The following is a 144179-nucleotide window of genomic DNA, read 5'->3' as shown; positions in this document are numbered from 1 at the left end:
AAGCGTAGCCTAATCAGTTGCAGAGGGCCCCTGCACTGAAGAAGGTTTCATTTCATTTTATTTTTCTTCTTCTTGTTAACTGTAAATTCATCATTTCCTTTCACAATGTTTATAGTCATTTCCTTACTGACAATGTGTATAATGCAATTTCCATCATTTTCTTATTAACAGTGTTCATAATTTAGAGTAGCTTCCATTTGCTTGATCTCTTTCTAGTTTTTATTAGTAGTTAGAAGATGAAACTCAATAATGTAATTTAGTTTACTTCATTCACTGTTTTGCTAGTTTAAATTCTCAATTAGACTGATCAGTGCCATTTACTGTCTCTGCCATTTTATTTTTAAGTTTACTAACTCATGGTGTTAATGAATGTTTTGAAGAACCCTTCAAGTTGATAATTCATCCTAAACTAAGTGGTTGAGCATTTCATTTCCGCAATGAGTTTTTGCTACATCTCTGTATTTTCTTTCTTTTAGATTAATGAAGTACAAAATTCCTCAAATGTCATCCCAAGGAGACCTTCTCCCAAAATTGAGAGGCAGAGTAACTAAGTATTTCATTTAGTTTTATTTCTGTAATTAGTTAGGCATCAATTGCAAATTTCACTTTCAGTTCTTAATTCATGATTTGGAAATAATGGTAAAACAGGAATAGAAACCTTGTTTTTCATTTCTTGCTTAAGCTTTACTTCCAAAGTATTTCTTAGCTCTGTTTTTCATTTCTTTCATAAAAGACCTGTTTTCATTTATGATATTTGAGTAGTCCTTACAAAAGTTAGATTTAAGTTTTTGGATAATTACATTGTAAATAATTAGGTGTTAAAAATACCAAAAACCCCCCAAAACAACATAAAACACAAAAACAACGAAGTAAAAAGGGTCATCTAGCACAAACAATGCACTACACTTCATCAGTTTACGACACCTGGATTGATAATTTATGTAGAGCAATTTAGGATACTAAATTGACCAAAACATTGTTTGCCTATACTTCTCGGTTCACTGGGAGGTATTCTGCAGTTCACAGTTGCTTGGTAAACCTTTTTCCTAGTTTATCCCTTTTGTTTATTTCTTTTTTGTAATAAAATCAATCAGCAATCATGAAGGAAAATCAACCCTTACGCCATCATTCACGGAGAGCACACAAGTAAACCGCCTTTACCACCCGAAGCTACACCTATTTGGTCGAAGCAGTCTCTTTTGACTGGATCCAGTACTTCACAAACTTCTAGTTCTTCATCTAAATTACCAGAAACACCTATACGAGTAAGTATTGTGACCCCAGTTACTCCTACAGTTACTAGTACGTCTGCTACTGAAGTGAAATCTCCACAATTACCTGAGGAAACTAGAACTAAATCTAGTGAAATGGTAACCCAAGTTGTTCAACAACAAGTTGATTCCCAACCTGAAGTTGTTCAACAAGAAATTACTTTTGAACCTGAATATGTTCAACCAGAAGTTGATCCTGAACCTATCATTGTTCAATTAGAAGTTACTTCTGAACTAGGAGTTGTTCATGAAGCCCAACCTGAACCTATTCCTTTACCAGAACATTTGTATCTTGAGGTTGAACAATTAGAAGTTGTTACCATACTGGAAGAAGATCAATCATTACATCCTCAGACCTCTGTAGTTGTCGAGACTTCCTCTTTACCTCAGAAAAAATACCGGAAATCTATTACGAACCTTACTGTGAAATCCTTCCACCTGGTTTGATTTCGATAGAAGAGGAACTTGAGGAAGAATCACCCAGAACTCCATTCCATTTTGGAATTGGACTTTATCTGTATCCTCATACTCCTCATTTTACTGCTCCTTTTGATCTTGATTACTTTTAGACACTCGTTGATTTTTTAGGAAATTTATTTGGACATTTGACTATGGCAGAGTCAACATCCCAGACTGTACCATCTATTACAACTATGGCAGAATCTTCTATCGCAACCTCTTCGATGTTTACTATGACACCCGAGTCACACTTGTATGGTTTTTCGTCCATCCCATCAGGTTACCAATCTTTATCTGGAACCGACTCAGGTGTTGCTTCTAGCCCTTGGTCTTCACCAATGTTCTCTATAGGAATTTTACCTGGTTCTTCATTAATGGATATCGAACAACTAGACCCATCAAGTCAATATCAAGCTGGTTCATCTGGTTACCGTCCTATGTATCTGCTTTACACTGGACTACCCCCATACAGATAGAAATATGTACACTCTCCTTATCCTCCATTTTCTGGGGGGCAACCATATGTCGGTATGCCATCGTCTTTAGGTCAGCCTGGAATGACTGACTGTTAGTGGCAGCCAACAATGGCCATTAAACTTAGGCTTGTGTATCCATCACAACCTATGTAATCTGCCTCATCCATACCAACAACACCTGTTGTTACAACTTTACCGTAATCACAAGCTCAGATTGTTGTATCTCAATCTGTGCAAGCCGGTCCTTCAACCTCAGACCCCCAAGTTTCAGGTGTATAGATTCAGCCTTCTCAGGCAGTTTTACAATAGCCACTTGTGCCTAGAGTCCAACAACCTCAGGCTAGTTTACCTTTTACTAGAGTGAATCATAGTTATACTGGTTTAGTGTATTTACAACCTGGTCATGCTTATATTGGTGGGAAACAATCGTTAAATCAACAACCATTGTATCAACAACAACAACAGTTGCTTCAATAGCCTTGGAAGCCCCAATATCAACAACAACAATTCTAGCAATACCAACCTCATCCTAGACTTGGTCAACAAGCCTATGTTGGGTTTGGTAAAAAACAAGTTTACTCAAGTCTTGGTCAACAAGCCTATGTTGGGTTTGGACAACAACAAATGTATCTTTGTGCTCAACAAAAACCTTACACCAAATTTTCTCAACAAACTTACCCATATCAAGGTTACCAGCGATAGATGCCTTATGCTGGTATGCAAAGGCCTATTGCCCAGGCAATTCCATCTTACCCTGGATATTCTCAACCTAACCTCAAATGACAGTTTCCTTTCATTGTGACATTTGAGTTATGAGATATAAATCAACTCACCAATGACCCAATTCTTTATGCACCTTGGTGGCTAGTGATTCCTCATAAGTTACCTTCCGATATTACGAAATTCAATGGAAACCTTGGAGAAGACCCATACAACCATGTCATGACTTTTCATTTATGGTGTTCATCAAACTCCTTGAATGATGATTCTGTTAGACTATGTCATTTCCAGAGAATGCTTATTGGTCCGGCTGCGAAGTGGTACATTGAGTTACCATGAGCTTCTTTTGATAACATTACAACCTTGGGTACCATGTTTTTAACCCACTTCCAGTTACCCATATGATATGAAACTAGAATGAAACTATTAACCAACTTTAAACATACTACTGCTACTCATATCTCTGATCATATTCATGAGTGGCATCGTCATCATCGAATGGTTAAAACTTATGTTCTGGATCAGATTTTGGCTGAGTGGTTTATAAAATCCTTGCTGCCATCTATCAACGAGGATGTGGTGAAAGGTGGAGTTGTCATTGAATAGAAAGTAATTTCTCATGCCTCGTATTTGGACTTGATTTATACATAGTCTGGAACACTCTATGACAAGATCCTGAATGCACCTTGACCAACTTTCACTGTTCCTCCACCACCATTGAGTAAGGACTCTCATGCTAGAGATGGTGTGATCGGTTCTTAGAGCACACAAACGGAAAGTAGACCATCTGGTAAAACACTTTCCATTTCCAATCAAACTTCAAATGCATCTGATAACACTCTTGCTTCTGAAATCAATGCCGTGTCATCTGAAAAAGGCAAGAATGAAAAGCAACTAGGAAGTAAGAAGAAGGGGAAAAAGAAGAAGAAACAAAATAATTCCATTCAAGAGAAATCATCTAATTCCTCTTCTTTGGCTAGGAAACCTCGTTACCCATGTTTAATCTACAACGATGAGCATTTTACGTGAGATTTTCCTCACCGCTATGAAGTCTCAAAGCTTCTAAATATTTATAATACATCTACAGTGTTGACTAATCCTTTTCTGAACCTAGAGACACATATGGTTGCTACAGAACATGCTTCAACTTCCCAAGTGCCTATGTTATCCGCCTCTAAGCCTAAAATTGATATTTTGGTGTCAACATGAAGTAAATATTATGGAAATCAATCTTCGTCGTCGAATAACTAGGTTGATCAACCTTGTCCTTCAACCTTGACTTCGTCTGATCCTATTCCACCACCTATTGCACCAGAGTTAACAATAAAACTGCCTAAGGGAGTTGTACATAAATCAACATTTAATCCTCGAGCTCGAACTTTATAGAATTATAATATAGTAGAAGATTTGGCTCAGTCACCTTCTGCTATGTCAATGCTTGAGGTGCTTGTCCCTCCCAAAAGCAGGCTTTGTTGTTAGCAATTGGTGGAATCGATCCAACTGATTCCAATCTTGTGGTTTTCAACCATGCAAGTTATACGCCATAGTTACCAGCACAATTAGCATTCCTGATTCAATTAAATGCCTTGAATAAACTTATTCACTGAACCATCATTGACGAGGGGGCATATACTTGTATTATGACTATGAATTGCTGGAAAACACTTGGCTCACCACCTTTGTCATGTTCACCAACAATGTTAAAATCTTTTAACGGTTGCACATATATGCCTTGTGGAATCTTGAGTAATCTGAAAATCGAACTAGGAGGCAAAACAGTAACTGTTGAAGTTGAGGTTGTTGACGGACCCCTTGAATACAACATTTTTCTAGGAAGACCGTGGGTTTATGCTATGGTTGTTATGGTTTCAACATACTTTCGTAAGATTGCAGTCCCTCATAAGGGTGGAATTACAGTTATCGACCAACTCACCTTCTTCACCTCTATTTCACAGGCTACTGGAAGAATTCTATTAGTTAACAGACCCTTGCTATCTCTTCAAAACATTGGTGTAGGTCTCTTCAAGGATTCTTCCCTAATGGGTACTTTTTCACTACCACCACCATCAAACTTGGCAGAAGTGGCAAAAATTGAGACTTGCAACATGATATCTTCCACTTCATCTGACTTAAGGGAGATTACCAATAGTTCTGAAGTTGATAGTAGTAATTAAATCATGCTTCTAAGCCCTATTAAGCTTGCATAGCAATCAATATTTTTGGCTTGTGTGGCAAAACCAAATCTATCTTCATCAATTGTATGGTTAGATCATTCATTAGAACATGGTACTTCATCTGATCCTTTTTCACATATATTCTCTAGTGATGAAGGAATCATCGAATCAATGATGATGAAAGAAGAACCATGGGAAGATTATCATCATTTTTCCCATCTTCCAGATCACATAAAAGTTTTTTCAAATGAACCTAATCACCCTTCAGTTGTTGATTTACTTTTGAATTTTGTTTTCATAGATATAGTAGATTCCGAGCGAAACTTGTCAAATATCGAAGAAACTATTTCTATCAATATTTAAACCAAACCTAACATTGTAGAAAACATTCATGTTGGCAAATCTTGTTCTCCATCAGAACTTGATATTTACCGTGCTCCCTTTCATGAATTCCAAGATATATTGGCATGGTCATATGACGAAATGCCTAGTATTGACTCTAGTATAGTTGAACATGAAATCAAAATGTATCCTGATGTCAAACCAGTACGACAGCTCCTTCCTACTCATCCAAACAAGGCTACTACCATTAAAATAGAAGTTAAAAAACTTTTGCATGCTAGTTTCATATCCCCTGTTCCTCTTACTGATTGGGTTTCCAATATTGTTCCTGCCATGAAGAAACAAGGGACAATATGAGTGTGTGTCGATTATAGGGATGTTAATCAGGCTTGTCCAAAAGACAAATATCCCACTCCCTTTATCGACTAGATTATTGATGAATGTGTCAGATGTGAAATATTATCATTTATGGATGGTTTTTTGAGCTATAATAAGATCAATATCTGCCTAGAGGACCAATCCAAAACTTCTTTTATTTGTCCATGGGTCGCATTCACTTACAGGAAACTCCCTTTTGGTTTGAAGAAGGCAGGGGAAACTTTTCAGAGGGAAATGAACTTTTCCTTCCATGACATCAAACATATTGTTCAACCATACCTTGATGATTTACCTACTCATTCACGAAAGAGGATTGATCACCCGCAGCATTTGAGAGCTATATATTTATGGTGCCGACATTACAAAATATGACTCAATCCACATAAATGTGTGTTTTGTGTTGGTTCTGGTCATTTTCTTGGATTCGTAGTGTCTGAGGAGGGAATTCGACTCGATCCACTTAAGGTTCAAGTAATTCTTGACTTGCCTCCACCTTCCAATCTACTACAGTTACAGAGAGTCCAGGGGAAGGCTAACTTTTTGAGGAGGTTAATTCCCAATTATGCTGAAATGGCTAAAGGATTTACTCGTCTTTTAAAAAACAGGATACCCTTCCATTGGGATCAATTTTTGCAATCTTCCTTTGACGCTCTTAATGATACCTTAATTAGAGCCTCATTAATGTACTCCCCGAATTATCAAAACGACTACTTCCTATATCTTGCCGCTGTAGATAAAACCATTGGAATGGTTTTAGTCCAAGAAGAAGATGGGATTGAACATCCAATATATTATTTGTTCGCAATCTCAATTATACAGAAGTTAAGTAATCTTACATCGAAAATTTAGCTCTGGCTATTGTTTAAGATGTATAGATATTTCGCCACTATATCCTACTCTGAAAGACCACTATCATTTCGGATTGCAACTCTATGACATATATTTTGTCACATCAATTGATGGGGGGAAAATACTCAAAATGGATCGTCATTTTGTAGGAATTTGATTTGGAATTTATCAAATCCAAATCAAAGATATCTCTAGTTTTCGTTGAGCTTCTTTGCGACCTTCCCTTGAATACCATTGATTCAACATTAGAACCATCAATTCTGGATGAGTCTTTATTCCTAATTTCGTCATCTGACCCATGGTATGGGGATATACTGATTTATCTCCAGACCCAAACTTTCTGGCTTGATACCTCTCGCTCGCAACAATGACATATCCGATACCAAGCAAAAGATTATTCGATCATTGGTGACACTCTTTACCATTGTGGTATTGATATGATTTTACGAAGATGCATCACTCATGAGGAAGCTGAGAAAGTTTTGAATAATTTCCATTCAGGTGCTTGTGGTGGAAACTTATCTGGTTATGCTACCGCATAAAGAATTCTTCGTGATGGTTACTTCTGGCCTACCATATTGAAAGATTACATTATTGCTGTCAGGTTGTCATGCATGCCAGATCTATGACTGCAAAGCTAGATTACCACCTGCACCATTGCATTATGTCATCGTTGTTGGACCATTTTCCAAATGGGGCATTGACTTCATGAAATGTAACCCCACCTTGTCTGGGGGGCATGGCCACATTATAGTCACCATTGACTATTTCACAAAATGGACCGAGACAATGCCTACATTAAAAAACAGTGGCATGACGACTGTACTTTTCTTTTTCAACCACGTGGTTGCCCGGTTTGGTGTACCACAGGCTATAGTTACAGATCATGGGTCGCATTTTCGTAATCACATAAAGACTGAGTTAACTGCCAAGTTAGAACTTTCACATGATAGTTCTACTCCTTATTATCCGCAAGCTAATGAACAAGTTGAGGCCATCAACAAAGTCCTGAAGCGATGCTTCAAATAATAATAGGGGTTCATAAATGAAAGTGGATTTAATCCTGTACTCGGCTTTGTGGGCATATAGAACCTCGGTTTGGAATGCAACTGGATTCACACCCTTTCAATTGGTGTATGGTCTAGAGGCAATATTGCCGATACAATGTGAAATTTCATCTCTTAAACTTGTGATTGACCTGTTATCCAAAACTTCTAAAGAAGAAGTGCATTTCTTAAATCTCATCCATCTGTATGAAACCTATCGTGAAGCCGCATTGGCTAACAAAGTGCATAAGAAAAAAATCCAGGCACAATACGACCGAAATTTCAAGCCTCGCATTTTCTTAGAAGGAAACTTGCTCTTGCTTTATGATTAGGAAGCTGATAAACTAGGAGAAGGAAAATTTGAACCACTATGGATGGGTCCTTACATTGTCAAGCATGTTTTGGCAAAAGGTGCCTAAGAGTTGGTGGATTATGATGGAAATCCATTGTCACAGCCCCGAAATGGGTTGTATCTCAAATGTTACTATGTTTAATTGAGTCTATTAAAATCATTGTATATATGCTTTAATTTCATGTGTGCGTGTTAGTGTGTCTTTTAGAGTTTTTATGTGGTTAGGTGATCCGCTTTGCATTTGTTGCAAATGTCGGAAAATTTGGAAACATTTGTTGGTTACACGATGGTGCTAGTCTTAGTACGCAGAACCTATATTTTGTAGCATGGGCCATTTTCTCTCCAAGTGGCGAGTTAGTGAGTTTTCAAGGGATTTGTATTGTTCATTCTATGAATAATATCACTGAGTATAACACGTTGATCGAAATTCTCTCTAATTCCATTTCACTTGGCATTCGCCGAATCATCATTAGGCTAGACTCACAACTCATCATACTACAACTAACAAAAATTTATACCGTCCAAAACCCAACGATTCTTTGTATGTTCCTTAGAGTTCGTCTTTTGGAAAGACATTTTGAGTACATTCAATATCAACATATTTCTAGAAACTTTAACACGTTAATCGATTCATTAGAAAACTGTGAGTTAAACAGACATTTGCGGCACATGTAAAAGTAAACTTTCAATTCACATCATTAGTTGAATAGGATTGCACATAACCATATATAAAAAAAAATGTGAAAGTTAAAATAGATAGATGTTTTAAAATTTTTTACAAAATTTGTGTCCAAGACATGTTTGGTCATCTAACCTAAAAACTCAAAATTCATGCACAAATAATCTTGAGTAGACCTAGTGATGCTCATGATAACAGGTCACAACCTGAGCTATCACGCACAGAAGCCGCATCCAATGGACAGGAACACCAATAGTAGGGTGTTGCAGCCTCATAGGTAACTCCTTGATCTAGATATTCAGAATATTGAGGGTTAATCCCTCTACATGATCCTGCAACTCTGACAATGTCTCAGCCAAATCCAAATCTTAGAAAACTACTCTCCCGACATTTCTCCGCGTTGGTCCACCTGCCTCCTGTTGGTGTCTCATAGGTCGAATAGTACCAACATTTGTATGCATGAGAACGATTTTAGTTTAGTCTCGGAAACATCAAAATAAAAAAACACGTAGAAACTTAAAAATCAAAAGAGATTTTGGTAAAAAACAATTTACCTATAACACCCCATTAATTGCCCACTGGTAAACTCAACTCTGGATCTCCACGAAAATCCTTCCCTATGTATGGATGCTCCTTGATGACAATGTGTTTTCGATTGAGCCAATTGAAGAATGCAATAGAAAATGTAATCGTTGACTGACCAGCATGTCTAGCCATCAATTCGACCCACCTCTGCATCCATGGATCTCTAAGACCAGCTACACCCAGTGTTACATGCTGAGGTTGCATCAATGGAATTATCTCTAAGGTAAAAGCAATCAAGATCAATCCATAGCTAAAGTTCTTTGTCTCACTGCTCTTTACCTTTGTCAACTGTTCTTTTAGTGAAGAAAGTATTGCCTCACACTAGTTGAATAAAGTTGGCTCAATACACTCAAGTGCATACTACATGTATGATCTGTTCGCCAGATGAAGTGTCACATTGCCTTCCAAATTTGCGATGGTGAGAAGGATTGTTCTCAAGGAAAAATCATGAATATCTTTGATTATTATCTTTTTTTCCTTGCTAGGCTGTGTACCTAGCTGACAGAATTGTCGAACATAGTCCCTCACTAGTTCCCCTCCACGGGAAGAACCTTACAGAGAAACAGGGGCACCACGTCTCAGCAACCCTGTAATAAAGTAAACATTATCGATCATAATAGGGACCACCTTGTCACTTATGTGAAAATCCTGATCTGTTGGATCCTATACATGAACTAGGAACTACAATAGTTTTGATTGTTGCCTCATTTCGGAAAATGTGAAGTATTTGAGCAACCCATAGTTTCTGAGGGCCTCAACTGTACCTAGATCATTTAGGGAAACTATATCTTATCCTTCATGCTTTCTTTCTCGAAAAGTAATAGACATTCTGATCAGATGAAAGGTTGAAATCAAACCATAAGCTTAGTTCAGATCCTTTTCTTGCAAAAAACTGGAGAAATTTTGGGCCAAACAAGTGAAACCAATTAGTGAAACTCAGCTAGCACAGCCGAGGCAAGGAGACAGTGCACTGTAGTGCAACTACCCTTGTTTGTGGGTGCTCTGTAGTGAATTTTTCAACATGGAAGGTTATGTTGATCCCAGGGCGAAATATTCTAACCTCAGGGGCCCTGAAAACCCTAAAAACTTTCATGAAACTGTAAAAGAATGACATGAAAAGAAATAGGAGTGGTAGATCTCCTACCTGTTCCAGACAACATAGGAAATGATCCGCATAATTTCTCGCAATCTACTGCTGAAGATCAAGGTAAAAAAATAGAGTCAGAGCACAAACTGAATGGTAAATATCAAATGGTGAAAATAACATGGTAAATTCTAGTTTTTATGTTTATTTCATGATCATTAAATGAGTAAAATTTAGTATTTACCTATTTTTACCAATGAAACATGTATGTTTGATCTGTTTGGTGTTGCTTTGAACAGATTTACAACTGACTTACAGAATTTGACGTGCACGATCATGAATTGTACTTTGACCACAGAGCATACTTTTATCTCTTTTTCGATCTCTGTTAAACATTGAAAAAGGAACCCCCTTGGAGTCCTCTTTAAGCTCTTTTCAGACTCTTGAAGTATGAAAGGATTGCCAAGCGCTTGTCTTTTTCAGCTCGTTAACATATTAGAAATTACATCTACTTAGTATAAGTTTAACCCTTTTCCGGATCGAGATAAATTATTTATGAAAAAGGAATATGTTGATCGAACATGGTCAATAGGTTATTTCTTGTATTGTTTTACACTTCTTCAGACTTGAGAGACAAATATACAAAAAAGAACTTGTGGAGTTTTCTTTTTGTCATTTTTCAAACTCTCTAAACATGAAAAGGACCAATTTATCATTGTCGTTAAACTTGTTAAAACATCAAATAGCGACAAACTTGTCCATCATGACAAGACTGAGTTTCACCTTCGCTAGACTTGTTAAAACATCACATATCAATGGATTCACCCAAAGGGTGGAATTATACAACAAGCATATGCTATCCTCCTCAAGCTTGGTAAAAATAAAGAGGTACTAGTTAGCAATGATTGGGGAAAATGGGAAAAGGGGTAAACCACTTTATGGCAGCAGGTCGCTCTTGAACATGACACTTTCACTTCGTTACTATGACTACATGAGTTGGGTTATCTGCTTGATGGTAATCATAACTTGGTCTATAATACCATCCATTACTTTGGTTTTGGGTCAACGTTGCCAATTCATTCAGTGTCATTGACATGTTCAAGAGAAGTCATTCAGTTAAATTCATCCTTTGCAATACTCATAAACCTTCAATTTCATGACCGCCATTCCTGAACCTTGTCTCATCAGTCACATTCCATCTCCAAAAATCATTACACTCGTTTCGTGTCCTTGATGTGGGATACATCAAGGCCCTCCTACAACGAGTTTCTTCTTTTCGACATCAGCACATTATCCAAGAAGTTGACTTAGAAACACCCTTCCAGTACCTTGAGGCTTGCATAGATCAATGGAAAGCTTCTTGCTTTCGGTGATAGGTTGACATCACTGGCCTTCGATCGAAAGACTTTGTATGGTGTTCGACATCAAAACATCCATTCACACCATTCAGAATGTACTATAGTACCTTGAGGATCATTATCATTATCGGTGATTTCTCTTGCGTTTGTTAACAACTTACATCATTGGCTAGTAATTAGACGATGTCTTCCCAAGCTTGACTTCATATCACATATTTACATGGTTAGACTTGTACTTGAGCAAACAATTGAATGAGATAGAAGACCCATAATGTAGCTTCATCCATCCAGACTGCGATTTCAAGAAAGTACCAAATCATTCGTATAATGGATTTACATTGATGGTCATCCCATTGCGGGTATATCTATAGATGACTACCTGCATACTTATAATGTAAGTTTATATGCTAAGCATGGGTATGCCTTCCCTCTGCAATTCATGAGAAAAATCAAAATATCATTATATTATGTATTGTAATTGATGCAGGTCACCATCCACTTCGGAAGCTCCTCATCACATCATAAAGCATAACACTCGACATTATTATTTTTTACTTCATGCTTTAGGGGGTAGTTGTTACATATCCATTTGGGCACATCACTCCCATCATTCAGATTAGTACTTTTAGGGCTCATCAAACCCTAATTCAATTGCTACATGCCCTAGACAAGTCATCACTTTGAATGCCTCCTTCCTTGAGAGTTTCTTGGCCTGAAGCGCTCTATAAATGCTTCCTTGAGGGACCAACATAGCCTTGGTCAAGGGTAAGTGCGCTTTAGTGTAGGTAGGCCCATGTCAAGGTGCTTTCCAGAGAACTTAGGCCAACTTTGACCTGCACTAGGTGGAATTGAGAAAAATCATCATAGGGTTCTGGGAATATTCTTATCTTCTGGAGCTTTCTAGAAGATTCCCACAGTTATCATCTCCTATGAGCTCGAAATTTGATAAGGAATGAGTTAAGTAACCTCCTATCGTCTCATCCCTTCCTCCATGGAAACTAACTCTAATTTTGGAAGGCAATTCAATAACCTCTTTATGAACAAACCTCGTCCATTTTCCTATAAATTGAGCACTCATCTAAGTGATCAAGGGCTGGACTTTGAGAATTTGTAAGGAGATAATGTTGGTGTGAGGATTGAGATTGCAATGAAGTATTATTATGATGCCGAAGTGTTGTGCTTTTGATGTGATGTTGGTTGGAACCAAAGCTGGAGGAGTGACATTGGATTAGACTTCATGGTTGTAACTCTTCCTTCTACTTAATAAAGTTGTTTACACCTTTCCCCATATTCTTGTCTTTATGTATGATGATTATATGTGTAAATGCTTTCGATTCCATTTTCTTGCAGTAGATAGATATCTTGCTTTGATTGGTTTTTGTCCTCTGTTTATGATTGCAAGTACTTGTCGAGTGGATTAAGTTCAAGATGGAGCGACAAGAGCCATACAAAGGAGACAAAGGGAAAGAAAAAGATAACAAATAGGTCCCTTGTCTTATTTATCTTCTATAGGAAAATGTTAAGCACTTTAAATCTGTTGTTCTAGGTGTAGCTACCCACCTAGGGAAATTGTATTCATCCGTAGATTCAAAATTCCACATAACACAGGGGAGACCAACCCTTTTGGCTTAAAGAGAGAGGATAAAATCCTTATTGAATGCCTCTTAAGTTGTTCCTCATCACCGAAACAATTTAGGAACCAACACCAAGAACTGCCTCTAGGGTAGAACAAGTTTATTGCATTAAATCAAGGATTTATTCTTGAACCAACCATATTTAAAACAAACCCTATATTCAGATGCTTTGACACAATTATTTAGCTAGTAATTGTTAGAAAATGACAATACCCCACAAGTGACCTTGTATAGGAATGGGTTATCAAATGAAAATATGAATACCCTAGGTTCAATGCATTGCAAATATAAATAGGAAGACATATTTTGATAGTTATCTCCCTATACCTCCATAGAATGTGTCTTCTCTTCTTCTCCCCTTCATTTTTTTCTTCAAATTAGTGGTAGGAAATGAATTATATTACATATATGCACATTCATGGTTGATTATTAATATCCATGATAATATAAAAATTAATATTTTAACTATAAAATATCAAAAATCATACCATATGTGTAGCAATTCTAAGACATATGTGATATTATTTTTTTATTTGTCAAGTTGTTTGTGTTCCTCCAGGGTTGACCTGTGGATTGAGAAACCACAACCCAGGGGCATCTAAGTCGTCAAATTCACCCAAGGATCTCACCCATCCTAGGCCACGCCAGCCCTAAGATGACTATATTTTAGCATGTATCCTCGCCCTAGCATGGGCACAACAACCTCTGTGAGGTTTGATCTTGGGTCACCTTGCTAATGAGGCCCATCCTCAACCGGTTGTGCTAGTGGGACTTGAAAAGACATGTGTGATATTAAGTACATACAAAATACAAAATATTACGATAATAAGGAAAACATTGATCTCTTAACATTGAAAAATAATGGGAAGTCTTATTCTTTGAAACTGTAATTTGACTTTGAATATTTCAAAAGTACTTACTAAATATTGAAGGAAAGCACAAGTCATCCCTCGGAGGCCCACAAAAAAAAAATATGGCTCTTCCCAAGACACTCAATCCTTTTCCTATCCCCATGGATTTGTGAACATCACCTTTTATTGAGGTTGTCTCTCTGCTCCTAGTAGTGCAATTTTGAAAGGCAATCAGAGGGTTTTGTTTGGTTTTCCAAGAACTGCTCCATCTATCCATAGCGTCTCTCATAGACAAAGAGCTCAAGTTACCACTATTGATCTAGGCCTAAGTTATATGCCTATTTCTGACCTTTTACTTCTTTGTGCTACTCCACCTTCTCATTTCCTCCACGAGTATCAACAACACTTCGATTTTCTGGCCTTTTTCAAGGTATCTTGAGGGTTAGTGTGAGGAGTGGTGCAACTTAAGTAAGTTGGCCATGTACACATCCTTGAGGTAGTCTTAGTTTTTCCTACCCACCAAGGTAGGGGTTCTTCTCTAGGAATACTCATGCCACCCCATCATGCGTGAGGAAAAAACCTCATTCAATTGTTACAACCCCCATTGCAAGGACTACCCCAACACTAGTTTGTTAGTTATAATCCCATAACCCTCTAATAATCCATGTCGAGTTAAGCTAACTGGTACCATTATAACCTTGTCCTTTTTGGGCCATCTGACATGACTGAGCCACCAATCATATACAACAAATTTTGTCTCCACTCTATTATCTTTGGCTCTCATGACAATGCCTTTTCTTCCACAATTGCATTGTACCATTGTGCTAAGAAATGTTGGCCCTTATTTGCTGCACACTCTTCATTACTCCCATCCATTTAGCATTTCTCTTTTTTAACAATGTAGCTCCATTTATCCCTCGCACCATTTAAGTGCTTTCTTCCCTAATCACAAATTTCTCTACTGCTTTCAACTCTCACAAACTCTAAAGATTTCACTATCTTCTCTTTTGTTAACTTACCTTCCCCAACCAGTGTTTTATAGCCCTCGCACCACTTTCTCCTTCTTAATAGTGATCATTACACCAAATTCTTCATTACTACTGGAAGATCCTTATTGTTGCACCCTTTTGTGGAACGTATGTGAAATATTCTTCAATTCAGTTTGAAAGGATGGAAATGATGGCGTACATGTGCTAACTCTTAAATTTTTACTAGTTTCTATTCACTTTATCCTCTCCACCTTAGCATTATCCTTTTCTAATCATATCATCTTGATACCCAATGGATCTAGAGGATGGTCTTCATGCTCTTTTCTGCTACTAAAATTTGATTCATGGATGATATCATTCAATTTCTTTCAAGTAAATTGGTGTTACCATGTTGGGGAAGTCATTCCTTCACCTTTGTACAGGGTTCCTATCATATTGATCTTAGTCACCCTAACTCCTACCTGATACTTCATCTAAACCAATCTATTGTACACTTCTCATAACCATTACCAAGGAAAATCACAAGTCAAAACCCAATATATAATTATGTTTAGTGGTCGGCTCATTACTGTGGTCATAATGCCACTTTCATTCCATTGGGCCTAACCTCGACCTCATACACATGTGAAATCCTAAGTTGGAGGCTAGCCCTGATGTTGGCACAGATTTTATTCATCGCAGTAGTCTCAACCCTAACTACGACTTACCCTTAAGTCACGAAGTTGTCCCTGACCCAAATTCACTTAACAGAGCCATAAGATTCTCCCTAACCCCGACCTTGTCCACGAGATCATGCATCTGGTTGTGAGGGTTAAAGGAAAAAGGGCTAATGAACAACCACCTCCTATAAAGGCACATATTATGCTTCATTTCCCATTTGATATTATGCATTTTTCCCACAAGTGAGATAAGGAAACCTTACTATGTACATAGTGGAATTTGCTTATCATGATAACAAGAATTTCAACCTACCATGGACCCTATAAGCCATAGAGGGACAAATATGAAATTCTTAGCCATGAATCAACCTTGGTGGTTTTATAACCATTTGAACTTGTGACAAATTTCAACCCTTAAACTTACGGTTCTGTGAAGCACATATAGGTTCTATCCCTCTTGAGATTAGAACTAAGCTTCCCCTTCTTGGTTCATAGATGAAATCGGTGCTGAAAGGACACAAAGAGATCAACACACACCAATTCATTGGTAATCCCTCTATCAAAGGTCAATCATAGGCATTAACCATGGATATGAATACATATATCATAAGGAAATCCCATTCAAAGGTCAATCATAGGCATCATCCATGGATATGAATACATAGGTGTCTATACTAATATCCCATGATAATTTCATTCCTTCCTGAAGCTCCAAGGACCTCTCTTGAGAAATTAAAAGATGCCAAAGGTTGTTAGAGACAATCATGAATATATCGTGCCAAGAAGGGTTGCAGAAAGATTGGTATCCCATGAAAAAGGAGAAATAACCATCCTCAAGTTCAATAATCATCGTAGATCATATATGAAGGCATGTGTTTAGTAATTCCATAAGCCTACAATTATCACCTTGTCATGGACGATAATTCTAGGCATGAGCTACATCAATGGAAGTGAAATACCCTTCCCCATTGACTTGGAGACTTATGAATGGTCTTCAATACTCAAACCACCCACTAAGGTGAGACCCAAGACATGAAAACACCATGAAAATGGTTACACGCCCATATACCAACAATAACAATATAAAGAAAAATGATGCAACACTTGTGAAAGGTTTCCAGGAAACTTGGATATTTGTAGGGACCTCGAAGGGACACATAAATGATGATCTAAACTCATCCTTATGAGAAGTAATTATTAATAAAGGAGGGACTTATGTCACTAGAAATAGAAACTAAAGCTAGTGTCAGATTTAAAGACAGATAGGGAATCCATGAAGTTAATCAAACTAAATATAACCAACCATTCAAATAAGGATAAATAAGGTGTTCTAACATTGGGACAACATATAGCATAGAACTCCTAGTCTTAAAGAACTAATTCAACAGTTTATTCATAATAAAAGTGCAACATCACTGGAGTGTGGGGTATAAAACCACATCAACTAACCCTCTTGGTCGTGCTCCACACCCTAAAAAATATGGAACTGCTAGTTAAATACCTTAATGTACTCGTCATGTATACCCCACACTAGGGTATACATCACAATTAATAGAAGATGACTCTCATACTAGGTCACGATTTAAAAGGATAACGAGAAGGAAACCTCACCCTGACTCCTGCCTAAGCCTTCAATCGAACCAGTATATTGTATGCTTCTTGTATATTTTTCTGAGAGTCCCATTTCAATTATTCCTAGATTCAAGTTCTTTTATGGCCCACAGCCTCATGTCATCTTGTTTCATTTCTCATTCATCCATGTGGCATGACTGGTCTCCACTTTTCATGTCTTCTTGAAAAGATGATCTTGGATTTTTCTTGAAAGCACCCCTTTGAATTTCTTTGAGAGTATTCTTTCTAGGTATTGTCAAAAGTCATGTCATATCACAAATCAATGTACCCTCCAATTTGTGCATGCCACTTATATATCCCAGGTTCTTCCTTTTCCACCTGCCTGTAGTTGAAAGGTGCATATTTGAATTTATATTTATCTCTTTTCATTTTAAATTTAATTTAATATTCACATATTAAGTTATCAAAGTGACGATTCCATTGAATTGTGCTTGCATTTTCTCGTTCTCGCCTTCTACATTTTACAACAAGTTTTCCCTACGAAACTCCTTCAACATTGTTGATATAGGAAAGTATAAGAATAAACAAGCAGTCTAGAAGCTTTTTGGAGAATTCATGGAGCCTATAGATGACAAAATTATAGAGATATTTTTTTTTGACACTGTTATAACATAGGATGTTGGCATGTCTTTTTGGGATGCCATTTACAAAACCTTTGAAGAATATTTAGTAGATGTTGTGCCAGAAGACACTGGTGCTACAATTGTGACAAAATATTAGGCTGGTGGCACAAGAAGTCAAGAACTCACAATTGTGGATGTTGCAAGATCAAGGTTGCATAAAGTGGGTTCTAGACCAAGAATTCTTCCCTACAGTGATATGATATGGTGGGAAATTGATAATTTCAACCCTCTTAGGCAAAAAATTATCACCCAAAATGGTACAATCATTGGTTCCTTTTAGCCTTTTGATATTCAAGGTATGTATAAACTACTCATGCCAAATTATAAATTTGATGAATATTTCATGAAAGGTTTTCTTGAATAAGAATGCACAAAGGTTAAACAAACCCTTCTTGACATAATTAAAAATTGGAGAAGAAACCCTGCTAAACATAAAGAAGAGTCTTCCCATGAATACTCCATTGATTCTTTATGTTCCCTTTTCTATTATGTGGCCTCAATGCTATGTAGAATTTATGGCAAGAAAAACATTTCACATTTTCCATTAGATTGGGTTCCCCTTATTCAGAGAGTTGCTGAAGGTTTTGTTTTTAACTGGGTGGATATCTTATCTAATAACATTCTCCTAAAGTTTGTCAAATTTGAAATGAAAGGTATCTTACTCCTAACCCCTCTTTCCATATGTTTGTGTATGTCATGGATGCCATCTGTTTCTCTTCCTCATTTGCAGTAATAGGCTAGAAGTGGATGCTTGCTGACCCCCTACCTATCCACATCTATCATAGAAAACTATGGGAGGAAAATTACTTTGACCATTTCTATCAAATTTATCATTTTGTTATTATCCCCATCCATCAGGCCATTTTCAACACAATACCCCCAAGAATGTCACAACCTACTATGAAATATTTGTAGAGAATTAGGGATCGGTATGCAGAAGATTTTTTTACCTATATCATAGTTTTTGGTTATCTTGGTCCATCACATGATCTACCTATTTATATACCCAATAGGTTTCTTTGTAGGGAGGTGCCTTATCAGACAAAAACTATAGGGATTACTTTGGAATTAAATAGAGCATCTAAATGGGCATGGTATGCATTACCAATTAAAATCAATATTTATTATCTCCAAAATTTCGAGCTTGCTGAGAAGGAGTTCATTCCTTTTTATGCCTTAATGTTGGATACTATTCCTTTCAAGTTGCATGACCCTCGTAAATTTTTTGAGAATTTAACTATTGATGTTTGCATTAGAAAATATGTGGAGGAAGCATCTATTTATGATGATTTATTTAAAGGAGAAAAATCATATCAAGGGGTATTCTGAAAGGCTGCAGATTTATCGCCTAAATATTATCAAGACTTTTTAGTATTTCGAGAGTCTAGAAGGGATCCACTACCAACAATCCTACATCAATCTATGGGTGAAAAAAATATAGTTTAAGTTTCAGGCCCTAGAGTTCAGGGCTCTCCTTCTCAAAATATTTCAGCTCAAGGAACTTCATCCTCAGCAAAGGCTCTTATAAAGAAGCAATCAACTTCTAAGCCTACCACCCAGACAACTCATTTTTCAACACAAGTACAATCATTTCCTTTGCCCAAAAAGCCTATTTTAGAGGTAAGAAAATAGAATATGATTGATCCTCTCAAAAACATAATCTCTGAGAAGAAAAAGAGCACCGATATTATGTAGAATTGGAAGCTTTATGCAGGAAAAAAACAAATTGAGTCATCACCCCAAGTTACTTCAGATACCACTCTTTCATATCCTGGTGTAATTTTAAAAATACATATCACTATATTTCCTATTACTTGATATAATTCATATCAATGTCTTGTGTCTCAATTTGAGATAGATGAAATTTATTCTATAGAAATATTTTATAGACCTAAGCAAAAAGATATAATAAAAAGGAGCAGGAAGAAAAGGAAGGCTACTGAAACACAATCTCTGTTAACAACTACTACTCTACCAACATTTCCTTTTGAGGTTATTTGGGAAGGATCATCAACAACACCTAATGAGGAATATGAAGAAATGAATTATTACACAAGATCCTTCATTTTTACCATCATAGATAAGTCAGTAAAGGTTAGGAAATCCATCAAGAAAAAAAATGAAAAGATTCACTAGCTGGAAGAACAATGTATATAAATTAAAGCTTAGATAAACACTAAGGGTACTTTAATTAAAGGCCAGATTGAACATGAGATCAAATGAAAAGGATTAATTGCAGGAAAAAATAAGTTTGGATGGAGAAAATTTCATAGATCTCACGAAGTTCAAACATGAAGCTCATACCATGAATTAACAATTACAACATAAAAAAAAAAAAATCAGTTCTATGATAAACTGAGCATAGTGCAAGGTCATGAGAAAAATATTGATTTTTTTCAATAATGTAATTGATGGAAGAGAAATACACTGAAGCGAAGTGAAAGCTTAATGATCTTTTGCAATGGTAGGATGATCATAAAAGGTTTTCGCTAAACTTTCAGAAAATCAATGAATTTCATAAATCTATAATTCTCCATGTTTGGAAAACCCACATACACTCAACCAACAAGATTTTAAAGGATGTAGAAAGATTTTTTTATTCCATTCTTTGATATAAATTTTATCTCTTAAAGAAATAAAACTAATGACAAAAAATGATGAAAAATATCTCTGGGAGATAGAAATATTGAAGGTTAAGGTGCAAAGTGATAGAATAGAAACTTAGGATAGAATTGGAGAGTTATATATTCTCAACTTTGAGTTGATTTAACATTTCCTCATTAAGTCTCATAGTTACCTTAAAGTATCTAAGGTAATTAAAAATAATTTCGCTCATATGTTACAAGTATTAAGGGCTCAAGTCTACAACTGTTAATCAAGTTTTCAACCTCAATATCCTCTCAATATTACTCATCTTCTAGACATTTATCAAGAATGGAAATATTCTAGTCAATCTTCATCAACCACTACTCCAATCAATTAATTCATCGCATCAACTAGGCGTGCTTCTATAAGGATGGAAATATGTTTCAAGATTCATTTGCAACAAATTTTTACAAGGATTACAATTCCAAATCAGGCTTGTCATTGTAACAAGGTCCCTTTTTTTGTCCTTTTGTTAGGATTTTTACGAAAATTTAGGAAGAGTAACTTCCTTAGTTGTAGTTGTAAAAAAACTACTTTAATAGATGCTTAGCTCAGTGTTTCCAAACTTTTGAAGAAAAAGGCCCAGTTACACTATTGTCCTATTTTTTTCTAATATAAAGCATTAAACGATTTTGATTCTACATCTCAATAGAGCGAAGAAAGATTGGTACTTTTATTGATCTTGTGTTTCTTTTATCTTTGATTGGAATCATTTCAATAATTTATGTTTATATTTGAACAATTTAACAATACATTATCATTTTATTTTATATTTCTTCTGTAAAAATAATGATTATAGTTATATGGGAATTTTGTTTGTGTTACGATTTAATTAACTATTTAATTGAGTCAATTATCATATTCAGATGGTTTAACTAACAATTTAACAAGAAGATACAAATATATGGTTATTTAGTTTCTTTTTGATTTCGCATATATAAAAGTTACCCAAGATATTTATGAGAAGATATTTTAGTTATATTTATTCATCTTATTTGATTTCCTATGCATAGAATCATTATCCATATTTCTATATTTCTTGTTTAGTTATTTTTTTTAAAGTCTCCATTCATTGGGGCATCTTCCATAAAAATAAATTAAGAAAATCTATTTTTCTAATGAATACCAAACCCATGGTAAATTCAATGTCATCCAAAGCACATGGTTAAACTAATAAGCTACCACATTTTAAAGCTTTGTAGAAAACTGAAAATGACATAATGGGTAGGCCATAAAAGGTAACTAATTGAACCAATCAATGCTTATAATAGCATGTTGAAGCTATTCATTAACTGCCCAACATGAAATCCATTGTAATCACACTTTAATTTATAAATAGTGCATGTAGACATAGTCAACTTAGGTAGTTGTAGGGTGAAACATAGTTTTAGGGTGAAACATAGTTTTTCCCTGCCACCATTGCACCATCTTCCCCACGATGGGGAACAAAATTTTCTCATTAGGTTCCCAAACCCCATGATGGGAAGGAGTGTTGGATATATTGGCTTGTAATATCCTTTTTGATTTAATTACAACATTTGCAAACAAAAGGTGCACATCAAGAAAGAATGGAGGCATGGTTTTGGTGAACATTTAGGTGGTACTTACTCTTAGTGCTAGTGCGTCCACTCTTTAAATTGTAGGCAAGGAAAAAAATAAGACAAGCCTTCCACTTCAGTAAAGTTGGTTCACCGTTCAATCAACAATATCATTATTAGATGAGCCTTTGAATTCTGTAAATCCAATTCAATCAACAAGATCATCAGAGATGAGCCTACCTCTTCAGTAAAGTCGGTTCAATCAACAAACAATGCGAGTGGCATGAACATCAACAATATTTTGAGCTACGAACCTTCAATATATTTATTGTAATTAAATAGCTCAGAAAACTAAATGTTATAGGAGATTCATGATACCGCAGCCGCATCTTAGTAGCATAAATGCAACCACTAAATGGGTATCAGAAATTATGAAAATTCCATTCAAACTTGAAACGTGAAATCGACAAGTTGGAGATTTTAATACTCGTCATTTATGAGGTGTGATTTTTTATTATAAAGGTCAAATATGGGAAACCACACTATAATAACTAAATAGATGATGAGTTCATATCAAATCCATACTATGAGAGTCAAATACAAGTTTTATGTATGTTTGAGTAATACCACATAACTATTTTTTTTTAAATAAATCATTCAAATTAATGATAGTTAATAAATGGTTACAAAAGTTACCTACTTTGGAAACACAAAATAACTTACAGCATATTAAAAGTTTGTTTATCATTTTATTTTCGCAAAATTTCATATTTATTTTTCCTAGAGTTACATTATTGTTAGAGAAAATTTGGATATTTAATGAATCTTATATAAAAAATATGATCTATTAGTTGGAATTTTAGAACTAATAAAATTTTAAAATATTAAAATAATTATAATGTTAATTTGGAAATGTATAAATAAAATATTACCATGTATATATATTATTATTTTATGATAACAAATTGCATATAAATCTTACTTTGAGCAAGGTTTTGGTAAAGATAATTTGATAAATATTTTTTAAATACTAAGTATAGAGTACTTTAAAAAAAAAAAGTCAAATTAATTTGGGTCATAATTATATTACAAACATTTCACACTCAGAATTAACAAAATTAATACATTACAATTAACTATATAACATATTCCTAGTAAAAGATCACATGTTCAAATCCATAGGGGCTTGAGTATGTACATGCTTGTAGAATTCACAGTGAAATGCCTACTTAGAGTAGGTCCCTTGTACCACAAACAATGGAGTAGCATACACCAATTTGGTGTTTGTTTGGCTAAGACCTTCAAAATATATTAAATTATTATTATTATCATCAAATGGATATAACTTGATGGAGTCACAAATATTTTATATGATTAATAGTATCGAAAAAATTGATATATAATAACTAATTATATAAAGAGTAGTCTAACGAGGCCACAATTTTCCCTAGAAAATAGTGGAAATTCTGACATGATTTTGACAAAACTCTGGTAGAAATTATGGGAAATATGGGTTACAATTGTTAAGCTTCAGGATTTTGGGTGATCTAATGGTTTTTGATGGTGATGAATCCATTTCCACCATAAAAAAACATGATTCAAACACTCCTATGGTCAGATTTTTTGGAAAAAAATGGCTAGATTCCAATGAAAAATGATTTTCTAGGTGAAATTGTGGCCTCAGTAGACAATTCCATTCTATAATAGTGTAGTCTAACTAATAGATGTTTTTTCTCTTTTGCTGTAATTTTTTCCCAAAATTTGGTAAAGATCTTTTAGAATCATAAGTTTGAGTTCTATAACCTACTAAATCTGAATTCCCCAAGGTTTTCTAGGTTGTTGAATCCAATTAATATAGATTCAAAAGACAATTTTAGTAACAAGGAATCACATTCTTGCCCAAAAGTGGCCCAAAATCCCCCCACCCACCACCCCCCCCCCCCAAAAAAAAAAAAAGAGCTTCAACCTTCACAATATTGATATATAATAACTAATTCCATAATAGTGTGGTCTAACTAATAGATGTTTTTTCTCCTTTATGGAATTTTTTTCCAAAACTTTGTTAAAGCTCTTTTAGAATCATAAGTTCGAGTTTTATAACCTATTAAATATGAATGCCCCAATGTTTTATATGTTTTTTAATCGAGTTATAGATTCAAAACACATTTTTAGTAACAAGGAATCACATTCTTGCCCAAAAGTGGCCCAAAATCCCCTCCCATAAGAGCTTCCACCTTCACAAAATTGATATATAATAACTAATTCTATAATAGTGAGTCTAACTAATAGATAGATTTTCTCTTTTACAGTCAATTTTGCCAAAAATTTGGTAATATCTTTTAGATTTGTAAGTTTGAGTTGTAAAACCTACTAAATTTGAATGCCCCAAGGTTTTATAGGTTGTTGAATCTAGTTATAGATTCAAAACACATTTTTAGTATCTATAAATCACATGCTTTCCCAAAATCCTCCCCTCGCCCTCCCACACACACACGCCATAATAGTTTCCAGCTTGACATGGTTGGCCCCTATTCGACAGAGAATAAATTAGGATTCATATAATATTGGAAGAAACCTCTCTCGATCCAACAGAGAAACAACAAAGTCAATGTTTACTTCATTGTTGCTTTGTTGAATCAAAGGTAGTTTGCTCCAAGATTAGACTACTCCAAGACATTATTCTCAAAACCAATAGGAGTTCATTTAGGCACTCATGCACTAAATTATTTTTAATTATTATTTAGTCATAAAAATGTTTTTTAATTTAATTTAATTTATTTTTTATTCTTTGATTATCTCCAAATTTTTAAGTCCTATTTTCCTTTTGATTAAGTCAACATTTTCTTGCAACACTCGCATCTCATCAAAAGGAAAATTTACATCTAGGACTTTAGGCCTAACAACAAGTATTTCATCCTTTTGAATCTATAAAATGGCATGCATTGTCAAAGAATTATTTTACAATCAACAAGTTGTCCAATAGGATTGTCCTTCAAAGCCATTTATATGCATTGGTCGAAGCAACTACCCTTATCATACTTTTCTTGTAGAATATTCAAGCATTCTTCTTTCCAAACTTCATAATTTTATGCAACATAGAGTAATCCTATAGTTGGATTTTACTCTTCAACTATTGTTATTGTGTTTTTTCAATCTTTCTTGGACTTTTTTGGAGAAAATTTCTTCTTCTAAAGAAGCTTCCTCATGGAAATAATTGTATATTATAGATATTTATTGTCTCATTGAAGGGTAATATCAGGGAGATCTTTAGTTCAGCACCCTGATTTGAATACAAATGCATCCTTTGTCAAAACCTCTTTCCAAACATCTTCTACATAATCAAGGCATATGAGAGTGATTAACCTTGTTTGGACATCTATTAATATCCATAGTAAGTCTAAATTTATGCCCCCTAAAGCACAGGACATTTTTTACTTGTCTCATGCTTCCTAAAGATCATATAAACCTATATTCGAGGCCTCCTTGAGCATCACTAAATTGTAGTTGTGTTTAGTCAACTTGACTACAATGTTTATTTCATTATAAAATACTCGATCTGCAAAAGTTGAAGGAGGGCCTTGCCTTAAGGACGATTATGTGACCAAAATATCCTCCATACATGCAATCTATTTTTTCAAACAAAGAATCACAACATTAGAGTCTCATAAACAAAATTGGCATCATCCATGCCATCTCCTACATCAACCAAAGAAAACTTAGTGGAATCTAAAGAGAAGTCTTTTATTTCCTCATGTAATGTTTTGAATTTTCCTATATACTTTGACATATATATATATATTAAATTCAGCATAAAGTTCCCATTGCATATAAATAAATGGGACTACTTATCCTTAGGGAATATGGCAGTGTGATTGTAAATACAAAATATCAAATGGTTTTAAATTAACTCCTTGCTAGATACCCATAAATAAAAAAGATACCAGTATTCAAACTTTATCTTCACGTGTTTCAAAAGATATGAGGGAATTTCTGATTGTGAGTCCCTCAAGGAATATATAATTCCAAACCTAAGCTTGTTAAAAATATGAAACTTTGGTCAAATTCCACATTGGACATCTCACCTAATAGAGATAATGATTTCATTGAATTCCTCTTTTCAAGAGGACCAAAATCAACCTAAATATCACTCAAATAGGATAAGTGAAAGTGTACTTATGAATAAAATCCCACATGTGCACATTCGTTAAGGTTGACCCTAACAAAGTGGACCACCTTGAAAGGCTATAAATACAAGTGCCCTCTACCTAAATTGGACACAATTATGAGACAATCTTATACCTTATTTTTTTTTGCTGACATATGTCTGAGGCTCATCGCGAAGGATTAGGTTCGCTTTGAGGTGAAAATGCAGTGTCTGAAGCTTGCATCTCTAATTTAGGGTTTTGGGCCCCAGTCGCAGGCATAGAACAAGAATGATTTTACTGTATTCGCACACACAGAATCTCATCCATTCGAATAGAGCTTTCCAGTCACACATAAAACTATTCATCCATGCGACTCAGGGGTTTATGGTTTCCATAGTCCATATTTGATTATAGTCGCTTGCATGCCAGAATTAAGGGAGCAACTGAGAAATCTATAGTGTAACAACCTCCTCCCACATTGACCCAAGTAACCATGCCAACCAAGTAAAATTGCGACGAGATGTTACTATGATTGCATTCGACCTCCTATGTGATCTTAAGGAAGTGGAATCGATGGAACACATCAACCAATCTATCTACATTAGCAAGAAAACCCTCAGGAGGCATGTTAACCAGTCAAACATATTATCTCTAAGTACCACTGATGTTCTAGACATCTTAGGCCTCATTTTCTCTCATGCTATAGGAAAGAGAGCATCCAGAAACCCAAATTCGCTCTCACAGGCTTGCTTGTCAGCGACCAAAGACTAAATTTGTCAGTGCTACTCCAACGACCCCAAGATTTGAGCCACTTTTTCAAGCCTAGAGCCCAGGTCACTGCCTAGAATGGAATGATAGCTTAAGATCAGTCAAAGAATAGGAAAAAAATGATGCCAAACCAATATGTTGAACAAGACCTTAACTAGACCCCTATTAGCCATGACAGGAATTTTGTCAAACGTATCATAAACATGTAACCTATAGGTGTAAACAACAAAATTAAGTGCAGGGATATCATACTTCTCTAATAATTGCTATGAACCATTGTTCCCTCATCTAGTTTTCTACATTATCATATATTAGGCCATAGACACATTATCTATTGATTTACAAGTAAAAACATGCTGAGAGACATACACATAAGTTGTTGTCATAAAGCATACATATAACCAACATAATAGGGATAGAAATATCATAAACATATCAGCCATAAAATCCATATATACATCAGTACATTTACACATGAAAATAAAGGGAATGAATTTCTCATTAATGAATACAATAAAACAACCAGAGATGGGACTACTATGTTCGACCTAACCATAGATTAGTTGAGCCAAGTCTCTCTTCAACCAATAATCCCCGTGCCATATTCCAAGCATGAATGTGGGACTCATAGAACACACCATAAAATACACCAACACACATGGATGCCACCAGAGTTCTCCACCTACACCGTGAGGAATTTGAGTGCCTCCTAGTCTCTTAGGCTTTACCGTAATCCACAGTTAGATCCATGGATCACTAGGCCCTACACCGAGACACACTCTCCAGGATTTATCGTACATCCCATTCTAGGAATACTAGGCCCAGCAAAGAGAAATCCAACTCTCGGATTCACTGTATATCCCGCCATTCACTGGAAAGGATTCCTAGGTCCACTAAGGCACACAATCCTAGCTTTACCGCAACCCACAATCTAGTTCAGGGGTTACTAGGCGAGTGGATTTACCATGACCCACAGTCCGGTTTAGGGACCACTAGGCCATGTGTTTTTCATTTTGGAGATCCACCCCACTCAGCTTCAAATCCATTCGTCCATCCCATATAAATGGAATATGAGAACCTGTCCCATCAAAGCTATCAGGAAATGGAAAGGCTAGGATGAAGAACATCGTCACACCTAGAAAAACCCATGCCATGATAGAAAATAACCACATGCAATACCATGCATGCCAAATCTAGCAAGGAAAATATACATGCAAATTGATACCTACAATGAATCATATTGTAGTTGCTTGATCCTACCTTTCCCTACTTGATATTTTCTTTCTCTTTCCTTCTTTTCCTTTCTTGCTCTAATGCCAAAGTGCTCCAAGAAAAATCTAAGTGTCCAAGAGTGAGTGAGAGAGAGAGAACAGAAGAGAGCTCCAAAACTGAATTGATCAAGCTTTTTTCCACTGATGCTCAGAAGCCTTTTTATTAATGAGGCCTCTATTTTCTTGATTTTCCATTATTTTCCTTCATTTTCCTCCTCACATGCAACCTATGACCTTTCACCTTCCTTTTCTCATAATTTCCATTATTTTGATAAATAAATGTGCCAAAAATGCTATTTTTCCTTGCCAAATCCTTAGCCATTGTCTTTACCAATTTCCTTAGCCATAATAAATAAAATCAACACCCACTAGGATGTTTCCCCCACCATTCAACTTCGAGTACGTGTCCCATCATCTGTGGCCTTATATATATTTTATATGAATTTTCACCAGGGCTGTTACATATAGTCACTCACATTTCACCTCCTCCATGCGACTGGGATATAAAAGATGAAATCTCAGTCTTCCAAATATTTCCCTCAGTGACCACAGGGTTTGGAAGTTGACCACAGACAGTGACAGTTCATTATTGTAGTGTCCCACCTTGGCAAGGTTAGTTTTGTGACACTTAGAGAGGGTGATTTTGATGTAATGAAATAAGAATATGTATGACAAACTTATGTAAATTCTTATACGATATAGAACTAGTATGGATCACCTAGTTTCTATGTGCTTATGATAATATATATGGTTGTGTGTATAAGAACTGATTTTGATTAAGAGCATATTATCAATGTTTTCTCTTTTGGTATCCTAATTTGGACATAGGTGTATGACATGGATGGTGATCCAAGATTGAGACTCATAGATCCATGGATGATTATGGTTATGTGGAACATATGGTTTTTCATGATTTATGGATGATATATGATTTGTATGATTATTTATGCATAATATTGTACTAAGCAAGATGTGGTAGGGAGATTGGTTATTTGCAAACAATGATGCTTAAATTATAAATGACCATGGAAGTCATGATACATGATTTGTATCATTATATATGCTCAATATTGTATTGAGCAATATGTGGCAGGGGACACGATTATTTTCAAATAAGGATGCTAAAATTATAAATGACTATGGAGGTCATGAAACATGGTTTTTAATTATATATACTTAATCTTGTATTGAGAAGGATGTGACAGAGGACGTGGTTATTTTTTTTTCCCCTGGAAAAATCGTAATTTTATCCATATTGAGTAAAATTACATGTTGTAGATGCTTGAAAACAGCATATGCTTTATCAAAACTTTTCTTGTGCTTCAGGAAACTAAAAAGATATTCAGCCTAAACTATACTTTTCTTCCTTTCTTTTTATCCACTTTCCGCCAACCTTCATTGTTGGGTGTGGCTATTACAATTACCTTGTGTGCTTCTTTTGTAATTTCTTTTTCAAAATCGGATCTTTCTGTTGAGTATGCTCGCTTGTTTCCTCCAATTTCTTGTGGTGTGCTGAATTTCTCACTTTGCTGCTGTGGATTGGTTTGCACTATTGCAGATCCTATCTGTTTTTCCTCATTATGTGGCCTGAGTTCTGTATTATTACCAGTATATTCTGCTCCTTGAGGTATGTTGATATCTTCTATGTCTTCCTCTTCTGCTCTGTTATCTGTAGCTGAAAACTGCCATCCTTTCGGCTTTGGTATCTATTTTCTTTTCTTGTCTTTTTTGTTTTGAGGGCATATATTTTGTAGATGTCCAGTTTGGCGGCATATTCGACATCTGAAGGCTGTGTTTTCATAATCCAGCGGTTGTGCCCATTGCTTTTCATTGTGTAGTAAGAGAATGTGGTCTGGTAATCCTTGGCTGAGGTCCACCTCCACACAGATCCTGGCAAATGTGTAGATGTCCTTGGAGAGGCGGTCATTATCTATTTTTAAAAATTTCCCCAATGTGTTACCGATGTCTGCTAATACTTTGTAATGCCAAAAGTGTAAGGGTAAATTGTATAGTTTTACCCACACAGGCATTTTGGAGACCACCATAGTATTCAGATCGAATTCTAGGAACCAGGGTGTCAAGAACAGACCAGCATTTCCCCAGAACCATGGTCCCTCATTCAATGCATATTCTTTATCATTCACTGTATCAAATTTGACAATAAAGAAACCTTTAGAACAGAGGTGGATGTCGCAGTTTGCTGTCCATATGGAGTATATCCATTGACAAAGGGCTTCCGGCTTGGGCCAAAAACCATTGAACCTGCAAATCACAGCTTTGGTTAAATACTCCTCTTGTATTTCATTTACCTCAGGTGTAGTAATTGTTATTGCAGGGTTTTGTTCTGTTTGCTCAACAATGTAGGGTCCAGGCATTGTGGCTTGTTGTTCTGTATTTGCTTGTGTTTCCTTCTTCCCTTTCACTGCATCTTTGAAGGAAGCGGTTGCTTTTGAGCTCGTGCCTGAACTTCCTCCGCGGATTCTTGTGCTGAGGTAAATGGTTGAATCTTTGCCTATGCCATATTTGTTCAGTTTGTGCTCCTCCTGCAGTATTTTTCCTGTGTAGATCAGGATTTGTTTGCAGGGTGGGATGCCTGTCCTTTCTTGTATCCTCTGTTTGAGCGTTTTTATTTCCTCCCAGCTTCCTATCCTGATACATATTGTGTTCCCTTCCATGGATCTGATAAATAGATTGTTTAGATTCTCCTTGGGTGCTTCAGGAACAGAAACCTCCAGATCTGTAATGTGCCGGTCTAACAACGAGGTTCTGTTATCCATATTTTGCTTTTCTCTAGACAGTGAGTAGGCTTCCAGATCTATCCAGAATGGGGGTCGGTTTACATTGCGTAGGTCTAGATCATAGATCCCGTGGCTCGATCTCGGCACCATGCCACGAATCAAGAAAAATGATGCCCAATCTGGGCTCAAAGGCGATTGCTCGAGTATTTGGTCAACGAGATCTGCAGCATAATGGAATAGATCCGGGGTCTGTTGTGCAAAAAACTTGAGTTTATGTTTTCTTACCTCTGGGTTTTTATCTCTGTGGGCTTCTTGTCCTCGAATCTGTGCCAGCATATCACTGCATATCAAAACGATGTGATTGAAAGCCCTCTGCTCTGTTTCCGGGCGTGCTTCGCTGATTTTGATATTGCTACAGCCCCTGGGTGCCAGATCTATTGGAAACGCAGGTCTCGAACAGCCAAGGAAACCCTCTTTCACCTGCGGGACGATAGGCAGATACGAAATTCTGTTCTTGGTGCTCCGGGCCTCCTTTAAATCCTCCCCCAGATGCTCGTCTTCTTGACGGATTTCCATCTCTTGTAAGTGCACAACACGCGGCTTCTTGACAGTACACTGCCCCCGTCTATTGACTGCAGGTTCACCAACAACAGAAGTAGAAATATTAGTGCTCATATTCACCTCATAAGCCGACCTTTTGTCTGTCGTCGATCTCGCAGTCTCAAGATCGATACTCGCAGACTCTACTCCTGCAGACGCCATCGCCGAACCCTAGGTCGAATCCGCTCAGCTCTAGAGGACGTGGTTATTTGCAAACAAGGATGTTCAAATTATAAATGGATGTGGAAGTAATTTCTGCATAACCAAAATGATTGTGGAAGTCATGCACAATCTTTGGTAAAATGTGAATAAGTTAATTATGAAATTAATTTGATTCCTTTGATCTATGAGATTGTGATGTGTGGAGGTCTTGGAACAAGGCCTTACCAACGAACCATTAGATGGGTATGACCTCACAATCAGTACCTTAAGGTGAAGCATGTGGTTTCAAAATTGAGTGGATGATAAGCCATGGAAATTAGGGCGCAGAGTCCTAAATCCATGAAAGATAAAAATTTAGAGTCTTGGATCTATGATAAAAGTATTAGGGCGCGAAGTCCTAAATCCATGAAAGATAAAGGCGTGGAGTCTTAAATCTATAATAAAAGGATTTGTACACATAGTCCTAAATATTTAAAAGATCAAGGTGTGGAATCTTGGATCCTTGGAGTAGATCAGGGCATAGAGTCCTCAATCTACTGAGGCATGAATATGCATGCAATATGTATGTGGAATCCCTATTCTCTGGAATAAAAGTACCACTAATGGGCATCTTAGGGATGAATTTCCTTAATAAAATCTCATTTCTGAAAAATTCTAGAGCGGCTTTATAAAAATAGAATGTCATGTCTATCATCTTAAGTATGAATTTCCAAAAATAGTAAATCACCTTCAATCAATGGGTAACCAAGTATAGTTGAAGGAAGATCACTTAAATTATCATTAATCAATCCTAATAGTTCAATCTCAACTTAATTCTCAATATTATTGTTGGCATTATGATTCTGGTTTGGCTCTCTGGTACAGGTGTTGTACTTGATGGAAACTCACTCAAGTGGCAAAACTCTGTTTCAGGCTCTCAAAATGATGGAAAATAAGAGGTTTGCATGTGCATCGTTCAAAAGGTGCGGACCCGCAGGTTCGCCATCCAAGAAGTGCGGACATACCCGCAGGTTATCCGTTCATAAGGTGCGGTCCCCCAGTTCACTCACTCCAATGCAGAGAAGCACGCTCACGTGGGGTTTCTTACGTTTGGTCCTTGGTATTTAGCCCGTCGTTCATGATCCTATGGTTTTGGCCCGTGGTATAGGATCTAAATTATTTGAACCCCTGTTTGGATCCCTTGTATTGGTTTTCGATGGTTTTGTCACATGGTTTGAATAAGGGATTTCCTATAAAAAGGAAAAGAGATCACTTGGCTAGACACTTGTGAAATTTGAATATCTTAAGATCTGAAATTTTGGGTGATTGGTTTTAAAAGCTAGATCTAAATCAAGGAGAAAATTTAAGGCGAATCTATTGATAAGTCGTGATCTCTCGGGCGCATGATCAGATCTGTGGATTTGACTAACTGTGGCACATTGGAGGACTGTTAATTTGGCCCTAATCAGAGGTTCTCAAGCGATCCACGGCGTGAGTGCGGGGGTACGCAGCGCAGGAGAAGGCGTAGTGCGGGGGTACGCAGCGCAGCAGAAGGCGCAGTGCGAGGTACGCAACGCAAGAGAAGGCACAGCGCAGGGGTACGTAGCGCAGCAGAAGGCGCAGTGCGAGGTATGCAGCGTAGGAGAAGGCGTAGTGCGGTGGTACACAGGGAAACAGAAGAACAAGTCGCGGAGGTACGCTATCAGGCGGGCAGTGAAGGTGTGGATCTGAGCAGAGGTACGCAGGGCAGCAGAACGAGTGGTGCGGAGATACACAGAGCAGTAGACCGACCAGGTGCGGATCTACGCAGTTTAGACACAGAAGAGCTGCGGGTATTCGCAGGCCACTATTGGTGAAGTTGCGGACCTATCTTGAAACATTTGTTGGTTGTCTTTTATCTATTGCTGCAGAGTTCTGGGTTTAGATTTCTGGTATTACTTTTCTGTTTACAGCATTCTAAGAAGTTGGGTGATTCATTGGTTGATTGTATAAGAAGATTGGGTGATTTGCATGTTCTTGATGATTATTTGATCTTCTTGGATCCAGTTTGAAAATTAATGAAACGTGGTCCCTAAAGAAGTAAAAGAGCAAAGGGGGTTGTAGCTCCCTTCCAGGAGAGACTAGAAAACGAGAGAGAGTTATAGCTCTCTGCAGGTTGCAGCCTGCGTACTGGTAAAGGACTGCATCAGTACAAAATCCTTGTAAAAGAAGTTTCTAATTGAAAGAAGATAGAGACATATTGCAGCAGGTGGTTTTCACCCACATTGGGTTTCCACCTTATATCTGGTGTTCTTTGGTGTGCCTATCTATTTTTCTTGTTCTTGTTCATTATTATATGGCACTGACATACAAATTAATGATCAATATCTAAAGAATAAATTAAAGTATAAATCTGGAAGGTATATTGAAAAGAATTTGATAATACTGATTCACCCCCCCTCTCAGTATTATTTCCAACAATTGGTATCAGAGCAGGTTCTTCAAAAGAAGCTTGATCGCTTGAAGAAAGATCTTTCATCATGAGAAACTATGAGAGGGAAGCATCAATCAGGCCACCGATTTTTGATGGGACAAACTTCGTTTATTGGAAGGTAAGAGTTACTGCCTATCTTCAATCTCTTGGTACAGAAATCTGGGATATCATAGATACAGGGTATACTTTTCCATCAGCAACTCCTACAGATCCGGTTGAGAAAAAGAAATATGAAACAAATGCAAAGGTGGTCAATACTCTATTAGGATGCCTATCTCAATCAGAATTTGTCAAGGTAATGCAGTTTAAATCCGCAAAAGAGATATGGAACAAGATTGTTCTGAGCTATGAAGGAGATGATCAGGTAAAATGAGCAAAACTTCAAACCCTCAGGATTCAGTATGAAAATCTCAGAATGTATAATGATGAAAGTGTGGCTAACTATTTTCTTCGTGTAGATGAGATTGTTAATTGTATGAAAAATTTGGGTGAAGAAATAAAAGAGGCTGTTGTGGTTGAAAAAGTTCTAAGATCTTTGTCCCCTAGGTTTGAATCTAAAGTTTCTGCAATAGAAGAAAAAGAGAATCTACAAAGCCTTAAAATGTCACAGCTGCACGGAATTCTAACTGCTTATGAAATGAGGAAAGGAGGTCCATCAGACATGAGAGAAGCTGCCTTCAAGGCTTTAGGCAAAGGAGAGTACTATGAGTCAGGACACGTGTCAGAAGAAGAAGAAGAATCAAATTTTGTCAGAAATCTTCAACGGGGTACTGGTCGTTTCCGAGGTAAGTTACCTTTCAAATGCTTTGCTTGTGGAAGAGTCGATCACTATGCTGCCAAATGTCCTCACAAGGATAAGATTGACAAAGGGAAGGAACCTGTTAGATGGAACAAGAAGCAGAATGCAACTAAGAAAAGTTACTACACTCATGAAGACAGTGATGGCCTATCAAATAGTGACGAAGATGAACGAGGTAATGATTATAAAATTTAATGGCCTTTGAAGATGATGATTACATGGACGCTATAGATGTAGATGGTTTTTATGAAGAGATTTCTCGACTCAAAATATGTTTAGAATAAAACGATATGATCATTGATACTCTGCAATTCCAACTTGATGAAAAAGAAAAATCTGTTGAGAAGTTAGAATGTGAAATTGTTGGCCTTAGAAAAGAAATTGAGAAAACAAAGGCTCTTAATCTTAAATTTGTTAAAGGATCTGAAACTTTGGATGATTATCAATGTACAACGTTCTCCTCTAATCAAGACAGGTTTGGGTTATAATGGAGAAACATCTCAAGCATCCACCTCAAAGAGTTATCTTGATGCAACAAGGAGGAATGAGCAAAAGCCCAATGGAGATCACCAAGTAAGGCAGGGACGAATTACATCAAGAACAAACAAAGACTACCAGGTAAACCAGGGGCAATCCATCTTAAGGGTGAACAAAAGCTACAACCAGCCATAGGTAAAAACTTCTCAATTTGCTTCAAGAATGGATGACAACATAAATTACAATCATTTGGCTAGTAGATTTGATAATCGCAGAAGTTTCTTCAATGGCCAATGTTTCTCTTGCCATAACTTTGGTCACAAAGCAGCTCAATGTGTTGCTTATAAGACAATCATGACTAGAGAAGCTCAAAAACAAAGAAGTATGACTGGGATTATGAAAAGGACCTATAACAACTTTTCTGCCCTTGAAAATGAAATTGAATGTTCCATTTGTAATAACTTCGGTCATGAAGATTCTGAATGCAGGAGCAGGTTTCGGCAGACAAAGGAACAAGCCTCAAGCACCAGAACATGGAGAATAAAGGAACCACAAACAGAAAGATGTGGGATATCTTTTTATGCAGAAGGACAAGAAAATCTATGGTACATCGACAACGGATGTTCGAAGCATATGACAGGTGATAAAGAAAAACTTGAATCATATACTGCTTTAGAAAAGGGAAAGAAAGTTTCTTTTGGAAATGATACCCCTGCAGCCATAAAAGGAAAAGGTACTACTCAGTTGAAAGAAAAGGTCAAAGCTGGAAATGTTCTGTATGTTGATGGCTTGAAGCATAATCTACTAAGTGTCAATCAAATGTGTGATTAAGGAACAAAGGTAATATTTCGATCAAATGGATGTAGTGTTCATGATCTTGATACAGGAAAAACAATGATCAAAGGTAGAAGAACTCGACATAATCTATACATATTTGAAGAAGGACAACAACAATGCTATTTGAGCAAGGATGATGAACATTGGTTATGGCACCGGAGGTTGGGGCATCTAAGATTTTCACAAATAAGGAAAGCATGCAAATACCAGGCAGTTCGTGGTCTTCCAGATATCAAAATTCCAGACAACAACATATGCAAATCATGTCAGTTTGGTAAGAAAACCAGAACTAACTTCCCTGAGAAGGAAGGATCAGCTAGCAGGCCTCTTGAACTAGTCCATACAGATGTATGTGGTCCATTTAGGACAAGGTCACCTCGAGGAGAAGAATACTTTATATTATTCATTGACGACTTCTTCAGGATGGTTTGGTTGGGACTTATGAAACACAAGGACGAAGCATTCGAAAAATTCAAATCTTTCAAAGCCTTGGCTAAAAACGAATCAGATCACAAAATTAAGTGCCTCAGGTCCGACAGAGTTGGGGAGTTTACCTCAAATGAATTTTTCGATTTCTATGAAGAACATGGAATAAGAAGGGAATTCTCTACAGCTAGGACTCCTCAGCAAAATGGAGTGGTGGAAAGGATGAACAGAACGGTCCAACAAATGGCTCGTGCTATGCTTGATGAGTCTGGGACTCCCGCAACCTTCTGGGGTGAAGCTGCTTTTGCTGCGGTTGTTATTCTCAACAAAACAAATGTCCGAGTGAACAGCACTCAAACTCCTCATGAGCTCTGGTATGGTGAGACTCCTTCGGTAAAGCACTTCAAAATTTTTGGAAGCAAATGCTATATTAAGAATAATGATGAACATCTCGGCAAACTTAAACCTAGAGCAGATGAAGGCATTCTCCTTGGTTATTCTCCCCACAACAAAGCATATAAGTGTTACAATAAAAGACTTGGAAGAATTGTTGACAGCATTGATGTAGTGGTTGATGAAAAAGGATACATTCCTAGGCAAGTAAATTATGAAAATATCGAAGAGGATGAAGACTACTCTCCAAATCAGATTGATGATGAAGAAGAACCTCAAGAGGCACCAGAGGAATAGATAAGGATAAAAGAGAAGACTCCATCTAGGTATGTTCAGAAGAATCATCCAGAATCTCAGATTTTGGGGCAGAAAGAGGCAGGTGTACAAACAAGAAGAACAATTGCAGAAGCCTCAAGCTATTTGGCATTACTCTCCTCCACTGAACCACAAAATGTAAGAGAGGCATGCAAAGATGAATGCTAGGTCAAGGCAATGGATGAAGAACTTGAACAGATCGAAAAGAACAACACTTGGGAGTTGGTTCCTAGACCAAAAGATAAGAATGTCATAGGGACAAAATGGATCTTAAAAAATAAGTTGAATGAAAATGGGGAAGTAATTAGAAACAAGGCCAGACTTGTTTGTAAAGGGTATGCTCAACAAGAAGGAATAGACTTTGAAGAAACTTTTGCTCCCATTGCTAGACTTGAGGCCATCCGAATGTTCCTTGCTCTCTCAAGCTTTCAGAAGTTCAAAGTATTTCAAATGGACGTAAAATCAACCTTTCTGAATGGAGACTTAGAAGAAGAAGTGTACATTGAGCAACCAGATGGGTTCATCCTTGGAATGATCCAAATCTTGTATGCAGACTAAAAAAGGCTCTCTATGGTCTTAAACAGGCTCCAAGGGCTTGGTACTACCGCTTGGACAAATATCTTCATCAACAAGGTTTTTCAAAGGGATTAACAGATAGCAATCTTTATATAAAAATTGAAAATGACAAATTGTTAATACTTGTTGTGTATGTAGATGATATTATCTTTGGCAGCAATGAAGAAGCTATGAGTCAAAGCTTTGCCTTGGTGATGCAGAAAGAATTCGAAATGTCTTTGCTTGGAGAACTGGCATATTTTCTTGGACTGCAAATCCAACAAAATGAAGGCGGGATCTTCTTGTCTCAAACCAAGTATCTCAAGCAGATTTTGAAGAAATATGGCATGGAAGATGCAAAACTAGTATGTACCCCCATGGTCACAGGATGTAGCCTCAGTGCAAATGATGAATCAGCAGCAGTGCATCAACCAACCTACAGATCTATGATTGGAAGTCTACTTTATTTGACAGGTACCCGACCAGACATCATGCATGCAGTGGGAATAGTTGGAAGATTGCAGGCAAATCCAAAGGAAACTAATCTTTAGGCAGTGAAGAGAATTTTCAAGTACCTTCAAGGAACTCAAAACTATGGCTTATGGTATCCTAGAGATACAGATCTCACACTTCATGCTTATACAGATGCAGATTGGGCCGGAAGCGTGGATGATAGGAAGAGCACAAGTGGTGGTGCATTCTTTATGGGTTCCAGATTAGTATCTTGGTTCAGCAAGAAACAGAGTTCGATTGCTTTATCTACAGCTGAAGCGGAATATGTGGCTGCTGCACTCAACTCCTTTGGATGATGTGTTTGGTCAATTTTGGTCAATTCAGTGATGTCTAAATTGCAACTTTTAAATGTCAACCCGGGGCTCGTAAGCTGATGAAGTGAGGTGTACTATATGTACTTAGGTAACTGTTTTCTTAATCTTTTGTCATTTTTATCTTTTTAGTTTGTTTTTTATTGTATCTTTCCTAGATGTGATGTGATGGAGATGTAATCAAGCGAGTGAATGTGTGTGTTTGTGGCGACTTCTAAATGATTTCTTGAAACTTAAAGAGTATTCTAAAGAAAGCTTGAACAATAACTGAAATGAAATCAAAACTTTAACGGAAAGTAAAGGCATCAAATAAAAGACCAATGGCATCAGCCCAGTACCTCTACTGCTGATGAAAATGAAAATGAAAATGACATCTACATAAACTCAATTAAAAACAAGAACAACTACTTTAATTCTTCAATTAAATCTTAAGCAATGTAAAATCTAGGTGACAAATCACACCACTTAATTTTCCCTTAACCTTTCTGCCTTCAGCTGGATTGATCATGTAATAAAGAGTTATGAGAAAGTTAGCAATGTGAGTCTTAAAACAAAATAAACCAAGCTGCACTAAGTGATATTTTGGCTCCACTAAAGTTAGTTGATTATGACAAAAAGAGCCATCAAAAGATGAACAACTTGATAAGCTATGAGCAGAATGTAAAGTGCAAACTAAAGCAATGATACTAATGAAAATAAAAAATAAAGATCAGCAGTCTAGATAAGACGATCACAAATGCCACTAGTCGTAAAAAGAAAAGCAAGAAAACTATCCTGGGCTCGCCTAAGAAACCTGCATAACACACTGATCAGTCATGAACAAAAGTGCAGAAATGTAAATCAGCAGAATTCAAAGTTTATGTACAGCTATTATACATGTTGAGAAAGAAATAAAAATGCAGCAAGTAAAGAGACATATGTACAGCTATTATACATGAAATCAGAAAAAGAAATGCGAGAAAGTAAAAGTAAAACTACTGTACAGTGGCTGTAGCAGACAGGGGCCCTCCGCCTACTTCAACCAATCCAAAAGATCAGTTACACGCTTAGAAACAGAACGGTCTTCTCATGTATTAACAGCACATATAAAAAATACAGTGGGGAGCTTACAAAATGCTTATAAAAATAAGTCTCAACAGAGTTTACAACTGATTAAAAAGACTAACTATCCAGCGTTTAGAGACGCTTTATTTATAGCAGAGAAAGCAAACTAACTTAACGCAAACTGGGCTATTCTATCAGCTGTGTAAAAACACGTAATCTAGCACCATCCTCGGATTTAGGCAACGGTCGTTATGGGCCATCAATCTGCTGTTGGATTCTTGTTTCCCACGGTCCTTGTGGCTGAGGAAGAGGCCAGTTGTTCTTTACGTGCTCCAAACCGAACACGCAGAGCCGTGCCACCGCCAATGACTTCAGTTTGACCGTATTTGCCTCCTCGTTGACCACGGGTTTTGATGACCGGTTTGGATGAGCTGGAAGGATACACACCATGTCCTTGGTTCCACGAACTTTCCCATGTGGCTCTTCTTCCCTGAGGACACTTGGAACATATCATTTAATAAAACAGCTGCGGAATCCGGGGTTGGCTGCGGAAACCGGGATCAGCTGCAGAAACCCTATGTGAGCTGCGGAAACGCAGCATTTTGAACCAAAATTCTAAACCAACAACAGTCATTAGCATAATTAGCAAACCATGTAAAAAGTCCTAAAATACAATGATTTGAGCAATTTGATGGAGGGAATGAGTGGCAAAGGAAGGAAATGAATAGGAAAAGGAGGCTGAGAGGATGTGTAAAGGAGTGCAGGTTTGAGGCTCAACATACCCCCACTGTGAAGGTGTTGCATGTCCTCATGCAACCAAAACTTTGTCATTATTTTCAATTCATGTGCTCAGATGCTTCTGCCAAAACATCCAGCCTTCTTCTCTTTCTCCTTGATGCCAAAATGGTCCTCGGTTTCTTGACTAAACACCTGAATTTCAAATTGATCAGTGCCCTGCTCAGCTTCTTACACTTTTTGTTCAACTTTCTATTCTTCTTCTGCCACAGTCCTAAGTGAAGCATGGTATTGTCATGGACAATCTTGTCCACCTTGCTTTGTTCTTTCAATGCTTCGTTTTCTTGTTTAATATGCCGGTTCAGGACTTATAGCTCAAACACCTCTTGTTTTAAAGATTGGACATGTTCATCAAGAGGCAATATAGTGCTTGGACCTGCAACTGATTGCTCCAAGGTCTCCAAATAATTGTATACCTCCTGCTGGTCAGGGTCAGTTTCAGGTGTCCTTCTAGGCCTGAACTCAAATTCTTGAGGACTGTTTTCTCTTTCTTGCTGAAAGGGACTTTCCTCTCGTGGAGGACTTGGCTCAATGATTAGCTGAGTTGGAATATTTTCAGGTGTGCCTTCTCCCAAATCAATGAAATGTGATTGTTTTTCTTTAGTCACACTCATTTTTTCTTTAAGTCTACTGCTTCTTCTCACTTGTACACTAGTGTTCTTTTGCTGATTACTCTGTTTTTCTTTCTGTTTCTTCTTTGAGAGGGCAATAGCTTGGAGTTGTACTAGTCTATCAGCCAAGGTTTGAGAGTCTTCTTCTATTGAAGGTTCAGGTGATGGGTATGATTCTTGAACAATTGTTTTCCATTTATCCTTTTTCTGTTTCTTAGTTTTATTTCCCTTTTCTTCTTCTTGAGCAGTTTCCTCAGTTTCTTCTGTAGGAGGATCTTGGGCTGCAACACCTCTTTCTCTTCTCCTACTTCTTTTTGGGACTCTAGGGGAACTGCTAGAGGCTTCAGTCACCTCTTGGAAATGGTTTCTGGTTAGAAACTTTTCCCATGTATCATTGTTATTCTTTAACTGTTCTTCTATGAGAATTTTAATGAACCCGTGATGATACAAGTGAGATTCAATATGGCCTACATTCTTTTGGATAGTGAAACTCATTTTCTTTAGGCTTGCTAACAGAAAGTAGGGTAAGTTGAGGGCATGGCCTTCCATGAAATTCATCATAATTCTTGCATGGTACATATACATAGTGCCAAAGTGGCCCTCACATGTGATAAACTTTTGAACAAGTAACAACAATGCAGTCCATTCTTCCTTAATTACATGCACAGGAATCCCTTTAGTGAATATTGAAGTGTCCATACTTGGGTTCTTAAGCATGTCTTTCCATCCTTGGTCTTCCAGCCCTCTGTTCTTAAACCATCTGTCTCCCTTTTGAGGTAGACTGGTTGCTGTTGCTATGGTGTTCTCTGTTATTGTGAATTTCAGGTCCCCTACTTCCACGGTATTTCCATTGAAGGATCGAGCAAATGCCTTCGTTACCTCCTTATTATACCCTCTGAATTTCTGAATAAACTTCAGCCACTGTGCTTTCTTTAATGCTTCCTTCGTCTGTGGATACCCTTCTAAATACTTCGGACCCTCAGGTTCAGCTCTAAGCAGCTTCCCCATCTTCGACTGAAGCTTTGACTGTGTGTGGATGGTCAAGGAGGATACTCACGGGAAAAACAGGTGGATTACGGCTGTAAGTGGAGTAGCCATAACGTAATGCAAGGCGTATTGCAGAACAGTAATCGGGGTTTGAAACAGAGAACAGAGTTGTGGAGTTTGCAGCGTAAATGAAAGTGGAAATGGTGCGAGTACGAGAGAGTAGAAGACAATATGAGAAATGAGTTCAATGCATGCGGAAATGGAGTGATAAGTGGACGGAATAACGACCGAATCCTTTAGAATCGGGTGGCTTACGCACACGTCTCAGCATTGGCTGCGGAAATGACGGTAAGGAGAGTCGTGGTACATTGGGTTACGTCACAGAGGTATGGCCAATAAATGAAAGCGCAACCCCATTTCGAGTTTGAATTAAGAGTGATTATGGAACCGTTAGAAGGGTATGAGGTGGATGAAGCATTATCGTGGAGGAGGAGTGGGATGATCTTGCCGAATCATTGCATTTAGTGGCTCTGTCCACGATTTAATAACTATGCATAACATGACATTAAATTGTTGTTTGGAAAAGATTTTGATCATACCTTCATAAGTTTGCCATTTGTTGATTAAGGTTGGTGATCCTTTATTGCTTTCTTATCTTGCAGATGCCTCGTATCCTTGCTGCTCTTGGTGATGATAATACCTCTGACTGTGATTTTTGAAAACAGAGTGCTGCTGTAGAGACAGAGTGTGCTGGCTGCGGAATCGATTCGAGCTGCGGAAACTGGTGCGAGCTGCGGAAACGGTTCCCAGCTGCGGAAACTAAGACAACTCCCCTTTTTGCTGCACAAATTTAGTTAGAAAAACAACTAACTGAATGAAATAGTCATGAGAGGGACTTTTATTAATGGAATGGAACGAAATGGAAATGGAATGGAGTGAAGTGGAATGGAGATGAAGATGAGATGGAGGTGAAGATGGAAATGACAAGTGAGGTGGAGTGAAGATGAAGAGAAAGCGATTTTTTTTTTTGGAAAATATAGAGTGTCAGGTGTCCCTGATTTTCACTCCATATTTTCTGTATAAGACCGCCAATCTGAGATTGGTTTTCAGGCTTATACATTTTTTTTTTTTTTTGAAACAGAACGAAACAAAGACTAGGCTGATGGAGGAGAAGAATTCTTCTCCACCAGTCTCATTGCAGAATTCTCTTGGAACATTTTGACAAAGTCCTCTTTTGAGAGTGGCTTATGATAAATTTTCAATCGGTGGCCATTCACAATGAGAGGAGTTTGAAACTCATCAATAGTCTTGACTCGAACTGCTCCATTGCTAAAGACTTCATCAATCTCATATGGTCCAAGCCAATGAGTTTGAAATTTTCCTTTGAAGTCTTTGAACTTTGAATCAAACAGTAACGCCCAATCTCCCTTTTGAAACTTCTTCTCTTTGATATATCTGTCATGCCACTTAGTTCTTTGGTGCTGAACTAGATCGGTCCTTAAAATTTCATCTTGTCTTATTTCATCTAGCTCATTCAGCTGCTCCATTCTGTGCTTTTGGGCTTCTGATAGACTCATCCCCAACTGAACTGCCATCTTGAAGGTCTTGACTTGGAACTCAATGGGGAGCAAGACTTCTTTCCCATAAACAAGTTCATAGGGAGAATGTCCTATTGTGTTCCTCCATGTAGTTCTATAGGCCCATAAGGCTTCAGGAAGCCTTTCTGCCCAATCTCTTCTGTGGAGATGAACAGTTTTGGTGATGATACTCTCAAGAACTTTGTTTGTGGACTCCACTTGACCATTTGCTTGCGGATGGTATGGAGTAGATTTTCTATACTTGATTTTGTATTCTTCCATCAGCTTCTCCATCAAGTTAGAGGTAAATTGACTTCCCTGATCTGTCACAATTTCTCTTGGGACACCAAAACGAGTAAAAATATCCTCAAAAAGAAATTGAACAACTGAATTTTCAGTGGCAAAAGGAAATGCCTTGGCTTCTACCCATTTAGTAACATAATGAGTGCAAACCAATATATACTTCTTTTGTTTAGATGGTGGATTAATAGGTCCAACAAAATCTAAAGCCCATTTCTCAAAGGGTTCGATGAGTACTTGTGGCTGTAATGGCATTTCATTTGAAAGAGTTGGTCTCCCAACTCTTTGGCAGCTGTCACACCTTCTAACATATTGTTTTGCATCTTTGAAGAGAGAAGGCCAATAATATCCTAAATAAAGGATTTTATAGGCCGTCCTCTTATCAGCAAAGTGTCCGCCGCACGGTTCATCATGACATGCCTTAAGGATGTCAGGCATTTCATCTTCCCGAACACATCTTCTGATCACACAATCTAGCCTTGTTTTGAACAACTCATTAGAAATCCATGAATACTTTGAACTCTCCTGAATGATTTTCCTTTTCTCATTAGGAAATAAGTGTGGAGGTAGCTTCCCTGTAACCAAATAGTTAGCAATATCTGCATACCAAGGAGTTTTAGTAGTTACTGCAAACAGATATTCATCTGGAAACTTATCCTCTACGGGAGAATCTTCGTTAGTATTTTGGATTCTAGACAAGAAATCAGCTACTGTATTTTGTTTTCCTGGTCTATCTAACACAGTAATATTGAATTCTTGTAAAAGTAAAAGCCATCTTGTGACTCTGCCATTAGTAACAGGTTTGTTCATGAGATATCTAATTGCAGAATGATCAATATGGACAAAAGTTTCATAGCCGGTTATATAGTGTCTAAACTTGTTAATTGCATGAACAACGACTAAGAACTCTTTTTCAGTCACAGTATAATTTAACTCAGTGGGAGTCAAATTTTTACTGGTGTAATAAATGGCATAAGGAACTAAATCCTTTTGACCCAAAACAGCTCCTAGAGCTGTATTTGAAGCATCTGTAGAAATATGGAAAGGAAGTTTCCAATTTGGCCCTCTCAGAATGGGTGCTTCAGATATTCTTGTTTTTAGAGTTTCAAATGCAGATTGACAGTCAGGATCCCACTTGAATTCACAGTCTTTTGTAAGTAATTTGAAGAGCGGAGATGCTATCTTGGTTAAGTTTTCAATAAATCTTCTATAATATCCAGTAAACCCAAGAAAACTTCTAACATCTTTTTGACAATTTGGAATAGGTAACTTAGAGATGACTTCAACTTTTGATCTATCAACTTTAATTCCATCTCCTGAAATATGATGTCCTAAAACAATCCCTTCAGTAAACATCATAAAGAATTTTTCATGACTTAATGAAAGATTTGTTTCTTTACATCTTATAAGAACTTTTTCCAAATTTTCTAATGCCTCTTCAAATGAATTACCATAAACTGTAAAATCATCCATATAGACCTCTACACAATCATGAATTAGATCAGAAAAGATTCCTAATACTGCCCTTTGAAATGTTGCAGGTGCATTACATAATCCAAAAGGAAGTACTCGGTAAGCAAAAGTTCCCCATGGACAGGTAAATGTGGTCTTGTCCTGATCTTCAGGTGCTACCTGAATTTGATTGTAACCACTAAAGCCATCCAAAAATGAGAAATACTTTTTGCCTGCTAAAGTATCTAATACTTGATCAATAAAGGGTAAAGGAAAGTGATCCTTCAAAGTTGCTTTGTTTAATTCCCGGTAATCAATGCAAACCCTCCATTTACCATTCTTTTTAGGTACTATAACCAAAGGGGAAACCCACCGGCTATCTGAAATGGGGTAAATGAAGTTTACATTAAGTAACTTTTGGAGCTCTTCTTTCACTATCTCCCTAAGGTTTGGATTCATCCTTCTTTGAGGTTGTCTGATTGGTTTACTGTTTTCCTCAATGTAGATGTGATGAATGCAAGTCTTAGGGTCAATACCTTTCATATCGGTATACTCCCATGCAAATGCAGTAGAATGTTTTTGCAAGATTTTGGTTAGCTCCCCTTGTTGTGATTTTTCCAAGTTTCTGTTGATATTCAATGTTTTTCCTGGAAAAATCTCAATGGCAGAACTACCAAACTCTTCCATAGAGAAAAGAGACATTTGTCTAGATGATAGACACTCAATGTCAGAATCCAACTGAAATTGTGTGGACTCATATTCTGAAGATGGTTCAAAATTTTCTAATGTGTTCAGAATTTGACTATCTTCACTAACCTCAGAAATGGTAAAGACAGGTTGTATAGTATCTTCATCATCAATCCACTCATTATCCCCTATTTCTGTAATTGCTTTTGCTGGAGGATACAGATTGAACTTCTTTGTCGAATTACCATCAGAAATATACATATCCCCAGACCTACAACTTATGAAAGCATCAGCTGTGGCTAGCCAAGGTCTTCCTAAAATAAGAGGATGTCCTCCTAGATTACTCTTGGGAGTTAAAATCATGAAATCCACTGGATATTCCCAAGAGTCTAGGGAGACTGGAATGTCTTCTAATACATCATCTGGTTTAATAATTGATCGATCTGCCAATTGCAATAAAGTAGGTGTAAAAAGAAGATTAGGAAGTTTTAGCTGTTCCATAGTCTGTCTACTCATAATGTTAATAGCAGCCCCTAAATCAATCAAAGTATTTGGTATTTCTACCCCATTGATATGTGTTTTGACAATTGGACTACCAAGGTCTACATATTTCTGCATAGTAATTTTTCCCATCATGATATCTGCAATTTTTCCTACCAGGTGGATCCTTCTGGTATCTCTTGGTTTCCTTCCTGGTATTTTAAGGCTCAACTCCTTTATTGTTTTTGCTAGAATAGGAATTTCCTTAATGGATTGTAACAAGGGAATCTTGATACAGACATTCTTCAATTCATCTAGAAAATTATAGTCAGGTAACCAAATTTGTTTTTCCACTCCTTTGTCAATTTGTAATCTTTTAGGAAAAGGAGGTGTGGATAAAGATGCAGGTTGCTCAACTATGGGAGTTGTGGGGGTTAATTCTTTTTCTTTTTCTTTTTGAGTATTTGGGTTTTGAAGAGATGCTTCAGAACCCTTATTGTCTTCAAGAGAATCTTCCTCAGAAATGCTTTGCTTTTGATCATTTATAGAAGGCTTATCTAAGACTCTACCTGATCTGAGTTGTACTTCATTGAGAGGAACAATCATATAGGTAGGAAATGGTTGACCTTCCAACATGTAAGCATTTTGAGGATTTTTATTATTGGGTTTTGGCAATGGCTGAGAAGGAAGTTGATTTGACTTCTGTTGGAATGGAAGCAAGAGTTGAGAATTTGGATTCTGTTGAGAAGGTTGTTGTTGTTGTGGAAATGGCAATGATAGTTGTGGATTTTGATTTGGAAGTTGTGGAGCTTGTTGGTTTTGAAAAGATGGAGGATATTGGTAGAATTGAGCAAATCTCCCATAAGGATTTTGCATACCTTGTATCCATGATTGAAAAGGATTTTGAGGTTGGGACCAAGGTTGTTGCCAAGGATTCCAATTTGGTGGGGGTTGAAAATTCATAGAGTTGTTAAACCCTTGATTTTTTTGCCCCTGCCAAGGTCTTCTTGCAACAAAACAGAGAGATTCGAGTGTATTTGGATCTTCTTGAAAGACAGCTTTGAGCCCAGGGATTGAAGGACAATCCTTGGTCTCATGAGTCTCTGAACAAATTACACATGTCTCTACAACTTTTGCATCCAAGGGACATTCCCTTAGAGCATGTTTCTTTCTACACTTTGGGCAAAAGATGGCCAAAGCCTCAGCTTCTGCTTTCTGTTTATTGTGAATCTTAAGGGTGTCTAATTGTTCACTAAGACTTCCTAAGATATCAGTTTTAAATTCATCAAGCATATTTCCAATCTCAGCCCTACTTATTGATCCAGTTGCAGATTTGTTTGCTCTGATGAGAGAAGGATCTCTAGGCCCTTTTTGAGTTTTAGACTTCCCCCTTGAGAGATGGACACATAGTTATGCTATATCATTGAGTGAAAGTTGAGATATATCTCCCTTTCCCATCATGTTCAAAATATCTATCCATTCATCTCTAATGGCTTTTAGTAGAAGGGATTTTAAGGTCTCCTAATCTAAGTTGTTCATTTTTGCTCTTTTCAAGTTGTATTGAAATCTTTCAAGCAAATCCTCCAAATTTTCATCTTCTTTTTGCATCATTTTGAATACCTCATCCTTGTGATTGGTGGGCATACAATAGTCCAGGTACCTATCCAAAAATGTTTGTTTCATATCATTCCAAGACCTAATGGATTGAGTGAGTAATCCCATGAACCACTTCAAAGCTTGTCCTTTCAATGTTGAAGGAAACAGTTTGAGTTTTTGAGAGTCATCCAGATAATCATAAGTTCGACATATGACTTCAAACTCAAATAGAAATGTTTCAGGGTCCTCATTCCTTAACCCATGGAAGTTTGGGAGGACAGATGGTGAGATGTTTTTCATGGTGGCTCGGGAGTCCTCATCGACTATAGGAAACCCAAATGAGTTATCTCCATCCCTATTTCCCCCAATGTTACCTCGACCTCCTCCATTGTTTCCTCCTCCTCCTCCTCTACCTCTACCTCTACCAGCTCCTTCCTCTGTCATAGTAGTTTCCCTAGAGACTTCAGAGTCTTCTGGTTCTTCTACAAAGGGTGAATGAGAAGGAATTTCTCCCTCTTCTTCAGATGATTCTACTTCTTCAATTACAATTTTTCTTTCTGTAGAAGGAAGGAAAGGATCTCTTTCTAATTCAAATTCAATAGAAGGTGTGGGAGAGTCGACTTCTGCCTCTTGAATTCCAGGAATCCTAGGGCTAGGAGTGTAAGTTGGAGATGATGGAGGTGTCTCTTGTCTATTCCTTGAAGTAGATGGACTTGTAAAAATCGAACTCTTGGCTCTAGCTAAAAACCTTCCCCTAGAATCTCTTGCTCTATGCATGTCATTTTTTATTTTTCTTCAAGTCGGGGTAATAGTTCTCTTTCTGATCTTCCAGGTCACTCTAGGTGCAAGAAGAGAGCATACTCAAGAAACTATTAAACCAATAAATTTCTCTTTTCTGATCCTCCAGATCACTCTAGGTGCAAGAGGAGAGCATACTTTGAGAGGTTATTAATTTTCCTTCCTTGAAATTTTCTTGTTTTTTTTTTAAGAATTGGCTACCTAATTCCACTCCCCCGGCAACGGCGCCAAAATGTTTGGTCAATTTAGTGATGTCTAAATTGCAACTTTTAAATGTCAACCCGGGGCTCGTAAGCTGATGAAGTGAGGTGTACTATATGTACTTAGGTAACTGTTTTCTTAATCTTTTGTCGTTTTTATCTTTTTAGTTTGTTTTTGATTGTATCTTTGCTAGATGTGATGTGATGGAGATGTAATCAAGCGAGTGAATGTGTGTGTTTGTGGCAACTTCTAAATGATTTCTTGAAACTTAAAGAGTATTCTAAAGAAAGCTTGAACAATAACTGAAATGAAATCAAAACTTTAAAGGAAAGTAAAGGCATCAAATAAAAGACCAATGGCATCGGCCCAGTACCTCTACTGTTGATGAAAATGAAAATGAAAATGACATCTACATAAACTCAATTAAGAACAAGAACAACTACTTTAATTCTTCAATTAAATCTTAAGCAATGTAAAATATAGGTGACAAATCACACCACTTAATTTTCCCTTAACCTTTCTGCCTTCAGCTGGATTGATCATGTAAGAAAGAGTTATGAGCAAGTTAGCAATGTGAGTCTTAAAACAAAATAAACCAAGCTGCACTAAGTGATATTTTGGCTCCACTAAAGTTAGTTGATTATGACAAAAAGAGCCATCAAAAGATGAACAACTTGATAAGCTATGAGCAAAATGTAAAGTGCAAACTAAAGCAATGATACTAATGAAAATCAAAAATAAAGATCAGCAGTCTAGATAAGACGATCACAAATGCCACTAGTTGTAAAAAGAAAAGCAAGAAAACTATCCCAGGCTCGCCTAAGAAACCTGCATAACACACTGATCAGTCATGAACAAAAGTGCAGAAATGTAAATCAACAGAATCCAAAGTTTATGTACAGCTATTATACATGTTGAGAAAGAAATAAAAATGCAGCAAGTAAAGAGACATATGTACAGCTATTATACATGAAATCAGAAAAAGAAATGCGAGAAAGTAAAATTAAAACTACTGTACAGTGGCTGTAGCAGACAGGGGCCCTCCGCCTACTTCAACCAATCCAAAAGATCAGTTACATGCTTAGAAACAGAACGGTCTTCTCATGTATTAACAGCACATATAAAAAATACAGTGGGGAACTTACAAAATGCTTATAAAAATAAGTCTCAACAGAGTTTACAACTGATTAAAAAGACTAACTATCCAGCGTTTAGAGACGCTTTATTTATAGCAGAGAAAGCAAACTAACTTAACGCAAACTGGGCTATTCTATCAGCTGTGTAAAAACACGTAATCTAGCACCGTCCTCGGATTTAGGCAACGGTCATTATGGGCCATCAATCTGCTGTTGGATTCTTGTTTCCCACGGTCCTCGTGGCTGAGGAAGAGGCCAGCTGTTCTTTACGTGCTCCAAACCGAACACGCAGAGCCGTGCCACCGCCAATGACTTCAGTTTGACCGTATTTGCCTCCTCGTTGACCACGGGTTTTGATGACCGGTTTGGATGAGCTGGAAGGATACACACCATGTCCTTGGTTCCACGAACTTGCCCATGTGGCTCTTCTTCCCTGAGGACACCTGGAACATATCATTTAATAAAACAGCTGCGGAATCCGGGGTTGGCTGCGGAAACCGGGATCAGCCGCGGAAACCCTGTGTGAGTTGCGGAAACGCAGCATTTTGAACCAAAATTCTAAACCAACAACAGTCATTAGCATAATTAGCAAACCATGTAAAAAGTCCTAAAATACAATGATTTGAGCAATTTGATGGAGGGAATGAGTGGCAAAGGAAGGAAATGAATAGGAAAAGGAGGCTGAGAGGATGTGTAAAGGAGTGCAGGTTTGAGGCTCAACATGATGCAGACCTTGCAGGATATTCAGATCACTTGTACTCCACCTATCTCCATATTATGTGATAATACAAGTGCAATCAGCATTTCAAAGAACCCAGTCATGCATTCAAAGACCAAGCACATACCGATCAAGTATCACTTTCTCAGGGAACAAGTGCTTGAACAAAAGGTCAAGTTGGAGTATGTTCCTTCTAAGGAACAAGTCGTTGATATACTCACCAAACCATTGCCCAGGGAGACCTTTGAATACCTCAGGCAAAAGCTGGAGGTTGTTGATGCATCATCTTGTTGTTGAATCTCATCTGTTTCAGAGATTGTTGGTTGTACGCAAGTTTCATATGGGGTATACGCGTACATTTGCTGGGTTACAGATTGGTCAAAGATCGAATGGCACAGGTTCAGGGGGAGCATATATTCTTCTAATAATGCATTGTTGGAATTATGGTAGAAGATCTTGAAGGAAGTACAGAAGGAGAACATGGATGCTGATCTGAATATTGCTGCAATATGTCTCTATCTCTTTCATGGTCATTCATGGTGTATGGTGGATTATGGTTCTTCTTGAAGAAATTTTTCTTTTGCAGATCTGATCTTTAGTCAGGGGGAGCATAACCCTTTGCCCTTGATGGCAAAGGGGGAGAATGACATTGAGGATCTTGAGGTTGCCATCAAGTCCAAAGGTGGAGATTGTTGGCATTAAGATTCTGGTTTGGCTCTCTGGTACAGGTGTTGTACTTGATGGCAACTCACTCAAGTGGCAAAACTCTGTTTCAGGCTCTCAAAATGATGGAAAATAAGAGGTTTGTAGGTGCATCGTTCAAAAGGTGTGGACCCGCAGGTTCGCCATCTAGGAAGTGCGGACATACCCGCAGGTTATCCATTCATAAGGTGCGGTCCCCCAGTTCACTCACTCCAATGCAGAGAAGCGCGCTCACGTGGGGTTTCTTATGTTTGGCCCTTGGTATTTAGCCCGTCGTTCATGATCCTATGGTTTTGGCCCGTGGTATAGGATCTAAATTATTTGAACCCCTGTTTGGATCCCTTGTATTGGTTTTCGATGGTTTTGTCCCATGGTTTGAATAAGGGCTTGCCTATAAAAAGGAAAAGAGATCACTTGGCTAGACACTTGTGAAATTTGAATATCTTAAGATCTGAAATTTTGGGTGATTGGTTTTAAAAGCTAGATCTAAATCAAGGAGAAAATTTAAGGCAAATCTACTGATAAGTTGTGATCTCTCGGGCGCATGATTAGATCTGTGGATCTGACTGACTGTGGCACATTGGAGGACTATTAATTTGGCCCTAATCAGAGGTTCGCAGGTGATCCACGGCGTGAGTGCGGGGGTACGCAGCGCAGCAGAAGGCGCAGTGCAAGCTATGCAACGTAGGAGAAGGTGCAATGCGGGGATACGCAGCGCAGCAGAAGGCGCAGTGTGAGGTACACAGTGCAGGAGAAGGCGCAGTGCGGTGGTACGCAGGGAAACAGAAGAACAAGTCACGGAGGTACGCTGTCAGGCGGGCAGTGAAGGTGCGGATCTGAGCAGAGGTACGCAGGGTAGCAGAACGAGTGGTGTGGAGATACGCAGAGCAGTACATCGATCAGGTGCGGATCTGTGCAGTTTAGACACAGAAGAGCTGCTGGTATTCACAGGCCACTATTGGTGAAGTTGTGGACCTATCTTGAAACATTTGTTGGTTGTCTTTTATCTATTGCTGCAGAGTTCTGGGTTTAGATTTCTGGTATTACTTTTCTGTTTACAGCATTCTGAGAAGTTGGGTGATTCATTGGTTGATTATATAAGGAGAATGGGTGATTTGCATGTACTTGATGATTATTTGATCTTCTTGGATCCAGTTTGAAAATTAATGAAACGTGGTCCCTAAAAAAGTAAAAGAGCAAAGGGGGTTGTAGCTCCCTTCCAGGAGAGACTGGAAAATGAGAGAGAGTTGTAGCTCTCTGCAGGTTGCAGCCTGCATACTGGTAAAGGACTGCATCAGTACAAAATTCTTGTAAAAGAAGTTTCTAATTGAAAGAAGATAGAGACATATTGCAGCAGGTGGTTTTCACCCACATTGGGTTTCCACCTTATATCTGGTGTTCTTTGGTGTGCCTATCTATTTTTGTTGTTCTTGTTCATTATTATATGGCACTGACATACAAATTAATGATCAATATCTGAAGAATAAATTAAAGTATAAATCTGGAAGGTATATTGAAAACAATTTGATAATACTGATTCACCCCCCCTCTCAATATTATTTCCAACAATTATTAATATTATTATTATCTTTTATGAGACTATGATATTACTATTAAAAGGGAATTACAATTCACCTTCATCTCCTCAATCACTTCACACCGCTCTCCTTGATGACTCTCATGGCTCTCTGTAAATCTCTCTCTCTCTTTCAATAATACATTACACTCTCTTTTATGCACTCATCAAACAATGGCATATTGCTCTTACACTCATTTAATACATATCATAAAATATTCCTCTTATGCTCTCTTTAATGCATAAGTTACACTCTCCTTAACTAATTCATGCATACCTCTCCTTAATGGCATGAGTTACACTCCTCTAAATGGAATATAAGGCATGCATATTACTCCTCCTTTATGACAAGAATTTGTTTCTCCTCCTATATGTGTGTCGCATGTATTCTCCCTTAAGGGAGGGGAGGTGCATTGTAATACCAAGGGTTGGAGAGACTTGAAGAGGATTGTGAGAGAGAGTCTTGGAGAGTAGCCAAATGTTGTGGAAATGAATCTGAAATTCCTAAATTAAATTATTAAGTAGTTCTACGTAGTGGAGTTTTCCATGAGTGGTATTGAGAGGAAGTGCAAATGTTCTTCCTCAATTTTCCTTGTATATCTTCTACTGCTATATTTGGTATTGCTTGGGAGCTCATACATCTCAAGGGTTCTAGGGGGGGGGGAATTTCTTCCATGATATCGTTGGGTGGAAAAATGGTTTTTTCACAATGAGTTGGTAAGGATATGCATACTCTCATTGGAGCTGGAGCATATTCCCATCTTTTCGGAGTCGTATAAATACACAACCAAGTATGTTCATAATAATTCTTGAAATTTCAGTTATTATTAGCTTAAAGTGTTGTAAAACATTCAATTTATTGGAACTTGCTACTTGTGAATGTTTATGATATATTTATAGAGTTAATTATGAGCTAACCAATAATGAATGAAAGTTGTAGTTGAGAATGTACATGTAGGGGGATTAAAACAAGAATGTGTTGTTAAAGTTTTTAAGTTTAGTTTATAATGAATTTTTGTCCATAGAAGGTTTTCATGAGTTGATGAAAATATCATATTAGCATAAATTTGGGTTTTCTTTCTCCATGTACAACTGTAGTTGAATTTTTCACACTAAGTGTTTGACAAAAGTGATAAATGAGGTAGTAGGAATTTTTGTTGTTGTTGTTTTAAGAAATCACATCCCTGAGCATTTATGTTTCAATTCAACTTAACATTAGGGGGTATTCGTACCTTACGAACCTGTAACCCTCAACTTGATTCCAAAAAAATACTTTTCCGAACCCCAATTGTAAATTAGGGTTATTTTGCAAGTTGTTGCTGCCAACTGTGTGTGCCTATTGTCAAGTTTTGGGCGCAAGAATAAGATTGTTAATCGTTGTTTTAATATTTTGTCATTTGAAGCATTAATTTATAAATTTTATGAGCTAAATATATTGAGGAAGAATCTTAGATTCATGTCAAATTGCCTTAAAATATTGTGGGTTCCAAGTGTTTGAGAAAATGCCTCAATGACTATAGATTGCATGCTTGCAAAGTGTTGTGAAAAAACTTGAATGGTTGTAGATTGCATGCTTTCAAAGTGTTTTTCTAAAGGCCTCAATAGTTGTAGATTGTATATTTCATGCTTGCAAAGTGTTTGTCAAAAGGCCTAAATGGATGTAGCTTTTGTGCATATAAATTGTAAGAGTAAATGTCCTACTTACTCTAACGTTTATGTACTAGAAAATTTATGAATAGATTATTTAATGGATTTAGTTTCCTATGTTTGCAAATTTTTGTATGAATGTGAAAATGAATTTAATAAGTTGTTGAAGTGTGAATAGAGAATAGGATAATTGTTATTTTAATTATCTAAAGCTTTCATTTAAAAAATAGTTGTTGTTGAAATTTTTTACAATGACTAACTCTGTAGGATTTTGTGCAAGTGAGAATAATAAGTTTTGTCTAAGCTCGATGTATTCATGGGTGCAATATTATGATTTAATGGTTGTAGGATGGAAACTAGTGTGCCCAATTTTTGCAAGTCCATTGTTCTATTTGGGACTTTTTGAAGAATAATAGGCTTCTGAATTTGTAATAGTGGCTGCTCTTGTTGCAACATTCATTATATGAGTCTCGTGATTGAAGCAATGCTACTGGGAATTTTTAATTGATGAGTCAATAAACATATCACATTCATTAGATTTATTGATTAAGAGAGGCATATTCCTCCTTTAGTTATCTTCCTACAAGTAGGTTGACACTCATACCCTTGTATGTAATTTTTGTGATAGAAGCATAATATTTTAGGTTCTTGTGGCATACTTTTGTGATTATGATGTCGAGAGTCAATAAGTAGAAATTATTTAGCATAATCTAGGAGATCAAATAGGTTGATCTAGCGTAATGCTCGCACATGACATTATAGTGTAATTTATTTCCAGTCTTACTTAGAGCTCACATATAAGTATGAAAAGAGCACATGCTTCTGTTAAAATTGAGGAGAAGTGCGTTTTGGAATTGGTTTTAAGGGAAAGTTATCCCTGAATTTTTATGTTATATTATTATATTGAAATAGATGAAGAAACATGATTACATGATAACTAAGTCAATAATTTTACAAAAAGTAAAAAAATAAAAAATTGAGTATTAGCTATTAATGTGACCTCTACTTCTTTATATTATTAATGGTTGGTAAGGTGGTACCTTACAATTAGAGTCTTCAGAATCATAGTTTTCAGCATATACATTATTTGGTTCATTTCATGGATGTTGTAGTTGTTTTGTTGGTTAATTGCATAGATGAAGATATGGATCATTGTACCCCCTTTTGCTGAATTATTTGATGATAATCTAAGAAGAATAATTTTCAAGGGTTTTCCCCATAGTGGGTTTTTCCTTGGTCTTCGACCAATCTTGATGTCTTTATGCGTGAATGCTTTTCTTCTATTGTTCCTTTATGTTGCACTACATTGATGATGATATTATTCTTTCTACATAGTTTCATATGATGATGAGTAATGGTATAAATATGCATATTGTTATGATATTTTTGGGTGAACTTAATGTGTTAATTAATAATGCAATTATAAAAGCAAAGAAAAATATAGGCCTATGAAAAATTAACATGGTATCAGAGTTGGGGTGAAGAAAAGTCACAGAGATCACCTCCATGGAGACACCTTTAATGGAAGAAATAGAAGATGGAGGAGACCTAAAATAATTTTGGCGTTTGAAGATAACCTTAGGAAATTTTTGTATTAGGGTTGATGGATATTATGAGGTTAGGGTTTGAGAGAAACCCTAGTTTATGTAAAAGATATGAGATATGAGATATAACATGGTCAATGTGAAGATGCTTCAGCACTTGTGACTTATTTGATGAAGCCCTAGTTGGGATTGTCTCTAGTAGGCTTGGTTTAAATATTTAAGGCAACATTGCTATATGGACAATGGAAAGTGATGGCTCTTGAAGGTTGGTTCAAGAGTGAGAGGATCAACTCTCATTGAAGATACATATCCCTTGAATTGTGATGCTCCCTTATGTCTTTACTTTTGTTTAGACTTATAGATCTTATTATTGTTTTGATCATTACTTATTCTTCCTGCATGTATATTTGAGTATTTGGATGTTTCTAACCTCCTTGATTGGATGTAATAAGAGGATCCTTATAGAGGATGATTTGAGATGTGGGAAAGAAAAATCTAGAGATGGAAAAGGTAAAGAGGCACATGGTGAAAATATGACAAAGTGCTACAAGCTGCCTATGTCAAATAAAATGATGCACAAGTATTTGAATACTACAAGGTATGCATGGTAGATTTTTTCAATGTTATAGCCTAAGGTATGATGAGAATGTCTCCTTCTCAAATGGTTCATGCATGCATATGAAAGTGATTTTGATTCTTGGTTCTTATCTTGAAATGACGCACTTGATATTGATCAAGTATATTACTTCTTGAAATGATGAACTTCTTGTTTCTATGAGGCTACTTAGTATTGATATTTGATATAATGATATACTTGATGATTGTTTAACATCTATTATTTTGAATATCTTGATCTCATGAAGAAGCCTAGCAGCTTGATTCTAGTAGATGGTAATTTGGTACTATTGATATTGTTTGTGAAATGCATGGAAACCATGATGATAGAAGTGTAACAATGAGGTTGATATTCAAGATATTTTTATTTACCAAGGTTATGCTTTGATGTGCTTAGTAATTATGGCATATGGTAAAATTGAATGCCTTGATTTGATGGGTTGAGTTATCTGACAAAGAAGTAATGTTGTGATCATGACTCTTGAAGTATGCTCCTATTAGCTATTTGACACTAACCCTTGATGAAAGATTGATGTCATGATGTAATGGTGAAGTAGCTAATGCTAACATATATTACCATGATGAATTTTTCTGACTTTGTGATCTAACAAATCCACTGATGTATGATGGCATTATAAACTAGTCGATGGCATGAATGAAGATGACTAAAGTGGATTCCAATTCAAAGGGTGAATCTCTCCATAAGATATCTTCTCCTATTATAATTTACATTATATGGATATTATTTACTATTGAAGTATGATTTATGGGCATGAATAGACAAATATTTGACATTATTGATCTGTAACAAAGTTCTAATCTGAGAAGAGAGAGTTTTCCCTTACCCTAAGCCTCAGTCGCACGGAATTAGGTTCACAGGTGTGACTGTAGCCTTTCAGCCGCATAGAAGTAAGGTCAAGGGTGTGACTGTAGTCTCCCAACCACTTGCAGGGAAGACCTATGGGTGCGACTATGCTTGTTGGACACAAAAATGAAGTTTTGTGCATGAAATCAGATGTTCACCTGAAGGATGTCAATCTTACAAATGTGGAGCAGACATCAAAAAAATTTGTGAGTTGGAAAGCTTGAATGTTTTCTATAATATGTTGAACTTGTGTTTGTAGGTGATCGAGACACGCATACAGATATGTCATTATGTTTAAAGTATGTGCTACAAGAGCTTGACACGATTTGACTGATTGATATAGAAGAGAAATGTTTGAAGCTTTGACATGATGCTTGATAATGACATAGAACTTTGACTTGATTTTGAGATATGTTTTGGACTATAGATCTCTATATGATAACAAATTTTGGATTTGACCTAATAACTAATGATTCAATTTGACAACTGATGATTTTCCTTGATGAGGATGATATATGAACTTCCAATGACTAATATTGGTATTCGATAATGGTTTTGTATTGGCCTCCTCATTCTTAGCACATTGGTTGAAGTATTGACAATTGTGATTCAACATGAAGCTATCTCCATGAATGGTTAGCACCTGCATGACTTATCCTTGGTGTATGCATTTACATCTAGTGACTTATATTATGATATGAAATTTGGATTCATATTTCTTATGAAAATTTGTTGGCATGATAATAGATGAAGTCATGACATGATGAGAGCTCTATTTGTCACCTGGTCAAAAAAATTTGATACTATGATATTGTGATATTGGTTATGATCTGACATCTTAACTTTTATTAGCTAACTTATTTGATTTGATTATACAATATTGAGCATATTGGTTTGGAAAAGTGTTATGGTTGTAGAGAGAATTGTATGAAGAAAGCTCCTTGATATTGATGTATCCACATTGACAGTTATCTAGTGAATTCGGGATGATGTGTTGATATAAACCTCTACTTCAAGAAGTGTTCCAAGGTATGACTTTGATTTTGGTTTTGGTTTTATATATTGATGGTCTACTATTGACAAGTAATGAGCCCCTGATGATATAAATAAGAGGGAGATGGAATCTGAAGCTCGAAAATATTAATCATGGCATTTCTGAAATTGGAAAAGGAAAAATATATATTGTGAAGCTATTGAAGAAGTATTGGAAACTGGAAAAGCAAATCCTTGGACACTATGATTGAATTTCAAGAAGTTGTGAAGAGATATTGTTGAACTTGACTTGGAAAATGACAGTTGATTGAAGAATTGATGTTCCATTTTGAACATCTGTTTTTATATATACATGATGTGCATAGAACCTAAGTCAATTCATGCTTGATAAACTTCACTCACATAGATTTTCCACTGAACATCCTTCGAGATACTTGCATGGGACGATCTTCCTATGATATGTGAATACTTAGGTGTATTTATGATGATTAGATCATTATTGATGAGATGATGATGTAGGAGCATTTAGCCCAAGGAAAATCATTGTAAATAGTAGACATAGGGGGTCATGCATTTTAGGAAATAGTTTTCCTAAGTCTCAAGTCAATGTAATATTTAGGCTTTTAAGTGATTTAATTGGATAGTGGGATATTATGTAAATGCTCTCAAAATAAATAAATGAGAACATGAGTGGTAGAAGTCAAATCCAACTCTCTAGGAGTGAGAGAGGGTTTTTAGGAATTAATTATAGTAGAAGTGGACCATTGAGTTGATAAGGGAACTTTTCTGTTTTAAAACAGAGAAAAATATGGAGTGGATAAAGTCTGCAACATATGTGTGAATGTAGCGAGCTTTAGGGATTTTGTTAAAGGATGGATCAGGTCCTTCATAGTAATCCTATCCAAAGTTTCCATATAAATATATGTAAGCCTACGGGCAGAAAGAATAGGCCACTAATGTTGTGTGCAAGACCAATGAGTCTTGAATGTAATCCTGCTTTTACATTAATATATACAGAGATTATTTCCTATATGTGTCAGTATGTATTGAAGTATTTCATTAATGATTTACTATGAATTCATAGGCTCTGTAGGTTGCAGGCAGAATCTAAAGGATGCAAAGGGATAGAGTGATTCAGAGGAATCATAAAGGATTGTTGAATCCAACTGAAGGAATAGAGTGAAGCTCTGAAGATGTAGCGAAATGAAACTTTGCATAAAGGAAATATTTGAGGGAGTTGAGTAGCAGAAACATACAACAACGTTTTGAAGAAATGCATAGAGAAGAAGAAGGATTCAGAGGAATCATATTGATCCTCTTAAGAAATCAAGAGTTGCTTTGAAGTAGATGTGCATGCAAAGAGAAGCTACCCAAAAGAGCTACAGAAACCATTGGAAATGGCATAAATTCTAAGTAAAGGGATGAGCGGATAAGTAAAGAATTAATGCTCAGCAGTCGTTGGACCTTCAAAGATCAATGGCTACGATTGAATCGCTAAATCGTAATCGGAGGAGTAAGACTGGCGATGGAACAGAGCGTAGCGATACGCCGATAGCGATATCATCGATAAGCGATAATCGGCGATCGACATCGGGATTTAATCAACGATCGGAGCTCGGCCCTATCAAAGTTTGGTGCAGCAGCAGGTCGGACTATCGAAGAGCACAATGTAATGGAGGTGGACCCAATGATAGTTATGAACGCGGTTGGATAAGATTTCAAATCTGGCGTATGTGGTTGGAGCGATAATTCCTTTGTATTCCAAAGTGTTTAATATTTTCGATAGTTTATACGGCGTGGGCTTTTAACGCAAAAACATATGTTATCGCTCCGATAGTTGGAGATCGGAGTCAGAGAAGTACGATGGTGTATATGTGTTAAGACTGTGGAAATATGCGAAGGACGATTTGGATGAGGTTTTAGCCTCAGGTTCTGTGCATGTTGGGCAATTTAGTTGCTTAAATTGCTTCTTTAAATTATCGACCAGGGAAACTCGTAAGCTTGTGATGATGCCAGCAAAATATATGCAGGAGTAGGCAACTAACTCTATGTCTAGCTAAATTATTTACGATTCAATATAATATGCAAGGGAAGAGGCTCCTGATTTAGGAGGTCATGGTTGTCCTTCCCTATAGTATTATAAAGAAATCATTGATTACATAAAACCAAAAACTTGAAATGAAGACAAGAGAATGAAATTTAATTGTTGTTCAGATTCAAAGAGAGAGAAAGACTAACTTAGTCTCTTGATTGTCCCCTCATATACTAATCCAAACTAAACTAAGATTCATTCATAAGCATAAGAAATGAAATGACTTGAAACATAAAAGCAAAAGAATGAATTTCAATTATCATGTGAATCAAATGGAGAGAGAGCCTAACTTAGACTCTTGGTTATCTCCTCATATGATACTTGAAACATAAAATTAAAAGAATGAATTTCAATTATCATGCAAATCAACAAATCAAATAGAGGAAGAGCCTAATTTAGACCCTTGGTTGTCCTCTCATATGCTGATAAGATTCTAATTTAAAACTCATTCATCAATCACAAACAAATCCTCAAACATCTAAGCAATTGAATGAAATAAGATCTAATATGAAATAAAATGTTTCTCTCATCCTTTTAGAGTGAGCTCAATTCTCTTAAGAACAAAATGACAAATTATTCCATATACTACATTAAGGCAACTTATATCTAAAACTACATAATGGAAATATATGTAAAATGAAGCTTTATTCTATTCCATCATAAGTTGGATACATGCTCCAAGAGTCCTCTCTTTGGAATGGAGGAGGTACTCCTATTTATACAATGGGATGAGATAACAAACTCATAATGATGAGCCACTAATATCTCTTTAGTTCCATACATTTCTCAACCATCTAGACACATAACCCTATCCTCCATGATCTCCTCCATGAGGTCCATGATCTTCTCCATGAGATCATGATCTTTTCCATGAGGCTTATCTTATCAAATTCGAATTTGATCATTCAAGGCGACATAAAGATACCCTGGAAGCTTCCTTTGTACCTACACATGTCAACAAACTCATTCTAATTGTTAGGTATAAGTATAAGCATATTATTTTCTAAAGTTTAGCCATAAATCCACTTTAAAATGTTAAGAATTAATAAACTTTGGAAAAGCATAGTTATGACCCAATAATGAGGTAAATGTAATGATGTGGAGGTGGAATGGAGGTGACATGAAGGTAAAATGTGAAGATATTGGTGAATAATGGAGTGAAAATAAGGACAATTTTGAAGCCCAACATACCCCCAAACTGAAGGTATTGCATGTCCTCATGCAATCTATTACATTACTCTTTGGTACTTGAGCTTTGGCTTAAACTCTGCATGATATCATTTACTTAACTTTTGCAAAGCGTTATTTTGATGAACTACAACTTGGTTGTTTCTTGTGTTTCAACCATATTTCGTTTGTTGCATTCAATGTATGATCTTTGCATATTGATAATGTGATTTTTATTGCAGAGTATTTTTGTTGGAATGCATCATGGTTGGTTCTTGTGTAACAACCATGATTGTGTTGGCATCCAATTAACTTTTAAATACTTTTGACAAAGCCATTTGTATTCTCATGTAATAGTGAATATATTTTGAAGGTAAGTGGGGTTTAGAATGTGATATATGAATGTGGATGTTATATGAATGTGACAAAGTATGTATGTAAATGTATCCTTCCCCGTAAATGGATGGTTTGGGCAGTTACGTGAAATGGGGAAAGGAAGGGGAAAGGAAGTGAAGTTTTTCCAAAAATTATTATTCTAACTTTTCAAGGAATTTAATGGTTAAAAGTTAGAAAATATCATACCTTAACTTACCCTTCCAAAAATGGATGAGAGTTGTGCACGTGTGGCTGAAAAGAATGAGAGTTATGCACGTGTGGTTGCAAAGACTGTTGTTCATAGTCTTCTTTACTTGGTTGTGAAAATGGTGGATGAAATCGAAAAAGCGAATCTTTTATTTTTGCTGCATATGTTGTTGAATCTGTTGTTGGATCTTCTGCTGAATGTTCAGAATTTGCTACTAAATGTGGCTGAAAATGTATAAGTCTTGGAAGGTATACAAAATATAGAAGTTACATTTCCCCCCCAGCCTTATTTATTGACTTGTCCTCAAGTGATGACAAACTGAAAAACAATGAAAGGAAATTTGCTTCATCTGCTACAAAATATGGGTCTTCAAGTCTTCAACGCTTGATGGCACAAATCTTACTATGTGATTAAATGTGTTGATGTCGAACATAGAAAGAAGTTGTTGACTTAGTGGCCGTTAATGAATGCCCCTAGCCAACACAAGAGCTCCCACCATTGATTCCAATGGGAGTCAGGATGCCTAACACATCTTTGTAGGTACGAATAAATTTGTCGTGGTCGAGTCACCTACAAGATCCAACGAACAAGGGATATTAATGTACTCCCATTTTTCATTGGCAAGAGTACTTGCCATTAAAGCATGCAAGCCTTTAGGTGTTTTTTTTCAATGATACTTAGACTCTAGGACTTTGACTCAAGCAGGGTTTTATTGGCGGAAATGAAGGGGATTGGTAATGACAAGGAAAATGGATGGATGTAAGGAAATGCATGATGTATGAATAAGAACTCTTGCTGTGAAAAATGGATATGGAAATGTCATGCTTACAATTGGTGGAATTCAAAATCTTTTTCAGAAAGGGAGGTGGAAGGTAGTGGTTGTGGAGATGGATTTGTCTTCAGAATTTTTCATGAATTTAGTCTTTGGAAGACTAATTGTCGTCACAATGCAATCTCCTTAATGATCACTTTGTTATCCTGTAACCTGTAAAAAAAACTTGGCAGAAAGAAAACATAAGTTTGTTCAAGAAGAATTGCGCATTTCCTTCATGATTCTTACGCAAAAATTTCATACCAAATAAAACAGATTTAAGAAAAATCAAAGTGTTGAAAGTAACTCAATTCATGATATCAATTTCAATCCATTCTTAAAAACAACCATGAAAAATAATACTCCCTGTTTGTGTTAGATAACTCATGAAATGTGCTTGGCAATTCTGTTCTGCATATTAGTGCATCATAAAGCATACAACAGAAAGATGTGATGAGTTAATGCCAACTTGAAGCTATCGAAAGAAGAATCCTCCAATGTTTGATAAATCGATTTTTGAAATTTTTTTCCAAGTATTCCATTTTGTTATTTTCAAATCTCTGTGAATTTTGTGAACTTTTATTTTTTGTTTATTTATTTATTATTATTATTTTTTAATTTATTTTTCAAAAGTAATAAATGAATGAAAACATAATTTTTTTTAATGTTGATTTTTTTTTTTTTTAAACAACAAATTAAAAAACATAAATTTTTTTAATTTATTATTTAAATTTTTTTTAAAATTGTAAAATCAACAAAATTTTATTTATTAAAACCGAATAAAGAAAAATTCTAAAAATAAACTATCACTAAAATGAAGTTAGTTATTTTTTTTTTTAAAGAGAATCGCACAAAAATTATTTTGTGTTGTTTTGAATTTTTTCTTATTTTTTTTTATTTTAATCAACACACAAAATATTTTTTTTTGTTTTTATTTAAATAACAAATTAAAAACCATTGTTTTGAATTTATTATTTATGTTGATTGTTTTAGATTTTTTTTTTTTTTAAACAACAAATTTAAAAAAAAAAAAAAAAAAATTAATTTGTTATTTAAGTTGAGATTTTTTAAGTTGAAAATCAACAATTTTTTTTTATTAAAACCTAATAAGGAAAAATTTCTAAAAATAAATTATAAAAGAAAGGATATATAGATATATTTTGCCAAAATTTCAGCACCTGAAGAAGTCCTAATTCCCAACAATTGCCACGGCCTTGGATTCCTTTTCACATTCAACGAGATTGGGTTCCATAAAAATCCTCGCACCGATAACTGCTACAAATCTCCGCTCGAGTTACCAATTCAGGAATCGAGTTCGAAGGGTTGCTTTGCGCTAAAACCTCAACCTCTATGGCCACGTTCACGGGGCACCTATAAATTCAACAAATCTTAGCTTGAATTACCAATCCGGGGCCAAAAGACTAGGCGATCGATGGCACTGAGGGTTTCGAACCAGGGTCTACGGTTGTCAGTTGCATGGCGGAAATTCTTGACATTTTCACAACGGCGATCCCTTAACAATGGTCCAGACACAGTAGAAGAGCTCCTGGAGTGTCATCTCGATTCCCCAACGGTAGTCAATGTGGGAGTCATAATCTGGATCAGGGCATAGTTTTTTGTTTGATCCATCATCCGGATAAGCAGGAATTGTTGGATAGTAAAGTTCACTCCCACTGCTACAAATTAAAGCATCAAATTCATGAGGCAGTATATTGCCAGAGTTCAACATTCCCAGAGTTTCATCAACTGTCAATGCAGTTGATAGCACAAGACCCGCAAATCTTGCTGTTGTTGCATCCGAACGCACAGCTTTGATTATCTCCTGAATGATTTCCAACATACGGGGAGATACATTACCAGTGTCATCATAGCAGTCCACAGCTATAACAAAAAGCTTCCTCTTCTTTCTCAGTGCGGGATACTTGTTTGAGACAATCACGTTATTTGCTGGAGCCCTTGGCTCATTTACATCCGGCTTAGGCTCAGTTTCTTCAGTGATAGAAGATGGTGGTCCCCTTTTCAGTTTATCCAAAATTCGTTTTACCTAATTATATGTTTCTGGGTTGCGCTTTGCTGCCAGAAGTTTGTCAACTTCCGCAGAATTATCCAGAGAGCCATTGATGGAATATTTCTCCCCATCAATTGAAAGTCGAAGAGACATGTCCTGGACGTCCTTCAGGGAATCACCCATCGATTCCTCATCCATAGTAGTATCCATTAGAGTGTCAGTCTGCCACTGAGGATGCCTCATCCTGCATACAGCCACCCGAGACAAATATTTTCTGCAATGCTCAGGCCATGAAAAAAGGTGAATGTTTCTCAACCCATTACGGCGACATTCATTCCATAGGTTTTTGTCTGCTACGAGCTCTAGCAATGCATTTGCTATGGCCTTCTGATCATGGGGATCAACTAATAGTCCATTGGTCAAAGTACTGTGTATGTCCACTGGTCCTCCATTCTTTGTAGCTACCATCGGTAAACCATGCGCAACTGCCTCAATGAGAGTGAGACCAAAAGGTTCCACCAGAGCTGGATTAATAAACACACCCTTTGTTTCTACAGCAAGACGGTAAATTTCTGGAACACCTGATTGCTCTCTGTTTCCCATTACTAGTGTCAAATTTGCCAGCTCTTTTAATGGCCGGCATTCTCCAAACGCTTTGACTAGAGTAGTGAGATTTTTTTTTTATATGTTGTGCATTTTTTTTAAATATCTTAAAAAAACAAAAAAATGGTTAGTTTTTTTTAAATATCTAAAAAAACAAAGAAAATGGTTAATTTTTTATTTTTTTTTTAATAATGATATGTGTATATATGATACATATATTATTATTATTCCTGGAAATTTTTATTTTTTAGAAAAAAAAAAAAAAAAAAAAAAAAAAAAAAAAAAAAAAAAACTAAATTTCATCTAAAAATTTAAAGATGTTTTTTTATTCACAAAATTCTTTATTGTCTTTTTGCAAATTAGTTCTCCAGCAAGAGTATTTTTATTTGAACAAAATCAATAGATTTTTTGATCTTCCTGATCGCACGAAGCGCAGGAAGAGAGCATACTAATCGCTTGATTTGTTTTTATTTATGCAGGGGGGTTTTTTTGAAAAGACGAAATTTAAAACTAGCTAAACACTAAAACATCAGAAAACTCAAACTTGAACTTCCTTTGTGAAGATCTTGCTGTCACCAGGTTTCACAAATTATTTTGTCTAAAGAAAAATACTAGTACTGAATTAAATTCCTAATGCCTAATCCCTTAGCACCATCCCCGGCAATGGCGCCAAAATGTTGGGCAATTTAGTTTCTTAAATTTCTTCATTAAATTATCGACCAGGGAAACTCGTAAGCTTGTGATGATGCTAGCAAAATATTTGCAGGAGTAGGCAACTAACTCTATGTCTAACCAAATTATTTACGATTCAATATAATATGCAAGGGAAGAGGCTCCTGATTTAGGAGGTCCTGGTTGTCCTTCCCTATAGTATTATAAAGAAATCATTGATTACATAAAACCAAAAACTTGAAATGAAGACAAGAGAATGAACTTTAATTGTTGTTCAGATTCAAAGAGAGAGAAAGACTAACTTAGTCTCCTGATTGTCCCCTCATATACTAATCCAAACTAAACTAAGATTCATTCATAAGCATAAGAAATGAAATGACTTGAAACATAAAAGAAAAAGAATGAATTTCAATTATCATGTGAATCAAATGGAGAGAGAGCCTAACTTAGACTCTTGGTTATCCCCTCATATGATACTTGAAACATAAAAGCAAAAGAATGAATTTCAATTATCATGCAAATCAAATAGAGGAAGAGCCTAACTTAGACCCTTGGTTGTCCTCTCATATGCTGATAAGATTCTAATTTAAAACTCATTCATCAATCACAAACAAATCCTCAAACATCTAAGCAATTAAATGAAATAAGATCTAATATGAAATAAAATGTTTCTCTCATCCTTTTAGAGTGAGCTCAATTCTCTTAAGAACAAAGTGACAAATTATTCCATATACTACATTAAGGCAACTTATATCTAAAACTACATAATGGAAATATATGTAAAATGAAGCTTTATTCTATTCCATCATAAGTTGGATACATGCTCCAAGAGTCCTCTCTTTGGAATGGAGGAGGTACTCCTATTTATACAATGGGATGAGATAACAAACTCATAATGATGATCCACTAATCTCTCTTTAGTTCCATACATTTCTCAACCATCTAGACACATAACCCTATCCTCCATGATCTCCTCCATGAGGTCCATGATCTTCTCCATGAGATCATGATCTTTTCCATGAGGCTTATCTTATCAAATTCGAATTTGATCATTCAAGGCCACATAAAGATGCCTTGGAAGCTTCCTTTGTACCTACACATGTCAACAAACTCATTCTAATTGTTAGGTATAAGTATAAGCATATTATTTTCTAAAGTTTAGCCATAAATCCACTTTAAAATGTTAAGAATTAATAAACTTTGGAAAAGCATAGTTATGACCCAATAATGAGGTAAATGTAATGATGTGGAGGTGGAATGGAGGTGACATGAAGGTAAAATGTGAAGATATTGGTGAATAATGGAGTGAAAATAAGGACAATTTTGAAGCCCAACAGTGCATAACCCATATAAAAGAAGGAATAGGCGTATTGCATGATAATCCTTTGCATAGGGATTACGCAGGGAATTAAAAGCGCCGATTGAAGGTTCTAAAGGGTTAATATAATCCCAATAGATGTTTCAGGTGGGGTGATTGAAGTTCCTATGTAAAGGAACTGTATAAGAGGGCCATTTGACCATTTATGGTCTGAAGATTTAACTTGAGACAGAGTTAAATACCTGGGACAGTTGTGGATGCATTATTGATAAATGCATACTGTGGGTATGTGTGGGTGTTGATCCTACACCATTTGTGGTATTAGAGCATATTTGTAATCTGTAAAAGGAGAACTTTTGAAGTCCTGGAATATTGTATCATTCCAGAAGAGTCTTGGAGTAGATAGGAATAGAGAATTCCTAGAAGGAAAGAGAAAGCAAGATTGCTTAATGCAAGTTCTGAAGGAAAGAGGACTCGAGGGACAAAACAAAAGACAAGCCATTCAAAGTGCAGAAGAATGGTGAAACAAGATCATGCTGAGATCTTGAAGGTGAGGTAATGTGTTCTATTTTAAGTTAAGAATGTGTGTTTTTATACTAATGCACAGGTGACAACAAGAGAATATGTGAGAGAAGAACTAGGTGAGTTCTTGAAGACAGAGTAAGGAGAATACTCTTATAGAAAAGTGGTAGTGAACCTCAAGAATCCAACAAGAGATTGGATAGAGAGGACAGCTGAAGTGATCTCAAGAGAGAGTGAGAGATTGTAGAAGCCTAGAAGGAGCAAAGGTGTTGCTCAAGAGAAGGTTTCAAACAGAGGAACTATACTTACCAAAAGACTGAATGAGGAGAGCTTAGTGAGGTAAGATTGCAGCTAGGAGGACTAGTTGTTGTAGAGGCTTGTTGCAAAGGAGCTCATGAAGAAAGAAGAGAAGAAGATGACTACTGATAGTCATAGCATAGGTTCATAGAGAAGCCACAACAAAGGATATAAGAAATAGGATGCCAAAGCAAATGGCAAGAGAATGAGTCAAGAAGAAATTGACAAAGAGGTTGCTGAATTAAAAAAACAACTCAATGCATTAAGGAGAATGCTTGAGGAAAGCCAGAGACTAGGTTGGGTCTTGAGGAAGAAGCTAGTGGAATGGCATGAAATATAGAGAAGGCTACAACAAAAGCAAGTAAAGTGGCTGAAGGAAAAACTCAAGGAAGTTGAGTTAAGAATCCATTTTTGAACCAAAATAAGGAGAATTTCTGGGAGAAAGTGAAGATGAAGACTTGAAGACTTAAACTTCAAGTGAGGCCAAGGGGTCTAATTATTTTAAAACTGACAATTTGTGTATGATTGCAGGTGAAACATGTAAACAAGGACAATTGGCTGATATTGTCATGAAGAAGGAAGAAGGCCAGCGGAATCTAAATTCTGTTCTGGAAGAGGATGAGATAGATAGGTCTCATATACAGATGGACAAATATGTCAAGAAACCAAGTGAAGGGCTTGAAGAGATTGAAGAGGAGACAATCGCAAAATTTCTAAATCATTTGAAGGATTTAGAACAACAAGGGACTCAAGGCAAACTTGAGGAAGAGACTATGTTAGCTGAAAACATAGTAAAGGATCATCAATTCACTATGATGATAGGCACAATGGAGAGAGCCATGGAAACTATTGAGACAGACAGTAGGGAAGAAGGACATCTACTAAAATATGTTAAGAAGGAGGAACCCTATGCAAGGGATTTAACCTTGGGAAAAGGAAAACTAACAAAGGAGTGTTTTGAATAGGATGACAACCTTTTGAAGATGTTGAAATATTGGAAGAGTACTCTAGGAGAATAGAGTATGATGAAGAAGACCTCTTGAATGAGGGTAGTGATTTGCTCCACCAGAAAGACCTTGAGATTACAAGGGTCAAAGGAAGACAATGTTTTAATACTGTAACACATCATGTGAAGGATGAAGCTGGAAGAAGAGAAAATTGCAATGAAGTGCTTGCTAAGTGTGAAGAAGAGATTAAACTACTGCAAAAACTAATGAGAGAACTTGACGGTAGAACAAAAGTTGCAGTTACATTTTCTGAAGAAGAAGATGTGTCTCAAGTAGCCATGGAGATAGGAAGATGCAATAATTTGTTTGCAAGTTCATTAAAAAGCATGAATGAGTATGAGTATGTGATTAGAGAGATTGAGCAGAGATTGTTTGAAGATGGTAAAGAGGCAGTAGGAATCAAACAATTTCAAAGTGAAGATAACCAGCAACAGGTTAAGGAAGGAGAAGTTCACTACTATGAACCCAAGCAGGAAGACATCATTAGAACAGATGGTGTGAAAGAGAGACTAATGGATAGTCTCATGAATTCTACTGAGAATTCGAATCAGCATACTGATGTGCTGACAGAGGAGAAGGAGAAAACAGAGCAACAAACTAAATTGTTTCCAAAGGAAGATAAGGCACAATAGCCTTATGTTTTTTATTTTAACAAGTGTTTTGAGTGTGCAAGTTTTGTTGCAAATGCTGGAGGAGATTTGGCACAAGTAAACAACCAAATAAAGGTGAAAGAAGAGAATTCTATGGAAGAACTCAATCCATGGAATGGAGAAATTAATTTGCTGGAAAGAATGCTGAACAGTCATGATTTAATCATGAAAGAGGGAAAGGATGATAGGGAGGCAGCAAGTAAACCAAAGAATGAAGCAAGTAAAGCAAAAGTGGCAGCAAGCCAAGCAGGAGTTAGCATAGATGACAACAACAGCAACCTGGAACAAAGAAATATGAAGCAGAAGATGGACCAGCCCAAAGATATGCTGGACATAGAAATTGAAGAAATGTGGCAACTGATGATGTAGTAGTTCAAATGGAGGCAAATGGTAACAACAACAAGCAAGATCAGTTAGAATTTATACCTGGTTGATAGGAAGAAGAAAATGGAGCAAAAGACAACAGAAGTGTAGCAACAACAAGGGAACAAAGCATCTGGACAGTTATAGAACAAAGTGTGGGATCTAGGAAGAAAAAGATCATAAGACACATGATCAGGAGATCATGAATATTTTCTACTTTGGGAGTCTGATGCAGGAGCATTCAGCCCAAGGAAAATCATTGTAAATAGTAGACATAGGGGGTCATGCATTTTAGGAAATAGTTTTCCTAAGTCTCAAGTCAATGTAATATTTAGGCTTTTAAGTGATTTAATTAGATAGTGGGAGAATATGTAAATGCTCTCAAAATAAATAAATGAGAACATGAGTGGTAGAAGTCAAATCCAACTCTCTAGGAGCAAGAGAGAGTTTTTAGGAATTAATTAGAGTAGAAGTGGACCATTAAGCTGATAAGGGAACTTTTATGTTTTAAAACAGAGAAAAAGGTGGAGTGGATAAAGTTTGCAACATATGTGTGCATGTAGTGAGCTTTAGGGCTTTTGTTAAAGGATGGATCAGGTCCTTCATAGTAATCCTATCCAAAGTTTCCATATAAATATATTTAAGCCTATGGGCAAAAAGAAGAGGCCACTAATAGTAGAATCAGACCTATGTGGGTGTGCGACACTGATGAGTCTCAAATGTAATCCTACTTTTACATTAATATATACAAAGCTTATTTCCTGTCTGTGTCAGTATATATTGAAGTATTTCATGAATGATTTACTATGAATTCATAGGCTCTGCAGGTTGTGGGCAGAATTCTGAAGGACGCAGAGGGACAGAGTGATTCAGAGGAATCATAAAGGATTGTTGAATCCAGCTAAAGGAACAGAGTGAAGCTCTGAAGATGTAGCGAAATGAAACTTCGAATAAAGGAAAGCTTTGAGGGAGTTGAGTAGCGGAAACAGACAATAGCATTTTGAAGAAATGCACAAAGAAGAAGAACAATTCGGAGGAATCATATTGATCCTCTTAAGAGATCAAGAGTTTCTTTGAAGTAGATGTGCATGCAAAGAGAAGCTCAGAAGGAAGATTCATAATGAATAGCATAGGAGGAAGAACCTCTGAAGAACCCAAAAGAGCTGCAGAAACCATTGAAAATGGCATAAATTCTAAGTAAAGGGATGAGCGGAGAAGTAAAGAATTGATGCTCAGTAGCCATTGGATCTTCAAAGATCAATGGCTATGATTGGATCGGTAAATCGCAATCGAAGGAGTAAGACTGGCGGTGGAACGGAGTGTAACGATACGCTGAAAGTGATATCGCTGATAAGCGATAATCAACGATCGACGTCAGGATTTTATCGGTGATTAGAGCTCAGACCTATTGGAGTTTGGCGCAGTGGGAGGTTAGACTATCGAAGAGCGCAACTTAGAGAAGGCGGACCTGATGATAGTTATGAACGCAGTTGGATAAGATTTGAAATCCAATGTATGCGGTCGGAGCGGGAATTCCTTTGTATTCCCAAGTATTTAATATTTCTGATAGTTTATACGGCGTGGGATTTTAATGCAAAAACATATTTTATTGCTCCGATAGTCAGAGATTAGAGTCAGAGAAGTATGATGGTGTATATCTGTTAAGACTGTGTAACTATGTGAAGGCCGATTGCGATGAGGTTTTAGCTTTGGGTTCTATGCAGAACCCTTATAAAAGAAGGAATAGGCGTATTGCATGATAATCCTTTGTGTAAGGATTATGCAGGGAATTAAAAGCGTCGATTGAAGGTTCTGAAGGGTTCATATAATCCTGATAGAGGTTTCAGGTGGGCTGATTGAATTTCCTATGTAAAGGAACTGTATAAGAGGGCCATTTGACCATTTATGGTTTGAATATTTAACTCGAGACAGAGTTAAATACCTGGGACAGTTGTGGATGCATTATTGATAAATGCATACTGTGGGTATTTGTGGGTCTTACCCTACACCAGATGAGAACATTTGGATGGTGCCTTAGTATGATATGTACCATGATATCTTAGATCAAAGGTCCATAGCATACCTGAGGTTGAGTACGGTGTTGCTAGCATGACTAGTTGTGAGGCAAGATGAAGAATATCCTTAGAGACTTTTCTGAGCATGATTTGCCTATGACATGGATGCATCGCGATGAAAAAGAGAGGGATCCGATTGGTAGAGAATCCCGCACATAGCTGGGATTGAGTTACCTTCATATATTTAGATATTGTTGTTGTATGATACAAGCTTAAGTTTACGATTGGAACCTCCTTGAGAGGGAGGATGAATATGGTATCCTTATGTGATAGATATGATTTTTTATGTTCTAATATGATATTTTGTTTGATGTACTATATGAAAAGGAGACAACTGCTACTAAGACATGATGATTACCAAATATGATCATGATGATATACAAAGAGCAGGACTGGACGAGAACACTGAGTCAACTCTTCCTCCCCTGTTTCAGCTCCCAGGGTGTGGAATTGATATAGAGGGATCTTGGAGTTGAGGGAACTATGTATAATAGGGTGTCACTGCTATTTGTTACCCATAGGGTTGGAGTAGTATCTCTCCCTATATTGGTCTTTACAAAGTATACCCCGGTTGGAATCATACCCACAAGCAGGTGTTACTGGGATTGTCCCTCCCCATCTGGCCAACGGGTTGAGGAGGCTTGGAGGTGTGTGATCCTTACCTCTTGGTAAGTTAGGTATCTTGTCCAAGCTCAAATTATGATGCAAGTTTTCTACCATATGACTATTATGGATCATTGTTTGGAAGTTTAGTAGGAAATACGATGGGTTGAGTAGTAGCTCCCCTATATCACATATTGCTCAACATGGGGTCGTAGTAGTAGTCCCCCCATGAGATTCGGGGATGAGTAGTAGCTCTCGATTTGGTTCCAGGTTGAGATGTACTCCCTGATGATATGCTCTCTGATGATGTTGCGGGCATAGGTCTAACTCCCCACCAATATTTCTAGGTTGTAGCCCTATGACAAAGATTCCATGTAGTAGCCGGATGAGTATAGGGTGGTAGCTTAGGCTCCCCTCCCATGGAAAATTCTTCTTATAGATTTGAGAATATTTATCATATGAGTCAGGATAATCAAGAGATAAGCAGGAATGAGAAAGAGATGAATTGAGATTATCAACGATGATACGAGATGATGAGATACTTGAGATTGGATATGATTTTATGACAGGATACACATGACATGATCCAGGTGGAATTCTCCCTAATTGAGAGAGAGTATTAAAAATATGCAACTGCGGTAAACTTTCACTTTGGACAACTCACCTAATAGAGATAATGATTGCATTGAATTTCTCTTTTCGAGAGGAACAAAATTGACCTAAAGATCACTCAAACTGGATAAGGGAAAATGTACTTATGAAGAAAATCCCACATGTGCACATTTGTCAAGGTCGGCCCTAACAAAGTGGACCACCTTGAAAGGGTATAAATACAAGTGCCCTCTACCTCATTTTGAAACAATGATGAGACACTCTTCTATCTTATTTTTTTGGCTTGCATAGGTATGAGGCTCATCCACAAAGGGTCAGGTTCACTCTAAGGTGAAAATGTAGGGTCTGAAGCTCGTATCTCCAATTTAGGGTTTTGGAGCCTAGTTGCAGGCATAGGGAATGAAGGATTTGATTATGGCCACATGCACAAAATCTCATCCATGCAATTAGAGCCGTCCAAACATACTGAAAACTCTTCATCCATTCGACGGGGGTTTAGGGTTTCTACAATCTAGATATGACCCCATTTTCTCGCATGTCAAGCTTAAGGGAGTGACTGGGAAAGCTATAGTCACTCGCATATCACCTCTTCCATGTGACCAATATCTAAATATGAAATATAAATCTTTCGAAGATTTCCCTTAGTGATCGCAGGGTTTGGTAGTTGACTGTAGATAATGACAACTCATTACAGTCTTTAGAATAAAAATATTGAGTAGATACATTGTTGGGTTCATTTCATGGATGTTGTAGTTATTTTGATAGTTAGTTTCATAGATGAAGATATGGATCATTATAGTCCATTTTTCTGAATTATTTGATAACAATATAAGAAGAAGAATTTGCAAGGGATTTTCCCATAGTGGGTTTTTCCCTGGTCTCCGACCAATTCTAGTGTCTCTATGCATGAATGATTTTCTTCTATTGTTCTTTTATGTTTCACTACATTGATGATGATATTTTTCTTTCTACATAGTTTCATATGATGATGAATACTGATGTAAATCTAAATAATGTTATGATTTTTTATGGTGAACTTAATCTATTAATGATGAAATGCAATTATCGAAGAAAAGAACAATATATCCCTATTAAAAATTAACAGTGCCGTCATTTTCTATGGCTTGATTAGAGAAACATTCCTACAATAATGTCCCTATTTTGCAAAATGTGGGAAGTTGTGTAATAGGTCATATCTACTGTGGAATTTGATAATGACTTAACGAGAAATTGTCCATCCCACTAAATTCTTGTTACAAGGCCAAATGATATATAACAAGCCCACTGATTAAGCTAACTTAATATATACTCAAATCCATGCATACCAAAATACAACTCCATCTTGGTAAGAAACTCAGCTTCCTTTTCTTTCCACTAAGATTCACCATAAGTTATGCACCATTGGTTGGTAAGGGCCATACCAAATTCATCACATGACCTACAGATTACCTTTTTTCACAAGCTCCCTATACATGACTACCTCTCCTGTCTCTAAAATATTTTTCCTGATTAGAGGTCTTTCTTATTGAAATTTTTTGCCCTTGAAATCCCCCGCTATCATTGTTTCATGTATGAAATCTATAGGATAAGTTAACCTCTCTATCTTTGCAAGTTTTCCTTTGTTATTTTGGCTCTTCATCTTCAAATAAACACGCACCTTTTTATATGATGGGTCCTTGAACTCTACAATGTTAATTATAGGGATTACATTATATAGTAAAACCAATTCATCCTTGATAAGGAAGTAGGCTCTGAGGGTAGGTTTTAAAAGTTAGACCTAGAAAGGCCATATAATCATTTTCTGAATCGTTGCAGACAATGCTGCTATTCTAGTGCCTTTCTCTACTACAACTATATGCATGGGAAGGGCATGCATAACCACATTGACTACCCGAGGCGACTTCAATGATAAACCAATCAAATCATGATCAGATAGCTCTAACAAGCATGGGGGCTTCTTAGGGATCTTATACATATGTTGATATGCAAGATTAAGGGAAGCCCTCTCAGTGATAATAAACACATCAATATCATTGATTTCAAATGTACCATACTCACCAATCCAAAATAAATGAAAAAATAACACTACATATAGAATGGAGTCAGAGTTGAATAATTTTAAGGTGGTTGCATATATCTTAGCATTCCATAGTAGAACATACTAGGATGGAAATTATAAGTCACACACATGGCCACCACCACAATAAAGTTAATAATTAAATCAAATGGATCACAAAGAGAGAGATGATGCAAACACATTAATATTACAAAATTGTGTCCCAAAGATATATTTGACTTCTCAGAACTTGGTATGACTTTTTCATATGAAAAGTTTAAATATATGTTCTGATTTAAAACATACTGATGCACATTACTAAGAAGTAGGATAATTACTTCAATTATTTCATACATATTTTACCATTACTAGTCATTTGTTATTTTTCCCTCAATGGGAACTACACAAATTTTTCCCTTAGTAAGGACTATGTCGAAATTTCCCTCAGTCTTGCCTGAGTTGCGCATTGCGCAGTGTCATTGATCAAGCTTGACCCTTAGAATCATGAACTGCACAATTGCATAGTCATTGGGCCTTCTACCCTAACATGTCACTCAATACCAACCCAATTCTTGAAGCCAAGTACTCCATCTTAGGCTAGGGGTTTATGAGATCAATGTCATCTCGTCATGAGTAAGTCCAGATGCAGGTACTCTCTTACACTATGGCAAGCTGGTGAAGAAGAAGATGAAGAAGGAGGACATGCTAGATGACACTTAAGGGTCTTAGGAGAAAAGACAATCATCAGATAATAAGATCAAGGAACCATAAGGTATGATGGAAGATTAGAGATTAGGACCACATGAAGGCTCCATATGGTTCACAACCCTTTGGAGGGTAGGTACGAAAACAAAGAACATCTTTCATGAAGTTCAAATGCACCTCTTAGTGTAGTATGAAGGACATATTATCATTTTCATATCATTATGTCTTCAATGACATGTATGGTTGTAAACACTGAAAATAATTCCATGTGTTTTCGCTAAGTGTTTCTCTCCCTTTTGCAACATAAGCAAGAAGTCATATTTTTGCATGATGGTTGTCACACTTTATCCATAAGCTCATTATGGTGGTTCCAAGGGCTCATATTTATGTTTATGAGTTTTCCTAACCATGCAAACACATGTCGCACTCATTCACAAAGTTTTGAGTGTTGTCGCACAACTATCGTCACGGTCGCCATAAAGTCCATATTAGGTGTCACACTTGCCATAGCTGGTCATGAAGTGGTCACACATAACCGAAAGTGTTTTTCATGTGTCATGGGTGATCAATGTTTTTGATTCATTAAGTGTTCTAAGTGTTAGGACATAGTCTAAGCTCCATCACTTATCTGTCAGTTTCACTGGTCCAGCACTTATTATTTTGCAAAGAAGCTCCCCAACCCTTCAACTTGGCCTCAGACAACCTTCCTGGACTGTGCATTGTGCAATTCCAGTTGGTATGTCGTGACCTTGGCCCTTGGATCTGTGCAATGTGTGGTTCCTATCCCCCAATAGAGTTGCATTGCGGAATTCCTCAACCCAAGACCCATCCTTCCCTTCCATAATTGTGCAATATTTCCAGTCAGTCTTCCCTTCCAAAATTGTGCATAGGTTTCCTGCAGTTGTCCTCCCCTCATCTTGACCCACTGTCTCCCAGAACTACGCAGAAGACAATCAACCTTCCTCTCTACAAGTGCACATAAATCTTCCACTTTGGCCCCCCTTCAGCCAGACTCATCGTCTCTCAAAACTGCGCAGTGATTATCACTCATCCCAACCTGGATGGTGCATTACACATTTCCAGGCCTCAAACCCCAGCCCTGGCTATTGGTACTATGCAATGCGTAGTCACTGAGCTTCCCTCTTTGACCTGCAAATCAAATCCGACTCAGTCTTTGAAGTTGAATGCACCATCTTAGGCTAGGAGTTTTTCGGGCTAATGTCGTCTCGTCATGAGTGAATTGCAGATACAAGAACCTAGTGGGATGATGAAGAAAAAGATGAAGATGGAAGACATGCAAAGGGAATTCTTGTAGCTAATCATTCAAGTTGATCCATCAAGGCAAAGCAAAAGGATAGCAACTTGCAATCACAACCCAAGACTTGAGATCATTGAGGACTCCTATCACCAAGCCATGAGAAGGTGGAAGACAAGAGTATTCTCAAGAATAAATCACCCATAGTAGCAGTAGTGGCTTGACACTACCTACCATCAAAGAAGTTTACATCAGCAATGCCATGCCATGTCTTATCATGATTTGTCATTTGCCACATCATCATTTTGGACCATGTATATTATATTAAAATTTATTGTAAAGTGGAAGTCCGAAGGACACACATGAATATGGAGAGTCATGTAAGTTGAAAATTCATAGGAAGTTGAACATTCATGATAGTAGTCAAAGAGTCACAAAGGGGAAGATTACCCCTTAGTTATATACACCCCACCATCATATGAGCAAAGGACTCTTCACCTTAGCTCCACCCGTAAGGCATTAGAGAGATCATCTAGTTCTTTGAGGAGCAAGGAGTGGCTCCAATGTCCCACTATTAGGGCTAGTGGTGTACATTGTAAACATGTGTCTTGGAACATTTGATTAATAACAAAATCCTTTTAAGGCCATCACATTCTTCATGCATGGACTATGAATGTTTTTAACACTATTTTTTGTTTAGATAATCTTCGGCAAAATCACATAACCAATCTTTTGTCGACGCATTTCGAACCAACCAGTGTGGTTCATCGTCAGGACAAGTTGAAGAACCAATCCGGTTTAGCTGATTAAATAGAGTGTGCAGAGACTCCAACGGCTATATTCCAACGGCTAATTTGACCTAATGATCTTGGTCAAACCATTAATTCAATTATTAATATTTCTATAAATAGCTAAAACAGGTAAATTTGTTAATTATATTTAAGATCATTTAATAATATGAGTATTGAATATAATATCCATGTTTATTATTTAAATATAATGGTCATATGTTTGTTAAATAATCTATAATTATTATTATTCTAATATTATTTAAGTATAAATAATTGTCACTCTTAGAATTTTGTTATCTTAGGTAAAAATAAACCATTTTATTATTTATTAATTAAAATATAATGGTCAATCGAGAATAATATGTTTATTAATATATAGCTGTAATTCAAACCTATATACTAGTAGAACCATATAAATAGTTGTAATTCAAACCTCTAAATAGCTAAAACCGGTAAATTTGTTAATTATATCTTAAGATTAAAATCATTGGATAATATAATATCCATGTTTATTATTTAAGTATAATAATCTATAATTGTTATTATTCTAATAATATTTAAATATAAATAAATGTTACCATTTTATTACTTATTATTTAAGTATAATGGCCATTCGAAAATAATAATATATGTTTATTAATAAATCCATATTTATTTAAAAATTCATAATTCCAATATTAATAAAAACAAACAAATAGAATTCTTAATAAATATTATTATTATTAGAATAAAGTAATGTTCATGTTTATTAATACTAGATTAACCAATATTATTGTTATATCATATATATATCTATTTATACTACTATCTAATTATCTTTTAAGCCTAATGGTCATTTGGTAAACCAGGTCTCCTTTAATATTTAAATTACTGATTTATATTTATTAATACTCAATATATACTCAATAATCTGTTATTCCATTATTAAAGTTAATTATGTCATTAGGTAAATATAATATTACTATAAGGTTCAAAAGGGGTTTTTTAGACATTAGTAAAGGAAGCATATTTAATCCAAATAAATGAACCTAAAGAATCTAATCCAATAATAATATATCCCATAGTATCATAAGCGGGACAAGGTTAATACCCTGAAACTCACTAGGACTAATCCGCCAAAAACGAAACATAAGGAGGAGGAAGACGGAAACCCTAAGACTAAACACAAGGGAAATGAGGAGGCTAGGAAGACAAGGCTGGGACCCAACAGCTGCTAATCTTCTAGCCATCATCCCTCAAATATGAAGCTTCTTACCTCAAATATGTTTCTTGGAATAGGCCAGTTCCAAATTGCTTGGACTTTCTCTGAATCCATTTTCAAACCTTCTTTAGAAACTACAAATCCCAAATATATTAATTCTTCTTTCATGAAACTACATTTATTCAGATTTATCAGTAGTTTCTCTTTCTGTAAAGTTATTAAAACCAACTTAAGATGCTCCATATGTTCTTCTTTGCTTCTACTGAAAACTAGAATATCATCAAGATAAAAAATGACAAACTTGCTTGCATATTCCTTCAAGACTTCATTCATTAATCTCATGAATGTGCTAGGTGCATTAATGAGTCCAAAAGGCATCACTAACCACTCATACAACCCACTATTTGTTTTAAATTCAGTCTTCTATTCTTCTCCTTCTCTAATCCTTATTTGATGATATCCACTCTTCAGATCTATTTTATAAAAATACTTTGACCCACTTAAGTAATCCATCAAATCATCCATTCATGGTAAAGGAAATATATACCTAATAGTAATCTTGTTTATGACTCTGGAATCTGTACACATATGCTATTCACCACCATTCTTTGGACTGAGTACTGTTGGTACAACACATGGACTAAGACTCTCTCTAATTAATCCCTTATCCATCAGTTCCTGTACTTGTCTTCCAATTTCTGAATTTTCTTGAGGAGTTAACCTGTATGCTGCTTTGTTTGGCAAACTTGCTCCAAGTATTAGATCAATATGATGACTAATAATCTTGATGGGTGGTAATGCATTTGGCAACTCATCCACAATAATATCAACAAAATCATTCAACAGATTTTTGATCTCTTCAGATAAATCATCTAAGTTTGTGAAAGTTAAAATTACCTTAGGTATCCTTATGACAACAAAATGCATCTGTTCATCCTTCTTGAATTTTTGCAGCAATTCTTTCCCACTCATCAACATAACATTGTTTCCAGACGCTTCTTTGCATGCTTCATCCTTAAATGGCAGCAGTGTGTGTTTATTTCCATCCTTCTCCAGAGTGTAAGTATTTCATATCCCATCATGAATATATTTCTGATCAAACTACCAAGGTCTTCCTAGAAACACATGGCACACATCTATTGGCATTACATCACACAATATCACATCCTTATAAGTACCAATTTGTATCTCTACCTTGCATTGTTCTATCACAATAAGTTGATGTCCTTTTTGCAACCATGATACTTTGTAAAGAGTACGGTGTACTGTATTCACTAGTCCTAACTTGTCCACCATTTTTGTAGAAACAAGGTTATCAGTGCTTCCACTATCAATTATCACTTTACAACATTTTCCTTTGGACTTGCATGTAGTTCTGAATAAATTCTTTCTCTGAGCTGGTTCTCCTATCTCTTTGTTTGCCTTAAACAATACCCTTTTCAACAACAAGGATTCTCCTACTTTAGGTGATTTTTCTTTGTTTGCAATTTGAGGTTTTTCATCCCTTGCCTTAGCCACATTCACATTCCTCTGATTTGTTACTTTATTATGAGGATAGTCCCATGATCCATGTCACCATTCTCCACATGTGTAACACCGAATTTCTCTTCCTCGGCCTCTTCTTCGAGGTGCAAATATTCCTCTAATAAATTATCCTCTTTGTGGTGGTCTACTACTTGAACTTCTTGCTTCACCTCGAGGGTGCTGAAATCTTGATTTGGTAGTTCCTCTACCTCTTGCTAGACCTTTTCCTCTATTCCTCTAATTTTTCTTCCTTAACATCTTCTCTTCTGCCTTCAAAGTTGCTTGATAGGCATCTTCAATTGTCTTCAGACTCAACAAGTTGTTTTCATCCTGTATTTCATACATCATCCTCTGCATGTCGTGCTCTAATGCTCAGCTTATAAAACTCTTCTGTTTATTATTTGACAGTCATTCCTTTTTGCCTCAAATTTTGTAACTGTCTGAAAATATTTAATTGATATTCTTTTTGCATAAATTTGGCTTTCAATCTACTTACCATTTTATCCCATTGCTTGATCTTGGGCTTCCCCTTTCTTGCTCTAGATGTTTGTAATTCATCCCACCAGATACCTGCATGACCCTTCATTCTGGTAACTACAAATTTCACCTTATTTTTGTCATCAACCTCCTCATAGTCAAAATAATTGTCTAATGAACTGATCCAGTCCATCAATTCTTCTACATTGAGATTTCCATCATACAAAGGTATGTCCACCTTTGGTATTCCACTTGGTTCAGCCAATATCTTGAGAACTTTGGCATATTCACTTTCATTCTCTTCTTCTTCCTCAAAAGATTCTTCTGCAACACTAGCATCTCCTTCATCAGGTGCTCTCCTCTGAGCAGTCTCCATTGTCTCCATCCTTGTACATAGATTTTGGATCTCATCTAGCAGAACTGCATTTTCTACAGGTCTACCCCAACCTATGCCTCCTTCTCTCCTCAGCAACATGTTTACTATAGCAAAACTTAATCTATGTGCTCTGATACCAAAATAACATAGGAGGTTGATGAAAATGGGGTGGTAGTCTGGAATTAGACTACTGGTTAGCTTTGTGACCAATCAGCTACACACAAATAGAGTTTGTATGTGGATTTTCCCCCTGAGGGTCTTGCTTATCTGACCAATCACTGTCGGTCCCTCATTGGCTTCTCCTTTTATCAAGAATTTCAATCCGCGCAGTTGATCTCACTTCTCGAGATCCAACGGATATCACGTCGTCCACTCACCAACTAACCCGAATGATCTCCATCGTCGATGTGACCCGTCTAATCGAATGGTTATTGTGCAATCTCGCGTAGATTCTTGCACAACCGATATCAGGTCGAGAGTGCATGAGAAAAGTAGTTATCTCATGCTACGTGTCGACCACTAAGGTTAATCATGTGAAATTTAAGAATACCGCTTACCACCTTTAAGGCACACAAGATACCACTTCCCACTTATTGAATACTACCACGTGCTTAATTCACAACCTTTAAGAAAGATGCTTAACAAAAGGTTTAGCGCTTAAGCTCAATATTAACTCTTAATACTAATTGACTGTGATTTATAAATAAAGTGTTTAAATAAGGAAAATACCCGATTAGGGTCTGGAACGCCGATACATAGCTACAAATGAATTTCTGCACCAAAACAGTGCGTCCACACCACACTTCATTCAATTATTCAAAAAAATGGAAATTATAGAGTCTTGGCCCTCTCATCTCAATCACAATAGTTTGTTTGACCTCTATTCAATGTCAAACCCTATCTCTGTCACTCAGACTCTCGCTTACACACTTTGTTCTTGATCATCTCCTCCCTCTGTCATTACATTCTTTCTTCTTTTATGAAAGAAATCCTATCCTAACTACATTGACAACTCAATCTCTTTTTTTATCAACTCAACCATTAAATCCCTATTCTCAAGCTCTGGTACACACCTATACTAACAACTTATCTCCTATTCTAAAAATAATACAATATTATAATTATTACAATAATTGAAATAAAGATAATTTTTGAGAGGTCCAACCCTCTCTACTAAGAATTGATTTTTGACCACTCAGGTCAATGAAATTCATATCTTGTTATCTACAACATATGAACATACAATCACATTGCTGGCTAAGTCTGGATGCTCCTGCATCACTAGTTATTTTATATATTATTTTTATTTCTCTTGTTGACAAAATATTTTATAAGGAAAGGATTGTTGGGCTTTCCCCTTATGGGTTTTTCCCTAGCCACTAACCTAATTTCTAGTGTATCTTGTCTTTTTTTTTCATTGTACTTGTATAATTACTTGATGACCTAATTGAATGAAGTAAATTCTAAATTAAAAACGCGTATATCAGTCATAATTATCTTAATTAGAAATACTAGCTTGTATTCAAATTTCAACATGGTATAAGAGCTAGTTTTGAAGAGTACTTTGAATTACCTCTATGATGAAGTCCTATTATCTAAGTTTCGAATTACCTCTGTGAAGTGATATGAGTTCTATTTGCAGTGTTGGGACAAGTCTCCTAAATATGTATTTATGTGAAATTAATTTTATCTCGAATTGCATGATCCCGAGTTATATCTGTGTAAGTCTGTGAAAAGGGGCAGATGTTTGTATACTAGTCCGAGCCTCTTTGGATTGTAATCAAGTTTTAACCTATTACATTCATGGAACAACCTAGAATATCATCTCTATGGAACTAGTCTAGTAGTATGAATTTATTTAATTATAGACCGAATTTATCATTTCAACAATGACAAGTTCGAATTCTGAGTTGATATATCTATGTGGAAGAAGACTAGTCCAAACTTGATTATGAGAAGAAGATCAAGTATATGAAAAGAATCAATGATGACATCCAAGATCATATTTTTATACCAGTAGTCCAATCTCATCACTGAGAATCACTCTAAACTTTTTATTAGACATGAAATCTACGACACTAGTCCATGAAAGAACAAAATACAATGAAGGATTTGCTCTCGAGTATATTTGTCTTGAAGCAAAGAAGGATGAAGTAAAACATGCTTAAGTTTGAAACATTTAGATCATCATATCTACCTCACTCCAGTATTGAATTGAAGGATGAAGTCTGCACTAAACCTATGTTGTCAATGTTAAGTCTTTAAAGCATATAATTCTCTATGGTATAGTCAAATATCTAAGCCTGTATACTCTATAATTTCACCCAAATTTGGGGCAAATTGATGCAAATTTGTGGGACAAATATTGCCTTGATGTATGCAAAGGTATGTAATCATTTATTTATGAAAAGGAAGCTAAGATTCTCTATAAGATTAAAGTATGAAGTCATATGGAGACCTCAACAGACTCTTAGGTTGAAACTCTCAAAATTAATGAATCTTTCATATGTTCCTTTTGGTGAAGATATCGCAAAATATCTTGTTGGAATCAGGTCTAAAAGTATGATGTGAAAAAGAATGGCATGCTGGCCATTTTCGTATATTTAGTCACAATGTATAAACTACTAAGAGAACATATATATTCCTTGAAAATGATGTATACATTAGGATATTGAAAATCACAAAGCATTGATATATTATGCTATAACAAAAGAGTAGTGAAAGGTAGAGCTCCTCTCTAAAGATTGAAGATGAAGATATTGTCAAAAGAAAACCTAAAACCCTCTTTTAAATATTATTTCCAACAACGAAGAACACAATTTATCAAGCCATAAAAGGCTTCCATTAATAACATTTAAGATCTAAGTTTCAAAGTATGATGGTCTAAAAGCAGTATTTCAAAATTAGGATGTGTAAACCCTAGATTGATTTGAAGAATAATAAAACCCTAGTGTTGGACCCGGATTATAAGTTTATGCTAAAAGAAGAAACCCTAACCTTAGCAAGAAGAGAATGACATCATGATGAAGGTGAGGATGATAAGGTGGCCACAGATGCAAGGAAGACAAGATCAAGAGGGACTTAACTTTTCACTAGTCTTCTCAAAATATAAGTATTTAATGCCTCTTTTGTTTGATTATTGCTACTATTATTATTTTAATATTAGTTAGTCTCTTATCTTTGAGTTCCTTGAATGATTTTAATTTTTCTTCCATGGCCTCCTGTGAGGATTGCAAGTACATAGTAGAAGTCGACAAGGCTTTGACAATGGTTGTAATAAGTGGAAGAATGGAGCAAAGAAAAGGACTTTCCAGAATTTCTACTTGAATAATATTGTACAATATGAGATCCAAGTACAGTGGGAGAATGTATTTGAAGTATTCCTTTATTGTTAATATTTAGCATGCAATAGACGACAACATGCATGCAATATTTGAGAAGGTTCTCCCAGAAAGAGGGAGAGGATAATGTCAAGAATTTTTCCTACATTGTAAGAGTTTCCTCATGTTTTTGAAGAAGACGCCTCACAATTGAAGAAGACTTATGGATTGGTTGAATGTATCAAGGATGATTCAATGTGATTTATCTCTGATGGAAGTCGCAAGACTCATGTGTCAGAGTGAGTATTTGTGGAGAAAGTATTTCCTCTAGAGGTAGAAATTAAAAAACCTTGTTATGACTTCAGAGGAAGTTGACCTTAGATTCTTGGATGATGGATTGTAAGCATATGCTAGGATGAATCCTATGAAGATGAAAGGGTTCCCAGATTCATTTTGCATTGATTACCTTAGTTTGGGCCTAGTTATAATATCTAGAATGAGTAAGTCACCTCGTATGGTAGAGACCAAGTATATCACAGCTAGATTCACACGTTGAGAAGCAGTATGGATTCAAATACTACTTGTTGGATTGTATGATGATGGACATGGTGATGAAAGGAAGAAATGAAGCTCAAGTATATCTCCATTGACGAGAAGATAGTTGATACGCTGACAAAGACTCTTTCTAGAGGGAATTTTTCCCAAGACAAGCTTGGGTTTGTGGATAATCCCTCTCTCATTAAGAGGGAGTGATGATTGCATCATGGATATGGTTTCTCCATGTAGGTTTTAACCCCATGTAGAAATTACCTACATAAGAATTCTAAAAAAAAAGAAAATAAACAATGCAAGAGCATAACACATAAAACACATATACACAGAGATTTTCCCCTGGATCCCAAAACTGGGACTACCAACTTGATTTTTCATTATGTTCCTTTCAATGTTAAAATACATATTTATACATGCCGAAGCATACAATACCATGGACCGAAAACCATCGCGCCCAAAACCATGGACCGAAAACCATCGCGTCCAAAACCATGTGTGAAAATCATGCACAAAACCATAGGTAGGTCTGCCCAAACTAACATAGGGTCCAAAACCAAAATTTTCTGGGGCACTGCCTCGAACCCCATAGAGGGGGGTTACCTGCACCCCTCAAACTCCCCTATGATCCCCCCAATATGCAATAGGCACAACAAAGGGGGGGCTTTGCGCCACCCCCCCCCCCCCCCCCCACCTCTAACCCCCCAGTTAACTACGTGGGCTAGTCATGGAAAGAATATAACACAACCCAACATTCTCCCACTTGTTGTTTTCTTTCCACAGGGGGCCACAAGAGAGCTTATTCATTTATCCAGCCCTATAATGCCCATTGTTTCTCTACACCAATAGAAATTCTCAGAGCTTACATATTTTGTCAATGCATCTGCAGTATTCTCCAAAGTTTCCACCTTTACGAGCAACACCTTTTTGTCTTCTATCATACCCCTCACAAAGTGATACTGAACATCAATGTGCTTTTCTTTGAATGATATGCAGGGTTCTTTGCCAAGAAAATTTCACTTTGGCTGTCACAGTCTATCCTTATAGCTCCCTGTACTAACCCCATACTTGGACACAATCGCTGCAACCAAACTGCTTCCTTGCTTGCATGAGTGGTTGCCGTGTATTCTGCCTCTATAGTTGATAGTGCCACTACATATTGTTTCTTACTCATCCAACTAACTGCACCTCCAAATAGGTTAAACACATACCCACTTGTAAATCTTCTTTGATCCAGATCTCCAGCCTAGTCTGCATCAACAAAGCCATGGATATCCAAAAATCTGTCCAATCTTGGTCATCCTTGGTAGCACAAACCATAATCACTAGTGCCATGCAAATACCTGAAAAACCGCTTCACTACTGTCCAATGCTCCTTCCCTAGTTTTGACATAAACCTACTCAATACTCCCACTGCACGTGAAATGTTTGGTCTAGTACATACCATCGCATACATCAGGCTACCGACTACACTTGCATATGGAACATGGGACATATCCTCTTCCTCTTCTTGTGTCTTGGGACACTATTCAGCAGATAACTTTACACCTACAGGAATAGGAACCTTCACCGGTTTACTATCCTGCATATTAAACCTATGCAATATTGTCTCAACATACTTCCGCTGGTTTAACCAGAGCTTCCTCTTTGCCTGATCTCTTTTAATTTCCATGCCCAAAATACAGTTTGCAGCACCAAGATCTTTCATGTCGAATTTGGAGGAAAATTGGGTCTTTAAATTCTTGGGTAATTTCTTTGTCATTTCCAACCAGCAACATATCATCCACATACAAGACCAAATAAATAAAACAGTCACCAATTAATTTAAAATACACACAGTGATCTGCTTTGCTTTTGGTGAAGCCAAGTCCCCGTATAAATGTATCAAATTTTTGATACCACATCCTTAGTGATTGTTTTAACCCATACAAAGACTTCTTTAACTTGCATACCAGTTCTTTCTTACCCTTCACCCTAAAGCCTTCAGGTTGCTTCATGTAGATTTCCTCTTCCAGATCCTTGTGAAGAAATGTTTTCTTCACATCCATTTGTTCTACCTCAAAATCAGAAGCAACAACAACAGATAAAAGTAATCTAATACAAGTTACCTTGGCAATAGGAGAAAAAATATCACCAAAATCATTTCTCGACACCTGGGAATAACCTTTTGCTACCAATCGAGCTTTGTATTTCTCCACCTTTCCTTTTACATTTGTCTTCTTCTTGAACACCCATTTACTGCTAATGGGTTTCCTTCCAACTGGCAACTACACTAGATCCCAAGCCTCATTTTTGTGCAAAGATGCCATTTCATCAACCATGGCCTCTTTCCAGAGTTTTCCATCCTCTGAATCTACTGCTTCCTTCACAGTTCTGGGATCATCGTTAGTAATAGATAAAGAAAAATTTGAATAGAAAGCAGATGGACTATACCTTTCTGGCTACCTTCTTTCTCGAACTGATCTTCTCACACCCGGAGTTTGTGGCTCTTCATCTTTTGATTCCTCCTCTGTTGTAGAGTCTGATTCTTCCTCCTTAATCTCAAACTCTATCTGCTCAGGTTCCTTTGGTTTGACTTCATGTTTAATAACATATTTTACCTCTCTGAACACCACATCTTGGTTGTACACAACCTTCCTTGTTACTGGGTTCCAAATCTTATAACCCTTTAAACCATCCTTATAGCCAATAAAGATGCACTTTTCAGATCTACTATCCAACTTGGTTCATTTCTCCTTTGGAACATGTACATATGCATCACATTCAAATACCCTCAGATGTGAAAGAGAGGGTTTCTTACCAGTCCATACCTCTTGTGGAGTCTTATCCTCCAACACTGATGAAGGTGATCTGTTAACCAGGTAACATGTTGTCTCTACCGCCTCTACCTAGAATTCTTGTCCTAACCCGATACCACTGAGCATGCTTCTTGCCCTTTCCATCAACGTCTTTCTCATTCTTTCTGCAACTCCATTTTGCTGGGGTGTATATGGAGCAGTCTTCTACTGTGCTATACCACACTTCTTACAGAATTCTTCAAATGAAAAACTCTCCACTGTTATATATCCTCAGCACCTTTATCTTCTTCTCTATCTGGGTTTCCACCAGAGCCTTAAATTCTTTAAACCTGTCAAAGACTTTAGATTTCTTCTTAAGGAAATATATCCATGTATTCCTTGAGAAGTCATCTATAAATGATACATAGTACACAGACTTACCCAGTGATGTAACCTTCACAGGTCCAAACACATCACTATGCACAAGCTCTAATATATGTTTCACCCTCTTACCACCAGAGGGGAAACTCACCCGATTCTGCTTCCCATATACACAATTTTCACAGAAATCAAAATCCATAGAGCTATTACTCATACCTTCTACCATACTTTTACCATGAAGTATTCAAAGGCCCTTCTCTCCAATATGTCCAAGCCTTTGATGCCATAGCATGGTGTTCTCTCCAGAGACCACTAGATTTTCTGCTCCACTTGTAGGAACCACAAAACTGTTGCACCCATCAACAATAGTGCTACCTTGCAGCTTGTATAGAGTTCCAATCTGAACTTCCTGCATCAATACCAGTGCTCCCCAAACCATCTTGCAGGTATCCTTCTCGAACACTGTTTTTACACCTGCATCATCCAGCTTGCTTACAGAAATCAGATTTCCGATCAATGCAGGAATATGCAGAACACTTGGAAGTGTTCTAACCCTTCCACCTTGCAACTTCAATCTTACTTTTTTGCGACCAATGATTCTAGCCTTCCTATTATCCCCCAAGAATACATCACCACCATCATATTTCTCATACTTGCAGAACCACTCTCTATGGGGAGTGAAGTGAAAGGATGCACCTGAGTCAATCAACCATGCCTCATGATCTACATGTGTACTTGAAGAAGCCAAGTACACATCCCCACCTTCATCTGAGGTGGTTTTCACCTCTGCAGAAGGAGAATTATCAAATCCCTTTCCTTTATCAGGAGCTTTAGATTTATAGTCCCTTTTGTAGTGCCCTTCCTTTTTGCATTTCCAATGCACCACCTTTACAGATTTTCCTGGAGATTTAGATATCCCTCTAGATTTAGACCTCCCACTCGATGACTTATTTTTGTCTCTATTCTGGGACCATCCTCGTACAGACAAGGCATCACCATTCTGGCTCTCCATATTTTTCTGTTTCATTTCCTCCATCAGCAAGGATGAGACTATTTCATCAAACTGCAAGGCAGTTGCATTACTACCTATTGCAATAACCAGACTACCCCACGAATCTGGTAGAGAACACAACAAATTGATGCACTTATCTTCATCTGAAATTTTAATATTAGTAGATAATAATTGACTTACCACAGTATTAAATGCGTTCAGATGCTTTGTCACCGAGTCTCCATCTTTCATCCTCAGGTTATACAAATTTTTTCGTAGGAATAGTTTATTCACCAAAGGCTTAGATTGGTACAAAGTCCCTAATTTTTCCCATAAAGCCTTCGTCGTAGCTTCCCCTGATACATTCAGCGATACTAAATCTGAGACACACAATCATATTGTGCTCTTTGCCTTCTGATCCAACTTCTTCCATTCTTCATCGGACACTCCCGTTGGTTTAGTACCCAGATCTACCATTATCCACTGATCTTTATCCACCAACAAATCCTCCATCTTGAGTTTCCACAACTCAAAACTTTGACCATTAAATTTCTTGATCTCTATCTTTCCACTGATCGCCATCTTCTTTCACCACCAAAATCGATCTCGCATATCTCCCACTGAATAGGGTCTACCACAGGCTCGAGCAAAACCCCTCAGCAACAAAGGCGTTCCCTTGAAGCCAAAAACAACTCTAATACCAAATGTAGGTTTTAACTCTCTACAGAAATTACCTGCATACAAATTTTAAACATGCAGAAAATAAATAATGCAAGAGCATAACACATAAAACACATATACACAGTGATTTTCCCTTGGATCCCAAAACCAAGACTACTAGCTTGATTTTTCATTATGTTCCTTTCAATATTACAATACATATTTATACATGCCAAAGCATCCAATACCATGTACCAAAAACCATCATGTCCAAAACCATGGACCAAAAACCATCGCGTCCAAAACCATGTGTGAAAATCGTGCACAAAACCATAGGAAGGTCTGCCCAACCTAACATAGGGTCCAAAACCAAAATTTTACGGGGCACTGCCCAGGACCCCATAGAGGGGGGTTACCTGCACCCCTCAAACCCCTTGTGATCCCTCCACTATGCAATCGGTGCAACAAAGGGGGGGCTCCGCCGCCCCCCCACCCCCCCCCCCCCCCCCCCCCCCCTTTAACCCCCTAGTTAACTACATGGGCTAATCGTGGAAAGAATGTAACACAACCCAACAATCCAAGTGTCTTGTACTTTGACTAGAATTATGGATGTTATCCCTGTTAATTACATTGACTGGAATTAGGGAGAAAGGTTTGAAATATTGGATAACATCATGGACTGACATTCTTCTTGTGTCATGTACTTTGACTTGATTGGGGAGGTTATCCATGTGTCAAGTACATAGTCATGATTCTAAAGAATTTTCTAGTGGAATGACATTTTTCATGTGTCATTGTATAGTGACTTGATTAGGGTTGTAATCCACGTTTGACTTTGACTTGTATAGGAAAATGGTCCGACAAACTACAATCATTCTTTCTAGGTCATTGTACAGTGACCTGATTAAGGATGTTATCCCTATGTCACTTTGAACTAGATTAGAGAGAATGGTCCCAAAGGCTATAGCCTCTAATAATCGTGCTCTTATCTCTTTCATAGTGAGCCTATTATGGCATCATTCTCTAGTCTCTTTCTACAGTGAGCTTGTTTACCAAACTATGCATATGTCCAATACGTCAAGGGTATTGAGTGGGTTATGGAAATATGGTTGATGTTATAATTAATATTGATGATGATTCTTATCTTGTTATTGATGATCCTTTGTTATAGAATTCTTTAACTTGAGAACATCTTGATAGTCATTATGAATACCTACTTAGTGAAGAGGGAGTGTTGAAATTGTAACTAGGTTCAATCTTCATAATTATGATATTGTAAAAGGTAAAAAGGAATGTATTTGATTCAAAATAAAAATTTATTCTTATCATGTCCCATTTGGACATTTAAAAGAAATAAAATTGAATTTTTAAGTATGATTTTGTGTCTCCAAGTTGACCAAGTCGACCTTCCAGAAGTCAAGTCGGCTCACCGTTTAGAGGCACCTTTTCAAATAAGGAAACAACTATATATAGACACCATTACTCCACTATTTGGAAACCAATTCAGTGCTTCTCCATGGAAGAATAATTCAGATGCTTGAGGCATATTTCTCTGTGGTATACAAGCTTCCTGAGGCACTAATTTTTTGTAAGAATGTGAGCTACAAAAAGACCATTATCTCTAAAGAATGTGAGCTACAAGAGGACTATCATCTCTATGAAATGTGAACTATAGAAAGGAATATTATCTCTAAGAAATATGAGCTACAAGAAGGACTATTATCTTTGTGGGATGTGAGCTACCTAAGGAAATCTATCTCTTGGGGACTTGGCATCTAGGGATAGGCATGTGGCAGAATTATTGAATATCTTATGGACATAATTGTCGCAGTGTTTGAGCTTATGAAGGAGGGTTGACTTGGCACTTGGGTTACTAGTCATTTTATTTGACTTGGATTTCTCTTGTTGAAAAAGATTCTATAAGGAGAGGATTGATGGGTTTTCCCCTTGGGCGTTTTTCCCTAGTCATTGACCTAATTTTTGGTGTCTCTTGACTTTTTGTGTGTTGTACATGTATAATTTATTTATTACCTAATTGAATGAAGAAAATTTTAAATGAGAAACAAATATAACAATCACAAGTAATTATCTTGATTAGAAATTCTAGTTTTCAACCAAATTTCAACAAATACCTCACGCAACTACCCAAAAATCAACACAAGTTCATTGCAGATAGATGCATTTTGGATTAATCACATTGGTCGACATTTCGAACCAACTAATGTGGTCCATCCTCCGAACAAGGTGAATAATCAATCAATCTTAAGGAATACATAGTATGGATGCATCATTGGCCAGAATTAGTTGTTGAAAACTAGTCGTTGGTAAATTAGTTAAATTAATTAATAAGTTAAGTAATATATTATTAATTATTAGAGGAGGGGAGTTGTTTATTAAAATAATAAAATATTTTTGGTTAAAAACTAGCCTTTAGGAATAAAAAAATATAAATTAATTAAAATATTATATGTTTATTTAGAAACTAGCTATTAGGAATAATATTAATTTTAATAATTAATTAAAGTGTTAAAATAATATATATATTAATTTAAAACTTCTTTTATAAAATAGTTTAATCAATATTTCAATGCATAAGGTCAGTGAACTATTATATCAAAGTTTTTAAATCTATTTTAATGTTTTAATACCTTACTAGATATTATCAATTTATAAATAAAAAAATTATCATGAGGCTTAACTTAATCTAAATAGATAAAATATATACCTCGGGTCAAGGTATAGAGCTCAAGCTAAAGAATAGGTTCTATAAAATATAAATGAAAAAGGCGTTACTAATTAAAAATAAAAAGTTATATACATATATTAGATATATTAAGGGACCTAATAATAATCTTGCGCAAAATAAAAGTTAGAGAAAGAGTCAATCTTTTCAAATTACAAAAAATGTAGGGAAACAAGATAGATATATAAAATGAATAAAAAGGAGGAAACAAGAAAAAAACTACATGAGTTAAACGAACGAAGAAAACAATAGTACAAATAAAATGAAAACTTAAGAATGAACTAGAAATAAAAATAACCAGGGAGCAGAGAGGGAGGAATCAAGAAGTGAGAGCCGAAATCCAACTCTTACTTAATTTCCAACCGTAATCCCTATTAAGATTTTTGGCATGCCTTTCAATCTCAATCGCTTCCCTAAACTTCCTATGGTGGAAATGATCAACCCTGGCAATGACTTTGGATTCTTCAATGCATACATGGTGTTTTGTTTTCCCTACTTGCTCGGCTAGGGCTGATGAGTGGGATCAATTGTGTCTAATATCTGCAGCATGCTCATGGATTCTTTGTTTAATAGACCTACCTTTTCCCCCAATATAGGGAATACCACAGGAGCAAGGAAAAAGGTAGAAGCCCTTCGTGTCTTTAGGGTCAATAGGATCTTTATAAGATCCCAGCGAATTCTTAATTTTCTGGAGAGGCCTGAACAAGGAAGCGATATTAATCTTCCTTAGGATATGGGAAATCTTATCCTTGGTTCCTTGGATATACGGTAGATGAACCTTAGAGACGGGATCAACACGAGCAGGTTTAACTCTTGGCACTTTTCATGATTTGTGAAAGGCCTTGAGGATTTGAGATTGTTGTACCCATTCTTTCTAAGAACCTCAAGAAGATGAGATTTCTCTTGATCAAGGTGGATATCATCAGAGATTCTTAGAGCACGAGTAGAAAGGGTGTTAAGAACCCCAAATTCCTGAGCCAAAAAGTGATGAGAGATGGCATGGAGATATTGTTCCATGTGATTTTTATTTCAAAATGCTCGGTGACATATGGAACCATCATCCATCCTAGAAAGGAGAATATCAAGGAAGGGACGACATCCATTCTCTTCCACCTCCATCGTGAACTTGATGGAATCCGATTGAGAATTAAAGTGGTTTAGAAATAGATCCAATTTCTCGCAACCATGAGGCCACATGACACATGCATCATCAACGAACCTCTTCCACATTTTAGGGTGAAATTGAGTTGTGTCTAAATCCTTGGTTTCAAAATATTCCATAAAAAAAATTAGTGACGATAGGGGAGAGAGTGGAACCTATCGCAACACCACAAGTTTTCTCATAGAACTCACCTTGGAAACAGAAGAAAGTTGAGGTGAGGAAGAATTCAACTAATTTGACAATGCCTTTGTCAGTGATGCGATTGATGATATCGATGGCCACTTGGATGGGGATTTTGCTGTATAAGGATACGACGTCAAAACTAACCATTAAATCGCCAGGTTCCAACTTGATATCTTTCCACTCTTGAACAAAGGAGGCAGGGTCTTTAACAAAAGAATAAGTGTGACCTACTTGAGGACTAAGATTTTGAGCTAAGAACTTGGAAAGAGGATAAGTAGGACCACCTATCATGTTAAAAATAGGCCTCAAAGGAGCCCCAAATTTATGAATCTTCAGAAGACCATAAATTCTAGGGATAAGGGGATTGCTCTCTATGATCTTACAAGACATAGTTAAGGGACAGACTCGATTTGATAGTCCCTGCTAACTCTTAAAAACATATTTAATGAGATTTTTCTTAAGCTTCATGATTATTATTATCATTGAGTTAAAAAAATTATGAGAAGGATAAAATAAATTATGCTTCCGATGGAATTTTCCATGTGCACAGGATTTGAATTGCAAAAATAATCTGGCATAATATTTGTGTAATTAAAAACCACTTCAGTGGATAATTTAAATCTTTATGGTAACATAAAAATATGGATATTAATAAAATGTACCAAGAATAACACTTGGTACGGTTAATTATTATTTATGTTTAAGGTAGGTCCATTAATTTAGGTGTATTTTAAAAACAAGACATTATATTGTTTATTTATTATCCATCACATTTTATCATGTGTTCCTTTACTTTTGTATTATATTTTTCTTTTAATTTATTCCAACGAAGTATTTTCACCCAGAAAATTGAAGCCATCTCTAATTGGCTTTCATGCATCACATAAAAAGGAGAATTGGTTTATTACAAGTTATATAACAATTTAGATATGATTTGAAGCAAATATATTTTCTTACCTAGTGACATCACTATTTTCCTAAAATAACTTGAAGTAAAACTCTTTGGGTTTTTATTTCAGGGCATAAATATATTTTACGTGTTTCTCATTATAGGTAAGACGATTGAGTTTTTTTTTTATCTTTATATTCGAGTAAATATTTTTAAATTTTTTCTCTCCAATTATCCCATATATGAAAATATCTAAAAATTAAAATAATTCTCATTTTCATTGAAAAAAAAAAACAAAATTTAGTGAAAACAAAATAACAAAAAGATTCTGCAACCAAAACTTTCAATGTTACCACATCCCAATGATCTTAGTTCATTATATATTCTTTATTTTCTCATATGCCAATACAAATATTTAAGATACAACAAAACTTTATCTTCTTTCAATATGTAACGTTTTTGGCTTCAAAATAAAATTTAATTGAATAAGTCAAATCATATGTTGATATCTAATAAATCATGAGGTAGATTTTCATGATAATCAGTTGCTTGAAACACTATTAGATTGAGAGATGATATAATTTAATTTTAATATCACAGTCTATTCCATTCGAAGATTCACTTTTCTTTTCATATATATATATATATATATAATGGTTTTTTTTGTTATATAAATTTAAGAAACTCCATCCCACGACATCCAAGGACAAAGGATCAATAAGATCAAGTATGATATATCATTACTCTCAATGGATGACATTTATTAATAAACCTGCTTGAAAGATATCCTTTCTAGTTTCACCTAATGTAATCCAAATCCTTCATGTGGGGTGTAAACACAAGTTTGATTTATAAAGTTGACATGAATTGAGCTATCCTCATTTTTGTAAGGTTATGGTTTATTTATAACATATGTTATAAGACTATGGTTTTATATTTCATATAACTTGTGTGAGTTATGGTTTATTTATAACATATGTTATAAGACTATGGTTTTATATTTCATATAACTTGTGTGATATATTATATTATTTAATGAAAAATAAATTTGTATTTAATTGATGCGTTACCATAACCATTTTAGGTTTGTGAAAATTTATTATTATAATGTATCTTTCATCATATATTTTCCCTTTTTAAATAGTGGCTAAGTTAGGAAGCTGATAGAGGATATATATGAGCCTTAAAAGAAAAAAATTATATAGGATTGAAAACTTACTTTGTAAAATTGATATAGGAAAAGACAAAAGTATTAATTTGAGGGGTTAATGAGTGAATTGTGTCAACACTTATGGAAATGACTAAAATTTCTTGTAATAAATTTATGATAAATCATTTATTGGATTTGAAAGGCTTAATTGATAGTGTTACATCAATGACAAAGGAAAATTTTGAAAACCTGGAATAAATCCCAAGAAGAGAGAATGTAAACACGTAAGTTTAATTGGATGGTGATGGAAATATTCTTAAGAGAGAAAAAAGTTACAATTATGATGATTGATAAATGTGGAGGGGTCTTCTTTTAAGTTTCCATGGTCAAGTCACTATCTGGTGAAATATGGGAGTAGGAAAAACTTTTCTAAGGAGGGTAAATTTGAGCTACAACACCCCGCTTCAAACCTTATATTTCATTAAAGCCTCAACACTCACGTGCTTCCCACCTAGTTCAAACACCATGCACACTCCTTAAAAAAACCCCAACCCCTAGGTTATTCTTCAAACAAAATGTAAAATATTTCAATCCAAATACCCAAGAGCCGTATATGTTATTCTTTTGACACTCAAACAAAGATTCACGTTAATTTTTCCTATCGTCCATTATCGTGTATTATGGATTGTAATCATAATACTGGGAAAAACCTAGCATGAGCTCTACCCCCCTCATTATCCATCACCCAGATCCTCAAGCACATTATTCTTCATATATAAAAAGGAACTCTTGTGTTTTCCTAACCCTGATGAGTGATAAAATACTCATCTTAATAGGGTAATGAAAAATATCAAAATAAATCTTAAGCTATGTACCCAAAAAAGATAAATCATAAAGAAGTAAAAGGTGCACCAGAGAGGTGGAAAAAAAAGGTTGAGGAAATGGTTAATTGATGCTTCCGTAATTTATCCCTCCTTACATCTATACACTCAAGATGTTGAACCTCCATTAACTAGACATAGGGATATGTGACCATTCCTCGAAGTCCTTCCCACTCCACAACCACCATCTTTGACACACACCTATGGATTTATGGGTTAGCTTGGAACATGTCATTTCCCCTTAGGGGATGGAAATACCTAATAGGGTTATTCATTTAACCATCCCTAATATATGGAGGTTACTTGTTTATAGGACTTGATATAATTATACATTTGAAGGTATGTTTTGTGTGAAGTTTTCTTCTTCCCAAAACATTATTGATTTCACTTTAGTTTCAGTAATATTTTGTAAGGTGGTGTTATCATAGTAGCTAATATATTTGGAGAGATGATTCTCATCCCTTATAGTAGAATTCTAGATGTCATTTTATGTAGTATGGAGAGAGGATATGACCTTGGTTATACCATGTTTCCCCTCCATAGTAGAACATTGGGGTATGAGATGGTTCCACATGGAACATGCCACTTTAGATTAACCCCAAATGTTAAAATTTATGTTCCATTATGGCTCGGTGTTGGATTTATTGATGATGTTCCCAGATGGACACACGACACCACCAAGCTAACCTTAACATTGCTTTATGGGCATTGTTTGTTATGTAGCCAGGATGATGATGGCTATCCTTGAGATGATAGGGTAGGGCTTACACATCACTAATGGAATTTAATGCTTGAGCTCCATATTAGTGTCATGTAAGCCATTTTTCTATTACAAGGGTCACATAGGACACGTTGGTAATGAAATCACATATTTTGTTTCTATTTTGTGTCATTATCAAGTGTTAAATTTACGTTGAAATATTTCTTCATTATAGCATGCGAAATTACTCTATTAGAATCCTAGAAGAAAACTCTGATGCATTCCTTATACTTAAATTCTCCCCTCACAAGGAAAATAGTTAGGGTTTTAAAAATGGATGCCCTATTCATCCCTCCTGTTAACACCCAGGTTGTTCCCTTTGACTCCTGAGGGAATACGGCCGGGGTAACCACTAACCAAGCTTTGGATTACAGGTTCTAACCTACCTGTAATCAGAGAGGGCTCTCTCTTTTAGTTCTAACTTTGTTTTGTGAAGATTTTAGCCTAGTTATGAGGTAAGAGTTTTGTTTGAATTTTGGTTGTTGGCTGTTGTTCGAAGAAGGGCATGCAAGCATCAAAGAGAGTTCAGTCCATTGGGCATATGGAGTCCAGAAATGAATAGGATTTGATGTTTGTGATAAAGAGAGGTTCACTGCAAGGCTAGATGGGTATTCATGATACAAACTTTGATTTTTTTAGAGAGGAAACAGTCTAAATTACACCAGGAAAGGAAATTAAGAGTTCTTTCACAGTGCATTACGAAATGAAGAACAAATCCTACTCAGCAGCAATAGAGAATTACTGAATAAAGACTTATCATGTGATTAGAGCAAATATGAGCATTTAAGAATTCCATAGTTGCAGCTAACCCTGAAGAAAACATATTTAGTAGTAAGGATTGAGTTTAGGGTGTCTTTGATGGAAAAATCCTGAACTAATCTTTCACCTTTCTACCAAGATTAAACACCATACATCACAGGTAGATTAAGCAAGAAATTAAAACATAAATACGGTAGAGAACACTTATTGTATCACGCCATAACACGAGAATCCTGCAGCAGTCAATAGTTTCATCACAGCACGTCCAAACCAAACATATCTTCTGGAAACCAACAAGTCCTTTGTATTATATCTTTCAGAGGATATATAGCCAAGTTCTCTTGAACAAATGAGTAACAACAACCCCTAATAAGCTATGCGGGGGTGCATATATACAAAATATCACAAAAATATCTCAGTTCTAAGTTATTGCACAATAACTGGTCTTACCAACTTTCAAAGATATTTCTTACAAAATTAAAAGCTACTTTAATGAATATACAACAGTTGCTTGCTGTTTGTCAGAAGTTCTTGACTTTTGAGGGAACTGGCTCTGCAGGGTGCTTTGCATTGATTCTGAGTAATAAGCCCTTTATTGTTTTGTCGTGCTGCAGCTATTTCAGCCCTGTCATCTGCATCTGTCGGTGTTGCTTTAGTGGCCAAATTGGTTTGCTGAGTTGGCTCAGTCCACTCTTTTCCAGTCATAGTAAATATATCAATTTTATGAACATGATGACTTATAATTGATGTACAAAAATTTGGTGAAAAATCTGTTTCTTCACAGCAATGTCTGTATCATGCTTGTCCACCATTCATGAGTAGGCAACTGATGTCTCAAAATTGTGCCTAAGGTTTCATCTGCCTCAGTATATTTGTAGTAATTTGGAGGCACCTCAAATAGATGTCTAATCTCATTCATGATAAAAAACAAATTCTCTATTCTGTCATAGAGAGTCTGCCCAGATGCAGGCCCTGTTTCCTATGGAGCACTTGATGCTGCAGTGATCTGATTTGTAGCAAATGTATTTACCCTCTTGGCATAGTTTTCATGAGATAGTAACCTTCCTGCACTGTTTAGTAAGCTGGGAAGGCCTCTGTTATGCAATGCTGTAAATTTCTCCATGAATTTGTTCACCTCTGTCTGCATTTCCTGGCACCTTCTATCCAATGTTTGCACATGATTTCTCAAAGTGAGCACCCTTTTTACTAGTAAAATGGTATCAGTTCTGTTAGAGATACCCATTGCTGCCAGCTGGGGGCCTGTGCGATTGTTAAGGACATTGATCATCCTATTGGCTATCTCAGGCATATTGCCTAGAGATGCCCTTGCTCTTTGACTTTCTTTTTGGGCCCTACCTATGAGATCTATATGCTCATGGATGGTTTCAATATATTGCCATTGATCTCTTATAGACTGACCAATATTGGCCCACAGGACTTTCTTGATTTCAGCCACAATTTTATCAAGAGAGAGCTCTTTCTCCAGTTCTTTTATTTTCTTCTCAAGAGCCCTTACCTCTCTTGTTTTTTCAGCTACACTTTGCTTTGATTTATCATATTTTTCATTAAGTGTAGCCAGTTTTTCCTTGGCCTCATTTAATTCTGCCATCTGGGCCTCCAGCGCTTGAAGTTCTTTCATCATATTTTGCATATCAAGGCTGGGTACCTGTCCTGATGTTGTTGCTGGTGCTGAAGGGCCTGCTTCTGGTGTTTGTCCTGTGGGAGGACTTATAATTTGAGGAGGCTCCTCAAGGTTAATTACTGGCTGAGAGGGCTGAGGTATCTGCCCTCCTTCTTTCTGTTTCAGGGCTGCCTGTAATGCACCCTCTGTTTCTATCAATCGTCCTTATGTTTCTACCAATTGTTTGTGTAGTGTCAACAGCATGGCTTCTACATCTTGATCCTTCCTCTGCTGAGCAACATCTTCTATTTGAGGGGTAAGGGTTGCTGGAATTTTGACCATCTTCCTCAAAGCTGCTATATCTTCCTCTTTTTTCTTTAGTAGTGCCTGCACAGCTTTGGGATCACTTGGGTCATGCCCAAGCTCTATAATGATATCTTCCAAAGACCTAATCCTGTTGTCTTTGGCTTGAGAAGATGCTTTCTCCAATTCTAATTGGGCAGTAGTATTATGGAGACTATTTTGCAGTTTGTGTGCTAGAAAGGTTTTATCTGCAAGAGTGGAGTAGACCATCTCACCCGTTTGCTTATGTAGCTCTATTTGGTCCATTGGGTGGATGTCCTTTGCAAACACTTCTAGGTTGGTTCTGATGTAATCTGCAGCTGACTGTGGCTGCAGCATGGTAGGCATGAAATGGCTCATAGTCATCTTCCCTTCTGTAATGTCATATGCTGACATGAGCCTCTGTTGGTTTGTGGGAGCCATCTTGAGCAAATGATTGTAAAGCTGGAGTCTGACTGGCTCATTCCTTTTCTTAATATCAATAAATTGCTGCTTAATGCTGGATTCTGCCCTTCTTTGCTGGCTTGAGGAGTTGACCTCTCCTCCAAGTGGTCTTTCTTGTTCCTGTTGGAAGGAACTGGCTGATGCTTCCATGCTAGGGGCGCACATACCTATGGATGGCCCAATAGGCATCTCTTCTTCAGAAAAAGGGTTTAATCTTTGCCTTTTCTCCCCTTGTTGACTTGCTGATGTAGTGAGGGGAGTTTCTTGCTGTCTATCCCTCTTCCTAGTTCTTTCTTCATTTATTGGGGTTTGAAGTACTGAGGTATCCATTGCTATTTCCTGCCTTGGAGGCACACTTTCTTGAGCCTGTTGCTCTGTAGATACAGGGGCCTCAGCCATTTCTTCTTGCTGTTCTGGATGTTCCTTCTGTTGTTCTGTTGTTGGGAGTGTCTGCTCCTGCTCCATTTCTTTTCCCTTATCTGTGCTGACTGCTTGAGGAATAGTTTGAGCTGCTTGCTGGGGAGCTGTAGAAGATGAGGTAGCTGCTCCGAGTTGAGTATGATAAGAAGAAGAAACCTGTCCACAATATTCCAAGTCAACTTCCTTCTCAAGTTTCTTTGCTTCTTTTTGTGCTATTTCCTCTTTAGTACTTGCCTCTTCTAGGGTGTCGTCTTTCCATCTTAATAGATTTGCATGTTTTTCAATATGAGGCAACCTGACATGATCATAGCTAGCCAACTTATATTTGACCCTTCTAAGACTAATGAAATGATTGGGATCATAGGGTATCCAGAGGAAACTGGTTTGCAACTCGAGGCACTTTAGGATCTTATCTGCTTCTTGCCATGCCTCTTCTCTTTTATTATAAATAAATGGGCCTAGCTGGTTTCTGACTTTGAGTTGTACCTTCTTATTTTTGCTGTGGAAATGGACCATGTCTGCATTTCCAAATTCTCTGAAGTATTCTAAAGCAAAAAGTCTCATAGGGACATATCTTGGTAGCCTATATGGGGCTAACTCACAACCATATATTATGATCACTGTATGGTGTTGGTAAAAGTACCAATCCCCAATGTTGTAGGCCTTTGAGAGCTGGAGGATTCTTTGCATCTCATCTGTCAATCTTGGAGGAGGGGAACTCAACAGCAAGGACATGGCTGGATGGATAAAAAGGTTTATGAATTCATAGTAGTTGTATGGTGAATAAGATGTGTGATGAAAGATTGAAGACCAAAATACCACAGACCTTTGGTTTCCTTGAGCATCAAACTTCTTAAGAGTAATAGGGAAGCTATTAAGCTGATAAAATAGGAACAAGTGATAGATGTAAGAAGTGTAACTAAATATCCTTTCCCTCTCTAAATTCATCAATTGCTCATGAATTTTATTGGCAATGTATGCAGCATAATCATAGTGAACAGAAGGAGGCTTTCCAGGGGGGAAGATAGACATCATTGCCAGAATGGTTTCATCAGCGTCCTAAGTTGACCTGTAACCCAGGACATAACTGATCATATCCACAAGCAACCTGCCCAACTCATTGAAATATACATTTCCTATAGGAGGAGTCCTCACAGTTTGAGAGCCTGATTCAATGAATAGCTGATTTATCTTTATGATTTGGGCACTGGACAGCTTGCCTCCTTGGTCTATCAAGTGCATCATAGACAGAGGAGTCAATGGCTTTGTAGTGTGAAAGTGCAGCATTTGATTTATAGCCTCAGGGGTGACATGGAACAAAACTGAACATGAGGGACTGACGACAGCTCTTTGACATGGATCATAGTTGGCACTGCATCGATGAATTAAATCTGGGAGGACATTGACTTGAGGAAGATTGAAAATGGGCAAATTGGAGTCCCAAATCCCTAGAATATCAGTTCCATTGAGATGTTTGGCTTTCAGCTCATTGAGTACATGAATATGATACTTGCTGTACAGTGGAATTACTTCTGCCATCTGGTAGTCTCTATCAGCCAAGGCCAGCCATTCTAGCTCTCTTTGTGGGGCATTTAAAGGTGCAATGTTCAATGCTACTGGAGTTTCCATGGTCAATTGATAGTTTGAATTATATTTGAACTTGTTTTTCTGGGCATAACAACACAGAGTAATGAATTTTGCAGGAGCAGGGAAATTTGCAGAGCGGAAGGAGTAAACTAGGGTAAAACTGAGTCCGAATGCACTTAGGATAGATTCAGAGAGCAAATGCCAGGATTTGGGACTTGCTTTCCCGGTGAATTCATCTAGCAGAGGTTTAGATTTGTGAATGCGCAAACAAAACGGTGAATTTGTGGAAATTGGACACAATGGAGACTTCTGTGAGTGAAACTGGACTTACAGTGTGGAAGAGGAGCACTGGTTCCTGAGGATTTCTTGAACTTACTGTGTTTTTTCCTCTCTTAGCTTGTTCAGTGAACTATGTGAAAAACCAGGCGCGGAGGGGAGATTTTGATAAATACCTGGTGCAATCGGCCAATGGTGGAATAACAGGTGAATTGAGGGTGCCCACGGTCTTTAAATCAATTTCTGCAGGTTGGCGGCGAGAATGTCGTTAAATTTCATGCAGGAGGCATAACAGTCTTTTGGTGAAAAATGCGAAAAAACGCGATTTTTGGCGAAAATATTGGAAATTTGGCCTTTGGCGCGCTTTTCTTGGATGACATCAGCATGACGTCATAGGTGGGGTCAGTACGGAGTGATGACGTGGCGGTCTGTGAGTGGTCCACGTGGATGGGGGACGTGGCGGACAACTCAGGGCGATGGCGGATGGAGCGGTGATGTGATGCTGACTCGGCAATGGCGTGGAGCTGACGTAGGGCCGACTGGGCAGGCGGTAAGTGGAAGGCGGTAAGCGGTAATATCGGACCGCTTAAGGTACGGGCGCGGTATTGGCAGGAGGCCGCCCGATACAACCCAGGAGTGACGCGTGTCCGAGCCCTGACTACACCCTCTAACAAATTTCGGGCGCTAATGTACAGGCATCGGGGGCGGTCCGATATTGATGTGAGCCGTCGGATGGGAGGGCCCAGATCTGATGGACGACGGGAGAGAAAACTGCCAACATGATACGGCGGGACCCGGCGGCACTTAAATAATATTTTTCCTTTGTTTTTTATGGTGAGCGCGCCGAGAGGTAAAAACTTAGGATAAGCGGAGGAAATGGGTTTTAATCGGGTTTTATGCAAATAGCGCGGGTTAGACATCATAGTGGGTTTTTGGGTTTTTCCAATGTTTTGTGGGTGAAAATGGGTTTATTGTTGTTTATTCACAACAAGGGGTTAGGGCTGTTAAACCAAGCGGATCTTGGTTTAATCCCAAGACATTATATTAGCGTTGTTTTGCCTTTAGCGCCTTAATTTCTTTGCACTCTGACTTTTTAGAACTATAAGGCTATATTGCCTAAGGGAAGGGATATATACATATTTTGGGTTTTTTATACACAATAGTGATATAGTAATAGGGAAAGGGGAACATAGGGAGTTAAGTATAGATAGAGTTAGTAGTTAGTATTGGATGGGGGATATAGAAGAGAGGAAGCAAAGACTAAGTTTTTTAGGAAACAAACTTAGTTAGGAGAGTAGATCAAAATGAAAAGATTTTTACACAAGAAATGTGGCTCTTTATGAAACAAGAATCAACAAAAGAGTTTGACTTCTCTTATGAACAAAGGTGGTATTGGGATGTTAGCAAGGAGTTTGATGGGGAATGATTGGGAAGTTAGACATGCTTCACTTTGTTGCTACAAAGCTGCTGAATAGGAAGATCTGCACTGGCCACCATGTGTTTCCTTTGCTCAGGCCAATGATATGAAATAAATCATGCTTCTGCAACCCCATCTACCTACCCATTCTATTGCCTAGCATTTTTTATTACTTCAGGGAGGGTGCACTTAGACTTGCAAACCCTCAATTGCTCTTTTTCTTTTCTTTTTGCATTTTCTTTTGATTTCTATCTAAGGCTAGCCTTATTACTTCCAAGGCCCCAGATTAAGCAGTTTGGAACCTTCATTCTCTACCTGACTACTGATCTGTGAAGATTGAACAGTTTGGACAGATTTCTTTCTCTAATCTACAACAAAAATTGAAATATGGCATGACCCAGCTTAGACTGTTGGATCACCCATTCAGAAGTAGGACATGCATCAAACAACTATAGGTAAGTGTTTCCCAAAAAATATGATATCTTTGCATCACCAAAGTAGAGCATATTTGGCATTTCCCTGCCAATCATGAAAAATGAAACCTATTGGTATAGGTAGCTAACAGTGGCTCCACTTGGGGATGGTTTTTCTACTTGAAAGACCAAGAATAGCAGGTCAGATTGCCTTGGCTTTTGACTTCTTATCAAAACTTGAGAGCTTTCTTTTTGGATTTCAAAACTGGAATCTGTCACCATTGTGGAACTTCTGAAATAAAAAGCCTTTTCCTGCTTATTTACAAAACTTCTGAAACTAAACTATCTATATGCTGAAAGAAAATACTATATACAACTGATAATGTACAGGGCAGAGCCATGCTATATACATGGAAAGTAGTCAAAATAATGCTTTAACATCCGGCCATTCACAGGGCCCTCTTCAGCTTCAGTGTCATCTAAATTCTTCAAGAAATAAGTGTTATTTCCTTGCACTGCTTGAATTACAAAGGGTCCCCTCCAAAGGGAGTCAAATTTTCCATGCTTTCCCTTGTCTTCTCTTCTTGAATCCCATTTAAGCACTTTATTACCAATAAAGAAATCTTCAGCCTTGGTTCTTCTGTCAAAGGCTTTTTTCAGTTTCTCTTGTAGGACCTGAACTCTGCTGTACACTTGATCTCTGGTTTGCTGTAAACAAATTATCTGGTTGATTCTTCTTTGCATGTTATTTGGTTCAGCCTGACTTTCTTGAAGTAGCCTCATGACAGGGACCCCTAATGATGAAGGGAATTTGGCTTCCATTCCATAAACCAACTCATATGAGCTGACTCCAATAGACCTTTTGGTTGTTAACCTGTCTGCCCATAAGGCATTTACAAGCTTCTTATGCCAATTTTTCTTATTCTCTTCCAGTATCTTCTTAATGATGTTGATAAGACTTTTGCTAGATGATTCAGCTAAACCATTGCCCTGAGGGTAGTATGCAGTAGAATGGCCCAAAGTGATATGGAATTTGTGACAAAAGCTCACCATCTTCTTGGATCTGAAAGCAGCAGCATTGTCTGTTATAATTTTGTCAGGACAACCAAATCTGGAAAGAATATTAGTTTTAATGAACTGAATGATAGTAGAATCATTTGCTTGTCTGCATGGAACAACCTCAACCCATTTAGTAGAGTAATCTGTGGCTGTTAGAATCCATTTATGTTGGCTTGAAGATGAAGGATGAATTTCCCCAATGAAATCCAAGCCCCATTGCTGAAAGGGCCTTTCTGTTGCAATAGGTTTTAAGGGAAGTGGTAGTAACTTTCTTTTTCCCTCAAACACTTGACACTTGTGACATGTAGTGGTGAAATTTTTAACATCAGAGAACAGAGTGGGCCAATAGTAACTTGCCCTTAATATCTTATCCACAGTGGACTTCCAGTACAAATGTCCACCACAATCACCTGCATGAAATTCTTTCATAACATTGTTAGTCTCATCCATATTCAAGCAATTCAGCAGTATACCTTCATGATTTTTCCATAGTAAATTACCATCTATAACACAAAATCTTGAAGCTTTCATTTTTAGAAATCTAGATTTGGTTCTGGACAATCCTGGGGGAGCACACAGGTTTTGCAATATATAAGAGATATCAGAATACCACAGGGATTGTTCAAAGGCTGCATTGATCTTTGGAGTCGCCAGCTCCGGTTCATTGTGCAGTTGGTTAATATCCAAGGCTTGGAAGTTTGCTTCAGAAATCAATTTAGCCAAACCTTGCCCCTTTATCAGTTTTGTAGGCCTTATTTCAATGTCAAATTCTACGATGTTAGCAATCTATTTTCCTCTTCTACCCTCTAAGCTTTCTTGAGTCAGTATGTCTTTTACAATGGGATTTGGTACATAAGCAATAACATGGGAGCATAGGATGTAAATCCTAAAGTCTTTGATGGCTTTGACCAAAGCATAAGATTGTTTTTCCATGATTTGATATTTCAGAGGTGCATCTCTAAGGGCTCTACTAAAGAAAGCAATGGGTTTTTCATTCCCTTGATCATATTTCTGTAATAAGACAGCAGCAATGGTATGCTGGGAGGCAAAAGAGAAAATGATAAATTCTCTGTCAAATTGAGGATTTGTTAAGACTGGGGTTTGGGTAAGGGCCAATTTAATACCTTCAAAAGCTTGATTTGCTTCTACTGTCCATTTCACTTTTGAATCCTTTTTTAGCATGTTGTTTAGTAATCTGATCAATTCTGCTAAGTTTGGGATAAATCTCCTTAAAAAGTTGATCTTTCCCAAGAAGGCCTGAAGTTCTTTAATATTTCTTGGATGGGGCATTTGCAAAATGGCCTGTATTCTGTCTGGATCAATTCTAATGCCATCCTTTGAAATGATATGACCCAATAGCTTACATTCTTCCAAACCAAATAGAGACTTCTTGGGATTTAAGGAAATTCCATATTTCCTACATGTTATGAATATTAGTCTCAAGTGTTTCAGATGTTCTTGGTCAGACTTTGAAAAAGGTGTGAGGTCATCTAAGTAAATAACAAGGAAATCACGAATCTCTTTAGCAAAAGCAATATCCATTTCTCTCTGAAATGTAGCTCCTGCATTTTTCAACCCAAAAGGCATTTTGACATATTTGAAAGTTCCCCATGGGGTTGTGAATGCTGTTTTATCTTGATCATCAGGGTGGACTAGGATCTGATTGAAACCTGAAAATCCATCAAGCAATGAGATTCTTGAAGCCCCCACCACTCTTTGGAGAATGTGATCCATTTTAGGTAAGGGATAATTGTCTTTGAGGGATACTTGATTCAAATTCCTTAGATCAACACAAAGCCTAATCTCACCAGTTTTCTTTCTTGTGGGGACCAAATTTGAAATCCAGTCTGAAAACCTGATTGGTGCTATGATACCAGCTTTAAACATTTTTTGTACCTCTTTCTCAATTGAAGGGAGAAGCATAGGATTGATTCTTCTCAATTTTTTCTTGAATGGCTTTTGATTAGGCTTGAGAGGGATGGTGTGTTGAATAACAGAGGTGTCATAGGATTTCAAATCCTCATAACTCCATGCAAACACATCTTGGAACTCTTTAAAGAGGTCAATGTATTTGGGCTTCTGGTCAGGAGGTAAAGATGCAGACAATTTTATTATCTTGGGTTTTTCAATAGTTCCAATGTTGCATTCTTCAATGGCAGCATTAAGGGGTTGCTTTTTTGGTTTTCTAGGAACATCATTTGAGTCAAAAATATCCTCCAAAGGAGTCAGGCCTGTTGGTAGAAAATTGTCTTTTATCTGTATGACTTTAGCCTCTGCACCAGCTATTTCATCAAAATGTAATTGTTTGAGTTCATGTATATTTTCCTTGTCAAAGGTTGTTGGACAAAGTATTTGATTTGCTGTTTTGGGTGAAATAGTTGTTTGGTCCTATTCACTCAGTGGCTGTGTGTCTTTCACAGAATCAACATCAATGTTCAAACCTGAAAATTCATGCTGCAGGGTCAAGAAACTATTTATCTGTGTGTCATCCTCAAATACTTGTCAACCTTTAACATTGTTTGGGATAGAAGGTCTGTGTTTTATCTTAGCTGTAAAACAATGGTTGGGTTCAAAAGGCAATTTGCATGTACTGGCAAATGTGGCTAAACTGTGTGCATGAAGGTTGTGGGTCCTAGATATTTTGGTTATTTGAAATTCAGTGAAAGCCTTGAGCATTTCAATAGCAGCAGACCTGTATGATCTTAGTATTTTGTCATTGGTGACAAAATTGCCTTTCACTTGTTGAATAATTAGGTCTGAGTCTCCCAGGATTGAAACTTTTGTGGCCTGTAAGGATCTTACCAATTTGAGGCCTAGCAGAAGAGCCTCATACTCTGCCATATTATTAGTACATCTGAAATTAAGCCTATAGGCTCGACCTTCTGCATGATTGCTTTGTTTGTTATGAATCCACACCCCAGCTCCTGCCCCTAATTTGTTGACTGATCCATCAAACTCAAGAAACCAAAGGATTTCTTAATTTAGGAGAGATTTAACAGGCTCTCTATGACTTGGAATTATAAGCTGGAGATCTTGTTTTTCATCTGGTTTGTCTTCTAGAACGGTCTCATCAATTGATTGCTCAACCTTGATTTCTTGGGAACTTGATTGCTCTTTCATATGCAGATCTTGTTCAAGTGAGACAGATTTGTCATCAGATATTGGACTTATATCATCATTGAACAGAATGAAGGAATCCATCTCAGAATGGACTGCATAAATAGGGAATTTTTGAGGTTTTTCTTCACTGCTCACCATGTATTCCATGAGTGATTCTCTGTATATCCTCTTTGGCTGCCCAAAGACAGAGATGGTGGCATATGACATGTCCAATTGTAGGGAACCTTGGAGTTTGGCTCCCCATGATCTTGATAGCAACATTCCATATTTAGGTGGGATATCAGCAACCACAACATCCATTAAAATTGTTTTATTTGGGTACTGGACAAGGGACACACATAGATCTTTTATCAGTCCTAAACACTTAACTTGGCTGGAGTCAAATGAAAATAGGTCCTTATATGGTCTTGTGATGTCTAGATTCAATCTCTCCATTACTGACTTAGGCATAAGGTTATGAGAGGCGCCTGAATCAAACATTGCATTGTGTAATATCTTATCATGAATATGCAAGCTGACATAAAAAGGTAAGATTCCAGTAGCTGTTGTCTTTCCATCAACCTCTGGACCGAAAAGCAATTCTGGGGTGTCATCCAACACATTGACATCATCTTTATTATGGGTCAGTTGAAGGGACTTCTTGATTTGTTGTTTGTAAATGTTATGCTTGGCTAGCTCTGAAAGAGGAATGGCTATCTTCAATTTACCAATTTCAGCTTCTAAGTCAAAAGGTTTTTCAGACTGGATCTTGGTGTTCTGGTTAACAACTTTTTCTTTGTTAATTAAGTTTTCTTCTTGACTCTCAATCTGATCTTGAGGTTTGTCATTTTTGTTCACCTCTTCAAAAGTGTTACTTGGATTGTGCTGTAAAGGAGGTGTAACCAGTGGTTTTTGATTTGAGGGAAATGCTTCGGTTACCTCTTCAACTGTTACTTCATTTGTAATTGAATCAGTTTTTTTAATTGGCTCTGTGACAATAACCTTCTTAGGAAGTGGGGTGTCCTTTGTTTTCTCAGGTTGTGTCACATTTATAGTTCTGCTTCTCAATTTGTATTGCTTATGAACTTCAAAAACAGCTGTGTCATAACCTTGTTTGAAATCAAATGACTCACCTGATTTAGTTTGGAACTGCTTGATGTCATCATCCTTATGATCTTCTTGACTCAGAAAAACTTGTTGATCATCATTCAGGCCCATCAGGTTAATGTGAGTATCATCTATCTTCTCATTCGAAGTGGATGCTTCAACATAGTTTTCTTGGAACGGAGGCCTAATCTCTGGTTCAGGGCTGGCCTGGCCAACATTAGGATTTTGATTTCTTCTAAAATTGGGATTCCTGATAGGATTGTTCTGTGGTGCTTCCCATGATGACTTCCTCTCAACTGATTCTACTCTGTCACCCAATCTATGCATACCAGAGATTATTGCATCTAATTTCTGATCCCAGCCTGAAGGCTCTTCTTTGAAGGTAGTCTTTCTTTCAGTTCTGGTCCTATTTCTCTTAGCTATCAGGTTGGCTTCTACACTAACTGCTATATCCTGCATCTCAGCTAAAGTTCGGGGAGATCTTTCTCTCAATTGGTATGCCATATCAAAATCAAACCCATCAGGAAAGGTGTATAGAGCCAGATCAGGTGGGGGTCTAAGATTTTGGGGAATAGCATTGTAGACATTGTTGAATCGGGCACAATAGTCCAAGACAGTTTCTTGGGGACCTCTTTTGATAGTATCGTATTGAGATAAAATATGGAGTGGATCCTTTTTCTTCTCCCATCTGTTGATAAAGGTTTGATACAGGGCTTCAGGGTCAGCTATGGAGTTTGTTCGGAGTGACCTAAACCATGATCTTACATCTCCTGTTAGGCTTTGCACAAAAATTTTCATTCTAACCCCATCATCATCTATCTCATAATTTTCAAAATAATCCTGCATTTTCTTAGTATGTTGAAGGGTTGGATAAGAGCCAGTACCATCAAAATATGAAATTTTGCTTTGGTAATCTTGGGGCATAGGCCCTAGATTGGCAGGTAACTGTAGTGGAGCATATCTATTAGCCATGTTTGGTGGGACAATAGGGATAACAGGAACTAATGGGACAAGTGGAGGAAGGGATGACAAGGGTATGTGTAGTTGATGGAGGGGTTGAAAGGACACCTTGTGAAGTGGATGAAGAACTAGGAGAGTGTGTAACAGTGGTATGAGGATGTAGAGAAACCTTAGCAGGGGTTGGAATATTAGTTTGAAATCCTGCTTCAGAACCTGAATCTGATAAAGTCCCTTCTGATTTGTGTTTCTTAAGGATTCTTGGAATCAAGTTTGGGTTTTGGAATTCAGGTGATGGATCTGGATCCGGGTTAGATCTTGTATAACGAGTTTTCTTCTTGGGAGCCAGTTTCTGTGATTTTCTTTAGGATAAATTTCTAAGAAGATAGTGATATTTGACAAGGACTGATCAAGTATAGCACAACTGTATGGAACTTAAGACTGAATAAAGATTGACTGAGGCAGCTTTTATATACTCCTGCAAATGCAAAGCAGAGGCAGTTTCTAAGGCTGTCTGGCTGTCACTCAGGCTTTATCTACAGTATTAAGAATCAGACAGGGGTTTATAAATTTCATTCAGGTCCCCAGTGGAGTCGCCATTTATGTTAACACCCAGGTTGTTCCCTTTGACTCCTGAGGGAATACGGCCGGGGTAACCACTAACCAAGCTTTGGATTACAGGTTCTAGCCTACCTGTAATCAGAGAGAGCTCTCTCTTTTAGTTCTAACTTTGTTTCGTGAAGATTTTAGGCTAGTTATGAGGTAAGATTTTTGTTTGAATTTTGGTTGTTGGCTGTTGTTCAAAGAAGGGCATGCAAGCATCAAAGAGAGTTCAGTCCATTGGGCATATGGAGTCCAGAAATGAATAGGATTTGATGTCTGTGATAAAGAGAGGTTCACTGCAATGCTAGATGGGTATTCATGATACAAACTTTGATTTTTTTTTTAGAAAGGAAATAGTCTAAATTACACCAGGAAAGGCAATTAAGAGTTCTTTCACAGTGCATTACGAAATGAAGAACAAATCCTACTCAGCAGCAATAGAGAATTACTGAATAATGACTTATCATGTGATTAGAGAAAATATGAGAATTTAAGAATTCCATAGTTACAGCTAACCCTGAAGAAAACATATTTAGTAGTAAGGATTGAGTTTAGGGTGTCTTTGATGGACAAATCCTGAACTAATCTTTCACCTTTCTACCAAGATTAAACACCATACATCACAGGTAGATTAAGCAAGAAATGAAAACATAAATACGGGTAGAGAACACTTATTGTATCACGCCATAACACGAGAATCCTGTAGCAGTCAATAGTTTCATCACAGCACGTCCAAACCAAACATATCTTCTGGAAACCAACAACTCCTTTGTATTATATCTTTCAGAGGATATACAGCCGAGTTCTCTTGAACAAATGAGTAACAACAACCCCCAATAAGCTATGCGGGGGTGCATATATACAAAATATCACAAAAATATCTCAGTTCTGAGTTATTGCACAATAACTGCTCTTACCAACTTTCAAAGATATTTCTTACAAAATTAAAAGCTACTTTAATGAATATACAACAGCTGCTTGCTGTTTGTCAGAAGTTCTTGACTTTTGAGGGCAACTAGCTCTGCAGGGTGCTTTGCATTGATTCTGAGTAATAAGCCCTTTATTGTTTTGTCGTGCTGCAGCTATTTCAGCCCCGTCATCTGCATCTGTCGGTGTTGCTTTAGTGGCCAAATTGGTTTGCTGAGTTGGCTCAGTCCACTCTTTTCCAGTCGTAGTAAATATATCAATTTTCTGAACATGATGACTTATAATTGATGTACAAAAATTCGGTGAAAAATCTGTTTCTTCACAGCAATGTCTGTATCATGCTTGTCCACCATTCCTGAGTAGGCAACTGATGTCTCAAAATTGTGCCTAAGGTTTCATCTGCCTCAGTATATTTGTAGTAATTTGGAGGCACTTCAAATAGATGTCTAATCTCATTCATGATAAAAAAAAAATTTCTCTATTCTGTCATAGAGAGTCTGCCCAGATGCAGGCCCTGTTTCCTCTGGAGCACTTGATGCTGCAGTGATCTGATTTGTAGCAAATGTATTTACCCTCTTGGCATAGTTTTCATGAGATAGTAACCTTCCTGCACTGTTTAGTAAGTTGGGAAGGCCTCTGTTATGCAATGCTGTAAATTTCTCCATGAATTTGTTCACCTCTGTCTGCATTTCCTGGCACCTTCTATCCAATGTTTGCACATGATTTCTCAAAGTGAGCACCCTTTTTACTAGTAAAATGGTATCAATTCTGTTAGAGATACCCATTGCTGCCAGCTGGGGGCCTGTGCGACTGTTAAGGACATTGATCATCCTATTGGCTATCTCAGGCATATTGCCTAGAGATGCCCTTGCTCTTTGACTTTCTTTTTGGGCCCTGCCTATGAGATCTATATGCTCATGGATGGTTTCAATATATTGCCATTGATCTGTTATAGACTGACCAATATTGGCCCACAGGACTTTCTTGATTTCAACCACAATTTTATCAAGAGAGAGCTCTTTCTCCAGTTCTTTTATTTTCTTCTCAAGAGCCCTTACCTCTCTTGTTTTTTCAGCTACACTTTGCTTTGATTTATCATATTTTTCATTAAGTGTAGCCAGTTTTTCCGTGGCCTCATTTAATTATGCCATCTGGGCCTCCAGCGCTTGAATATCTTTCATCATATTTTGCATATCAAGGTTGGGTGCCTGTCCTGATGTTGTTGCTGGTGCTGAAGGGCCTGCTTCTGGTGTTTGTCCTGTGGGAGGACTTATAATTTGAGGAGGCTCCTCAATGTTAATTACTGGCTGAGAGGGCTGAGGTATCTGCCCTCCTTCTTTCTGTTTCAGGGCTGCCTGTAATGCACCCTCTGTTTCTATCAATCGTCCTTCTGTTTCTACCAATTGTTTGTGTAGTGTCAACAGCATGGCTGCTACATCTTGATCCTTCCTCTGCTGAGCAACATCTTCTGTTTGAGGTTGAAGGGTTGCTGGAATTTTGACCATCTTCCTCAAAGCTGCTATATCTTCCTCTTTTTTCTTTAGTAGTGCCTGCACAGCTTTGGGATCACGTGGGTCATGTCCAAGCTCTGTAATGATATCTTCCAAAGACCTAATCCTGTTGTCTTTGGCTTGAGAAGATGCTTTCTCCAATTCTAATTGGGCAGTAGTATTATGGAGACTATTTTGCAGTTTGTGTGCTAGAAAGGTTTATCTGCAAGAGTGGAGTAGACCATCTCACCCGTTTGCTTATGTAGCTTTATTTGGTCCATTGGGTGGATGTCCTTTGCAAACACTTCTAGGTTGGTTCTGATGTAATCTGCAGCTGACTGTGGCTGCAGCATGGTAGGCATGAAATGGCTCATAGTCATCTTCCCTTCTGTAATGTCATATGCTGACATGAGCCTCTGTTGGTTTGTGGGAGCCATCTTGAGCAAATGATTGTAAAGCTGGAGTCTGACTGGCTCATTCCTTTTCTTAATATCAATAAATTGCTGCTTAATGCTGGATTCTGCCCTTCTTTGCTGGCTTGAGGAGCTGACCTCTCCTCCAAGTGGTCTTTCTTGTTCCTGTTGGAAGGAACTGGCTGATGCTTCCATGCTAGGGGGGCCCATACCTATGGATGGCCCAATAGGCATCTCTTCTTCAGAAAAAGGGTTTAATCTTTGCCTTTTCTCCCCTTGTTGACTTGCTGATGTAGTGAGGGGAGTTTCTTGCTGTCTATCCCTCTTCCTAGTTCTTTCTTCATTTATTGGGGTTTGAAGTACTGAGGTATCCATTGTTGTTTCCTGCCTTGGAGGCACACTTTCTTGAGCCTGTTGCTCTGTAGATACAGGGGCCTCAGCCATTTCTTCTTGCTATTCTGGATGTTCCTTCTGTTGTTCTGTTGTTGGGAGTGTCTGCTCCTGCTCCATTTCTTTTCCCTTATCTGTGCTGGCTGCTTGAGGAATAGTTTGAGCTACTTGCTGGGGAGCTGTAGAAGATGAGGCAGCTGCTCCGAGTTGAGTATGATAAGAAGAAGAAATCTGTCCACAATATTCCAAGTCAGCTTCCTTCTCAAGTTTCTTTGCTTCTTTTTGTGCTATTTCCTCTTTAGTACTTGCCTCTTCTAGGGTGCCCTCTTTCCATCTTAATAGATTTGCATATTTTTCAATATGAGGCAACCTGACATGATCATAGCTAGCCAACTTATATTTGACCCTTCTAAGACTAATGAAATGATTGGGATCATAGGGTATCCAGAGGAAACTGGTTTGCAACTCGAGGCACTTTAGGATCTTATCTGCTTCTTGCCATGCCTCTTCTCTTTTATTATAAATAAATGGGCCTAGCTGGTTTCTGAATTTGAGTTGTACCTTCTTATTTTTGCTGTGGAAATGGACCATGTCTGCATTTCCAAATTGTCTGAAGTATTCTAAAGCAAAAAGTCTCATAGGGACATATCTTGGTAGCCTATATGGGGCTAACTCACAACCATATATTCTGATCACTGTATGGTGTTGGTAAAAGTACCAATCCCCAATGTTGTAGGCCTTTGAGAGCTAGAGGATTCTTTGCATCTCATATGTCAATCTTGGAGGAGGGGAACTCAACAGCAAGGACATGGCTGGATGGATAAAAAGGTCTATGAATTCACAGTAGTTGTATGGTGAATAAGATGTGTGATGAAAGATTGAAGACCAAAATACCACAGACCTTTGGTTTCCCTGAGCATCAAACTTCTTAAGAGTAATAGGGAAGCTATCAGGCTGATAAAATAGGAACAAGTGATAGATGTAAGAAGTGTATCTAAATATCCTTTCCCTCTCTAAATTCATCAATTGCTCATGAATTGTATTGGCAATGTATGCAGCATAATCATAGTGAACAAATGGAGGCTTTCCAGGGGAGAAGATAGACATCATTGCCAGAATGGTTTCATCAGCATCCTCAGTTGACCTGTAACCCAGGACATAACTGATCATATCCACAAGCAACCTGCCCAACTCATTGAAATATACATTTCCTATAGGAGGAGTCCTCACAGTTTGAGAGCCTGATTCAATTAATAGCTGATTAATCTTTATGATTTGGGCACTGGACAGCTTGCCTCCTTGGTCTATCAAGTGCATCATGGACAGAGGAGTCAATGGCTTTGTAGTGTGAAAGTGCAGCATTTGATTTATAGCCTCAGGGGTGACATGGAACAAAACTGAACCTGAGGGACTGAGGACAGCTCTTTGACATGGATCATAGTTGGCACTGCATCGATGAATTAAATCTGGGAGGACATTGACTTGAGGAAGATTGAAAATGGGCAAATTGGAGTCCCAAATCCCTAGAATATCAGTTCCATTGAGATGTTTGGCTTTGAGCTCATTGAGTACATGAATATGATACTCGATGTACAGTGGAATTACTTCTGCCATCTGGTAGTCTCTGTCAGCCAGGGCCAGCCATTCTAGCTCTCTTTGTGGGGCATTTAAAGGTGCAATGTTCAATGCTACTGGAGTTTCCATGGTCAATTGATAGTTTGAATTATATTTGAACTTGTTTTTCTGGGCACAGCAACACAGAGTAATGAATTTTGCAGGAGCAGGGCAATTTGCAGAGGGGAAGAAGTAAACTGGGGTAAAACTGAGTCCGAATGCACTTAGGATAGATTCAGAGAGCAAATGCCAGGATTTGGGACTTGCTTTCCTGGTGAATTCATCTAGCAGAGGTTCAGATTTGCGAATGCGCAAACAAAACGGTGAATTTGTGGAAATTGGACACAATGGAGACTTCTGTGAGTGAAACTGGACTTACAGTGTGGAAGAGGAGCACTGGTTCCTGAGGATTTCTTGAACTTACTGTGTTTTTTCCTCTCTTAGCTTGTTCAGTGAACTATGTGAAAAACCAGGCGCGGAGGGGAGATTTTGATAAATACCTGGTGCAATCGGCCAATGGTGGAATAACAGGTGAATTGAGGGCGCCCACGGTCTTTAAATCAATTTCTGCAGGTTGGCGGCGAGAACGTCGTTAAATTTCATGCAGGATGCATAACATGCGAAAAAACGCGATTTTTGGCGAAAATATTGGAAATTTGGCCTTTGGCGCGCTTTTCTTGGATGACTTCAGCATGACATCATAGGTGGGGTCAGTACGGAGTGATGACGTGGCGGTCTGTGAGTGGTCCACGTGGATGGGGGACGTGGGAGACAACTCAGGGCAATGGCGGATGGAGCGGTGATGCGATGCTGACTCGGCAATGGCGTGGAACTAACGTAGGGCCGACTGGGCGGGCGGTAAGCGGAAGGTGGTAAGCGGTAATATCGGACCGCTTAAGGTACAGGCGCGGTATTGGCAGGAGGTCGCCTGATACAACCCAGGAGTGACGCGTGTCCGAGCCCTGACGTCACCCTCTGACAAATTTCGGGCGCTAACGTACAGGCATCGGGGGCGGTCCGATATTGATGTGAGCCGTCGGATGGGAGGGCCCAGATCCGACGGACGACGGGAGAGCAAACTGCCAACATGATACGGCGGGACCCGGCGTCACTTAAATAATATATTTCCTTTGTTTTTTATGGTGAGCGCGCCGAGAGGTAAAAAATTAGGATAAGCGGAGGAAATGGGTTTTAATCGGGTTTTATGCAAATAGCGCGGGTTAGACATCATAGTGGGTTTTTCCAATGTTTTGTGGGTGAAAATGGGTTTATTGCTGTTTATTCACAACAAGGGGTTAGGGCTGTTAAACCAAGCGAATCTTGGTTTAATCCCAAGACATTATATTAGCGTTGTTTTGCCTTTAGCGCCTTAATTTCTTTGCACTCTGACTTTTTAGAACTATAAGGCTATATTGCCTAAGGGAAGGGATATATACATATTTTGGGTTTTTTATACACAATAGTGATATAGTAATAGGGAAAGGGGAACATAGGGAGTTAAGTATAGATAGAGTTAGTAGTTAGTATTGGATGGGAGATATAGAAGAGAGGAAGCAAAGACTAAGTTTTTTAGGAAACAAACTTAGTTAGGAGAGTAGATCAAAATGAAAAGATTTTTACACAATAAATGTGGCTCTTTATGAAACAAGAATCAACAAAAGAGTTTGACTTCTCTTATGAACAAAGGTGGTATTGGGATGTTAGCAAGGAGTTTGATGGGGAATGATTGGGAAGTTAGACATGCTTCACTTTGTTGCTACAAAGCTGCTGAATAGGAAGATCTGCACTGGCCACCATGTGTTTCCTTTGCTCAGGCCAATGATATAAAAGAAATCATGCTTCTGCAACCCCATCTACCTACCCATTCTATTGCCTAGCATTTTTTATTACTTCAGGGAGGGTGCACTTAGACTTGCAAACCCTCAATTGCTCTTTTTCTTTTCTTTTTGCATTTTCTTTTGATTTTTATCTAAGGCTAGCCTTATTACTTCCAAGGCCCCAGATTAAGCAGTTGGGAACCTTCATTCTCTACCTGACTACTGATCTGCCAAGATTGAACAGTTTGGACAGATTTCTTTCTCTAATCTACAATAAAAATTGAAATATGGCATGACCCAGCTTAGACTGTTGGATCACCCATTCAGAAGTAGGACATGCATCAAACAACTGTAGATAAGTGTTTCCCAAAAAATATGATATCTTTGCATCACCAAAGTAGAGCATATTTGGCATTTCCCTGCCAATCATGAAAAATGAAACCTATTGGTATAGGTAGCTAACACCTCCTTACTCCATAAAAACCATTCTCATTGAATTTAGCCCTAGAAAAATCCATTAATCACATTTAGGGTAACAAACTAATCATAATTTGGGTTGACGACTCTCTAAATCAATTAAATTTCTTCTTCGTTACCTTGTCGTAGATGCTTAGGGTTAGAAACTAGTGTTTGTATGTGGAAAATTACATAAAAGTAAAATTTAGTTTGATGTTTCTGGTTCATAAAGTAGTAATTGCATCAATAAATTACATAAAATAAAATTACAACATTGTTTCCTTGCTAAACCTTCCTAATTAGGGTTTATTTCGTCCTTACTTGATGCTTATGCATGTTTTCAACCATAAAAATCCATTAATAAATCCTTATCATTGGTGTTTATTGGAAGGGCTTATTTCCTTTTATTGATTATTCATTTAAAATCCATTTATTTATCTATTATATGAGATTGTATATCATATGATTGCAAATAATCAAAATCCTAACTTATAATAGCCATCTATATGGTATAAGAATAGAGAATTTGTACTTTGGTATAGAACATCTAAGCCTTATAGACTTTTCTAGTTCTTTGCCCCATATTTTTTACATCTTATATATGACCTTAAGTAGTAATTGAATATCCATTTAGTTGATTTAGGGAAACCTCCCTTGTGGTCAAATACCATTGAAGAGGATGAGAAAGGTTAATGAGGTGATAGTAGAAACCTTTTATCTTGTTTCATAAGTTCTAGTTCTTCATAGTGTGGATATGCTCTAGGCCTGCTAGATTTTGTGGCAACAAGCCCTAAAAAGTCAAGCGCCCATTTTTCAAATGGCTTAATCAAGATTTGAGGTTGTAGTTAAATTTCGTTGGATTAGACTAGTTGACCCATTTGATTACAACTATTGAAACTTTTAACATACTTCTTAGAATCCCTATATATGGTCGGTCAATAATACCCTACATAAAGTAATTTATTTGCGGTTGTTTTGTTTATGATGTTGGATTTTTAAGCACAAACACCAAATTTAATATGTAAAAATATTACACTAGCAATTGCATAAAAAGAGATAATTGCACTAAAAAATACTAAGTAGATCAAGAGACCAAATTAGAATTACTCATAAACTCTTGTATGTATTATCTCTTGACATGAATAGACATTTATAACACTCTTATAGAGATAACCAATGTGCACTAGTTTGGGCTTCCATATTGCAAGCACATTAGAAAATAGAAAAACACTTTCCTTGCTTATCTAAATAATTGGAATTAGAGTATTAGACCCTAAAATAGAGTAATACTCTAAAATAGAGTTGAATAAATATATGTGGAGACAAACATAAGTTACAAATAAAGTTTATACTCCCACATGAAACTCCTAACTTAGAAATAGCAAGAAACCTCTAAAAATAAGACTAGAAATCAATGGATATGGTTGATACGTGAGTGGATAAGGTCGTGGATAAGGTAGACTCCTATAGTAAAATATGGAATGCACATTCATGAATGGGAAGGTTAGAGAATAGGAAATCCATACTAATAGATTATAAAAATCCATGTCACTATCTATTTTGTGCTTAGTCAGTACCACATATCATCCTAAGTGTCGCCCACTAATAGAAATAGACATATTAAAAATATAAAAATGATAAAAATAAAAAATGATCCCGAATGGAAAGTAAAGTCTAGTAGTGAAACAATATTTGTAATATATGCACCTGGTAATGTATGGGAAAAGTTCAAATTATGTCCTAAGTGAGGTCCTTGTGAGGTCCTAACTATGCATGTAACCCAATAGATGAAATTTCCTCCACAAGCTCATCATGGCAAGCCTTGAGAATGTCATATACCTTTCCCTTTATAGCACATCATTAAATAATGATATCTAGCCCTATGTCAAATATATTTCCTTATATTGCACTTTTCTGATTAACATTTTGAAATACGATGGTGACAAATCATGTTACAAAAACTTTACTACAACTAAATAGTTTTCAATGTATGAAAATTAGTGCTTAATAATGGATAGAAATAATAAGAGTTTGTATGGAAGAATCTCTTCCATGGGAATGGTATACCCCTCATTGATAATATTGGAAAGGAAATCAATATTGACCTTCTCTTTTCTAGGTTAATCGAGGATTATGATATCAAATTCCTTCAACAAAAGCAACCATATAGTCTCTCTACCATTAATCATTGGTTTATTCATGAGATAATGGATAATAGAGTGATATATGTGTATAAACATAGGTCAAATAATAATATTATGGAATAATTTATCAATTGCATGAAAAAAAAGGGAATTCTTTCTTAGTTTCTATATAGTTCTATTCAAATGGAATGAGATTCTTACTAACATAATAAATGGAATACGGTTTTTGTTCTCCCTTTTGTCCCAATATAGCTCCAATAGTAGTGTCCAGGGAATTTGTAGAAATATGGAGAGGAAAATACTAGTTTGGGCCTTGTAACACTAGTGTAATAGAGAGCTTCTCCTTCAAATTTTCAAAGGCCATCTAACATTAAGTGTTCTAGCAAAACATTTCATATTTTGAGATAATTTGGACAATAGGGATGTTATCTTAGTGAATTTTTAAGTAAAATTGTGATAATAGCATGTGTTCCCTAGAAAATTTTAGAATTCTTTCAGTGTAATTAGGATCTTAAGGATTAACTTAATTTGTGCCAGATCCATTATGATACCTATGGGTGATATGTGATAACCCAATTCAATACATTCAATGAGAAGAATTTCACATTTTTAATTATCAAGGAAAATATTGGTCTCTTGACATCTTAATAGAACATTTTCAAGGCTTACGAGGCTTCTGCAAAGTATCCCTATACATAGTGAAATCATCCATTTAATCTCAACCCATTTGTGGATCAAATTGAAAATCGTCCCAAGAACAACCCTTTAGAAGGAGGTAGATGAAGTGCACAATTGAAATGCGAATACTTAGTAAGCATAATTTCCCAATGGATAGGTGAAATTAGTATTTTCTTAGTCTTTAGGAGCAATCAAAATCTGATTGTAAACATTTTTTTTGTAAGATTAGGTAGATCCTTTTCTATTTATAATAAACAAGTTGAATACACTTACTGTCCATAGGTGACCTCAGCTTGCCCAGTGGGAAACCAAGCTTTTTGGCCACCTATACATAACATATGCCATCCAAAATTGATAGGTTTGAAGTCTTTCTAACCATGCTATGTAAACAGAACTATTGAAAATACAGTTTTTATCTATTGTTCCCATAAACATGCAAATATATAAAGAAACCTGCCGCTAAAAAAAACAAAAATGTCCTGAGAACATAAGCTCAGTCTACTCGTCTGGTTCATCTTGATCTGGTTCGACCACTGCTGGGTCTGCTGCTGAGCCGCCATGCACTGGTGTCCTGTCCACTATACTGGGGATGTGTCCCTCTATGCGTTCCAGTCACATATCTTGTTTGCAGAGTTGAAATTGAATAGTCTGCAAGTCCCATTTGTAATCAGGCATGTCCCTGATTATTAAAGCCATACCCATTGAGACTTGCTCCACTGCCTTACACATCAGCTGCTTCATTAGCCAATATAAGTGCAGCGTCTTCTTGTACTGAGACATCCTACCTCTCGTGTTTCCAGGGTCTGATACAAGATCCCGCCACTCTTCCATCTCCTCCTCAGAATCTTCTTCCTTCGCACTATCTTCCATCTCGTCAATTATTTTCCTGATGCCTTCGTCTGTGTCCCTCATGTATGCTTTGGCCACTTCATGAACTGTCTCGTCCATTGGACGACGACCCCTTCTTTTGCCAGGGGTGTTACTGACCTGGGGCCCCAGACTATTGTTTGTCTTTCCTCTGCGACCCTGACCACAAATGCGGGCTGACCTTGCCATATCTCTGCTCCCCTCTATCTATTCACAGGACGAATAGTAATGGGTCAGGATGAAATCATCTTCCGTCCAAACACCCATAAACTCAGGAGTTTTCTGATTGTGTCTGCACTTCCCTATTCCCAAGTCTCCCAGGGGGTTATTCCCTCCCCTCTCCCTATTCCCCCTTTCCTTCTTCTCGCTCAGATTTCTGATACCGGGCTCTCCTTCACTTTCACCGTCCCCCACTATAGTTCTGATTTCCCCTGCTCGGGAGTTCCTCAGCATGGTAAATCCATGAGTCGGAATCTCAAAATTCTCTCCCCTCCTCCCATGCAATCTGGCTTCTCTCTCTTTCCCGTCAGTGATCTCCTCTTGGGATATCTTTGGCAACTTTCTAGGGTTCTCATTCGATTCACCCTCCCAGCCCCGCTCTCTTCCTCAACCCGAGTTTCCCTCCCCTACCTGGCCTCCCTGCCTGGATAATCTTTCCAGACTCGCCACCCTCACATCCTCCTTGTCCCTCTCGCTGGCTCCCTTTATTTCCATGGCTTTGGACTCATCCTTTCTCTTCCTGTCATTAACTATGCCCTTACCCTTCTCCTGCCTCAGAGCCGAACTCCCAGGCTCATCCTTCCCTAGGGACCCATACTGGGTACATAACTGAATTCCCGTAACAAGACCTTCCTTCGCCCCCATACCCCTGGTTCTAACCCCCCCAGCATTCTACAGTTGGCAAATTGAATTATGAAGAATCGGCAGTATACATACCCGGTGATTCGCTTCCTTAACGCTGGTTGAATGCTTGGCTCCCTCGTCCCACTCCTTCTTCCTCTCCCTCTCCTTCTATCCTTCCTGTCTACCTTACTCCCCCTTTCATACCACTTGCCACCACCCTGTTGTCCCATCCTGCCTTCATCACCATCCTTCCCACCTCTCTTCACCCTGACATTCCATATGCCACTTCTCCTAACCGATTGGCGGTACCTCTCCACGTTCATTCTTTCCCTCATGCGAACTGTTATGGGCAGTCCTCACTCTGTCCTTCTTCTGACATCGCCATTATGGTGCTTTACATCCTCCGTCACCCCGATCGGGGACCTATTGTACTCCTGGTGGTTTCTATTATGTCGTTTCTTCATCTTTGGTTAATATTTCATTTAACGGGTCCATTCTTATATCACTTGGATGTATAGGCCAGGTTCATTCCATATGTCCCGATTGCGGGTCACTTCCCCAATTGGCAAGGAAATCAGCTGCTTTGTTTCCTTCCCTTTTAACATGTTTGATTATGATGTAATCAAATCTTTTCATGATTTCACCCAACTCCTGTATGAGACTTGTTGTTCTCCAGTTGTGGCAAATCTTGTCCCAATTCATTCCATTATATAATTTCCTCATCATGTTGATTACCATTAATGAATCCCCTTCCACCTCTAATTGTTTGTATCCAAGCCTGACCACTATTCTCATCCCTTGTCTAGCTGCCATTAGCTCTGCTTCATTGTTGCTCATCATACCTCCATAAGCTGCGTACAACAGACGAGTCCTACCCTGGCTGTCTCTAAAGATACCGCCCATCCCTGCATTGCCTGGATTACCTTTGGATGCTCCATCAAAGTTTAATTTGATGAAGCCTTCTGCTGGTCTGCTATACTTCTGGGACTGTACCCCCTTTGTGCTCGTTTTTTTCCATGCATTCTCTCCCACCATCTCCTTTGTTAAATTAAGCTTTCTTAGGATGCTAGTTTCTTGCGGCAAGGTGTCCCAATCTTCTTGCTTCCATTCTTCTGCTAGTATGGTTTCTCTTATATGTTCAATTATCCCTCCCCATACCTTCTCTGGTGTAAGTGTTTCATTCTTGAATATCCTTCTGTTCCTTTCCTTCCATATCATCCATAGAGTGAAACCTACAGCTAGCCCCCAAGCTCTATTTAGGACCGGACTGACAAAGTGGCCATGTCCCCATTGTTGTACCATCTCTTTTATGCTCTAAGGGTTCATAAATAGCGTTCCACTGTCTTCGTGCAAACTGACATGAATTCAGTAGGTGTTCTATATTTTCATTTTCCATCTTACACAATTCACAACGGGTTGGTCCTTGCATCCCTCTTCTTTGTATTTGATCCCATGTCAAAATTCTACCCTTGCATGTTAACCACAGAAAGTGTGCCACTTTTGGCCACCATTTTCTCTTCCAAATTTGTTTCCACAGGTGTTGGTTTCCTTCCTGTTCCTTTTCGGCCTTTAGATCATATGCCTCCTTTACCGTGAAATTACCTTTCATTGTGTAACCCCATCTCAAGATGTCTGGTCCCTCCCTGATTGGAATCTTCCGCGTTTCCATTTCCTTCATATAGTGATGTCTCTATTCTTCTTCAATAGTTTGTCCCCACTCTTCTGGGCTTTTCCAAACTCTCCAGTTCTCCTCATTGTTGTCATTATTCCAGTAATCCTTCACGCTATTTAATCCTGCTTCTTTTGAATACTGTAGAATAGTTCTGAGGTCTTGTTTTTCATTTAATTTGTCCCGTTGTTGCCATGCTTCATCCCAAAATTTTGCAGCTTTTCCATCTCTTATTTCCCAGAAGGCATGCTTTGTGATGAGATCCCTGTTCTCACTAGCCAAGTTCCAGACGTTGGATCCTCTCCATTTCTCTGTGTTTCTCAAGATCTCCTCCGTTCTTCCTGGCATGTTGTACTTCTTGGTCCATATCCGTTTCCAGAGGTCCCCTCCTCCAGTCATCCACCTCCACCATAATTTGGCTCCCATGATTTGGTTAATGAGGTAAGGGTCCTTCAATCCTAGGCCTCCTTCCTCCTTCTTTCTAGTCATCCCTTGCCATGACATTAGTGCCCATTTTTTCTATTGTTGTGAACCTCCCCAGATAAATTTCTTCACTATTTCTACCATTTTGGAACAAGCTCCTTTCGGTGCTGCCATCCCCGATAGTTGGTATATTGGTATGGATTGCAAGGAAACTTTAACTAAGACTATTCTCCCTGCCAAGTTTAGAGATCTGAATGCCCAATTGTTTATCCTGCCTTGCAGCTTCTATATAGTGTGCTGCCAATTTACCAATTTTAAGGAATTGGTTGTCAAAGGTATGCCTAGATATTTAGTTGGAAGCTCCTCTACCCTAAAGCCCATCATTCTTGATAGATAAGATTTGACATTTACAATTGTGTTAAAGAAGTAAGCACAAGATTTCTCATTGTTAATTTGAGTGCCCGAGGCTTCCATAAACAGATCCATAATGTTCTTCATCCTTTTGACTTCCCTAAGCGACACATTGCAAAATAGCATAATGTCATCCACGAACTGTTGATGGGTGATCGGGATCTCATTTCCCCATGCCCTAATCCCTTTGATTTTGTTCTCCTACACCTCTTTTTTGATGTAACGTCCTAGACCTTCAGCTGCTATAATAAATAAGAAGGGTGATAAAGGGTCTCCCTATCTTAACCCTCTTGAGGCATTGAAGGTGGGTGTCGAGGTTCCATTTAGGAGTATTGAAAAGACCGGGGTAGATATCATTGCTGAAATCCAATCTACCCATCTTCTACAGAACCCAAATGCTTCCATTACTTTCCTTAGGTAATCCCAATTAAGTCTATCATATGCTTTGGATAGGTCCAATTTAAACATCACCCCTACCAACTTTTTGGATTTTAACAAATGTACCACTTCCTGGGATACAATCAGTCCATCTAGAATCTGTCTGCCCTCTACAAAGCCTGTTTTCTCAAGTGATATAATACTAGAAAGAATCGGTTTCAGTCTCTTAGCAATTATTGTAGAGATAATTTTGTAAATAACATTACACAGAGCAATCGGTCTAAAACCCTACGGTTCATCAAACTTAGAGGATTTAGGTATGAGGGAAAGAAGGGTAGCATTTAGACCTGGACATACCTTTTGGTTCCTTCTGGATTCTTCCACCATGGCTACAATGTCATTGCCTATAAATTTCTAGGCTGCTTGGTAGAATTCCGCCATAAATCCATCTGGTCCCGGGGCCTTATTTTTCTTTAGTCCTTTCACCACTTCCTCAACTTCCTCTATCGTGACTGCTCTCATTATCGCAAGGTTTTTCTCTCTAGTTATTATCTTGGGGATCTCATTGCATATTCTGCTCACTGCCACCTATCTATCCTCTTGAGGTTCCATTAGGAGGTCTTTAAAATACCTCACCAGGGTTTCCTCCATTTCCTCATGTTGGGTTTGTCTTTCCCCAGCTTCATTTTTCAAAGAGAAGATTTTGTTGCTCTATCTGTGTTGTATCATTTCTTTGTGGAAAAATCTAGTGTTCCTTTCTCCCTCTCGCAACCAGTTCACTCTTGACTTCTGTCGCCATAATATCTCTTCCTGTTTCCTTCGTTCCTCTATTTGGCTGACCAATCTGCCTTCTTCAGCTTCTAAGTCAGGGCTTCTCCCTTCTCTTATAATTTCTTGTTGGATTTCTTCCATCTTCTGAGTTAGCTGTTGTTGGTCCTTCAGTATGTTTCCAAATTCCTGTTGGTTCCATCTCTTGATGTTTTTCTTAATTTCCTTTAGTTTGCGTTGGAACGTTTGCATTCTGTTTCTGCCCCTTTGTTCACTCTGTGTCCACCATTCCTCCACCTTGCTTATGAATTTAGGGTCCCTAAGCCAAAACGCTTCAAATCTGAAGGGTCTCTTTTTGGGGCTGGCTTTGAGTTCAATCTCCAATCTCACCAGCCAATGATCTGATCCCATCCTAGGTAGTATCATTGCCTCCATGAAAATGTCTCTGCTTACTATCTCCTCTGATATTAAAAATCTATCTAGTCTTGATGCAATTTGATGTCTGCCTCCTCTTCTATTATTCCATGTATGAATTCCATTAGTGGTTGGGAGATCCACTAATCTCTGATCATTTATGGTATCCCCAAACATCTCCATGTCTGCATCCATCCTGCGTATTCCACCTCTTTTCTCATTTAGGGATTTGATCATATTAAAATCCCCTCCTATTATCCATGGAATATTATGATACAATCCTCTCACTTTTATCATGTTATCAATGAATTTTTTCCTTTCTCCTGGTATGTGTGGACCGTAGACTCCTGAGAGCAGAACCCACTCTTTGGATCCAAGGTTACTGAATTTACCAGATAGTATTCTTGGCATACTTGTCCAATCCTCGAATCTGACTTCCTCTGGATTCCAGAGTATTGCCAAACCTCCTGCGCTTCCAGCAGCATCTTGTCCTACTACCTCATACCTTGGTTTGAAATTTCCCATAATCTCTTTCATCTTTATTTCACTAATCTTGGTTTCTTGTAATAACATAACACTGGGTTTATCTTTCTGCAATCACTCTTTAAGATATCGTTGTTTCCCCTTACTGTTCAGACCCCTTATATTCTAGGTCGTGATTATCATTTCAACAGTTTGGTTGGTTGGTGGAATACCTCCGATAATGGCACCACTCGTCCTGAGTTAACGAGCATTTCTCCTACCATTTGGATGGATTCACTCATGGGTCTTCTACCTCTTTTCTTCCCTACTTTTCCTGTTGCTCCCGTTTCCGGTCCTTGTCCTCCTTGTGATCCAAGATGCTCTGGTTGATTTACCACTATCGTTCCTCGTTTTAGTTTGTACTATTGAAACATTTCCTTATAGAGTTGTTTTTGGTCTTCAGGGATGAACCTCTCATCTAGGTGTCGCCACTCCTGCAGTAGTCTTTTCATTACTTGTTCCTCTTCACTGTAATTTTCCTTATATATGTATATCTCCATCGGGTTTTGCTCTATTTTCTCTTTGTTAATTTCCCCTTCTCTTTCTTCCTCTGTTGTTGTCATTACCTGCTGTTTCCCTTTTTCTTTCTGCTTTGGTTCTTCTGGTTCTTCCCCATTTTCCACTAATATCTCCTCCATTTCTTCCTCTTGTAGAACTGCAAATTTATTTTGGTTTACCTTTTCCTTCTCCTTCGGAGGATTCTTGTGGATACCCGATGGTTTTGGATTCCTTTTTCTTCTGTGGACCTCCTGGAAGCCTCCTTCCATTTCCTTGCTTGATTCTTCCTCATTCTTATTTCCTTGGGTGTTCTCTGGGATGTTCAGGGGGTAGGATCTAAATAGGTGGCCATATCCAATCTGATTGTAAACATTGAATCCATAAATAAAAGAGAAATATTTCTTAATTTCCAAACTATCAAGGAATTGATAAATGAAAACAAGTGGAAAATAATCTTGGTAGCCTTGCTCAGCTTTGTATAATCAATAAATATGTGTCATTTCCCATTTTCTTTGGCACAATTACCAACGATGAGACCCCTTTGTTATCATAAATATAGGGAAAATATAATTTAAATCAAGAAACTTTTGAAACTCTTCCTTCATTATATCCCTCAAAGTTGGATTCATTCTCCATTGTAGACACTTGAGAGGTTGAGCATTGTCCTTAATATATATATATATATATATATATATATATATATATATATATATATATATATATATATATATATATCTATAAATAAATATATCTATATATATATATATAGATATATTTATTTATATATATATATATATATAGATATATAAATAAATAAATAAATATATCTATATATATATATAGATATATTTATTTATATATATATATATATAGATATATAAATAAATAAATAAATATATATATATATATATATATATATATATATATATATATATATATATATATATATATATATATATGACAATAACATAAACTAGGATTAATTCCTTTCATATCAATGTAATCCCAAATAATTGTATTATTGTGCTTTTGTAGTACCTTAATGAGTGGATCTTGCTAAGAGGCTTCTAGTTTAGATTTGAAATTTAAGGCTTTACTAATGGGTAAGTGGTATATACTTTGCATGACTAGATGCACATGTGATTCATTGTTCTATTCATAATTGGGGGTTGGGGTAATAGGGTTTTTCACCATAACAAAAAAAATGGGCGAATTTTTGCGTTCTTTTTTGATGATTTTTAGCACATGGATTTCTCTTTTAGCAATTTTGTGGCATATGGTGGTTTAGCCCATGGTTTTGTAATTATGATTAAGGAATACCATTGTATTCTAATCCACGATTAATATACTGGGGGTTTATAAATGTTGTAGGATACACATATCATATTATAAAATTCTAGAGATGGAATATACTGAAAAAACGTTTTGTATTTACCAATTTGGGTTTGCATGGTAAAATATTTGCATTAAATGTGTGTGAGTGAGCGAGTGAATGTGTGCACGCAATTGCCTCTTTTATATTTTTATTAATAATATATTTTCAACATTAATTGTACATTATTAAAACCAATATTTGATATTAGAGTAGTTTTCCTTTAAGGGGACACCTTTGTGGCTAAGATTTTTGGCTTGGGCCTATGGAAAACCTTGTTACTATGGGAGATATATGGTACTGGTTATTGTGGTGAAAGGATGGACATTGAGAAATTCAATGAGTAGAGTTTAGAACTATGGAATATCAAAATGAAATATATTACGATGGAAAATGATCAGTGGATCAGTATTGCACCAACAAGGATGTTGAAAACATATTGGAGAAAGTTGGATTGGAAGGAAAAGAGCACAACATGGTTATGTCTCTTAGATTTAATGCTACTAAATATTTCAGGAAAAAGATGCAATGAAGGAATTATAGAACAAGTTAGCAGCTTTGTATTAGTATATGTCATTGGTGAACAAATTATTTTGCGGAAGAAGCTATATAACCTAAGGATAAAGGATGGAGACTTGGTGATAGAGCATCTAAATCCCTTCATTACTATGGTAAGTTAGCTATTATTTGTTAGTATTAAGATTTTAGATGAAGATAAGTGTATATTTTCGATTTTTTCTTTACCTAAGTTGTGGGATAACCTTGTTGTTTCCCTAGGTAGTAAAGTAATTAGTTTAAGTTTTGATGAAATAGTCTCATTCTTGTCATCAGAGGAGTTGAGATAGAAAAACATGGAAATTCATAATGAAAATGCCTTATTTGTAAGTGGATGCTCCCAGGATATAAATAAAAATAATTCCTAAAGTGGGATATCTAAATCTAAAGGAAGATCCAAATATCCGGGAAAATTCATAAATGTGTGTTGGGGAAGTGGAAAAGAAGGTAATTACAAGAAATGGTGTTGATCCAAAATTGTTGAGAAAGGGAGGGGATCTAAAGATCTCCTTCTATAGACTAAAAATCCTCCTTAGATGAAGGATGGTATGAATAATTAGCTTCCTCAATAACACATGCAAAATCATGAGGCATTGTTGGTCAACTTAAATGCATATTTTCTTATGATTCCCCAGATAGAGTGATTTTGTAAGTGTTAAATGTATGATGAGGATGATTTTTTCTGAGGAGATGAATTGGCAACTAGAATCATAGTATGAGGAAATTCTAGTTGTATCTTATAGATGGAAAAATTATAACATTCCCTTATGTTTTCACATCCCAGGATTGGAAAGAAATTTTGAAGAAATATAAGTGATGCAAGTTTAAAGAAAATATTCTGAAAGGGAACTTAAAGGATGGTCTGAGGAGAAATTGTATTACTAAGGGGAGTTCATATTGGAACTTTGTATAAGAGACTAGGAATCAGCATTAATGATGGGTGAAATATCTACATTGTACTTAAGGGGAATTCAAGAAGTAAAAACTCTTAATATCTATAGAGAAAAGAATATGTTGTGGCATCAAATAATTGGAAATAATAATGAGAAGGGCCTTTGAATACTAGACAATAAATATATGGTTGGAGGTATGTCTAATTTGTCTCTAGATTTTGATTTATGTGAATATTGCTTAGATGGAAAGGAAAACCAAGTAATATTTTCCTTTGGTGCTATGAGCACAGAGGGAATATTATATTATGTGAATAGTGATGTGTCTGGACCTATGTTGGATCCATCACTAGGTAAATATATGTTCTATGTCTCATTTATAGATGACCTCTCAACAAATACATGAATTTATTTCCTTAATGAATTATTTGACAAATTTCAGAGTTGAAGGTTCTTGTGAAAAATCAAATAGAGAAGAAAAGTAAGATGTTGAATAAGGATAATGGTGGAGAATTCTATGGAAATGAATTCAAAGAGTTATATAAGAAATATAAGAAACTAATTCATACACACCAACCCCAATGGAGGGAGTTTCAGAATGGATGAATATGACATTGATGGAAAAGGAAAGGAGCATTCTCCATGGTGTCAGGTTAAGATAGAAATTCTTGGAAGAGGGATTGGATGTTGCATAATACCTAGTAAATTGATCACCCTCACCATCATTAGATGAAAAATCTCTGCATGAGGTATCAAATGATAAGGCAGTATCTCTTAAACATCTTAGGTTATTTTCCTATGATACTTATGTACATGTTCCAAAGAAAAATAGAAGTGAGTTGGATAATAAATATAAATAGTGTATCTCTAAAGGAAAATAGGAGTGAGTTGGATAATAAATATAAATAGTGTATCTTTATTGGATATAAAGATGGTCCGAATTGCTATAATATTTGGAACCCAAAAACTACGAAGTTTGTGTATAATCAAGATGTGGTATTTAGAGAAATAAAAGATGTTATAAAATAGGAAGTCCTACCAAGGGAGAAATAATTAAAGAAGATAAAGTTTGAATTGAAATATGATGAACTAGAATCTATAGAATAAAATGAATTAGGAAAAGAAGAACCACATACTTCAATATTGAGGAGATTAGTTTGGGAGAGAAGGAAACTAGAAAGGTATACTTCACTTGATTTTTTTTTCTATTTATTCTTCGATTATTATTGATGATGATCTTAGAACTACTAGGGAGGAAATGGAGTTAGAGGATGTCAAACTCCGGAAAAGGGTCACGGTTGAAGAAATAGTAGCCTTGGAAAAGAATGATACTTGATATCTAGTGGAGTTGTTGGCTAGAAGAAATCCCATTGGAAGAAAATGGGTGTTCAAGAAGAAGTTTAATGTAGAAGGAAAAGTGGATAAATACAAAGCTTGGCTAGTAGTAAGAGGTTATTCTTGTATATTTTTATTGTATATTCAAATTGCTTATGCAATGTGCTAAAACAAAAGACTTATATCCACTCTACTCATCAGCAGAAACAAAAAATGATTGATGAAATAACGAAGCAAAAAAGGAAAAATTTCAATTGCACATAACACAATATTTTTCTAGGGAAAGTAACAGCTAAAAACCCCACAATGTATATAATTGTATTAACCAAAATATTTGAGAAGAAAATACAATTCTTGTTCAACCTGAACAATCTTTGAACAAATACAAACTATCTCACTGCTTCACAAACCATCTCAAGCCAATACTTAGCCAAATATACTACCTGTCAAGCTCCTACTTCATTGTGTAGTTTCGCAGGGAATTATCCCATATTTAATTGGGAAATTCCTCACTCATAACTATGCAATCCATGCATAGGCCTTCTACTAATTTCATGCATCATCAGTTTAATTTAGATTATTTTACAATTGATAGTACATTGTCCCTAAACTCTAATATCAACTGGGTCTTCCTCTGAACTGACATGTATGAGTTATTTTGAGTGAATTATCAGTTATCTAATTGATCACTACATGTGAATTAAATCCAATTTAATTCACTTGAGCACTCACTAGTTCCTCCAACAGTTAGAACTAATTTAATTAAATTTAATTGAATTAAATAATTACAACTCAATAAGAACTCAACTTGGGCCCCTAAAATTTAGGGGCCACTCTACATGACTCTATATAGACTTCCAAATGGAATTTACTGAGCCAGCTAATTCTAATTAACTTAGTTAACTGTTATAAGCTGATATGAGACTAGAATTACAATTTAATTCCCAATTTAATTGAAGGAAAAATTAAATTAGGAATTTCTTGTTGCTATTTTTAACACTCCCTCTCAACTAGAAAGGGATTATCTGTTATCCCAATCCCACCTCTGTGAAACTTGAATTTTCATCTTGACAATGCCTTTATTAAAATATTTGCATCCTGCTCCTCTGTAGGAATGTACTCCAGTGACATGATTCTCCTTTGCACACAATCTCATAGATGGTGATACCAGATGTCAATATGCTTTGACCGATCATAAAAAAATAGATTCTGAGAGTTTGATACAACCTTGACTATCACATTAAATCACCGTTGGATCCATCTGCTAACCAAACAACCCAACAAGGATCTTCCTCATCTAGATAGCCTCACAAGTTGCTTGACTAGCATCCATGTACTCTACTTCTGTTGAACTGAGTGCAACTGATCATTGCTTCCTACTGTACCAAGATATTGTTGCTGACCCAATACTAAAGATTCCCCCCTAAGGTGCTCTTCCTATCATATGGACTCCTTGCTCAATTTTCATCTGTGAAGCCTTGAAGCTTCACTCCCTCTGTCCATTTGTACCAAAGACCAAACTAAGTGGTGCCTTTGAGGTATTGAACCACATGTTTATCTACCTTCCAATACAATTTGGTTGGCTTAACCATGGCTTGACTAATTTGGTTAACTACATAACATATTTCTGGTCGTGTGTTCACCAAATACATAAGTGAACCCAAAATTTGTTTATAAATAGTACCATCCTCCTTCCTCTAGTTACTAGCTACGGGAGTCTCCATGGGTTGGTTTCTCTCCATGTGGAACTTCTTTAGTATATTGTTAGCATACTTTCCTTGAGAGACAAATAATTCCTCATCTCCTTGCCATACTTCCATACTAAGAAAGTAATGCATGCCCCAATTCCTTCATTTCAAACACTCTTGCAAGATCCTCTTTGCAAGAATTGATCAGCTTCTCATCACTTGCCATAATCAAATCATCGACATATAACAAAATAATAAAAATTTACCTTCAACCACATTATTGTAAAGGTTCACATCTTCTTCACTTTTGGTGTTGCCCAACCCAGTGAAATAGTTGTCAATCCTAGTGTACTAAGCACGGGGTGCTTGTTTTAGTCCATACAATTCTCACTTGAGTCTGCACACATGTGACTCTCTATTGAAGGTCTCAAATCATTTTGACTGCTCAATATACACCTCTTTCTCAATCATGTTGTTGAGGAATGTTGTTTTTACATCCATCTGATGTATCTTCCATCCCATCTATGCTGACAATGCTAGAATATATCTAATTAATGAGTAACTTGCTACAAGATAAAAAGTCTCATTGTAATCAATTCCCTCCACCTGAGAAAACCCTCTGGCCACAAATCTAGCCTTGTGTTTCTCCACACTCCCATATGTTGCTTGCTTTACCTTGTAAATCTATCTAGAACTCACCATTGACTTGTCTACCAATCTTGGGGCCACTTCCCAAACATTGTTTTTGATAATGGAGGCATACTTCTCAACCATGGAATCAACCCTACACTGCTTCATCGAATAAGGATGGCTCAATCTATACAATCTCACTCATCAGAGCCATGTAGCCAATGTACCTCTCTGGTGACCTCTTATGCCTAAATTGTGATTTGGGTACTCCCACAATCTCCCTAACATCATGCAATAACATGTCAGCCTCTCTGGTGTGTTTTCTCCCATCTCTGGAAGATTCTACATGAGTGGGAGTTTCCACTCCCTACTCCTATGCATGTGGCTTCTCCACATCATCCTGAGGCTCCTCCTTTGGAGCTAAAAGCTCCTCAACTACATGTAGTTGAAGCTCCCTCTTAAAGGATACTCTCATGGCCTTATCTCCATTGAACTTCACATATCTGTGAACCACTATCTTCATGTTAGTTGGAAGGTACACCTGATAGTTGTGAGGTGTATCAGTGTATCCCACAAATATACCCAACTCAGTTGTTGGCTCTAGAAGTGTGCCACATCTGGTTTCTTCCTTGAAAAAGCCTCTTCTGATGTACTCATCTCAAGAATTCGACGAGGGCTTCTATTATGCAAATAAATAGTTTTGTTGCATGCTTTAGCCCACAAGTGTAGTAGTAGGCCCTAATCATGTAATGTCACCAGTGTCACTCCCACAATAATTTTTTTCTTCCTTTCAGCCACTCCATTTTGCTGTGGGTTATTAGGTGTTGTCAACTCTCATCGAATGCCTTCTGAAATACATAAGTTCCTGAATTCATTCAACACATATTCTCCACTATTATCACTTCTGAGAGATTTAGCTTTCCTGCTAGTATATTTCTCAACAAGTGCTTTAAATTCACAAAAATCAGTGAACGTTTGATCTTTCTTCTGCGTGAAGAAAAACCACCACTTAGATAATATATGTGCTTGGCATGGATGTTTTTCAAGAATGGTCCACACACATCTGAGTGAACTCTATCAAGGACCGCTTGAGCTCAACTATCTTTTTCATGAAATGAATATTTGTTGTACTTCCCCAATGTAAAACCTTTACATGTGTCTCTCTACTATAGTGTACCCTAGGGCAGTCTTGTAGAAATTTGTTGCATGATCGTCAAAGCTCCATGGTGCAAGTGACCAAATATTCTATGCCACAACTCACCAATGTTTTGTCTTTGCACCTTCTCCTCTTTAGTGCTCAATGTAGCATAGTCTTCTACCTCCAATTTGTAGAGGTTATTCAGTCAAACCCCAATCCTCTTCACCTATCCTATGGCTATGTGATGAAGGAAGGCCTTTCCCTTACTAAAGATCACGTCATAGCCTCGATCCTCCAACATGGAAACATAAAACAAGTTCTTCTTCAAACCCAGAACATGCATGACATCTCACAAGGTGAGGGGAGAACCACACTCCCTCTTAAAGGTAACGATACCGATCTCGGTTGTGTTATACCTCCCATCATCTCACATCTCGATGTGCATCCGAAGATCCTTCTCCTCCAAGTCACTAAAGAGCTATTTGTTGTAGATGATATGGAATGAAGCTCTGTTGTCTAGGTACTACACACTACCCATCACTGATGAAACCATGCAAGTGATGAGGGTAAAATATAGTTCGAATTGTGAAGAAAGAGCTTCATCTACTGCTCCTCTTGAGGGCTTCTTACCATCCTTCTTGTGCAGACACTTTGTTGCATAGTGTCCTAGCTCGTGATAATGAAAACACTTGATTTTTGGCATGTCCTTCTTATTGCTCACCTTGAATGGAATCTGATTTGGAATGGTATGACTTGCTCTTCCCTTTCTTCACCTTCCTAGCTAAGGAACAATTATTCTCATCATCATGCTTTGATGAGGATCCATCTCTGGTGTTCCATTGAACCTCTTCATGTACCAAGTCAGACCACAATCGCTCCCACTCTGGTAGCTTCTCCCTCCCATTAACTGAGTCTTGGTAGTTCTGCCAGCTCTTAGGAAGTCCTAGAAGTGCTAGGATCACCATATCATCTTCTGCAATAGTAACACTAATAATTCCAAGCTCATCCTGACATTGGGTGAACTTGGTCAAGTACTTCGCAATTGTATCACCCTTCTCCATCTTGATCTTTCTGAGTTTGTCCTTTAGTGCTAGATTCTAGTGGTCACTGTTTCTTTGAAATAGGTTTGTCAATGTCTTCCACATTGAAAGTGGATTTTCCTTACCATGGAGATTCGAGACAATATGATCTCGAACCCCTATCCATGGAGATTTGAGACAATATGATCTTCCATTCATCTAGATCTTTAGCATTAGATGTTGGAGGCTTCAAGATATTATGATCTATGAATTCCTTCAGCCCGTTGTCTTCCAACACTTCCTCCATCCTGTCCTTCCAAGCTATGTAATTCAAGTTTCCCAACAGAGCATACTCAAGTCTCAAACCGTAGAATGACATCCTATTGACTCTGAAGTATGAAACTGCAAATTTGATTTCACCTGCAAAACAAACTGGTATTCTGCTCTTCTATAGTGATTTCATCTCTGATACCATGTAGATTTTTACTATAGATTCAAACTGCTTATGTAATATGCTAAAACAAAGAATCTATTGTACTCATCAACGAAAAAAATATCGATGAAATACCGAAGCAGAAAAGGAAGAATTTCAATCGCACATAACACAACCTTTTCTAGGGAAAACAATAGCTAAAAACCCCACTATATGTATATTGCATTAACCAGAAGATCTGAGAATAAAATGCAATTCTTGTTCTACCCAAACAATATATGCATAAGTACAAACTATCTCACTACTTCACAAACCAACTCAAGCCAATACTTAGCCAAATATGATACCTGCCAAGCTCCTACTTCATTGCCCATTTTCCTAGGGAATTAGTCCATATTTAATTGGGAAATTCCCCACACATAAATGTGCAATCCATCCATAGGCCTTCTATTGATTGCATGCATGATCAGCTTAATTTAGATGATTTTGCAACTAATAGTACACTATCCCTTAACTCTAATCTCAACTGGGTCTTCCTCTGAAATAACATGCATGATCTATTTTGAGTAAATTATCAATTATCTGATCGATCACTGCATGTTAATTAAATCTAATTTAATTCACTTGACCGATGTTATCACCTGGATTGAACCTCAGGCTGAAGGAAGGCAATGCCAGGGTAACCACAAACCACGCTTAGCCAAGTAGCTAGCCCTACTAGGCCAGGAGATGGGTCTCTCTGTAAGGATCTCAGTCAAGATGACTAAATATAGTAAAGGATATTAGGCTAGGTATAGTAGCATGAAATTTTTGATTTGATTTTGGAAGGGTTTTGTCGGATCAAGAGGAGCTGGGCAATTTAGGTCTGGGAAACTAGGTCAGAATTGTAGGGTGTTTAATGGGGCAAGGTAGGCATAGGCCTTATCACTTTAGGGTTTGATGGGGTGAGGTAATTAAGACTTGTGAGAAGCCAAGAAGGGCATGTGAAAACCATGGATCCTTCCTGGACTACAGAAAACATGAAATGGTGAATGGTTTCCCAAGGCAGAAGCACTGATGCAATGAATTCTACCTATCAAACTTCAAAAAGATCAACTAGAAGCAATGAAATGATTAATGGCATACATAAAACATATAAAAATATAATCACAGAATAAGAAACTATATTAAAACTCCATACCACAGGGATCCCATAAAAATAGTTGCAATTCTTATTAATCTCCTGCCAAACTACTTACAAAGGTGTACAATCAAGGTCTGAGCATCCAACTGAATCCAACCCTTTACCATGAGAAAGGAGAAGAAGATATAGACATGATTTCAACCTCCTCCCATCCTCAAGGGTCGAATCCCTAATATGAGGAGCTAATCTAACTAATACTGAACAAGAAACAAGAATATAGGTATCATCAACAACTTGCCTCTAAAAGTGAAAAATTGATTCATTTGAGCTCAAAATAACTTCTAAAGCAATGAATCTACCCTCCATCAATATTTATCTATCATAATTACATGCCAAGTCATCATTTACAATAGTAAATCATCTACCATGAGAGACAATCCATGATTACAGTCAAAAACTAGAAAAATAACAACCCTGAGCAAAACTGTCAAAAGCGCAGCACCATTGGTCAAAAGCACAGAGCCGCTTTCAGGTCCCCTTCCTGGAATCCAAATTGGTCCAATTATAGCTCATTGGAAAGGGATTCAAGTCTACTTTCCAAAACACCTAGAATTTCTGAATTTGGAGCTCATTTGACCCTTCAAAACTTGATTCTCCCAAGACTGCTTCTGTGTGTCCAAAAAGTGGCAAAAAGGTCATTTTTAGGGTGTTTTTGGACCTTTTGGTGGACCAGTTCTACCCCAAAAACTTTGAAACTTGCTAGGGTGCATGTCCTCATCACTTTGAATCTAAAAATGTAAACCATTTCTTCAATGGGAAACCCCTAGGAGCTTATAGGCAGTTTTTCTGTGTATTAAATTCCAAAATTTGCAAATGACAAAATTTTCTCCAAATTTGCCCAAAATTGGTGAGAAGCACCATCATCAAATGCTATGATGAGCCAAGGAAGCTTCAGCCAGCATCCTAAGTCTATCCTCCTCCTTTTTTCCTTTCAAAGCCTGCCTTAGCCTAGCTTTCATCTTCCTGACCCTCCTGTTGCAAATCTTGTTTCGGGTCCTGTAATGATAGGCCATGTGTCTAAGCATCTGATTGTCTCTATTGGCCTTTTGTAGCAGCTTCTCAAGGTGCAAGTTGACTCTCTCAAGCCAAGTCTCTCTATCATCTTCAGTCTCTTGCTCAATAGGAGTCAAAGTGACTTGTGCTTCTTCACCACTTTGTCATTTTACCTTGAGCATTTCCAGCTCCATGAGGACTTGTTTGTCACTCAATTGCTTGTTTTCTTGCTCCAAGTATGTTATGACATACTTGTCCCTCTCTAAATTGTCCACCAAAGCCTGTACTTGAGCCTCCCTTTTGTGGTTTTCTCTACTGCCTAGCTCTATCTGCCGAGGTGTCACTGCCTGTGTTCTCTTCCTCATAGTCTCTATCCTCTGTGTCCATGTTTTGCAAGGCTGGAGGTTGTATGAAGGGAATGAGTGAAATTTTTTAGGAGTGAGGGGATGGGAAATGGATTTATGGGTAAAAATGAATGAGGGAGTAGGAAATGAGAGGGTTGGCTTGTTTTCTTGAGAATTTTCTCTTGGGGAAGAGGGACAAAGGGAATGGGAATGATATGGAATAGGGGTAAAGGGAAAAAGGGACAAGGTGATGGGGGAATAGGGATATGTGAATTTAGAGCTGTAGGGATAGGTGATAGGATGAACAGTGAGGATTTAGGGTTTTAGGCATCATTAGGGAGATTTTAGGGTTTCATATTAAACATGGAAAATGATGCTTAAACATTGGATTTTCAAACCAAAACTAAAGTGAGGGATGTCCACTTACTTGTAATGATGGAAGGAGAGAGAAATTTAGAGTTTCCTTGAGAATTTGAGGGTTTTTAAGCTCTCCTGCCAAAAGCGCAATGCCACTACCAAAAGCACAGCGCCACCCTGCCAAAAGCACAACACCACTTCAAGTCCACTTTTGACTACCTTCCCGATGTCCAAATTGAGTGTGGGATAGCTAGTTGGAAATCTTGTCAAATCTACTTTCCAAAACATCTTGAATTTTTCAATTTGGAGCTCATTTTCCCTGTCAAAAGCTCAATCTCCCAAGACTGGTCAAAATGTACAAAATGAGGCTGCCAAAATGTAGAGTGATGTTACAGTCAACTTTCGGAGGTCTTCCTCAACTCCAAATTGAGCTCATGATAGCTCATTGGAAATCTCTATGTATCTAGTTATCATTTGACTCATCAAGCAAGTCATCTGGTCACCCTAGCTAGGAGAAATCTTGATTTTCCCAAGGTCACTCCAGAAGTGCATCAACTCTCCTGAGGCAACTGTATTTTTGGCATTTCTCTAAAACCATGACACCTATGTAAAAAGTGAAGGAGGTTTTTCTTCTTTGGCCTATTGTGGATAAAAACCTCTCTCACGTTTTCCAAATTCTTCCTTGTTTGGTCTAAAACATAGTTTGAAGAAAAACTAGCCCTATGTGTGGCAAATGATTTGTCCCTTGGAATGACTTATTGAAAAATTATGGAGACATGATGTGTATGAGTTGGAATGGCCTCATACTCGCTGAAATGACCTCCCTTATGCCTCATATACTCAAATGTCTCTAATTTCATAGCTAACCCTAGCTCAATGGGTGAGGAAATTAGGGTTTAGTGCTTGCGAAAAATGATGATTTGGACACCCTTGGGAAAAAACAACTCCCTTTGGCATGCACTTAACCCTTTGAAACTTTACCCTTTCACTTGACTATTTCCTTTGAAAAATTGATCTTTTGATGGTCTAGCATCTTTGGAACATTGAGTTAATAGATTGGGATGGTGAAATTATTACATTTGAAAGACATAAAATTATATAATGAAATAAGCATTTCTTTTTACAAATCATCTTCACATGGTGAAGGGATGTTATTTGATCACTCTTTGCTTGCTGGTCTTATGCAATGGAATGGAACCTTGGCAACCCTAATGACCTAATGAAACCTTGAAAGACCCTAAAGACCTAATGAGACCTTGAAGGACTGAATTTCAAGATGACATAATGACCTCATGACTGATACAAATGGCACGATAAAAATAACTTTATGGATGATGTACAGTTAACAAGATATGAAATTATGCCAACAAGTAATCACATTTAGGGAAGAGTGATGTTTTTGGACTAGGACTACCATTAGTGACTAATTTTTTGCATGACCTAGTGGAATGATACAAAAATTTTAAATCGGACCCTTAAAATGATATGAAAAGAGGATTTTGATCACTGATGGCAGGATGCAAATACTAACACTAACAAACCACTCACTAGTTCCTCCAACAGTTAGAACTAGTTTAACTGAATTTAACTCAGTTAAACTCAATTAAATAATTACAACTCAATCAAAACTCAACTTGGGCCCCTAAAATTTGGGGATCTCCCTACATGACTCCAAATAGACTTCCAACTCGAAATTTATTGAGCCAACTACGTCAACTGAACTTAGTTAACTACTACAAGCTGCTATGAAACTAGAATTACAATTTAATTC

The 144179-nt window shown here is 37.1% G+C and overlaps 1 protein-coding gene and 2 pseudogenes across 1 annotated transcript; all 3 read right to left on the bottom strand.

Annotated features, from left to right (window-relative positions):
- Positions 1-25126: 25126 nt before the first annotated feature.
- On the bottom strand, positions 25127-125723 carry LOC149179585 (leucine--tRNA ligase, cytoplasmic-like; annotated as a pseudogene).
- LOC149179586 (putative sucrose-phosphate synthase 2 pseudogene) lies at positions 65378-66770 on the bottom strand (annotated as a pseudogene).
- A 3257-nt stretch (positions 125724-128980) lies between the features above and the next one.
- On the bottom strand, positions 128981-129988 carry LOC149179584 (uncharacterized). Its single transcript, XM_089413590.1, has one exon. The coding sequence runs from the start codon at positions 129986-129988 to the stop codon at positions 128981-128983; it is 1008 nt and encodes a 335-aa protein (XP_089269716.1).
- Between the last annotated feature and the right edge of the window lie 14191 nt (positions 129989-144179).

This window comes from Pinus tabuliformis, chromosome 3_2 (assembly GCF_031772625.1).
Source record: "Pinus tabuliformis cultivar Carrire ecotype Pingquan chromosome 3_2, CPIR1, whole genome shotgun sequence".
In the NCBI taxonomy this organism is placed as follows: domain Eukaryota; kingdom Viridiplantae; phylum Streptophyta; class Pinopsida; order Pinales; family Pinaceae; genus Pinus; species Pinus tabuliformis.
This window is presented reverse-complemented; position numbering and strand designations above follow the sequence as displayed.

Coding starts and splice junctions, on each gene's coding strand:
- LOC149179584 (XM_089413590.1), bottom strand. CDS start 129,988: ATGAAAGAGATTATGGGAAATTTCAAACCAAGGTATGAGGTAGTAGGA.